This window comes from Rana temporaria, chromosome 5 (assembly GCF_905171775.1).
Source record: "Rana temporaria chromosome 5, aRanTem1.1, whole genome shotgun sequence".
Classification (NCBI taxonomy): Eukaryota; Metazoa; Chordata; class Amphibia; order Anura; family Ranidae; genus Rana; species Rana temporaria.
This window is the reverse complement of record NC_053493.1, coordinates 350,667,580-350,811,758: the sequence shown is the minus strand read 5'-3', so window position 1 is coordinate 350,811,758 and position 144,179 is coordinate 350,667,580. Positions and strand designations below refer to the sequence as shown.

At 42.9% G+C, this 144,179-nt stretch overlaps 1 protein-coding gene across 2 annotated transcripts; it reads left to right on the top strand.

Moving 5' to 3' along the window:
- Positions 1-44,228: 44,228 nt before the first annotated feature.
- On the top strand, positions 44,229-117,499 carry LOC120941242 (b(0,+)-type amino acid transporter 1-like). Of its 2 annotated transcripts, none has more exons than XM_040354552.1 (4): positions 44,229-44,954; positions 104,900-105,031; positions 115,535-115,899; positions 117,163-117,499. In XM_040354552.1, exons 1-4 carry the CDS (start codon positions 44,261-44,263, stop codon positions 117,406-117,408), a joined length of 1,437 nt encoding a protein of 478 aa, XP_040210486.1. In that variant the 5' UTR covers positions 44,229-44,260; the 3' UTR covers positions 117,409-117,499. The 2 variants fall into 2 exon arrangements, with proteins under 2 accessions (XP_040210486.1, XP_040210485.1); XM_040354551.1 differs by lacking the exon at positions 44,229-44,954 and adding an exon at positions 80,332-81,119.
- The last annotated feature ends 26,680 nt before the right edge of the window (positions 117,500-144,179 follow it).

Genomic DNA, 144,179 nt, shown 5'->3' with positions numbered 1-144,179 from the left:
AAAGCACAGCTAACCCATAGTTTTCATGTGGGTTATCTGCGCTTTCCCATAGACTTCTTTCTATAAAATCCTGCGAGTCCAGAAAGTGCACTAAAACCCCTGCATCCTGCATTTTGGTGTGCTTTCTAAAACAGCACCAAAATCATGGGACATCATAGAAGTGCAAAAATGGGAAAGTGCAGCTAACCCCTCAAAATCCACAGGTTAGCTGTGCTTTTCCCAAAGCACGGTGGCATCGCACAGGGGCAGAGTGAAGCCACCCTAAAATGTGAGTTAATTAAAAAATATTTTACTTTACATATTCATGGAATATGTTTTTTTTTTTTTCACACGCAGGACTTGTTTTTTTAGGTTCGGGGGGAGCAAGGTATGTTTTATTGGAAATTGGTAGCAGACAAACTAAGGCCCCTTTCATAGTGGCGGACTCTGCCAGCGGATCCGCCTGCTCAGTGGGACAGTGGGAGAGGAGAGAAAGCTGCTTCTGCTTCTCATCCAATACTCTCCTCCTGTGTCAAGCCCAGCAACCTGAAGAGGAGAAATGCAGTATGATCTATCCACCCAGTCTCTCCTCTCTTTTTCTTTCTTTCTTTTTCTCTCTCCTGCTTGTGTGGGTGGGATGTGTACTGCGCCAATCCCTGCTGACCCTCCCCTCCTATTCATCCCATGAGATGGATTGAGCTAGATTAGCCAGACAGATTAGAGCTAGATTAGGCAGACAGATTAGAGCTAGATTAGGCAGACAGATTAGAGCTAGATTAGGCAGACAGATTAGAGCTAGATTAGGCAGACAGATTAGTTAGTGGTGTAGACTCTATATTCAGTCAGTGCAGGCAGTGTAGTATATATAACACAGTGTATTGAAGTGGTTATGGGGAACTCGGCAGCAAAAAAAAAAATGGCGTGCCCCCCCAAAATCCATACCTGGCCCTTATCCGAGCAAGCAACCTGGCAGGCCAGGATGGGGGGTCAAGTGAGCGCCTCCCCTCATGAACCATACCAGGCTGCTTTGTCCCCATGTTAATGGGGACAAGGGCCTCATCCCCACCTTGCCCGGTGGTTGTGGGGGTCTGCGGGCGAGGGGCTTATCAGAATCTGGAAGCCCCCTTTAACAAGGGGGATCCCAGATCCCTACCCATTCACCAAAAAAAAGGGTCAAACAGTAAAAAAACGCGAAAGACATTTTATGACAATTCCTTTACATCACGGCAACAATGGACCCAACAAATATAAAAAAAAGCTCTGCCTCAATGGGAGGGGTTCCGCCAATTGCTTTTTGCAGTGACAGCTGGTATATAGGCAAAGGCAGGGCCACCCGGTAACGGAACCGAGTGAGTTTGATCTTTCATGTTCATGTCCCATAGACTTTAACGGTGTTCGCATGCGCACACAAATTTTTTACCTGTTTTGCCTGTTCTGGTGTGAACCAAGCTGTTTTTTTTTGTCTCATCCCTAGTCAGGATGTCAAAGAGCATGCATACATTGCAGAATAATACACATGTTTTAACCACTTCCTTACTGGGCGCTTAAACCCCCTTCCTGCCCAGAGGACTTTTTGCGATTCGGCACTGCGTCGCTTTAACTGACAATTGCGCGGACGTGCGACGTGGCTCCCAAACAAAATTGACGTCCTTTTTTCCCCACAAATAGAGCTTTCTTTTGGTGGTATTTGATCACCTTTGCGGTTTTAATTTTTTGCGCTATAAACAAAAATAAAGCGACAATTTTTAAAAAAAAATAAAACATTTTTAATTGTTGCTGTAATAAATGGCAATAATTTTTTAAAAAAAAAACATTTTTTATCCTCAGTCTAGGCCGATACGTATTCTACATATTTTTAGTAAAAAAAAATATCGCAATAAGCGACTGGTTTGCGCAAAAGTTAGAGCGCCTACAAAATAAGGGACAGAATTATTATTTTTTTATATATTTTTTTTTTACTAGTAATGGCAGCGATCTGCGATTTTTATTGCGACTGCGACGTTATGGCGGACACATCGGACACTTTTGACACATTTTTGGCGCCATTCACATTTATACTGCAATCAGTGCTATGAATATGCACTAATTACTGTATAAATGTGACTGGCAGGGAAGGGGTTAACACTAGGGGGTGAGGAAGGGGTTAAATGTGTACCCTAATATTAGTGTTCTAACTGTGGGGGGAAGGGGGGTGACTGGGGGGGGGGGGTGACCGATCTGTGTCTCTATGTACAAGAGACACAGATCCGTCTCCTCTCTCCCCTGACAGCACCGCTGTCTGCGAGAGCCGGGAATGAGAGATGATCTCATATGTAAACATATGAGATCATCTCTCATTGGCCGCACAGATCGCCTAGGAAACGGCCGCTCCGATTGGCCGTTCACAGCGATCTGTGACTGGCTGTGTCCAAGGGACACGGCCAGCACAGCAGTTCCCCTGCTGGGCGCTCGGGAGCGCGCGCGGGGAACGAGCAAAGGGGCTGCCGTCAATTGACGGCGCCTCAGAGATTTAGAACCACCCTGCGGCCGTCAATAGTCGTACGGCCGTCGGGAAGTGGTTAAAAAATCTGTAAAATATTTTAAACTCTGAAAATAAGTATTACAGGCTGTAAAATCTTTGCTACCACAGATTTGTTGTCTTTGTGTGTATATAGAGGTGCAGTGAGTTAAGATTCAGGCTAAAAAACTGTGTTCTATTTAACTGTCTGCTTTGTAGCATCGTCTTACCTCCTTGGGGCTTGTGGACTGAACCAATAAGTCAGGATTTCAGCCTGGAGACACTGAGCAGTTTCTGCTTAAAATAGATTTAAGAGCCCCAGTGGGTAAAATCATGACAAATAAATACATTTTGCCCATTCAGAGAAGAAATATGATCCCTATGGCCTTTATTAGGTACACTGCTTGCAGAAAATCCTGCAATGATAAGTCTAAGAATGGCTATAAGTTTTTTTTCCTTGTTTCTGAGATTGATTTATTATTCAATGCAGCTTCAACATCTCTTGAGCATTGTATGTAAATGGAAATTATAACTGAATGCACATACATACAGTGCTGTGAAAAGGTCCTGATTTTTCATATTTCTCACACTTATGCCACGGATCTTTTTCCGACGGATGTTGGCTCAAACTTGTCTTGCATACACACGGTCACACAAATGTTGTCAGAGATTCCGAAAGTCAAGAACGCGTGATGTACAAAACGTACGACGAGCCAAGAAAAATGAAGTTCAATAGGCAGTGCGGCTCTTCTGCTTGATTCAGAGCATGCGTGGAATTTTGTGCGTCGGAATTGTCTACACACGATCAGAATTTCCGACAACAAAACTTGTTGTCAGAAAATTTGAGAACCAGCTCTCAAATTTTGGTTGTCGGAAATTCCGACAGCAAATGTCCGACGGAGCCTACACACTTGTTGTTGAAAATTCTGTGTAATCGGCATTACATGATTCAGATCATCAAACAAATTAGAATACTACGCAAAGATAACCCGAGTAAATCCAAGATACAGTTTTTTAATTATTATTTCATTTATTACTGGAAAAAAGCTGTTCAATCCTGCCTGCCCCTATGTGAAAAAGTAATTGCCCCCCCCCCCCCATACTGAATCATGAATGAACTGTGCTTAACCACAATTTTTTGGAAAGCTGAGTTAAATTGCACTTGCCACACCCAGGCCCTTATTACTGCCATTTTTTGAATCAAGAAATCACATAAATAGAAGCTATCTGACAAAGTGAAGCACGTTAACAGATCACAAAAAGCCACACATGCCACAATCAAAAAAAAAAATCAAGAACAGATTAGAAACAAAGTAATGTACATGTATCACTCTAGCCTGTCCGTCGGACATGTCCGATGGTTAGTACGACTCATCGGACATGTCCAGTGGCCCGAAATCCCGCGAATGCGTCGAATTGATTCGAAGCATGCGTGGAAGCATTGAACTCCCGTGTCAGAGAACGTTGGTGTCTTCTACGTCACCACGTTCTCTGTCCGCGGAGATTTTGGTCTGATGGTGTGTACACACATCAGACCAAAAGATCCCAGCAGACATGTCCGATGAAAACGATCAGCGGACCGTTTTCATCGGACATGTCTGCTCGTGTGTACAAGGCCTTAGGTCTAGTACACACGAGAGGATTTATCCGCGGATACGGTCCAACGGATTTAGATCCGATGGAGTGTACTCACCATCGGATCGAAATCCGCGCCGAAATCCCCTCGCGATGACGTGTCGCGCCGTCGCCGCGATGATGACGAGCGCGACGCTGTCATATAAGGAATTCCACGCATGCGTCGAATCATTACGACGCATGCGGGGGATCCCTTCGGACGGATTGATCCGGTGAGTCTGTGCAGACCAGCGGATCAATCCGTTGGGATCGATTCCAGCGGATAGATTTGTAGACTTGTCTACAAATTTCTATCTGCTGGAATCGTGAAATTTCCGCGGATAAATATCCGCAGGAATGTACACACCATAGAATCTATCCGCTGAAACCGATCCGCTGAGATTTTTCAGCGGATGGATTCTATGGTGTGTACGGGGCCTAAGGCTTCCATTGAGCCATTATCCACAAATGGAGATAACTTGGAACAGTGGTGAACCTTCCCAGGACTGGCCAGCCTACAAAAATTACTCAAGAGCATGACGACTTGCCTCAGAATAAATCCGTGTTCATTATTTAACCATAAGAAAGAGACTGGGCAAAAATGGCATCCATGGGAGAGTTCCAAGGCCAAAGCCACTGCTGACCAAAAAGAACACAAAGGCTCATCTCACATTTACCCAAAAATGTATTGATTATCCCCAAGACTTTTAGGCAAATATTCTGTGGACTGATGAGACAAAAATTTTACGTTTTGGAAGGTGTGCGCCCCGTTACATCTGCATACATCTGCATACGCATAAAACTAATGCAGCATTTCATAATAAGAACTTCATACCAACAGTCAGACATGGTGGTGGTAGCAGGATGATCTGGGGCTGCCTTGCAGCTTCAGGACCTGAACAACTTACCATAATTGATAGAACCATGAATTCTGAGCTCTACCAGAAAATCCTAAAGGTGAATGTCCGGCCATCAGTTCATGACCTCAAGGTCAAGTGCACTTGAGTTATGCAGCAAGACAATGATCTGAAACACAACAGCAAGGCAACATTTAGGTTTTGGAGTGGCCTATTCTGGCCTTATATCCAATAGAGATGCTGTATCATGACCTTACTTGGGCCGTTCATGCTGGAAAACGCTCCAATGTGGCTGAATTAAAACAATTCTGCAAAGAAGAACGGGCCAAAATTGCTCCCCAGCAATGTGAAAGGCTCTTTGCCAGTTATTGTAAATGCTTGATTGCAGTTGTTGCCACCAAAGGTGGCACAACCAATTATTAGGTTTAGGGGGAAATTACTTTTTCACATAAAGCTAGGTAGGTTTGGACAGCTTTTGTGCCTTAATAAATGAAACCATAATTAAAAAACTGCATTTTGTATTTACTCGGGTGTGTAATAATAAAATTAGTTTAATGATCTGAGTCATTTAAGTGTGACAAATATGCAAAAAAATAAAAATCAGAAAGGGGGCAAATACTTTTTCACACAACTGTATATATATTTAATTATACAGCAAGTGCATCTATACTTGCAGATATAAATATCTGTTGCTCCTGCTAGTGAAGTCCACCTAATGCAGTTTTCTATGATTATTGACTCAAACACATACCAAAGAACCATAACGCTACAGTCATCAATTCGATGTAAGAAGAAATCACATGCACATTCTCTCCCCAACAAACCTCAACATCCAACATCCAATCTCCACATATAAACATGTTCCTGCCTGTGTGGCCATAAATACCACACTAGGGCCACTAGGAGCCCACCATAGCCACTGATAGGGCTTAATGGTACATCCCCCACTATAAGGTGAACTCCTGACCAATCAAGATAACAAAGGCTATCCGCAAAGGTACCCCTCAAAAATACTGATACAAAAAAACTCTCCAGTCCAGCCGAGTAGCACACATCAGCACACAACCTGACCCCTCTAAATGGCCCAGCTGAACAGGGCATCTATGTCCCAACACCTGACGTCACATGGTGCCAGGCTGGCATCTGACATCATGTCCAGCGAGAGCGCCCAGCTGCCATGCATTTGCACACCCAGCTGAGGCCACAGTGACCCGACAAACCATAAGCCAGACGGACTATGCACGGTGGGCGGGAACACAATTGTGTGCCCGCCCAACAGGGGGAAGAGAGCCTCCAGCTTGGCACCCGAGTGTCCAACAAAATAGAACCTCACACTGGGGCAGACCAAGGATGAAATTGTTTCAGTTCCTTTACTTGAACAAATAAAAATATATATTAGGAGGCATACATGGAAAACATACAAAGTATGTTGACAAACCCTTTAATAATTAAGGCTTCCACATAAGGCACTGATGTGAATATATAAGCATAACCATGATGTTTGATTATCATGCAAGCTATTTGTCATTTATAATAACCCCAAATAACTAGAGAGTTCAATTAAAGGGTTTAAATGTAAGTGCAGTATTAAGACCAGGAGGATTAGTGGATTTTAGGTTGTATGTCCATCGAGCTTCCTGTCTAAGGATTTTATTATAAAAATCGTCACCTCTTGGATCCTGATAGAGCCTATCAAGAGAGAAGAATGAAATAACACCTGGATCATACCCATGCATCAAACCCACATTTTTACTGATTGGTGTGTACAACAAGCCTGCATCAATATAGTAGGGATGATCCTGTACCCATTGGCTAAAGGTTCTCTTTGTCTAGCCGACATAAAAAACACTTCAGGTACAGGTGATCAGATAGACTATCCCAATAGTTTGGCAATCAACATAGTGTCTGAAATGTAAAATACCCCAATAAAATACAATGGGCCAGATTCACATAGAATTGCCCAGGCGCAGCGTATCAGAGATATGCTACGCCGCCGTATCTTACCTGGCTCTAAGTCGAATCCAGTAAGTTACGGCGGCGTAGTGTATCTCTCGCCGCATATTTCAAATTGGGCGGGTAGGGGGCGTGATTCATTTAAATGAAGCACGTCCCCACGCCGATTGAACTGCGCATGCTCCGTTTTGAAATTTCCCGCCGTGCTTTGCGCGAAATGACGTTGCACCGACGTCATTTTTTGAACTTAGACGTGAGTTACGTCCTTTCCTATTCACGGACGACTTACGCAAAAAAAAAAAATTCTAAATTCGTCGCGGGAACGACGGCCATACTTTAACATGGCAAGTCTATCTATACGCCGCAAAATAGCAGCTTTAACTGTACGCCGGGAAAAGCCGACTAGCGACGACGTAAGAGAATGCGACGGCCGCGCGTACCTTTGTGGATCGACGGAAAAAGCTAATTAGCATACCCGACGCGGAAAACGACGCAAACTCCACCCAGCGGGCGCCGAAGTATTGCACCTACGATCCGAAGGCGTACGAAGCCGTACGCCTGTTGGATCAAAGCCAGAAGCCGTCGTATCTTGGTTTGAGGATTCAAACTAAAGATACGACGCGGCAAATTTGAAAGTACGTCGGTGTATCAATAGATACGCCGGCGTACTTGCTCTGTGAATCTGGCCCAATATTCCTTTTAAATTGGCCCCTATATGTGCTCAGGCTATGTGTCCTCCAACCAAACCATGTGTGTATGTCTATGTGTCAGCGGCAGTAATGATTTTGAAAAAAAATCAGACAGGAATATTGTACACCAGTCAATTGATAGACTGACTGGTTTACAACCAATAAGCCAATACATAATTAAAAATTCATCCATGCTAAACCGCCCAATTTTGGATCCATGTATGTTCAGCTTTAGTGCGCACATCCACTCACAGCCTCTTCAGAGTTGAGCCTCTTCCCCAATGTGTGTCATTCCTCACTCTGCCCTCTCCATTCCTGCTCAGGCCATGTAAAGGGTGAGAAGGATTAATGCTTTTTTGATGAAGTTAGTGAAAGTATATAAGAGAAAAAGGCACAGAAATTTTAACTCTAGGGTTCTATTTGTGGTATTTGTTCCAAATGTCTGTTTTCCCATCAGGACAATATTCATTCTGACCTGCATCAAAAACATGTTCATCTGTCCACTAAATATTTATTTGACATGATGACCCAGCTCTTTAGTTCCCTAAGAACTTGAAAAGTCTTTATTTAGTCGCAGGAGTTTTCACACATTTTTCTTGTACAAAAACAGCACCATTATTATTCTGTTTCGAAATCTTCAAACATATCAGTAGGGGAAACCTGAAGCAGTAACTGTAGATAACAAGTGACTTTATCAAAGTATGGGATTTTCATTTTGAAATGGACGAAGGGAATGTAGATAATGGTGCTGCTGAACATAAACAGAAAAGCATAAAAATACTGCACCTTTGGAGCCTGTATAATTGGAGCCAGAACCGGAAATGCAGACACTCCAAAAACAATAAAGGCAAGAGGAAGGAAAACCTGAAACACAAAACTATTGATTATTGTACTGTATATGCATACCCTCTATTTAAAGACATCAAAGCCTTTATATAAGAAAAGGCACATCATGCTCCTGTAACCATTTCTGCTCAGTTTTTGTACTTGTTTTTTACATGTATCTGTTCCTGGCCTTATGTTGTAGACAGAGCAGAACATTATTTTATTGCTATTAGTACATGTCTTGTCTATCAATCATGGCTCAACATAACCAGTGTTGAAGACAGCTTAAACACAGGAAGAAACAAAATAAAATGTCACCCTATTTTCCAAAACCAACTTTTCCAATATCACTTAAGGCTGAACTCTGTCAAGTTACCGGATAGTAAACAAGAACTTATGCCGCGTACACACGATCACTTTTCGGCATGAAAAAAAATGTCATTTTTTATCATGAAAAAAAAAAAAGTTTTTCCACATCATCATTAAAAATGATGATGCCCACACACCATCGTTTTTGAAAAATTATGAACAAAGCGACGGCACTCTAAAGGCTTAGTTCTATTAGCCTTGAGGCTGCTTTTAGCTGGTTACTTGTTAGTAAAAGACGATTCGTGTTTTTTTTTTGTCTATTACAGTGTGATGAATGTGCTTACTCCATTATGAATGGTTGTTTTACCTCCCGTCTCATAACTTGCTTCTGGGCATGTGCGGGTTTAAAACGTCATTTTAGCCCACACACGATAATTTTTTACAACACAAAAAATGACATTTTCAAAAATGACATAAAAAATTGAAGCATGTTCGAATTTTTTTTTTGTCGTTTTTCAGAAGACGGAAAACGACCGTGTGTACGCGGCATAAGAATTAAAAATGCCAAAAGTACTTGATACAATAAAAATAGGTTAAAATTTAACTCTAAATAGCAATATCAAATTGATTAACAATAAAATAGGTCAAAAAGTATCAAAATCTCATGGGTATACATTTATAATGCACACATGAAAATAACTATAAAAAAAATGAATGCATGTGATACAACTGATATAAATACGATTGACCTAAAAAAATATCTAAAAAGAATACTGATTATAGAAAACATAAACAAATGCATGATTTATACATTTGGTTATATAATGGTGTTAACCCCTAGTTCCTCATTGAGCCCCTTTGGAGCTAGAGTAATCAGTGTGAAAATCCAAAAGGTTTTTACGCCTACAGAATTTCTGGAATCTCTCAGCAAAAGAAGAAATATTGGGGATAGATTCAATTACCCAAACCCTGAGCCCTTTGATAGATTTGTTATGTTTAAGGCTAAAATGTCTTGAAATGCTATGGTCAACATCTCCATTCTCAATTAGCCTTTTATGCTCACAAAATCTTGCTCTAACTGTACAAATAGTGCAGCCCACATAAAGGAAGCCGCATGGACAAGATAGGCGGTAGAACATGTAAAAAAACTTTTTAATTGCGTACTCCTTGCCATTTGAGTAGTTGAACATTTTCTGATGATTGTTAACAAATGGACACATTTTGCATAATCTTTTTTTACACTGATACATGCCCTCTAAGTTCAAAGGGCATGTCCAAGGGATCAGAGTAGGGTTTTGTGACTTTCTGCAATTTACTTGGAGAAATGATTTGTTTAATATTAGGGCCTCTCTTGCAAACTATCCATGGTCCCAATGGACTAACAGACTTTTTAGTTTAGGTTCTTAGAGCAATTTGTTCCGAGGATGTTTTTTTTCCCTTGGAACTACCTGCAGTGGAAATTATTGATCAACTGAGATGAAAAATCCTTATTTTTGGTTGGCATGGAAACTGAAAGACAGTCTTGCTGAGACTTGTCAACACATTCTGCATTATACCCCCTCTCAAGTGTGCAATTCCTCCTCAGGCTTCTTTAGGCACAGTTGTTACTAGTCCACCTAGGGTGGTGGCAGCTATTGAAATGTAAATAAGAATTCCCTGATGAGGGCTTAAAAAGTCCAAAACCACAAGGCAAGTGAAACTCCAAATGTAAGTAAAGAAAAGGCCTATGTTGTTGCTATTGCAATGTTGGACAAAAAAAAATCAATATCTGATGGCGAGCTATCCCATTTAATGATTATATCCTCTATTTACCGCCCATAAAAAATAATACAGGACTCTACCACCAACCCATGGTGAGGTTTGCGTAATTGGGCACAAAAGATGCACACATAGCAGTGCTCTGTATTTGGAGGTAATAATCACCCAGAAAAGATAAAATTGTTGTGTTCCAGACAGAATTGTGTGCTGCTTAGAATGAATTGAAAATGCATATGATGTAGTTGGGAGATTGTAACATAAAAGTGAGTCAAAGCAGCTAAACAAACACCATGTGGTATGGAGGTATATAAGGACTGTGCACCAAGGAATAACCACACATAAGAATGGTCCTATGTGCAATTTCTTAGATTGTCCCATAGATATGTGAAATAGTAGGGCAGGACTGCACTAAAGGTTGTAAGAAGAGGCTATAATGAAGAGTTGATGCAATATTTATGGATTTTGGCCAATATATAGAAAAAGGGAGTTTTGTACAGTCCTCTAAAAAGGAATATCTATTCTTTTTGTTAAATGACCTGGTTGACCTTAGTGTTGTCCATAATCTGTGATAAGTGATAGACCTAGACTAAGGAGTCTATGGGCCTCAGCAACATAATTAGATCTGTTGAAGGCTACTATCCCTCCTCCCCTCATCAGCTTGCTAATCACTAACTCAGCATTGTCAGTCAGGGCCTCCAAAGCTTTTCTTTCAGGTGGACTAAGATTGTGATGTACTATTGGAAGAGTAAGTAAATTAATAAAATGTATCAATAAAGGGACTCTTGGAATGAATGGGATAAAAGACAGATTTAGGTTTCAAGTCAGCGTGTACTATTTGGGGTTCACATATGTAAAAGGAAGAGGGAGAACCTTCAACTCCCCTGACCAATGATCTTCTAATGTATCAAGGGCACGCAAATTGATCAACATTCCAAAAATCACCCAACTGATCAATGGGATGGGGGATTCCTACACTGATGCTGTTGTGAACATAGAGGATGGCCGTGAGACGCCACCATTTGTTTGCTTTAGGTGACTGTGGCTCTCTGTCCCCTGGTGTACTGAATGCTTATCCAGTGTCTCTGTGTTCCATTCACTGAACATAACCATCTCCCTCTGCGCAGCTGCACACCTCTGTAAGTGTGGATTATTGTTTTAATAAATATTGCTACAGTTTTTTAATCCTGCACCCTTGTTTTTTTTCACATGGGGATAAAAATAACTGTATATATATATATTTAGATATATATAGAGAAAAATAACCAGCACAATAATAATAACCCTCTTTAAAGCTGCTGAACACTCAGGGTACATTTTTTAAATCCCATGCAGTAAAAATGTAAATAGATAGTGCAGCGCTGATAAGTCCATATATCAAAATACACCAATGTGTGATATCTTCAGTGGTGCCAGATGTGGTAAACATGCAGTTAACTTCCATGGGTAAACCTCCACCAATGGAAAAAATGGCCGCTCAGCTCCCAGTGTAGACCCTTGATTATATAGGGTCACACACGCTTTCCCTTATAGGGTATATAGATGTAACAGCGGTCAGCCAAGGAAACTAAGGATCCTGATAGATACCTCCTGATAAGCGAAACTGGTATTCAAAATATCGGATGAAGGAAGCCAAACTATAGAGCCATAGTAAACATGCAAATAAAAACACATATAGTGCTCTCTGCAAGCATAGACTTTTATTTAAAAATTAGAATAAAAGTCGGGCACTGAAACCCAGTGCCTGATGTTCAAGCATGTATACAAAAAGTCAGTGATGGCCGCGGGTGACGTCACATGACTTCCGTCCGTCCGTAAGGGTAACGTTCTGGTGGGCGGGACTTCATCCACTGACGAAGTCCTGCCCACTGGGGCATAAACATGCTTTGTCTTTCATCTTTCAGTTTCCTTGGATAATCACTGCGTTTACAGTCCTCAGCTTTGCACGTTTCTTTGTGCTTCTTTAAAAGAGCTTTAACATCAGGGGCAGGGGGGCCCTTCATGGTTTCTTGCACCAGGGCCCCGAAGGTTCTAGTTACACCTCTGCGGCCTGCCCTAGATACTCTTCAGAAAAATTGGGCCTTGGGTTGTGGTGGTCGTGGTGCCACAACACTGTACGCGCTCACAGATACTCTTGTTGGGTGCAGGAACAGGCCCTGCTTAACTATTATTTAAAACATTTTAATTACATGACCCTGTTAAACAGGGGCAGAAAAAAATGGGCCTTTGGTTTTGGTGGTGCTAGAACACTGTAAGCCCTCACAGTTACTCTTGTTGGGCGCAAGAACGGGCCCTGCTGTGAAATATTATATCACAAATTAAATTACATGGCCCTGTTAAACAGGGGTAGAAAAATTGGGCCTTTGGTGGTGGTGGTGCCACAACACTGCAATCCCTTAGGCCGCGTACACACGGTCGATCCATCCGATGAGAATGGTCCGACGAACCATTTTCATCAGTTCACAGCTGAAGCAGACTGATGGTCTGATGTGCGTACACACCATCAGTTCAAAAACCAATCGGGTCAGAACGCGGTGACGTAAAACACACGACGTGCTGAAAAAAATGAAGTTCAATGCTTCCAAGCATGCGTCGACTTGATTCTGAGCATGCGCGGGTTTTGAACCAATGCTTTGGTGTACTAACCATCGGTTTGGACCTATCGGTCAGCAGTCCATCGGTTTGATTTTAAAGCAAGTTCTCTAACTTTTGTCCGAAGGACAAAAGACCGATGGGGCGCACACACGGACGGTTTGGACCGATGAAACTGAACTTCGGTCCGTTTTCATCGGTTTGGACCGATGGTGTGTATGCGGCCTAACATATACTATTGTTATATACTATTGTTAGGCCAGGAACGGGCCCTGCTTTGAAATGGCTTTTGGCAACACACAGCGAGCTTTCTATACATCATCACAACTAAAACATGTGTATCAATCAGTTGTTCTAGGTACACTCTATAATGCTTCTGAAGTGTAATTAATATATTTGTATGTGCAGTATAGGCTTCATACACTGGAAAGTGCATACTGGTCATTTGTATTTTCTTTTTCTTTTTCTTTTCTTTTTTCAGCAATATGCATCCTCAAAATCTACTATCACTATAAAGACATCTCTAAGTGAGGCATTTAACAGAGGTTCAATCTCACAAAAGGACTTGATGTTTCAGGAACTTATAGGTCCCCTTTGTAAGGGTGAGAAAACATTTACAACCATGTCTAACAATTAAGGCAACTATTACTCTTAACCACTTAACCCCCGGACCATATTGCTGATCAAAGACCAGAGCACTTTTTGCGATTCGGCACTGCGTCGCTTTAACTGACAATTGCGCGGTCGTGCGATGTGGCTCCCAAACAAAATTGGTGTCCTTTTTTCCCCACAAATAGAGCTTTCTTTTGATGGTATTTGATCACCTCTGCGGTTTTCAGTTTTTGCGCTATAAACAAAAATAGAGCGACAGTTATGAAAAAAATGAATATTTTTTACTTTTTGCTATAATAAATATCCCCCAAAAATATATAAAAAAAAATGTTTTTTTCTCAGTTTAGGCCGATACATATTCTTCTACATATTTTTCGTAAAAAAAATCGCAATAAGCGTTTATTGATTGGTTTGCGCAAAAGTTATAGTGTTTACAAAATAGGGGGTATTTTTATGGCATTTTTATTAATATTTTTTTTGTACTAATAATGGCGGCGATCAGCGTTTTTTTTCGGTACTGCGACATTATGGCGGACACTTCGGACACTTTTGACACATTTTTGGCACCATTGGCATTATTATAGCGATCAGTGCTATAATAATGCATTGGATTACTATAAAAATGCCACTGGCAGCGAAGGGGTTAACACTAGGGGGCGGGGAAGGGGTTAAGTATGTTCCCTGGGTGTGTTCTAACTTTAGGGGGGTGGCCTCACTAGGGGAAATGACCGATCTTCTGTTCATACATTGTATGAACAGAAGATCAGCATTTCTCTCCCTGACAGGACCGGGAGCTGTGTGTTTACACACACAGCTCCCGATCCCCGCTCTGTGATCGCGTGTGCCCGGTGGTGATCATGCACACTGGGCACGCAAACGGGAGTCGGGGGTGAGCGGGGGGTGCGCGCGTCTCTGGGGGCGCGCACGCGCCCCTAGTGGCCTGCGCGAGAGCCGACGTATAGCTACGGGCTCTCGCGCAGGGGAGCCGTCCTGCCGCCGTAAAATGACGACGGCTGGTCGGCAAGTAGTTAACTAATTTTAAACCTTTTTAATATCTTAATTTTGAAATTGCTTATCAAAATGTTGTTTTACAGTTATAATGCCGCGTACAGACGGTCCTTTTTTGTGATGAAAAAAAACGACGTTTTAAATCATGAAATAAAACAACGTTTTTGAAACGTCATTTTCAAAAACGATGTTGCCTACACACCATCGTTTTTTCAAAATGGTCTAGCAAAGCGCGGTTACGTTCAGCACTCTTTTCCATTGAAGCTAGCTGCATAACTTGCTTCTGAGCATGCGCGGGTTTAAAAACTTCGTTTTAAACGTCGTTTTGCCCACACACTATCATTTTAATTGGCACAAAAAACGAGACAAAAAAATCAAGCATGTTCGAATTTTTTTTTGTCGTTTTTCAGAAGACATAAAACAAACTTTTCCCCACATGGTCATTTTAAATGACGTTTTCAAAAACTACGTTTTTTTTCATCACAAAAAACGACCGTCTGTACGTGGCATAACAGTAGCATTCTTGCAAATGATTTTAAATGAACATTAAAGTTTTGCTTTGGGCATAAAAAAACAAGAAAAAGTTCCTCATTGTTAGCGTTGGGACACTTCTTCGAGCAACCACCAGCTCCTTTTAGTTATGATTGATCATTGACTGTTTTACAATTTAAGGAGATTGGTCACACAAGCTAATTAGCTGTGTGCTGAGTAACCCATCTACTCAACACCCCCAAGCTCTGCAAGGCGCACTCATGTCATCCTACTAGAGCTGCACAATTAATCGTTTAAAAATCGTGATCTCGATTCAACCCCTCTGACGATCTCCAATGCAGAGTTTGACGATTCTTTCATATAAGAAGTGGAGAGACTTTATCTGCTCACTCAGCTGTCAAAAGAAAATATCTGGGCAGTTTGCCAAGTTCTTAACAGAAAACATTGTAACTAATGCTTCCTTCTTAGATCAAAGGGATAAACTTATTTGTGTAAAGAAAAAATCCGGGCAGTCTGCCAAGTTTGTAACAACATGAAACATTGTAACTAACTTCCTTCTTAGAGCAAATGTCTGTGTGTAAATGCAGGAAGTTTAAACACTTAAAGTGGTTGTATAGCCCCAATTTTTTTTTTTTTTTGCTCATCTGTAAGGCAAAAGGCACAATGAGCTCGTACAGCCCTCAAATATCCACTCGCATTTGGTGGACATGGGTTGCATTTGGTGGACACGGGCTGCATTTGGTGGACACGGGCTGCATGTGGTGGACACGGGCTGCATGTGGTGGACACGGGCTGCATGTGGTGGACACAGGCTGCATGTGGTGGACAGTTGTTAATAATTATTTGTATAACTTAATTCTGCATAAAACATTTAAGTGTCATTTCATGAGATCATTTATGAGGGGTTGTTTAGGGGCGAAATTAGGGGCGGGCTGGGTGGGGCAACTGGTGGCGAGTAACCCTTGAGGCCTGGCTAGTAGCTCAGGACTTGAAATTTTGAGCTCTGAGCTAGTATGCACCGCTTACTTACCTGGTCCACGCTGAGGTAGCTGACATGTTGCCTCGGCATGTCTTCTGGGTATCGCGGCTCCAGTGCTGTGAGTGACTGGAGCCGCAATGTTGTCAAAACCGTAAAGGTTTAGGAGATTATTATAGGCTTACCTGTAGGTAAAAGTTACAAAACAGACTCGTCCAAATCTTTTTCTGACACTTGTTTCTTAAGTAAAAAATCAACATTTTTTTGCTAGAACCCCCAAACATTTTATATATTTTAGCAGAAACCCTAGGGAATAAAATGGCAATTGCTGCAATATTTTATGTCACACTGTATTTGTCCAGCGGTCTTTGAAATGCAATTTTTTTGGGAAAAAATACACTTCAATAAATAAAAAAAAACAAACGAAACAGTAAAGTTAGCCCAATTCTTTTTGTTATAATGTGAAAGATGATATTACGCCGCGAGAATCGTGAAAGAATCGTGATCTATCTTCTAAACAAAAAAATCGTGATTCTCATTTTTCTCATGATTCTCATGATTTGGGTATCAGTGAAGATGTCATCTGGATTTTACCAACAATGTTCTACAGATAGAAATGAGGTAAGTAAAATTATTTAGAAAAAATGGAGGGATGCACAGGGGTGGGAAAGGAAAGTGGGGGGAACCTCCTCATCAAAAATTGGGATTTTCCCAAAGATGTAAATTGTATTGAAATTATTTGAAAATCTGACCCATCCTCTATATAGCATACAGTACATTTTGCTCTAAAGGTGCTGGTTTAAACTTTAGTCGGTTTAAAAAAAACATCTACTAATAGGTATCTTGGGCCTTGGGTGGTTTTGGTGCCACAACTCTGTAACCCCTCACAGATACACTTGTTGAGCTATCTGCAACTGATATAATATGTTTCTGGGCATACTGAAATATGTGCTTAATAAGTGACACATTTATCTACAATATACATGCAGGTTAATGAATAATCAAGGTTACACCTTTACATGGTATCCAGCATACAGTACATTTTTCTCTAAATGTGTTGGTTTAAGCTTTGGTAAAGTAAAAGAACATCCAGTAATGACTAGCTATCTGCAACTGATATACTGTAAAATACGTTTCTGGACCTACTAAAATATGTGCTTAATAAGTGAAACATTCATATACAATATATATGCAATATAATAAATAAACATGGTTACACTTTTAAATGGGATTTGGTGGTTTTCTGTTACTCAACTGCTCCAGTCAAGCACCTTGTGTTTAAAGCGGGGTTCCAACCACAATTAGCATTTTTTAAATGTATGTCCTTTCATCATGCGTTTTTATAATATAAATCCGGTCACTTACTATTTTACAATCCGCCGCCGCTCCGCATAGTTATTCAAAAAAGATAGTTTATAAAACTATGTCCACACCGTTGTCATTTTGCTTGTGGGCATTGTGAAGCCCACAAGCACTTACTTCCTGGAAGTCTTGGATGGGGAGTGATAATTGGATAGCGCACTGCATCCTGGGAAATGATGACACACATTTCCCAGGAGCATTAGAGGGAGATGATGTCAGAATCCTAGGCGATTCCAAAGGCAGATTTTGTGGGACTGCATAGCAACAGGCATTTCCAGATGAGTAAAAGATTTTATTTTTATTTTATTTTTTAGGTCTAATGAGCACAATAATAAAAAAAAAAATTGGGGATGGAAACTCCACTTTAATCATCCAAAAGGTTTTGCTCATGATACAGATTTTGCCTTAACCAACCTAAACTGCACCATCACTGATTCATTATCTGATACAGTATTGGCATAGAGAAAAGGAAATGCTGAAATCAGAGGTGTTTTCCAAACAAAGGAAAACGTTTATTTGAGACCTAAGGGCCTGCTATGCTCCTAGAGGGGGAACCCATGCCGTTTTTTTTTTTTTATTTGGCATCGAGTCCCTTCTCCTGGAGGCGACTTCAAGGCGTGTTGTAAGTCGCGTTGTGATTCATACTCAAGTCGTCTTCAAGTTGCCTCCCAGTCGCGCTGAAAGTTGTGTTGCCCCAGAGTGAACCGGCTCTTAAGCTAGTGCATTGTTGTTTAACCAGTTAAGCCCCGGACCAATATGCAGCCTAAAGACCCAAGGTGTTTTTACAGGTCGGGACTGCGTCGCTTTAACAGACAATTGCGCGGTCGTGCGATGTGGCTCCCAAACAAAATTGGCGTCCTTTTTCCCCCCACAAATAGAGCTTTCTTTTGGTGGTATTTGATCACATCTGCGGTTTTTAGTTTTTGCGCTAAAAACAAAAATAGAGCGACAATTTTGAAAAAAATGCAATATTTTTTACTTTTTGCTGTAATAAATATCCCCCAAAAACATATATAAAAACATTTTTTTTCCTCAGTTTAGGCCGATACGTATTCTTCTACCTATTTTTAGTAAAAAAAATCGCAATAAGCGTTTATCGATTGGTTTGCGCAAAATGTATTGTGTTTACAAAATAGGGGATAGTTTTATTGCATTTTTATTATTTTTTTTTTTTTTACTACTAATGGCGGCGATCAGCAATTTTTTTCGTGACTGCGACATTATGGGGGACACTTCGGACAATTTTGACACATTTTTGGGACCATTGTCATTTTCACAGCAAAAAATGCATTTAAATTGCATTCTTTATTGTGAAAATGACAGTTGCAGTTTGGGAGTTAACCACAGGGGGCGCTGTAGGAGTTAGGGTGCACCTAGTATGTGTTTACAACTGTAGGGGGGTGTGGCTGTAGGAATGACGTCATCGATCGTGTCTTCCCTATAAAGGGAATGACGCGATCGATGCGCCGCCATAGTGAAGGACGGGGAAGCCGTGTTTACATACGGCTCTCCCCGTTCTTCAGCTCCGGGGAGCGATCGCGACGGAGCGGCTATAAACAAATAGCCGCGCCGTGGTCCCGGATCGCTCCCCGAGCGGACCCGACCTCCGCATGTAGCGGGGGGGGGGTCCCGATCGGACCCCCCACCCGCTAATAGGCAAGGACGTACATGTACGCCCATGTGCCTGTACGTGCCATATTGTGGACGTATATGTACATGCGGGGGTCGGGAACTGGTTAACTTACCTTTTCCTTCCATTTGCCTTCCAAATGTTTTTTTTTCTTTGTCTGAATTTCTCACTTCCTGTTCCTCCTCAGGGGGTTAGTCAGTGCGCTCACCCCCTCCTTTGGGACTACATCCCTGCGGGGAGACGCACAGATTTTCAAAATATAAAACAAACGCATCTGTCCTGGATAGGCAAAATGGCAGAATTTAAAATGCAAACCCTACCCAAGATACTCTACCTTTTTAGATCCATACCTATTCCAATACCTTCAAGCTTTTTCAAGATTCTAAATACTAACTTGAGAAACCTGGTCTGGAATAACAAAAAAACAAGGGTAGGTTTCTCTATTTTAACATCTTCTAAAAACAAAGTTTTTACCTGATAAATACTACTACGCAACACTTTTGGATCAAATGAAATACTGGTTCTTCCCAAATGATGATAAGCTGTGGTTATCCATTGAAAGAGAAATCACCAAGGGAAATGATTTATTTGCCCTGTCAGTGGCTTACATGATATTCCCTAAGGTCATAGTTCCTAAATTGCTTTCCATTAAAGCTACCCAGTTAGCATGGAAGTTTCTTGTCTCAAACTTCCATGGCAGGAGTGTCAAACCTAATTTCATTGTGGGCCGCATCAGCATTATGATTGCCCTCAAAAGGGCCGGTTGTATATGCAAGATTAGATGGCCAGCGGATCCCCTCCCCATGTCAAGAGCCACCCCACCATCAGAGGTTGAGTCCCCTACTCTCCATTACATCAAAGTGCATCCCCCTTAGGTTATGCTGCTGCTGGGAAGAAGCTGGATGCATTGCTTGAAAGCAGAAAGTAGGGGTCTGGAGGAGGACCAGAGGAGGTCTGGAGAGGTTTTTTTATTCATGTTAAAATAGACCTGTTCACAGTTTGCTCCCCTAGGGGTGAATAGGTTTATTCTTGGAGGTTTACTAGCTAGAAACTGAATTTAAAGAAATTAATTTGAAGGACTATTCACGATTATTATACTTACTTAATGTATTTATCAAAAATGCATTCACTATACTATTTAACTGTAATGGCGTGAGTCACGTTATACTTTTCTTAATGTCTTTACTTGTTTTTTTATGTTCTGATAACTAAATAAAAAACAGAATGTTAAAAAAGTCTGAAAATTATTGTGTAAATGTTTAAATGTGTCTCTTTTTTCAGTGTGCCTGGGAGACTTTCATTGTGCCACACTAATTACAGTATATTTTGTGGGTACAAAAACTGTGACATAGTATAGTAGTAAGCAGGCTCGAGTTCTAGTTAAATCCTCCTAATGTCAGAACAGTGTCTCCATACTGGATGTTAGCTTACATGCTACGTGCAACGTTTTGAATAAAACAAAGTTCAATGCTTCCAAGCATGCGTCAACTTGATTCTGAGCATGCACGGGTTTTGAACTGATGCTTTTGTGTACTAACCATCGGTTTGGACCGATCGGTCAGCGGTCCATCGGTTTGATTTTAAAGCATGTTTTAAAATTTTGGACCGAAGGACAACAGACCGATGGGCCATACACACGGTCGGTTTGGACCGATGAAACTGAACCTCGGTCCATTCTCATCGGTTTTGTCCGACCGTGTGTACGCGGCACAGAATAGGAATTTGGGTGCCGAAACTAAAACTGAAAATGCAGGATGCACTTGGCTAAAAACCAGAACCTAAAATTACAGTTTTTAAAAACTGGACCAGAGAAGAGGAGGATCTAGACTGCTCTGTGCAAAACCATTTCACACAGCAGGTAAGTATGACATGTTTATTATTTTTAAAGAAAATTAATTAGACTTTAGTATCACGTTAATGCCCCATAAACACGATCGGAAACAGCAAAAGTCTGATGTGAGCCTTTGAACAGAAATTCCGACCGTGTGTATGCTCCATTGGACTTTTGCTGGAAAATCCGATCGTCTGTAGCAATTCCAACACGCAAAATTCCGATGAATGCCTGGAGGCATTGAACTTAATTTTCTCGGCTCATCGTAGTGTTGTACATCACCGCGTTCTTGACGGTTGAATGTTCAGAGAACTTTTGTATGACCGTGTGTATGCAAGCCAAGCTTGAGCGGAATTCTGCTGGAAAAAACATTCAAGGTTTTTCCAACGGAAAATCTGATCGTGTGTACGCGGCATAACACATATTTTTGAATGTAACAAATAATTTTACTTGCAAATCCATGGAACTGTGATGAGCATGACCTGTATTCCAAAGAAAGCATCTAACATAGTGTACTTTCACTGTACTTCTCCAGCTAGCTGTCACTTATACTTTTACTTTAACCTAAATTTCCATGCATCATGCATTATGACAGAGGTTCAGAGAAAACATAGAAAGCATTTTAGGATTGGTTTATTTATTATGACTAATGTAAAGCTTTGTGTTTTTTCACCTTAATGCAACCTATGCATTAAGGTAAAAAAACACCTTGCACTCTCGGGCCCCCAGCCCCCCCATCTTACTTACCTGAGCCATGAAACTCTGTGTGAGCGATCCCGCAATGGTTTTCCCCAGCTTAAGGCAGCTCATCATTGGAGATTGATAGCAGCCATTGGCTCCCGCTGCTGTCAATCAAAGCAATGACGCGGCGTGCGGGGGGGCAGGGACGAGTGATACAGTCGGCGGCTATGGCCACCGACTGTATCACGGGAGCACGCCCCCAAGTTAACCCTATGCTAGAACGGGGGTTAGCTGTTGTGGGAAGGAGCCGAGATAGCCGCCGAGGGACCCCAGAAGTAGAGGACCAGGGGCCACTCTGTGCAAAACGAACTGCACAGTGGAGGTAAGAATGGTATTTTTATTAAAAAAAAAATACCTTTACAGCCCCTTTAATATGGCTTTATGTATTGTGCATAATCATTTAGAACAGCTCAAAAGTAGGTAGCAACTGCTGGGCCATCTTATTAAAAATTCCATACTGCTTTGTGAACACAATGTCATGCAAGCTTCCTATAGTAAATGTTTATTTCTAAAATGACAACTTTAAACACATAACAAAATCGGTATTTAAATTCTACAGAAATGTAAAAATATATTGGCCAAAATCTGTTAGGCCTCATTTACACGTAGCCTTTTGTAAAGGCGCTATTTTGCGTGCATTTTTCATAGGGCAGGATGTTATTTTCGATGTGCTGCCGTATGTGCGCCAAAGTGCCTAATGTACCTTTTTTGGCCATTGAGCTTGGCACATTATATTGACACATTTGTTTAGCATTTTTGCGGGCATAAAAATAAGCATCTACTTGCTAGGTATGGGGTGCCTTTAACAATGAATGCCACCACAAGCGTGACACGCATTTTTTGCGTGTGTTCACAAAATGCCCAGGTGTGACTAGTACCTTATAGTTTTCCTTGAAGTAACATTCTTTGTTTCCTACAGACCTGTACCTCTCTATTGCATTTTCTTTGTCTATCTAGCATTGCTAGAGAATAGGCTCAATAGACTTTTTCCTTACCGGGACAAATGCTGCCTGCAGTAACAAGGCTTACACTGTAACAAACTAAAAAGCTATTGTTGATGAAGAAGAGTGACTGCAAAACAATGGCTTTTGAAAATGTAAAATCATAAGCACTATGTTTGAATCACATCAATGGCACAATACACAGCTTTAAAATGTTTGCAGTCATATAACAATATGAAACCACTTTTCACTTTGTTTCAGAAACATTGATAGGAAAAAATGAATAGTAGCAATAGTGATTTGAAGGACAAGTGTTCTTCCTTTTTTCCTCTGCTTCAAAGCTTACATGCTGAGCTCCTCTTTCATTGGCCACATAAACCAAAGCTTCAATGAATGAATGTTCTTTTACATTCCCTACTAAATGCATCCTAATTCTGGATTCTAAAACATATTTTTTTGGTTAGTACAAATGGATGCTAATGAAAACATTTACCTATTGACAAAACAGAAATAATGCTGCACCTAACATTATCTGGCATTGCATTGTTTTTCCCCCACAACTAACAATACTAATGTGGTTTCCTAAATGGTCCAACCCTCTATCTATGTGTAAGGACCCATTCGCACAGGGCGATCAGCTGCATGCCCTGGGCAGGGCCATCTTTTACCAGCACGGTGACACACAGGTGAGCATGCATCGCCATGTTCGCAATCCCATAGAGGTCTATTTGGACAAGCAGCTGCATGGGCACAGCCACTGTGTCCTAATGTGACATCCACGTGGGTGCACAGCTCGGAATGCACCCAGGATGAGTTTGGGACCTGCACAGGTGTCACATTGGGAAACAAAGGCTATGGCCCCGTACAAACGTCCGAGAAACTCGACGGGCAAAACACATCGTTCTCTATTTGGCTCGACGAGTTCCTCGTCGGTTTCCTCGGCCAAAAGTGTATACACGACCAGTTTCCTCGGCAGAATACGGGTCCCATCGAGTTTCTGGCTGAATTCTGCCGAGAAACTTGGTCGTGTGTACGGGGCCTAAGTCTGTACAGCTGCTTGTCCCAGTAGACATCTATGGGATTCCCGGCACAGAGGAGCATGCACATCTGTGTATCCCCATGCCGGTAGAAGACGGCCCTGTATGGGGCACACAGATAATTGTAGTTCCACTGTACCATACTTTGAGGGACTCAACCTCTTTGGAAGCAAATTCCTCTGTACTTCTTTCCTCTTCAATCCTCCTTTTTTTTTTTTTTTGTTTAATGTAGTTATAAGTAGAGTTGAGCGGACACCTGGATGTTCGGGTTCGGGTCCGAACCCGAACTTAAAAAAAAAAGTTCGGGTTCGGGAACCCGAACCCGAACTCCGAACCCCTCCGAACTCCGAACCCCTCTGCTACGTCACTGGGTAAGCCCAGAGTCTTCCCTCTTCCTGGGCTTCCCCAGTGACGTAGCAGAGGGTACGTCAGAGGGTGCGGGGTCACGTGACGGGTGGCCCTGCCTCCTCTATATAAGTAATGTCACAGCTTCAGCGCGTCATTCGCTGGGCTGTGTCCAGCGGTGAGAGGAGGTCGGGGATGCTGCGCTCCGGATGAATGGATCTTCTCATCGCTGGAGCGGAGATCACCCGTCGCTGGATCTTCTCATCGCTGGAGATCACCCGCAGCCGTCGCAGGATCAGGACAACGTTGAAGCAGGAAGCCGGGAACGAGTGGATTATCACCACTGGAGTTTTTTTCTTTTTTTTTTTATTAATAAAGGACTTTATTCTACGGTGTGTGTGTGTGTGTTTTTTTTTTACAAGACTTTACACTTCCTTCGTGAAATGGTAGGGGTACAGTGTACCCCATTACCATTTCACACAGGGGGGGGGGGTCAGGATCTGGGGGTCCCCTTTGTTAAAGGGGTCTTCCAGATTCTGATAAGCCTCCCGCCCGCATACCCCCACAACCACCGGGCAAGGGTTGTGGGGATGAGACCCTTGTCCCCATCAACATGGGGACATCCTCCCCATGTTGAGAGCATGTGGCCTGGTGTGGTTCAGGAGAGGGGGGGCGCACTCTGTCCCCCCCTCTTTTCTGCGGCCGGCCAGGTCAATGTGCTCGGATAACGGGTCTGGTTATGGATATTTAGTTTTTGTTTTTAAATTGACGGCGGGGTTCCCCTTAATATCCATACCAGACCTGAAGGGTCTGGTTATGGATATTTAGGGGGAACCGCACGTCATTTTTTTTTTAATTGACGGCGGGGTTCCCCTTAATATCCATACCAGACCTAAAGGGTCTGGTTATTGAATTTGCGGGGACCTCCGCGCATTTTTTTCCCCCGAACTCCGATCCCGGACCCAAACTTTTTCCAATTATTCGGGTTCGGGAAAAACCCAAAGTCCGTACCGAACCCGAACTTTACAGTTCGGGTTCGCTCAACCCTAGTTATAAGCTAAACTTACCTGGGAGTTTTGTTCGAGGTGGGTTCGGTGAACATTACTGAAGTTCGGGTTCCTAATTCAAACCCCATTGAAGTCAATAGGAGCTGAATGTTAAAAATAGTAATGTGATTTTCTAAGTTGATAAGCAAGGTATCGTCAAACAAATGGCACGTGGGGCTCGGCACTAGCCTGAGGGACATGTTCCAAAGCCCAACAAAGCAGTGATTTAATTATTTACATAATAAAGGCAAAATTCCTTTAAATCACATTCCTAGAAGATGCCCACATGTACGATGTATACATCTACAACAGCAAAACTGACATTTGCAAAGAAAAAATACAATTTAAATAGCTGAAAAATTACCGCTTCCAGACACGTACTTCTGTTTGCAAATAAAGTGGCTATAGATTATATTAAAATTAGGGTTGTCCCGATACCAGTATCGGTATCGGAACCGATACTGAGCATTTGCAGGAGTACTTGTACTCCCGCAAATGCCCCCGATGCCAGATCCGATACTACCCCCCGCCGCCGTCGCCGCCGTAATGCTGCCGGATACCGCAACGCCCCCGTCGCCTATTTAATCAGCGTGCGGGGAACATTACAGCTTTCATTTGAATAGCTGTCTGTTCCCCGCCGCGCCGCGTATAGACACTCCCCCTTGCTTGTGAGTGGACGGGTGATCTGTCTATCAAAGTGCAAATCACCCGTCCAATCCCGAGCAAGGGGGAGTGTCTATACGCGGCGCGACTGGGAACAGACAGCTATTCAAATGAAAGCTGTAATGTTCCCCGCACGCTGATTAACTAGGCGGCGGCATCTAGGTATGGGGAGACATGGCTGCATATGTGGGGGGACATGGCTGCATATGTGGGGGACATGGCTGCATATGTGGGGGACATGGCTGCATATGTGGGGGGACATGGCTGCATATGTGGGGGGACGTGGCTGCATATGTGGGGGGACGTGGCTGCATATGTGGGGGGACGTGGCTGCATATGTGGGGGACATGGCTGCATATGTGGGGGACATGGCTGCATATGTGGGGGGACATGGCTGCATATATGGGGGACATGGCTGCATATATGGGGGACATGGCTGCATATATGGGGGACATGGCTGCATATATGGGGGACATGGCTGCATCTGTGGGGGACATGGCTGCATCTGTGAGGGACATGGCGTGGAGTACTTGAAAAAAAGTATCGGTACTTGTACTCGGTCCTAAAAAAGTGGTATCGGGACAACCCTAATATTAATCTATACCAGAATCTTATCCTAAATGAGGGTTTGGCATAGATGTTAATGGGGGAACTCATAAAAACAGTGTGGGGTTTCCCGTAAAAACACATACCAGACCCTTGTCTTTGATGAGGACGTGGCATTGATGTCAAGGACGACCAATGCAAAAAAGAAAAAACACGGGGTGTCGCCCAAAATTCTGGTATATCTATGCTGCTCATTTTAGAGGGCTGTAACGGCAGCAGATTTTTTCATTGCCATCTGTCTCCTGTGTTTTCTTTCTTTTTTTTTTTTTCAGGACAAATTCTTTAAATGAAAGTAGTAGAAGTGCTGAGCATTGATGATTGACATGTTTGTTTAAGACAGTGCTTGGATCTGTGACAAAATGGCTATTATCAGTTTGCATACCATTTCAGCAACGTCATAAATTGCTTTTGTCTCCCCAGATGAAAAAACATTGCCTTCAGCAGCAGCGGATTGTTTGATTAATTTAAAAGTGACAACTCATTTTATATGATTGATCTGTTATTTCAGGAGTTTATACTGTATCCATTTGCTGAAGACTAGGGAACAATGGATGGAGAGACAGAGATAGTATCTGTAATATAACTCTATGTATTGTTTTATAGCGCCCACGGTCATAGGGCGTATAAGTTACTTCTATCAAAGTCATAGTGGTTGTCTTCAAGCAGCCATCTCCAGTAATGAGTAAATGATGATTTATCGTGAAGGTGCACTTTCCAAAAGGGTACAATGGGGAGTTACAGCCAAAGGCTATGATAGAATCTCTTGTTAAGTGTTTGGGCTCTGTGATGATTATTAATTATAGATCTACTTTTATGGAGGCCAGTGCATACTAAATGTGCCAAAATAATTTATTCATTAATTTAAGTATTAAAGCAATAGGTATGCTTTGATGGGAGGGCGCCAACAATAATGTCTGTCAGAACTGATAACCTTATTTAGAAATCAGTACAAAGGGAAAGGATGGTGTGCAAAGTGCAGTGAATCAATGCAGCAAATAAGGTGTCAGATTATTGATGATTGATCTGCGGAGTGTGACTTGTGATTGGTTGGTAATGATTGTAAAACTGTTAAGCCTCGTACACACTATCAGTCCATCCGATGGGAACGGTCTGATGGACAGTTGTCATATGTTAACCGATGAAGCTGACTGATGGTCCGTCGCGCCTACACACCATCAGTTAAAAAAATGATCGTGTCAGAACGCAGTGACATAAAACACAACGACGTGCTAAAAAAAAAAGAAGTTCAATGCTTCCAAGCATCCGTCGACTTGATTCTGAGCATGTGTGGATTTTTAACCGATGGTTGTACCTACTAACGATGGTTTTTTTCCCATCGGTTAGGAATCCATCGGTTAAATTTAAAGCAAGTTGGCTTTTTTTTAACCTATGGTTAAATAACCTATGGGGCCCACACACGATCGATTTGGACCGATGAAAACGGTCCATCAGATCATTGTCCTTTGGTTAACCTATCGTGTGTACGAAGCCTTACAGACACATTGACTATGATTTACAAAAGGAATATAGAGTATTTTCACTTTTGCAAAGTGAATCTTCACAACTCTTAGTGAATGAGGTGAACACTCAATTTGCAAAGAATACCCAATCACATGCAAATAAAATTTAAAAAATGAATTTTGCCTGTATATTATTAGATGACAACTTAATTTACTTACCTAAGATTAAAATCACCTTGCAAAATTAAAAATCACATAGCTTGATAAATACAGAAACGTTATGCTGAATCCATTCGATCAAACATGTGCAAGCAAAAATCTTTTTCACATGATTGGAAATGATTTGAAAAACACATTTTCACTTCTGTTTTACCCCATTCACTAAAATAAGTGAAAATTCTTTTTAATAGCATTCCACTGGTAAATCAATCCCAGATTGCACCAAAAATCGAAACTGACGAGCAGACAAGATACAGATAAAAGAAATGCAAAACAGTTTCAGATGTGACCTGAACAATGAACAATGATTCTAATGTGATTCTCTTTCAAACTGTTAATAGGTACATTGTGCAATATGTGATGAAAACGACACTTCTAGAGATGGGAAGGCCTGGAAAACAAATGGAAACATTGTGAAAAAAACAATTATTTTTTTGTGTTTTTTTTTAACTTTCAAAAAAAGTGTGGAATATGTTCCTTTACAATGGTAAACACAGTATCTCATAAAAGTGAATACACCCCTCAAATTTTTCAATATTTTATTAAAACTTTTCATGTGACAACACTGAAGAAATGACACTTTGCTACAATGTAAAGTAGTGAGTGTACAGCTTGTATAACAGTGTAAATTTGCTGTCTCCTCAAAATAACTCAACACAGCCATTAATGTGTAAACTGCTGGCAACAAAAGTGAGTATACTCCTAAGTGAAAATGTCCAAATTGTCTCAAAGTGTCAATATTTTGTGTGGCCACCATTATTTTCCAGCACTGACCCTCTTGGGCATGGAGTTCACCAGAGCTTCACAGGTTGAAACTGGAGTGCTCTCCACTCCTCGGTGACAACATCATGGAGCTGGTGGATTTTAGAGACCTTGCGCTCTTCCACCTTCCATTTGAGGATGCCCCACAGATGCTCAATAGAGTTTAGGTCTGGAGACATACTTGGCCAGTCCATCACCTTTACTCTCAGCTTCTTTAGCAAGGCAGTGGTCGTCTTGGAGGTGTGTTTGGGGTCATTATGTTGGAATACTGCCCTGCGGCACAGTCTCTGAAGGGATGGGATCATGCTCTGCTTCAATATGTCACAGTACATGTTGGCATGCATGGTTCCCTTAAAGAGGAAGTCAACCCCCCAGGGACAACTTACACCTACAGGTAAGCTTAGATTAAGGCTTACCTGTAGGTGCTTGCAATATCTCTGAGACCTACATGGTCTTGGAGATATTTGCAATTTTCCAGAGCGACGACTTCGACGGTACATGCACTGTCTTGAAAGGGCACTTTGATGGTGCATGCGCTGTCTCCCAGCAGCCAATTGGAGGGGTTTTCCCTCGTGGGGCATGCTGGGGAGGGGTATTTCTGTGGCAGAGGCCTTTGCTCTGGGTTATTCACGAGTTCCTGGTTCCAGGTGCGGCATCCACCTTCAGGGTGTGCGCACATCACGGGCCCCGGCGATATGGCCTGCCAGGCCAGGGCGCACATGCTACGCGGAGTTCCTGACTCTGGGCCCTCATGGCCCGGAGCATCTGATGCTGCAAAGGGGCCCTAGTGACTTACTGGGTTCCCCTATTTTTATTGAGAAGATCCCAAGCGAGTTGTGCTGTTCGGTGGGGGATCGGCTTGAGGTACCGGACACTGATAGGTTGTATGCGGCAAACTGTCAGTCGGTGGCCCCAAATTATGCACTGGGAGGATTCGCTCTATTATCCAAACTTCTGAAGTACTAGGCCTGTGGCAGAGGTCTCATCCTAAGATCCAAATTCCATTAGAGCCAAGTCTGTGGCAGAGACTTGTTCCTTCCTAGGAGAGCTAAGTGACACTTAGGCTGCCAGGCCTGTGAGAGGGGCCTGTCTGGGGGCACTTTACCCACTTTGGCTGAAGTGGCGACGAGGAAAGAGTTACTACTGGAGGCAGGACTGCTTCTGTTCATCCATTGCCTGTATCTGCAAGGTTTATTCTTTCTTTTCACCAATCTGTCTTATCTACCTCGAGTTGACTGTTGGTCGACCGTGTTGGACCAGAAATAAAGCACTGAAAATGTCAACCAACAGTCTGGACATTCAGTTCTCGTTGCCATCATCACCCCTAGACACATCACGGAGGTAACTTAAAGCGGAGTTCCGACCACAATTTCACTTTTTATATATAAATACGCCTGTAATACACAAGCTTAATGTATTCTAGTAAAGTTAGTCTGTAAACTAAGGTCCGTTACAGCATTTAGACACTTTATAAAATAGAAATTGACTGGGGCCATCTTAAGTGTGGGCATCATGAAGCCAGACTGTATGACTTCCTGGATTTCAGCCTTGCAGATCTCGCACATGCTCAGTGCTGCACAAGCAGTGTAATAGGTTTCAGATCAGGTTTCAGCACCTGTACTGTCCAAGTCACATGATTCTTCGAGACTGGGGAGTGCACAGACTCCTGGAAAGTTACACCCACTACATTCCCAGGAGTCTGTGTGGTGAAGCTTAAGCACCTAGGTGCAGGAAGAGGGAAGATTAACTATTCTGCCTAGCAACAACACTTTGAAGGCATCTAAAAAATGTTTTTTTTTTCCTAAAGGACTAATGACATTTTTTTAAAACTACTGATGTAATGTTATATTTATGGGTGGAACTCCACTTTAAATACGCCAATCCCAAATCTAATCAGCGGCTCCTCCGGGGGTAGCGCTGCACATATAAAAATATATTGTAATACAAAATATTTCTGCATGCTCTGCCAAAACTACATTTTCAGTTTTGAGTTGAAAACGTTTTGAGAAAAAATCCATAAACTTAGAAAATCGGACTTTACAAATGTGAACTGAAAAGCCCTATGCCCACTATCTACTAATTGTATTGTGTAATTATTTGATCATTACACACACTTTGCTGAATGCTGACTTCGGTACAGTTCTCAGTTTATGTGTTCAGCAATAAACTCATAACACCTCGGACACTAAATCAGATTTATCAGGGCACACAGCCACTGCTGGCCAGTTTGTTTCATACATAGCTTGAATTACATTTTTTTATAGACTAAACGCCATCAACAGTTGTTGTCTGCTAGACCATTGAAACCTCATTAGCCTGAGTAGAAGCTTTTTATATTAAATTAAAAGCGCAACTTGATTGCATTGCTCTGTCATTTTAATTGAACTGTCTGCTTTCATTTTTCTGGAATATTAATAGTTACTTTCAGTTGCTGATGGCAGTGGCTTTTAATTTCCCTAGGTGAATGTAAATATAGATGCAGCTTCAGTTGATGCCATGCAGCTGGCTCATACACCATTAAAAGTAGGAATGCAAATGACAAAACACATAAGTACCAAATGAAGATAAAGATTTAGCATACATCAAATGAATACGTGCATGTTCAGAATGACTATTCGAGTAACTCTGCGCTCGCAGTCCTTTTTGTTACCTCTGCTTTTGTTGCCCAGGTAGCGCAGAGTCTATATATATTTAAAAGCACTCTACCGACAAACATGGAAAAATTGCATTTTAACTGATACCACGCACAGCGGTCTACGTGCTGCCCTTGACACACACCAGAGTGGTGATGATCATATGTACAAGCACCATTTCTTGTATCATGTGATTAATGTAGCAAAAACAAATGCTTCATTGCATTACTGGGGGCATTATGGAGTCTGCTTTATATGCAGTGCTACTTTGAACCGTATAGACCACCGACAAGAGAAAGTAGAGATGATTTCATGTTTAATTTCAACAACTTCTCAGAAGTTCTCCTGCTTAAATCACTTGGCAACTAGCCGCTGTCAATATACTGCGGCTGGTTGGCATGGCTGCGCGAATCGCCGTAGGTGTACGTCGGCTGCTTTAAGTGTGATAGGGGGTGCCGGAGCCGATGCGCCACAATGTCCGTCGGCCACCTACTGATCGCTCCACAGAGAGCCAGAATGGAATCTGTGTATGTAAACAAACAGATCCCCATTCTGACAGGGGAGTAGAGAGAGATCTGCTATTCCTAGTGATTAGGAACAGTGATCTCTCTACTCCTCCAGTCAGTACACTCCCCCCACAGTTAGAAACACCTCCCTAGGGAACACTTAACCTCTTGATCGCCACCCTAGTGTTAACCCCTTCCAGTGTTGCCAACCTACCAGATTGACATTCACAGACACGACACCCAATATTTACTGGTACAGCCAAGTTTTTACTGGCATTTTCCAAAAGTTACAAAATTACAGTTTTAAGTGCAAATTTTTGTATTTAGGCTACAAACAAGTGCAATATGCAAATAGCAATGTGATTTAAGATATATATTATGGCAAATAGCACATTTTTTTTATTGTTGATATAGTTATTAACCCTCCTAGCGGTATTCCCGAGTCTGACTCGGGGTGAGATTTTCATACCAAAAGCGGTAACCCCGAGTCAGACTCGGGCTTGCCTCGCTGCAGCAGCAGACAAAGTTACTTACCTTGTCCCTGGATCCAGCGATGCCACCGCGCTGTGTGAGCGAGCGGGACCTCGCTCGATTCACACAGTGTCCTCCTGTGCCCCCGATCTCCGCTCCCTGCGACGTTACGACACACGGGAGCGGAGAACGGCGCCAAATTCAAAAATGTAAACAAACACCTTACATACAGTATACTGTATGTCGGGGTGGTTTTCGACGAGAAACACGTTCGTGTGTATGCTTAGAAACCCACACATGCTCAGAAGGGTGGCGCCAGTGGAATCAAACTTCCCCTTTATAGTGCCGTTGTACGTGTTTTACGTCACCGCGTTTGAGAACGACGAGATTTTGTCTTGACAGTGTGTACTCAAAGAAAGCTTGTCAAGATTCTAGACAAGCCTAACAAGGAACTCGTCGAGGAAAACGATGTTTCATTTACGACGAGTTCCTTGGTCGTGTGTACAAGGCCTTAGCCTATGGCAACAGGCTGCGGTCCTATCAAGAAAAAGAACATATAGAATTTAAGGTTGTGCTAGTTTCAATTTAGAACCTGTAAATCTCAAGATCTACAAACTCCACTGTGTCGGCTCTTTACAAGCAGCAAAGTGGATTCTGTCACCTGTGGGACACTGGGATACTCACACAGGTGTCTTTCATCCCCCGGTGCAGGAGAGGTGAATACCAAACATGGGGTCATATTTACAATTATCGATCGTTAGTGTCAGGGTTAGGATTACAGAGAGCGTCAGTGTGACCAAGGTATATACAGTACAAGGAGTGTCACAATTGATTAACAGCATGACATCACACATGCAAGAGTTGTAGCAAATAAAGCCTAATGAAAAACAAACCATTGTGCAATTGATCCACTTTAAACATTAAAAAAATGCATTCAGGATTAGAATATTACAAAATTATATAAATATAATCCCAAACCTGTAAACACTTTTCTCACAATCAACTGGCAAATTCAAGACTGAGATAGCAATTCTCACTTCATTACATTCCCAGCATCAACCTTCAAAATTGTCCCTTCCAGTCTGACAGCCACAAAAGCATACTCATCCTCTCCACATCATATTATGACAAGTAGTTGTGCTTCATACAGCCAGAATCATCAGAAAATATCTATGCGCCAACAGATTATTGAAGTGTCTTCAAACCCACATCATTAAAAACTATCAATAAATGCTGCATTACGTGCTGTTCATACTCGCTCAGTAACTATGGGGTTGATTTACTAAAACTAGAGAGTTCAAAATCTGGTAGCCAATCAGCTTCTCACTTCAGCTTGTTCAATTAAGCAGTAAAAAAAAAAAAAAACCCTGGAAGCTGATTGGTTTATATGGAGAGCTGCACCAGATTTTGCACGCTTCAGTCTTAGTAATAAACCCCTATGTAATATGTTTTCTGTATTCTGTAAACATCTGGTTGATCCGGATTTCTCTGTCTCCCTCTCCTGCAGTTGGGGATTTTGCAGAACAGTGTTGACAGATAGTACACATGCTCAGTTTTCAGAGTATTCCTACCGTGAAAATAAAAAAAACTAAACAAATAAAAACTGATTTTTAGACTCAACCCCCTCTCTAGTGTAGACACATGAAAAATAAAAGTAAAAAGAGAAAAAACTCCTTCAGCCACTCACTCGACTATATGCAAAAATGTACAATACAGGCGTACCCCACTTTTGTATACACTGGTTTAAGAGTAACTTGGTTTGAGAGCGTTTTGCAAGACAAGCAAAATATCTTAATAAATGTTGCCTTGATATACAAGCGATGTCTTGATATAAGAGTAGCGTCATGTCCCAATTGGGTATAAAAAAGAAAAGAAGAGCCTCTAAGTGTAGCAATATGGTTACATTTAATGAAGGTACAACATTTAGCAACTTATTGCTACACTTAGAGGTGCCTCTCTTCTCTTTAATACCCTGTAAAAAAAGTGCTTTGTATTACAAGCATGTTTCTGGAACAAATTATGCTTGCAAACCAAGGTTTTACTGTACTTTATTCTATTTTGTTATGGTTAAAATAACAACAAAAAGCTCCATACATACACAAACACACATTAAAAACATATGCCCACCTCACCCCAATATAGATCACCCATACTCATAATGTACGTATATTTATAAACGTCCTGTAAAGCCGCGTACACACGATCAGTCCATCCGATGAGAACGGACCGGTTGACTGTTTTCTTCGGTTAACCGATGAAGCTGACTGATGGTCCGTCGCGCCTACACACCATCGGCTAAAAAAAACGATTGTGTCAGAACGCGGTGACAAAAAAAACGATGACGTGCTGAAAAAAAGTTCAATGCTTCCAAGCATGCGTCGACTTGATTTTGAGCATGCGTGGATTTTTAACCGATGGTTGTGCCTACTAACGATCGTTTTTTTCCCAACGGTTATGGAATCCATCGGTTAAATTTAAAGCAAGTTGGCTTTATTTTAACCGATGGTTAAATAACCTATGGGGCCCACACACGATCGGTTTTGACCGATAAAAACGGTCCATCAGACCGTTGTCCTCTGTTTAACCTATCGTGTGTACGAGGTCCAATGTTACTCTATGAACAAGATAGCAACGGCTAATATGCAAAAAAGGCTAATATGCAAGTTATTGTCCTAAACAGTGTTTGGGGACCTGGGTCCTGCCCCAGGGGACATGTATCAGAGCAGTGAATTTAATAATGCTTAAAGTGAAACAATAAAAGTGAAATATTCCTTTCAATTTCGTACCTAGGGGGGGGGGGTGTAAAGTATGCACTTAGAACTATCTCTGCACAAAGTGTAGTTTCTGAAGGAAAATAAGTCATTTAAAAATGACTCGTGGCTATAATGAACTGAATTCATTCATAAAAAAATATAAAAAAAACGTCCCCCCAAATTCAATTACCAGGCCCTTCAGGTCTGGTATGGATATTAAGGGGAACCCTGCCGTCAATTTTTAAAAAAATGACGTGGCGTGGGGTTTCCCCCAAATATCCATTCCACAACCTTCAGGTCTGGTGTGGATTTTAAAGGGAACTCCACCCCAAATGTAAAAAAAAATATGGTGTGGAGTTCCCCCAAAAATCCAAACTAGACCCCTTATCCGAGCACGTAACCTGGCCGGCCGCAGAAAAGAGGGGGGGGGATGAGAGAGCGCCCACCCCCTCCTGAACCGTACCAGGCCACATGCCCTCAACATGGGGAGAATGGCCTCATCCCCACAACCCTGACCGGTGGTTTTGGGGGTCTGCGGCAGGGGGCTTATCAGAATCTGGAAGACCCCTTTAACAAAGGGGACCCCCAGATCCTGGCCCTCCCCCTATGTGAATTTGTAATGGGGTACATTGTACCCCTACCATTTCACGAAGGAAGTGTAAATGATTGTAAAAAAACACACACATACCGTGGAAAAAATCATTTATTAAAAAGAAAAAATAAACAAAAATCCAGCGGTGGTAATCCACTCTTGATCCCCGCTCCCCACTCCAACATTGTCGGTATCCAGCGACGGGTGATCTCCTCTCCGCCGGGGTCCAGCGATGAGAAGATCCATCCAGGTCCGGGATCCAGATCGCAGCATCGCCGGCTGCCTGTCTCCACCGGAGACAGCCCGGCGAATAACGCGGCTGGAGCTAGTGACATTTCTTATATAGGTGAGGCGGGGCCACCCGTCACGTGACCCCGTCCCCCTCTGACGCACCCTCTGCTACATCACTGGGGAAGCCCAGGCTCCCCCCTTGCGTCAGAGGGGGCGGGGTCACGTGACGGGTGGCCCCGCCTCACCTATATAAGAAATGTCACTAGCTCCAGTCGCTTCATTCGCCGGGCTGTCGGCAATGCTGCGCTCTGGATCCCGGACCTGGATGGATCTTCTCATCGCTGGACTCCGGCGGAGAGGAGATCACCCGTCGCTGGATACCGACAACGTTGGAGTGGGGATCGAGAGTGGATTACCACCGCTGGATTTTTTTTTTTTGCTTGCTTTTGTCTTGCAACACGCTCTCAAACCAAGTTACTCTCAAACCAAGGTTTTACTGTAAATTGTTGCTGCTTTTCCTGAGTTCACTAAATGCTGTTTATAAACTTTTTTTTTTTTTTTTTTACAAACCAGCTTGATCCTCGTTAATTTGCACTTATCTAAAACTGAAGATGAGCATGTTTTCTATGTGAATAATGAAATGGCTGTTGAGTGATGTGCTGATTTATCTTCAGTAAATGGGTTCTGTAACTCACACTGTATTCTGCATTTTTGTGGGATCTATAGCTATGCTCTTTGTTTATCCAAGAGTAAAATCCAACAGCGTGCACTGCATTTACATCCAACATGAAAAGCTTGCTGCTTTTTGATCCACAAAATTGCTTCATCTATATACGAAACTCCAGGCTAAAATCATTGAAGTCACAAAATGACTTGTATATTATTAGTCTGGATTGAGTGGTTTGGTTTGCTGTTTAGGTAGATTGACGTTGGATGCTTTGGAGTTACATTGATCTGCACACACAGAGGTGAAAAACAATATAAAGCTTAATGAAAAATCACTAGCAGAGGAAAAAATAGAAACGGCTTGGTGTGAGTTCTTGTATGGTAAAAAGTGATGGCTTTTTCTAGATCTACCTATAGCCGATGATGATCATCAAAAAATGGGATTGACGGCTTGAAGAACCTCCAAGCACTTGAACAGCATGGATTGCAGTATGCTCTTTTACTTCTTTCACACAAATGTAACACAGGCTTGTCAGACTTGGCATTAAACCCACCCATTGTGCTTCTATGACATGCCTCTATTTTATTTGCAGTGCTTAAAAGGAGAAGTATAGCCAAAGCCTTTTTGGCTATGCTTCTTCTCTGGATCACATGAGTGCAGTTCATTCTGCACTCCTGTGACCCGTTTTCAGCTGAAGCCCACTGTCAAGTGAAATCAGAGCTGGTCCAGGCACTGAAGAGATCCAGACACTATGGTCGGGATCCACCCCGAAGCCTTGATCGGCACCTGGCTCAGCCTCTCAGCGATCCACAGAGATCCTGATCAAACTATCGGTGAGTGCCAGTCACAGCTCCCTGCTCAGAGCGGAGGGGGAGAAACCAAAGATCGATGCTGCATCCACCTAGATAAGTATAATGTTGGCCATTATATTCAGCCATAGAGAAGAGCAATAGCATACCTCCCAACAAGCACGGATTCTGCTGGATTTTCCCGCACTGACTGCATATTCCCGCAGTCCCGCAAAAGGGTTAAATTTCCCGCACTGAGAGGATCCGAGCTCAACAACTGCAAGCAACCCCCCCCCTCCCCCCGCTCAGTACTGTAGGAGGAGGCGGGCGGAGCTGAATGGGCAGTACTGTCGGAGGAGGCGGGTGGAGCTGAATCGTAGCCGTACTATAGGAGGAGGCGGGCGGAGCTGAATGGACAGTACTGTCGGAGGAGGCGCTGGAGCTGAATGGTAGCCGTACTATAGCAGGAGGCGGGCGGAGCTGAATAGGCAGTACTGCTGGAGGAGGAACCATAGTGGCGCATTGATGACTGCTGAAGGAGGAGACATTCTGTGCAAAGGTGAGAGGCATCCATCCCCCCCTCAACAACTTCGATCCCCCCCGCTCAACAACTTCGATCCCCCCCGCTCAACAACTTCGATTCAAGCCCCCCCCCCGCTCAACAACTGTCCCGCAGTGGACTTTTTAAATGTTGGGAGGTATGCAATAGTGTATCCTGGCATAGGCCAACAAGGCTCAGGCCTAGGGCAGCACTTTGCAGGGGGGCAGCACGGAAAGAGTCCCCGCCAGCTTGCGCTACACTGTTAGTGTAACGCATTTTGCTTCTAACTTTGACTGTCCTATCATCCTGGACCACAAACCTTCCTCACTGTGCTATGTTTTCTGCTGCACCATTGGCATGGTTATATATTCTTATTCCTCTCCATAAAATTATCCAAAATTTGTGCTTAAAGTAGAACTATAGGCAACACTTTTTTTTTTTCATTTTGGATCGAGTAAGGAAGAGTTATAGCCCCTGTCAGTTTATTTTTTACCATCCCTGTCCCATTACAGAGATTTCCCTTAACTTCCTGCACCATAGCCAAACAGGAAGTGAGAGGAAATCTATGCAAATTAAGAAAATCCAATGTCGGGTCTTAAACAGAAAGGGGTGTTGCCTTGAAAGGAAGGGTTGGGTCATATTTAAATTAGGGGGTGCACAAGTTTAGTCAGGCCTAGTTCAGCACAAAACCTAAATACACTGCTGGAGAAGAGAAGCCATACATCTATTTTAATAACATTCTATTTAATGTAGTGGCGCATACTTCTCTCAGTTGTAAACATTGTATTATTTCAGTCCCACACAACAAATCCCACTTTAATTACATGTATTGCAATACTCTGTAGTGCTACTCCTGCAGGGGCTGATGGTTTTAATTGGTTTCCCCCAAACAGTACAAGGCATTTCCTCGTTCTGACAGGTGACATGACAGGGATCCACTGCTCCTTGTCATCAGGAGCAGTGATCTCTGTCATGTTCTAGGTAGCCCATCCTCTCACAGTTAGAACACAGGGAGGTAACACAGTTAACCCCTTGATCGCCCCCTAGTGTTAACCCCTTCCTTCTTGCCAGTGTCATTTATAAAGTAATCAGTGGCTATTTATAGCACTGATCGCTGTATAAATGTCACTGGTCCCAAAAAAGTGTCAAAAGTGTTCGATCTGTCCGCTGCAATGTCACAGTCACTAAATAAATCACAGATCATGCCATTACTAGTAAAAAAACAAATAATAATAAAAATGCCATAAAAATTCCATAAATCTATTCCCTATTTTGTACATGCTATAATTTTTGCGCAAACCAATCAATATACGCTTATTGCTATTTTTTTTACCAAAAATATGTAGAAGAATACATATTTTAAACTGAGGGAAAAAAATGTGGGATATTTATTATAGCAAAAACTAAAATATATATATATATATATATATATATATATATATATATATATATATATTTTTTTATAGCGCAAAAAATAAAAACCGAGGTGATCAAATACCACCAAAAGAAAGCTCTGTTTGTGGGAAAAAAAAGGACATCAATTTTGTTTGGGTACAGCGTTGTACGACCACATAATTGTCAGCTAAAGTGATATAGTGTTGAATCGCAAAAAAAATGCTCTGGTCAGGAAGGGGGTAAAACCTTCCGGGGCTGAAGTGCGTAAACTGAAATGTAGCGCTACCCCTGCAGGAGCCGCTGGTTTGTTGTTGGGATCGACATATTAAGTTACCTCAATGTTGTCTAGAGGTGTAGCTGATGAATAAAGTAGTGAGCGAATGTCCAGTACATGAAGGAAGGTTTTCAGATGCTTTATTTCAGGCCCAACATAGCCAACATCAACATGCAGTAGGAAGGAAAAGGTTGATGAAGCGATAGAGAACTTGCGGTATCAGGCCTGGATATGAACAGAGCAATTCTGCTCTCAGCAGCACAATAATAGTAATCACAGTTCGTCGCCACTTTAGCCAGAGTGGGTGAAGTGCCCCCCGGACAGACTTCTGCCACAAGCCTGGCAGCCGAAGTGTCTGGGAGGAACAGGCCTCTGCCACAGACCTGGCTCTAGGGCAGGGGTGCCCAACCTTTTGAAGAGCGAGGTCCACTTAAGCAACTTGGTAACCAGTCGAGGGCCATAATGAGCGGAGCTGGCGGATGACAGGTCACGGATACTCTATAGGCCCTCCGATCCGCCCAGATGGAAGGGGATAAATTCCCTTCTATTTTTCAGATTGGAGGTAGGCGGGGTGAACGGACATCTGTCGCTCTGTAGAGGTGAATTGAGGGTCCCATTTGGTTGGGCTGGTCGTGTGAAAAAGGGCCTAAGACTGCTTTCACACTGATGTGCTGCATTTTACCCATACTAGTGCACCTGTGTCTATCCTGCGGGTTAGCTGAACTTTGCCATAGACTCCGCCTGTGGCAAAAGCCAAAGCTGTAGAGGAAGCAGCCGCTTTCTTCCTCTACCACCAGCTTCATTTACAACACTGATGCTGTGGTATGGCGGGTCGCAACCTGCGATCTGGGCTTGCCAACCCACCATTCCAGAGCAGGACGTCGTGGGCCACATCAGAGGGCTCCGCGGGCCACTGGTTGGCCACCCCTGCTCTAGGGCCTCTGCCACAGGCCTATTACTTGAATGAGCTAAATGGACGAATTGAGCGAATCCTCCCAGTAGATTGAACATAGGTCACTGGATGACAGCAAAGAGTACCTGTCAGCATTCCGGTCACCAGATCCCCGATGATTCGTTCAAGCTCTGTTGGACAACCTGCCTCTGGGTTCTCCTCAAGCTGATCCCCCAATCGAGCGGCACCCAGCCTGGGATCTTCTCAGTAAAGCGGGGGACCCAGTAAGTCACTGGGGCCCCTCTCAGCAATATGGAGCTCCGCGTAGCATGTGACCCCGGCCTGGAAGGCCATCACCGGGGTCCGTTGGATGCGCGCACCCTAAAGGTGGATGCCGCACCTGGAACCCGTGGGAAGAACCAACAAAAATGGCGTCTGCCACAGATATACCCCTCCCCAGCATTTCCCACGAGGGGAAAACTCCTCTAATTGGCTAGCGGGGAGAAGTGGCTCTGCCAGAACCCCTCTAGCACCATCTGTCGCCCAGGGGTGGAAACAACACCCCTGGAGCGCAGACTGACCTACAGGATAGTTCAGGAATGACAGCAGCCCACAATTTAACAAATTGTGAATGGGAGCAAAATAACTCTCCCATTCCCCACTAACTTTAGCGTAGTGCCCATACTGAAAGTAAGGGGGCACTACAGAAATATACTGCATTAAACATGGACTAATGCTATGAAATTGATGGCATTAAACCTGCACTAACACAATGCAATATACTGCGGTAAATTTGCACTAACACACTGAAATATACTACACTAAAATATTGCATATGCTCCCAAATGTATGAAAACAGTAGACTGTGCACGAAGCAAGGTCCATAAAGACATAGATGAGCGAGTTTGGGGTGGAGGAACTTGACTGGCCTGCACAGAGTCCGGACCTCAACCCGATAGAACACCTTTGGGATGAATTAGAGACTAGACTGTGAGCCAGACCTTCTCGTCACACTCCACACACTCCTAAACCGTGTGCAGGGCCGTCTTTAATATGGTTTGGGCCCTGGGCAAACATTTTTTTTGGGCCCCCCTCCACCTTATTTTGGGCCTGGTTGGTTCACATGTATGTTTTGGCGGTCCTCATTTGTGCAGGTACAGCAGCCCATTGATTTGTTTCCTGCAGAAAAAAGGTGCATTCAGCATTTTAAAAATACAGTTGCCTTGAAATCCATTCTGCTTTTGCACCATGCTACTTACCTGCAGTTCTTGCACACACAAACGCACTGTGTTTTTAAAAGCGTGACCTAAACGTCTAAAAATGCAGCAAGTTTGACAGTGCGGGAACTGCAGATAAGTCACAGCAGACAGCAGAATGGACAGACAGTGCTGTATTTCAGTGCTTGATGGGCATAGGCATTCCGTGTGCGCAGCCTATTACATGAGGCATGCGCTTTTCTTTGCAGGAAACGCAGGCATGGCGGCCCATTCAAATGAATGGGCTGCTGTACCTGCGCAAATGTGAGCCGCCAAAACACATACATGTGAACCAGCCAGGCCCAAAATAAGCCCATCAAGCAGTTAAATACAGACAGTAATGCCATGTGCTCTGAGGCCTTACTCAGCCTGGACTGCTGGTCTGGTCTGTGATTTAAAGAGTTCCTCTATTTTACACATGGCATGGCATGGGGTCCCATGGTGCTAAAGCAGAATGGACAGACCATGCTGTGACCCCATGCCATGTGTAAAATAGAGGAACTTTTTAAAACACTGACCAGACCTGCAGTGAATCATCAAATATTATAAAGACTTTGGGCACACTCTACAGAAAACTTCTATTTACAATATAGATTAGCAAACAGTGACATACCTTGAGGAGCAGGACATGTAGAAGTCAGCCTCGGGAAGAGCAAACTGGGGATGTTATAAAATCACATTCTAATTCACTTTTATATATAAGCAGCACCCAGTGGCAGGAAGGGAGAAGTGCATGTCTAAAGGGAAGCCAGGAGTGCTGTACATTTTAAAACACTGGGAAGGGAAGCAGTGCTGTCACTGGCTGCGTGCCGCTGATGATTTTCAGCCTGATTTGTGGGTAGCACAGGGGCTTAACGGGAGGCAGGGCCGCCATCAGGAATTATGGGGCCACTTACACAGCTTCAGGCATGGGCCCCCTGGAGCAGAGAACCGGGATGGGGGATGCTGCCGCCTGAAATTGAGAAGCAGGGGGGGGGGGGGGCTGCCGCGAATTTAGGCCCTTTACAAAAAAAGAAATAAAGAAAGAAATAAAGAAAAATATATATAAAAAAAGGGGTGTAGCCATCCGGGGCCCTGGGGACCTCTGGGCCCTTTAATAAAAAGAAAAAAAGAAATAAAAAATATATATAAAATATATATTTTAAAAAGGGGGTTGCCATCTGGGGCCCTGGGGACCTCTGGGCCCTTTAATATATATTTTTTAAATAAAAATAAATTAAAAAAAAAAGGGGGTTGCCATCCGGGACCTTTGGGCCCTTTAATAAAAAATAAAAAATAAATATATAAAAAAGAAACATTTATAAAAAAAGGGGTGTAGCCATCCAGGGCCCTGGGGACCTCTGGGCCCTTTAATAAAAAAAAAATAAAAAAAAATATATAAACAAAAATAAAAAAATAAACATTTATAAAAAAAAATAAAGGGTGTTTGCCACATGGGGCCCTGGGGACCTCTGAGCCCTTTAATATATATATATATATAAGAAATAAAAAGAAAATATATAAAAAAAAGGTTTTTTATAAAAAAAAAAGGGGGGGTTGCCATCCGGGGCCCTGGGGACCTCTGGGTCCTTTAATAATAATAATAATATATATAAAAGAAATATATAAAAAAAAAATTTTTTAGAAAAAAAGGGGGGTTGTCATCCAGGGCCCTGGGGAACTACGGGCCCCTGGGGACCCCCAGACCTCTAAAAAAAAAAATTGTCCCTTTAATAAAAAATAAAATATATTAAATTTAAATTTTTTTAAAAATAAATTAAAAAAGGGGGGTTTCCATCTGGGGGCCTCCGGGCCCCTGAGGACCCCTAAAAAAAAATGCCCCTCCGGACCCCTAAAAAAAAATATATTTTTTTTTCAAAGGGGGTTGCTTTGGGCCCCCAACAGTGACAGGGCCCAGGGCACCTGCCCCATTTGCCCTGCGGTAAAGACGGCCCTGACCGTGTGGACAGCCTTCCCAGAAGATTTGAAGCTGTTATAGCTGCAAAGGGTGGGCCAACTCAATGTAAAACCCTATGGACTAAGACTGGGATGCCATTAAAGTTCATGTGTGTGTAAAGGCAGGGGTCCCAATACTTTTGACAACAACTTTTGACAAAAGTGTGTACTGTAATACTGGTAATGAAGAAAAATGTTACGCTTGTGTAAGTAGCGTAAAAGTGCGTAATCATTCACAAGTTTACACAGGGTCTTTATGAAACATTTTGCTCTGGATCTTTTTGTCAACGAGTACAAACATCAATAAATTCTTACTTCCCTGGGAAACTGGCCTAATACAATAAATGATACATGGCTAGTGTGTTACATTGATAAAATGATCATACCTGCTTACAGTATGCGATGAGCAAAGTACAGGGTAAATGTTATTGTTTAAACACTAGGATTGCAAAATTAGATGTGCCGTGCCAATATAAACACTACAGATGCAGTTATATTGAGAGTAACAGAAGCCTGCAAGGGACAATGGATGAGCAATTGAACACAGAGGAGCAGAAGATTGTCCTGAAAAGAACTATTGGATTCTTCAGTGCCGTTAATTTTATCTTTGCGGTCATCTTGGGCACTGGAATTTTTGTCTCACCGGGGGCCGTCTTGCTCCTCTCACAGCAAAATGTTGGAGTTTCACTGGTGATATGGACAGTGTGTGGGATAATATCAATAATTGGAGCGCTGTGTTATGCTGAATTGGGAACTACCTTTCCATCATCCGGTGGGGAATTTTATTATATTAAAAGAGGCCTGGGCCCCCTACCTGCATTCATTTTTTTATGGAGCTCCGTTATTTTCCTCAGGCCAGCAATCATAACTGTCCAAGCACTGATGTTCGCAGAATACACTACGCAGCCATTTTTCCAAGGATGCCCTTCACCAGAAGCTGTCAAAAAAGTCACAGCTATCGCCGTGATTTTAATTGTAGGTATCATTAACTGTATGAGCACAAAATGGATTATTGTAGCACAGAATGTTTTCACAGTGCTGAAGATGGCTGCTCTCAGTGCCATTGCCTTATGTGGACTCGTCCAGTTGGGAATGGGCAAGACACAAAACTTTCACAGAGCATTCGAGGGAAATGTCCCTAACATATCACAGATCGGAGAAGCCTTTTACCAGGGCATGTTTGCATATGGAGGCTGGAATGTTCTTAATTATGTTGTGGGTACGTATTTGCTGTTTAAAATGTTTTACTCTCACCATCATTGGTTTTACTCTCACCATCATTTGTTCTGAGAAGTTCATTGTTGGCTTAGTGGATAGGATATTACCGCGCTACCAAAGAGGAGGGAAGGGGGGGAGGGTTTAGGAGGGGGAGGGAAAAGAAAAGGGGGGAGGGGAAGAGAAAGATAGAAAGGGAATACTGCTGCAACACTGAAGGTGTATCAAACCCAAAAATGTTGTAATAAATAAGTAGTGCTGCGCTGTGTGATAGGGTAGATGAATTAAAGCGGAGGTTCGCCGGTAAAATGCTGTTTTTACCCTTAGATGGATGCTCATTTAGTCTAGGGGAATCGGCTAGTTGTTTTAAAATCCGAGCATTACTTACCTTTTTAGAGATCTTCTCCGCCACTTCTGGGTATGGGCTGCGGGACTGGGCGTTCCTTCTTGATTGACAGTCTTCCGACAGGCTTCTGAAGGGCTTCCGACAGTCGCATCCATCGCGTCACGATTTTCCGAAAGTAGCCGAACGTCGGTGCGCAGGCACAGTATAGAGCCGCACCGACGTTCGGCTTCTTTCAGCTACTAGTGACGCGATGGATGCGATCGTCGGAAGCCTTTCGGAAGCCTGTCGGAAGACTGTCAATCAAGAAGGAACGCCCAGTCCCGAAGACCCATACCCGGAAGTGGCGGAGAAGATCGCCCTCTACAACGGTAAGTAATGCTCGGATTTTAAAACAACTAGCCGATTCCCCTAGACTAAGGCCGGGTACTCACGACCAAACATGTATGGTGAAAGCGGTCCGTCGGACCGTTTCCACCATACATGTCTGCCAGAGGGCTTCTGTACGATGGTTGTACACACCATCGTACAGAAGTCCGCGCGTAAACAATACGCGGGGCGTGTCCGCGGTGTCGCCGCGTCGATGACGCGGTGTCGCCGCGACAATGACGCGGCGACGTGGGCGGCCCGCCTTTAAAATGCTTCCACGCATGCGTCGAAGTCATTCGACGCATGCGAGGGACGGCGGGCGCCTGGACATGTACGGTAGGTCTGTACTGACGACCGTACATGTCCGAGCGGGCAGAATTCCAGCGGACTGTTTTAAAACAAGTCCAGGAATATTTGTCTGCTGGGAAAAGGCCCGGCGGGCAAATGTTTGCTGGAATTCGGCCCGCTCGCGCCCACACACGACCAAACATGTCTGCTGAAACTGGCCTGCGGGCCAGTTTCAGCAGACATGTTTGCTCGTGAGTATGGGGCCTTAATGAGCATCCATCTAAGGGTAAAAGAGCAAAAAACAGCATTTATGGGTGAACTCCCGCTTTAAAGAAAAGACAGTTGCTCTATCTAATATGTGAACATCAAAAAATATTACTCGCTGATATTGGTGATACAAATGACATCCAATCAAAAATACAAAAATACAAAGTGCTCAGTGATATTGAAGCATGCACTGCTATATATTAGCAAAAATAAAGCAACACACATAAGTGATAATAAGAAATCGCATCAGTGTCCATGCAGAAAAACAGCAAAAACCAATGCCGTTTAAAAGATCAAAATATGAAAGGAACAATCAACAATAAAGTGCTGGTGCTTATGCCGAAATATTCAGCGTGAAGGTGGTGCAGAGAAGGAATTCCAATATCCTTTTGAAGTTTTAGTGAGGGTGTCCCCTTACCTTACTGCTGTAAGGTAACAGCATGTATATTTTAGCCAACGGTGTTCCAGTCGTTTCAGAATGTTGTGTGTCCCAGTGAACTCTAATCTCTCTCTGTGGATAAAGTCCCCCTCAGGAGTCACGTCCAATGGACAACAATGACCCTCACCTAGGGAGGGAAAAAGCGCCAATATTGCAGTATCGTTTAAACGTTTTTAATAATAAAGGCATACATTATGGTACTCACATGGATGCAATAAAAACAGGCATAAAAACAAGTGGCGAGTTCGCAAGCGTCACCTCCAGTACCTCTTAGTAGACTCTGGACTCTTATGCGTATTCGTCACGACACGTGACTTCTTCAGGAGTGGTGAGAGGTACATTAGGGATTCATTATATAGTATAGTATGGTGGGAATTCATCCAACCAGACGGTCGCCATTTTCCAAACAGGCAAGCTCCAGGAAGTGGATATATGAACAACTAACTTAGTCTCAGCCAGTTTGACACAGTATCCCAAGGCAGTATAAATTATTGGAATAGAATTAAGGTAATTGGTAAATAATTAAATGGGAGGGGAGGGAAGAAGAAGGACCGGATATGACGTATGTGGACCGTATAATGACAATTAGCATATCTCAAACTGCACATACGCGTAGAATATATTAAAAAGGGGGAATGTGTAGATAGAATATGTGTATAAGAGATAAAGGAACATGTATAAACCACTATACAGTGCTCATACACATGTACTTCCTTAAATTAGAAGAGAGGAAATTAAAAGATGACTAAAGGTAAAAAGATTAGAAATCACTGAGGAAACAATTAAGATCGAAGTCTATATTCAAGCCCCGAGGTGCAAAAGTGTCAAGGGTAAAAATCCAATGGGATTCAAGCTGGCTCAATGTCCTAACTTTATGGCTACCTCGCCAATGTCTCACATAGGGCTCTATACCCCAGAACTTCAACTGTGTGGGATCTTTATTATGATGAGTGGCAAAATGTCTTGATACACTATGTTTATCGAAGCATTTGAGAATGTTTTGAACATGTTCTTTTATTCGTATTCGCAACAATCTTTTTGTCCGACCTATATATTGCAGTCCGCAGCAACATTCAAGAGCATACTCCGACCCCTCTGTGTTACAGCAGATGAATTCTTTGATTTCATATGAGTCTCCTGTGCTCGTTGAAGTGAAATCTTTCTTCTTCTCATTAGGTCTGTGTGTTCTCAAACATGCAAAACACTGTTTACACAGAAAAAACACTTTCCAAGTGAAAAAAGCCACTCTTAGGGGGATCAGGGACACTTTTTACAATTGTATCCCTTATTGTAGGGGCCCTTTTATACAAAAACTTGGGGAGAGGGGGGAGAACATTTCCGCCGCATTGCTCAGGACGCGGTGCGCATGCCCGGCAGCCGCAATGTCCGCCCGGCACCCGCGTTTGCCCGCAATCACAGCAGGACCATGGATCTGTGTGTGTAAACACACAGATCCATGTCCTGTCAGCGGTGAGGAGACTGATGTGTGTTCCCAGTACAGAGGAACACACATCGGTCTCCTCCCCTTGTGAGTCCCCCTCCCCCTACAGTTAGAACACACTTTAGGGAACATATTTTACCCCTTCAGCGCCCCTAGTGTTAACCCCTTCCCTGCCAGTCACATTTACACAGTAATCAGTGCAGTTTTATAGCACTAATCGCTGTGTAAATGTGAATGGTCCCAAAAACGCGTCAAAAGTGTCCGATATATCCGCCGCAATGTCACGGTTGCAATAAAAAAATCGCAGATCGCCGCCATTACTAGTAAAAAAAAAAAAATGCCATAATTCTATTCCCTATTTTGTAGATGCTAGAACTTTTGCGCAAACTGATCAAATACGCTTATTGCAATTTTTTTTTTTGCTAAAAATATGTAGAAGAATACGTATCGGCCTAAACTCAGGGAAAAAAATGACGGCCACAGCGTGCACCCCAATTGCCAGAATTGCCATCAATGCAGCCCATCGGTGTCCATCAGTGCAGCCCATCGGTGCCCATCAGCGCCCACCAGTGCAGCCTCATCAGTGTACATCAATGAACGAGAAAAATTACACGTTTGCCAAATTGTATAACAAAATATAAAGAAATATAAAAAAAAAAATCAAAAAAAAAATCTGTATTTTTTTTTTAACAAAAAATAAAAAACGCAGAGGTGATCAAATACCACCAAAAGAAAGCTCCATTTGTGGGAAAACAATTATAAAAATGTAATTTAGGTACAGTGTTGTGCATCAGCACTGAAAGCTAAAAATTAGTCTGGGTAGGAGGGGGGGTTTAAGTGCCCAGTAAGTAAGTGGTTAATGACTGTAGAAAAAAATGTCTACAGCCAAAAACAGCTGCTGTAAAAACGTAAAAAAAATGTCCAGTGTGCATGAGGCCTTAAAGTGAACGTGTGCCCATTTGGGGGTGATCTTGGCAGCAAGAATTAGAACTTAAATATAAAAGATTACAGAAGAGATTGGATGTATTTTTTATGCTGTTATTTATTTGGACTTTGTGGCTTAATTGAACTTTATTCATGAACCTATAGCACAGTGGCTATATTGTTTTTTTGCACTATTTTTATATTAACTTGTTTTATGAATTTATTGCACAGCTGATATATTAATCTTTAATGATACATACAGGTGAAACTCGAAAAACTAGAATATGGTGCAAAAGTTCATTTATTTCACGAATGCAACCTAAAAGGTGAAACTAATATATGAGAGAGACTCATTACATGCAAAGCAAGATAGTTCAAGCCGTGATTTGTCATAATTGTGATGATTATGGCTTACAGCTCATGAAAACCCCAAATCCACAATCTCAGAAAATTTGAATATTACATGCAATCAAACAAGGATTGTACATAGAACAATATCGGACCTTTGAAAAGTAGAAGCATGCATATGTACTCAGTACTTGGTTTGGGCCCCTTTTGCAGCAATTACTGCCTCAATGCGGCGTAGCATGGAAGCTTCAATAGCGGCCTTCAGCTCTTCTGCATTGTTCGGTCTCATGTCTCTCATCTTTCTCTTGGCAATGCCCCATAGATTCTCTATGGGGTTCAGGTCAGGCGAGTTTGCTGGCCAATCAAGCACACTAATCCCACGGTCATTGAACCTTGTTATGTGCTTTTGGCAGTGTGGGCAGGTGCCAAGCTCTTCTGGAAAATGAAGTCAGCATTCCCATAGAGCTTGTACTTTTTGTTGTATATACCGAAGGAGGATATGTTAAAATATGTAAAGACAATTTATTTTTTGTGTCTGTTTTCTTTATTCCTTTCCCTGTATAAAGGGAAAAAAAAAAGTTGAAAAATAAAGAAATTATAAAAAAAAAAGAGCTTGTCTGCGAAAAGGAAGCATGAAGTGCTCCAAAATCTCCTGGTAGACGGCTGCGGTGACCCCGGACTTAATGAAGCACAGTGGACCAACACCAGCAGATGACATGGCTCCCCAAATCAACACAGACTGTGGAAACTTCACACTGGACTTCAAGCATCTCGCAGTGTGTGTCTCTCCATTCTTCCTCCATACTCCGGCTCCTTGGTTTCCAAATGAGATGCAAAATTTGCTCTCATCAGAAAAGAGGACTTTGGATCACCGAGCACCAGACCAGGTGTGTTTTTCTTTAGCCCATTTAAGACGCTTCTGATGTTGGTTGTTGTTCAGGAGGCTTGACAAGAGGAATACGGCATTTGAAGCCCATGTCCAGGATCCGTCTGTGTGTGGTGGCTCTTGATGCACTGACTCCAGCCTCAGTCCACTCCTTGTGAAAGTCCCCAACACTTTTGAATGACCTTTGCCTGACAATCCTCTCAAGGCTGCGGTCATGCCTTCTGCTTGTGCACCTTTTTCTTGCACACTTTTCCCTTCCACATAACTTTCTAATAATGTGTTTTGATACAGCACTTTGGGAACATCCAAATTCTTTTGGAATTACCTTTTGAGGCTTTCCCTCCTTATGGGGGATGTCCGTGATGGTTTTCTGCACAGCTGTCAGGTCAGCAGTCTTTCCCATGATTGTGATTCCTACTGAACCCGACTGAGAGATCATTTAAAGGCTCAGGAACCCTTTGCAGGTGTTATGGATTAATTAGCTGATTAGAGTGGGACACTTTAAGCCTAGAATATTACACCTTTTCACAATATTCAAATTTTCTGAGATTGTGGATTTGGGGTTTTCATGAGCTGTAAGCCATAATCATCACAATTATGACAAATCACGGCTTGAACTATCTGGTTTTGCATAAGTCTATCTCATATATTAGTTTCACCTTTTAAGTTGCATTAGAGAAATAAATACGATATTCAAATTTTTCGATTTTCACCTGTATATGAATTATTCCAAGGGTTTTTAGAAATACAATATCACAAATGATGTTCTTATAATTTATTGTATACATATATTCATAGAATAGAGTGGCACTCTTTTTTTTAGAGAAAAATAGGACAAGTTTGACCCATTGTGCTACCAGCTTTTCATTAGGAGGTCATGATTAGAAGGTAGTGCTTGAGCATAGAATGTTTGTTATATAGATTGTGTTGTCAAAAACACCTTAAAGGAGAACTCTAGTGAAATAGTTGGAGACTTCTCAACAATCAAAAATGCAGAGACAGTTGGCACTTTATACATGTAAGGCAATGTATACAAGTATATATATTATACACTTGCCAAAATATTACTCAGGCCAAATCAAAACGAAATCTAAATCATAACCCGTTAAAAATCTATTCTATATTTACTGTTGTTAGATAACGACTACATACATACAATTGAAAAAAAAAACTTTCGTATACCACGTTGTATTACGTTAAATACTGTATTTGAGTAAATTAACATAATTTATAAGTGTATGATGTATTATGTAATGAATAGACCGAACAGTACCTATGATATCTACTAATATGATTACAGAGATAATCTACATGTCTACAGTAACTGAATGTCTTTAGATGCCCAGGTAATAATAACTCACGCTGGTTCTGCATTGGTCACAAAGTGCGCTAAAAGAACCACTTCTACAGGCATGTGTAATTTGCTCTAAAAAACAAGCACCGCAAGGTGTCTGTGTGTAATTATCAGTCTATAAAATATCTGCCCTGTGCTCCTGGCGAACCCACAGGAAAAGTTCCTAGAACATCTGACTTTGGCCAATGTGTTAATCCAATGCACTGCATTTCTGCTGACTCCTAAAGAGTATGAGTTGGCCTAACACATGCTAGAGATAGAGCTCCAAGCTGGAACTAAAGCTTGTTCCTATCCCAGTGTGTCCCCAGTGTGTGCTACTGAATAAAGACCAGGCTCGTGTTAAAGCTCATGCTGTCTGCTTATACTTCATGTTAAATGTTTTTATGGTACCAGAAGGGGGTCAGAAGAGTCATGTCAGCAAACAAGCATCACAAAGAACATCCCTTCCTTGGATTTGGAATCAGGGAATGTATCTGAAAACTGGTCACAATGGAGGGAGCTAGTAGAGCGTGGGCTATATTCAGGTAGGGGCACGCAATGTTACGGCGGCGTAGCGTATTGTATTTACGCTACGCCTCCGTAAGTTAGAGAGGCAAGTGCTGTATTCACAAAGCACTTGCCTTCTAAGTTACGGCGGCGTAGCGTAAATGGGGCCGGCGTAAGCGCGCGTAATTCAAATGTGGATGAGGGGGCGTGTTTTATGTTAATTCTTGGTGACCCGACGCGATTGACGTTTTTTACGAACGGCGCATGCGCCGTCCATGTACATATCCCAGTGTGCATTGCTCCAAAGTACGCCGCAAGGACGTATTGGTTTCGCCGTGAACGTAAATTACATCCAGCCCTATTCGCAAACAACTTACGCAAACAACGTAAAAAATTCAAAATTCGACGCGGGAACGACGTCCATACTTAACATTGCGTACGCCTCAGAAGCAGGAGCAACGTTACGCTGGAAAAGCCTTACGCAAACTAAGTAAAAAAATTCCGCCGGGCGCAAGTAGGTTTGTGAATCGGCGTATCTAGGTCATTTGCATATTCTATGCTGAAATCTACGGAAGCGCCCCTATCGGCCAGCTATACGCCGGCGTATTCAAGTTACGTCGGCAGAGGAAGCCTATTTTTTAAACGTATCTGCCTTTGGGAATCGGCGTAAAGATACTACGGCGCAGATTTGAAATTACGGCGGCGTATCTGGAGATACGCCGCCGTATGTTGTTACTGAATCTAGCCCCTTGGGTTTGCAGGACCAGATGCAGACAAATGGTCTGATCAGCAGAAAGCAGCTCACTTTCTGATATGTATGGGACAAAAAGGACGTGATGTGTGCAGAGCCTGGCAAGCAAGTGGGTTGATCACTGCAGAGGACAGAAAGAAAACAGAGGTACTGTTTGCAAAGTTTGAAGTATACTGCAACCCAAGGAGAAACTCCACAGTGCAAAGGAAACTGTTTTATGAGAGGAAGCAGTGTGGAGGTGAGTCTGTGGATGAATGGGTGACACAGCTGCGCTTGCTTGCCAAAGACTGTGCTTTCTATGACGCTGGATATATGATAAAAGACTGCATTCTGATGGGCAGTTAAGCCATAAGGATTGCCAGAGCATATGAAATGTCAAGAAAGGACATGCAGGTACTGGAAGGCTCCAGATTAATGCTATAGAAAATCACAGCAGCAGATATGGGCAAGAAAGAACACACAAAGGAATAAAGAGCACCTATGGCACTGGGACAAGTAACAGCTCAGAGGATCATAAACATGAAAAGGCAAAAACTGTATTTTGATAAATCTACAAAGTCCTTTCGCCCACTATCTGTTGGGCAAGGTGTGCAACACAGAGTCACTGGGTATACATGGGAACATGCTAGAATTGTCAAAGAAGCCAATTCACCAAAATCATATATAATCGAGACCAAGTGTGGACAGAAACTGAGACGGAACAGGCGTCATCTTCATCCAGACACTGCTGCGGATACATCATTAGAGGAACCGAATGACAATGGAGATAAAGAACAAGTCCATGATGGCACAGAAGTCCTAAACACGGATATTGAGTCTACTGAGGATACTGAGGACAGCATAAATGTATCAGCATACGATAACGCTGGGAGTGACTCTCAACTGCACACCAATCCTACGGATGATGAGTCAGCGGTTACTTTCTCTCGCTATGGTCGAGCTTTAAACCAAAGATATGAAGGGACTTTGTCTCATATTAAATGTTTTATACTTGAGAGGGAAGATGTGATGATGTGTATGCTTTATGTATAATTCAAGTTCAATTGTTATGCCTAGTTCCTTATGCATGTTAGGAAACAGTTAACAGTTTTTGGTCATGTGATCTGGGGGCGGGGAGCTGTGGTTAGTTCCAAGATGGATGCTACTGAATAAAGACCAGACTCGTGTTCAAGCTCATGCTGTCTGCTTATACTTAAATCTTTACAGTGTCTATGAGGCAAATATCACCTTCATATTAACCCCCTTAGCGGTATCCCAGAGCGTGACTCGGGTGGTTTTTCCATGTTAGGATCGGTATCCCCGAGTCGCGCTCGGGGTAGATGTGCAGAGCGTGCAGCGGCGCGGCTTACCTTTCGCAGCATCCACAGACAGGGAATTACTTACCTTGTCCCTGGATCCTGCGATGCATCCCTGCTGTGTGAGCGAGCGGGTGCTCGCTCGATTCACAGTGTCCCCGTGTGCCATTCCCTACGACGTTACGACGCACGGGGGCGGAGAACAGCGCCAAATTCAAAAAAGTAAATAAACACAATACATACAGTATACTGTAATCTTACAGATTACAGTACTGTATGTAAAAAATACACACCCCCCTTGTCCCTAGTGGTCTGCCCAGTGCCCTACATGTTCTTTTATATAATAAAAACTGTTCTTTCTGCCTGCAAACTGTAGATTGTCCATTGCAACCAAAAAGTGTCCCTTTATGTCAAAAATGGTTTTAGATCAGCTAGAAAACAGCGATAATAAATTATAATCACTTGCAGAATTGTGCGATAGCGATTTGTGGGGAAATTCGTCATAAAAAAATTAAAGTAATGACAGCGACAATTCTGCAACTGAGCACATTTCAGTGATTTTGAGTTGATTACATTGTTGAATAATTTTTATTATAATTATATTATTATTTGTTATAATTATTTATAATTATTTATTATATTATAATTTATAATTTTGTTTTTTAAAAAAAATCATACCCGGGATGCCTACTAGACTCTTGTTTGGTCAGATTTAAATGAGTTATTCCTAAGAATTGCAGGCCTACAGTATAAAACGCCTAATTTCCTTGCAAAATAATTGTACCGCTTTTGGTACGTAATTCCAGACAGAATCATACCGCCAGGGAGGTTAAAGCGGTGGTTCACCCTAATTGACAACTTTTCCTGTTTCAAACCAGCTTCCATAGTACGCTCTGCATCCCTTTTTTTTTTTTTTTTAATCGGCCTCCTTACCTTTGAACGAGGGCCTTTAGTGAGCTGTCACTCACTTTTCCCCGCGGGAGTGGGCGTGGCTTTCAATCCCCCACCAGCGCTATGTCTCCTGGGAGTTAGTCCTGAGAATCCCAGGAGACGCGCCGTGTTAGAAAATCCTGCGATATCTCGCGGGTCACGTGACTAGTAACTTGTCTGCTAGTCACAGCGGGGAGTGTCCTTTTCAGGACGCTGCCGGCCGTTGTCCTAGCAACGGCGCAGTGTTGACGGCGCTGCTCGCCGTCACACTGTGCGTGCGCCTGATACATTCACCGCATCCCGGAAGGGCTTCAGGAGGGCTTCAGAGTGCCCGCAGTCAAGATGGCAATGTCCATCATCGATTTTTATAAGATATTCTTTTGGGGGAAATCGTCTTGGTAGCGGCTGCAAGTAGGAGACTGGTGAGTACAATTTTCGTTGTACCATCAGTGTTACAAAAACTTCTTAAAAAAAAAAACGTTTTCCCGCGGAACTCCCGCTTTAAGCTTTAAAAACATTTTTCACCGGGCTGTAAATCTTCGTGGTGCGAAGATTACAGACAGGTGAGATGTAATCCCCATGGCAAGAAGGCAGAAAGAGTACAGACCCCCTTCCATGTTGATACCAGAACTAGCAGCTCATAAGTTCCTCAAGGTGTAGTGTCCTTCAACTATAACCAGTGCCCCAATGCTGGCAAGGGGACGATTGTGTACCACATTCCTGCAAATAGTTGGCTGCCCCTTATCTTTCAGCAGTCCTTTGGATCCATAACTACATCGCTGTGTTGGTAGGTATGAAACAGTAACAAAATAAAATGTGCCCAGTGGCTAAACATGGGGTGCTGTTCTGGAAAGAACAGTTGGTAGGTGAAGGCAGTGTCAGAGAGAATTTAATATATAGTTTTATGGGGAACACTATGACTAAGGCCCCGTACACACGACCGAGGAACGCGACGTGCCAAACACATCGAGTTCCTCGTCGAGTTCAGTGTGAAAGCCGCCGAGGAACTCGGCGGGCCGACTTTTGCCATTGAACAACGAGGAAATAGAGAACATGTTCTCTATTTCCTCGCCGAGGTCCTCGTCGGCTTCCTCGGCCGAAAGTGTACACACGGCCAGGTTTCTCGGCAGAATTCAGCTCTGAACCGAGTTTCTGGCTGAATTCTGCCGAGAAACTCGGTCGTGTGTACGGGGCCTCAGGAAATGCCAAAAAAATGATGTCATGATCCCCTGTAACCTCGGTTACAACAGATTTTTATTTCCTTTGAATTTTATTTTGTATAGAGGATTGTAAATGGGAAATCTTGGCACGTGAAGAGGCTGATTACTTAGTACTTTGGTCCTTACGGACACTTAAACTAGTGTTAATCATACTTGGAGTGCTTTTATGCCTTTCTTATCTTTTACCAGTTAGTAGTACATTTTGTTACATATAATGCTTGCCTGTGTTAATGTTAATGAGATGCAAATGAAAAATGCAATAATCATTTCCTTCACACCGCTCCAGTAATGTTAACATGGCCTAATAATGTGCCAGGCCAGCATGATGCTTTTTATTTGAGCCAAATTCATTTACATCATTCTGCAGACCATTAAATACTAATGCGCATAAATAGAATGGCTTACAATGCAAGGTGTAGTGGAACAAGAGGGCCAAATGACTCAGTAGCTTTGTAATCAGACATGCAAGAAACATTTATAGAAATAAAACTAAAAGAGTTATACATTACAACCAGAGCTTCATGTTCATTTTCAAACCTGAACTTTAAAAATTGAATTTCCATAAATGAGTTATTAGGTTAATGTGAGCCACAAGTTATGCCTCGTACACACGATCAGTTTTCCCGACAAGAAAAGTGTGATGTGAGCTTTTTGTCAGGAATTCCGACCGTGTATATGCTCCACCACACTTTTTCTGTGAGAATTCCTGCCAAGAAAAGATTGAGAGCAAGATCTAAATTTTCGTGACAGGAAAAATTCTTATCGGGAATCACGGTCGTCTGTATTCAATTACGACGCGGGAAAAAAAACGTGCATGCTCAGAATCAAGCAGAAGAGCCAAACTGCTTATTGAACTTCATTGATCTTGGATCGTCGTACGTGTTGTACGTCACCGCGTTCTTGACGTTCGGAATTTCAGACAAAAATTTTGTGACCGTGTGTATGCCAGACAAGTTTGAGCCGTTTTCCTGCTGGAAAAAAGACATGGTTTTCCTGTCAGAAAAACTCATCGTGTGTACAGGGCATAACAGTTTTCTTAAGGGAGTTGTAAAGGAAAAACATGTTTCACCTTAATGCAATCTATGCATTAAGGTGAAAAAACATCTGATGGTGCCGGCTACCCCCCCCCCCGAGCCCCCATTATACTTTCCTGACCCCTTGAAAGTCCCTCGCTCGGTCCCGAGATCCTCTTCACCGCTCAGCCTGGCCGCTGATTGGCTAGAGCGGATGGATTGAGAGCAGAGCAGATATTGGCTGGCGCTGCTGTCAATCACATCCAGTGACGCGGCGCGCCGAGGGGCGGCGCAGAGTGATACAGTGAGCGGCTATGGGAGCGCGCCCGCAAGGACTCATCACCATGCAAGCTCTCTCGCATGAATGTGATGAATTCTTGCGGGGAAAACAAGAGACAGCCGCCGAGGGACCCCAGAAGATGTGGATTGGGGCCACTCTGTGCAAAACGAACTGCACAGTGGAGATAAGAATAACATGTTTGTTATTTTAAAGATTTTTGTTTTCCTTTAGTGACCCTTTTAGTGAAAATTGTGCCATGTTTATGGTTTTTGCCCACCAGGGATGATAGTAGGCAGTTCCTTTGCCTTATAACTAGGGCCCATGTGCATGATAGTAACACGAATAAACCAGACAAATATAACACTGGGATGATTGTTTCTGACAGCATCAAAGTTATTGTTTTAATGGCAGGATTTTGAATATACTTGCTTCTCTAGCATTGAGTCCCTAAGTGACCTGCCCTTAACTGGACCCAACCGCTCACTTAGGCAGCCCATAGACGGTGCAACTTTCTGTCCTGCAATCACGCATTGCAGGAAAGAAATTTGCATGATTTCCCCATCAACACAAACAGTGTCGACAGGTAAATTCCTCCTGGCGGCCAATTGTCTTCTCCCATCAGGGATAGGTGGGGGAGCCTGTACCCACTGGGAGAAGACAGTGATTATCGCTAGTGGATATAGCAGCCACTTTGCGATAATCAGAAGTGAATCCAGCAGGCTGGTTGTACCCAAGTTGCCAGCACCCCAACCACTTCCTCACTGCCAGCACCCCAATCACTTCCTCACTGCCAGCACCCCAACCCTACTCCCCATATTTTGCCTCTGCCTGCTACTTCCACATGTTGGCAGAAGACAGGAAATAGCCTTCAGTACAAAATAATGGTAACTGGCAGTCTGATGAACCCCAGACTGTGTGTAGAGAATGGGAGAGTAGTACAGAACACAGTACCACCCTCATTTTGCTGGAAAAAGTCAGGTTTATGTCTCACGTCAGTTTAACCAGCCATGCTTCAGCTAGTTTAAGCCACATTTGACTGAAGCAAAGACATCAAATTCAATACATCATAAACAGTATTAAAAGTGGTATTGAGGTTAATTTGTTTTTCTAAAATCCAATAAAAATAACATAATGCACTGCTATATTCCTATAGTGTCCCGAGTGAATCTCTGTAATGTCTGCGCTCCCCACTCTGTACTACAACTCTATGTGTAGCCATTCAGAGCGCAAACAGCATGAGAGGGACACAGAGCTGCTTTCAATGACTGCTGTGGAGGAGGAATAGGAGAGGTTTGGCTTTTACTCTGTGTCACTCTTGTGCTGGCTGTGTGTGCGGTGCTCTGAACAGCTGTACACATATAGGTGGATTCAGAGACGTTTACGCCGGCGTATCAGTAGATACGCCGTCGTAACTCTGAATCTACGCCGTCGTAAATTTAAGCGTATTCTGGAAACCAGATACACTTAAATTAGGCTAAGATACGAGCGGCGTAAGTCTCCTACGCCGTCGTATCTTAGGGTGCATATTTACGCTCGCCGCTAGGTGGCGCTTCCGTTGAGTTTGGCGTAGAATATGCAAATGACTAGATACGCCGATTTAGAAATGTACGTGCGCCCGTCGCAATTAGTTATGCCGTTTATGCTAGAGATACGCTGGCGTAAAGATAAAGCTGCTCCCTAGGTGGCGCAGCCCATGCAAGGTATGGACGTCGGAACAGGCCTATCTTTTTATGTCGTTTGCGTAAGTGGTACGCGAATCGGGCTGGACGTAATTTACGTTCACGTCGAAACGGCGTACTTTGGAGCAATGCACACTGGGATATGTCCACGGACGGCGCATGCGCCGTTCGTTAAAAACGTGAATTACGTCAGGTCACCAGTCATTAACATAAAACACGCCCCCTGTTCCACATTTGAATTAGGCACGCTTAGGCCGGCCCATTTACGCTACACCGCCGTAACTTAGGAGGCAAGTGTTTTGTGAATACAGCACTTGCCTCTCTGACTTACGGCGGCATAGCGTATATGCGATACGCTACGCCGCCTCAAAAGTAAGCCACCCTACCTGAATCCAGCTAATAGTTGCAGTACAGAGTGGCGGCCCAGAGGCGATTCAGTTCGCATGAGTTGCGCTATACAAGTCATTCATTCATTCATATTGTGGAAGAAGTTTTTGTTCATTTCAACTTCACAGAAATCCTGTTATCATTGCGCTATTTATTCTTTATCAAATCTGAGATTATTTAGGTCCCTCCCTGACATTAGTCCTAGACTAGGGTCCCAAAAGAGTTATTTTACAATGCATTTGCTTTGAGCTCTTGGACTCCAGTGGTATTTGTTTTTGGGCAGAAGCTCTGAGAAGTAGTGTGCATCCTGTAGCTGCCCAGAGTTACTAACACACTATCCTTAAAGAGAAAGATTCCCTAGTGCCGCGTACACATGGTCGGAATTTCCGACAACAAATGTTTGATGTGAGTTTTTGTTTGGATATTCCGACCGTGTGTATGCTCCATCGGACATTTGCTGTCGGAATTTCCGACAACAAATGTTTGAGAGCTGGTTCACAATTTTTCCGACAACAAAAGTTCTTGCCGGAAATTCCAATCGTCCGAATGCAATTCCGACGCACAAAAATCCTACGCATGCTCGGAATCATTGAACTCGGCTCATCATAGTGTTGTATGTGACCACGTTCTTGAAGTTCGGAAATTTCCGACAACATTTGTGTGACCATATGTGACAAGTTTGAGCGAACAATCTGTCGGAAAAAAAAACACGGTTTTGTTGTCGGAATGTCCGATTGTGTTTAACACTTCACTTCCACCACGGAAAAACATCTGCATCAATGGCTAATCACAGGAAAACTGTGCCATCATAGAAAATCATCCCCTGAGTATTTCCTTAGTCAAGCTGACTCATTGATCTGAACTTTTACAACAGAGACCTGGTGCTCCAGGAGACCAGGAAGCTGGAGGCTCCCCAGTACGACAATGCCAAGCTCATGATCTTTCCTGATTACTCAGTGGAAACCCAGAGGCTCCATAGAACCTTCGAACAAGTAAAGTCCCAAATCCGCAACCTTGGCATAAAGTCTAGCATGCTATTTTTGGCTCATCTGAGAGTACAAGATGGTGAGTAAACTCGGTTCTTAACACCGCCAGGGGAAGGTTCACAGTGCCTTGACACCTTGCCATGAGCCTGGTGATTGAGTTTAATTTCTGGCCTATGACTTGCCTCTCTAATGCACACCTGATTTGTCGGTATACTCAGTAGAACAGCCTCACTGCTGCATGCTGTTTGCCCTAGCTCATGGTGACATCCACCACTGGTGCATTAATTGAGGGGGGGGGATGCTTTCTGCTGCTTACTGGGCTTCCACTTTGTAGTCCATGGCTGTGCTATTTACCATCACTGGTTGCTCTATGCTTTATAGCTATTATCATTCACACTTGATAACTACAGTATGATCTACCACTGTACTTGATCCACCTTTTCTTTGCACCCCACTTTCTGTTTAGCCACCTGGTTTAGAATGCTGGGAATATCCCCAGAACCACGGTGGTGCCTTATGAGTAGGGATGAGCCCGATGTTGGAGTCAAGTGTAAGTTTGACTCCAACATCGGGTGTTCAGCCATTCGGCGAATACGGAACATTATGGGGTGTTTGAAATTCGAGCGCAGCAGAATGCATCATAATCCACTGCACGGCTTAACAATGCTATTCTCACTCTGATCCACAGAGATGATTGAGGCTTTATGCCTGGTAAAGGCACAGATATTAAGCTTCACAGACTGTATACAGTCCTAGCTTCTAAAACTCTTCTGGGTCAGACTGTAGCCTCTTTAGATGCTGAAAAGGCTTTTGATGTAGTTGAATGGCAGTAGTTCTGCATCAATTTGGCTTTGGGCATAAGTTCACCTCTTGAATATGGTTATTATATGCTGCCTGCCCCTATGGCTAAAGTTCGTACTGGCAATATCCTATCTCTCTCTTTTAATATCTTTTAATATCCAGATGGAACTGATGCAGGGTTGTCCACTCTCTCAAGGGCTATTTGCCTTAGCTAGTGAGCCTTTAGCTATCATTCTCTGCTGCTCCACATTTGTCTGTGGAATAGCTGTGGGTCCACTGGAAGAAAAGATTTTCTTTTATGCCGATAGTATCTTGTTATATCTCCGAGATGCTGAGGACTCACTACTGGTGGCTGTTATTATACATTTGGGGACTACTTTGGTATCAGAATTAATTGGGTTAAATCAGTTTTATTCCCCTTGCATCCATCAGCTTCTACCCCAGTTACAGCTACTCCCCTTAAGGGAAGTTGAAATACACCAAGATCTGTCCCGTTATATACCCCTCAATCTCCACACAATAATGGCCCAGCTGACTCAGAGATGCACTGTGTGGAAAACTCTATCAACTTAGTAGGTAAATTAAGGATCATTATGGACCCACTCCTTCTACTGTTATGAATTTGTGATACTATAGATGCTACCCATAAGAAAGTTTTTGTGTTTTTTACTGCTTACTATGCTAGGTATACAATATAACTTAGATGGAAAAAGTCTAATCCGCCAACTCTACAGATGTGGAAGACTATGGTTAATTCAAGTCTACCATTGTATAAATTATTATATTTGGGGCCTAACTGCCTAAATTTTTAAAGCTGTAACAGACTGAAAAGTGCAAATCGTCTCTTACCAAACTTTTATTTAACACGCAAACACATGAAATTAGCAAAAGCAGCCCCAAGAGTTTAGCCAGTGGAATCGAACTTCCCCTGCAGTTGTATGTGTTGTATGTCACCGCGTTTGAGAACGAGGAGATTTTGGCTTGACTGTGTGTACGCAAAGCAAGCTTGTCGAGTTCCCCGACAAGCCTAACCAGAAACTCGACGAGGAAAACGATGTGTTTCGCCAGTTGAGTTTCTCGGTCCTGTGTACGAGGCTTCAGACAAAGCACTATGTGCTCAGTGGTGTTGAGGATTGAAGAAATACCTTAGGGTAAGTGATACATTTATTCTAACAACAGGGTGTGCACCAGCTGTATGCTGGTGAGTGACCAAAAATAGTGTTGTCAAAAACTGAAAAAAAAGTAAGGGTGTGGTAAAGGATGATAGAATTTACCTGTGCAATAGTATAGAAATAATATAAGTTTTTTGGTATTGTAGGGTTCCTTTGTATTTGGAGACCTCCTTGCAATTATGCAGGAAAAGATTCAGATGCCACTAGGGAGTAAATGCAGTAACGTCCATGCTGGCCTGCTTGGAATCATCTTCCCCTTGACGCATTAGAGATATGTATATAAGAGATTCTTTCCCTAGGGAAAAAACACTGCGCTAAAACGTGAATAAATATATATTAACCTAATTAAAGAAGCCGCCAGTACCTATTACTCAAGATACCCAAAGTAAAAAAGACAAAATACAAAAAAGGTACAGCGCTAAAAATATTGAGTGATAATAACCAAATAAGTGAAAATTAGTGACAAATTCAAAAGAATGTGAATAAGATGATATAAAAAAAACGTTTGAAACCAATATTATATCAATGTAAAAGTCCCAAGTAGTGAAGTGGTTAATAATTTGAAAAAAGAAGGGAGGTGCACTGAAAAAATCTTCTTCCACCAAAAAGGGACACCCAGGTAGTGAGATGTAGTCTCCTTACCGAATCCACTGACCGCTATATCAGCGGTCAGTAAGGCACAGGGATGATTATAGTCTTCCCAATCAGACTTTCTCCGGCAGGTGAATGGAAAGGGCAGATCCTCAGCAACAGTCCCCAACACATGGAATAATATGGCTCATATATATTGGAAAAATGAACAAAAACACTTCATAGTGAAGTACTGCAAAGATCGCGGGTTTAATAAAGGTTGGGTTGCACTTACAGTTAAGATGAATTAAAACGGCATGGGATAGACAGAAAGTGGTGTTTTGATCCGATCCAGTCCTGTCAGCTGGTCTCCGTGTGTGTGTGTGTATCTCCTCGTGAGCGTGATGACGTTCCACGCAAAATCCGGCCGTTCCTACGCACGTTTCGTCGTAAATGACATCATCGGGGATAGGCCAATGAATGCATTAGAGATATGACATGACCTGTGTGTTTACTTGCATCCGGGGTAAAGCTTTACCCCGGATACTGCATACTTAGATGTTCCTGTTTTAATCATCAACCATGTGAATTGCTAAATGTTGTAGCTTAAATGTAACCATATTGTAGCTTAAATGTAACCATATTGCTACAGTTAGGGGCACCTCATTATACTCAGTAGCTCCTGCTGGATTTTGTTTCTAATCCCCTTCTGGAGGCTGCCATTTGTGGATGGACATTTCATGGTTTCAAAACCTATCACATTGCTGTAATATTTGTATATATATATATATATATATATATATATATATATATATATATATATATATATATACACATGACTTGCAGAAAAGCTAGACCAGATCCTGCATTGCACAGTGCTTCCATATTCCAACTTCCACTCTACTGTAACTGACTGCAACCCAAGGCTCAACTGCTTTACCCAGGCAAAACAGCACAGTAACCAATATGAATGATGTCATGGTGAGCTTGTGTAGAACTAAAGCCCCGTAAATCCAACCGTGTGTATGCCCCATCGGAGAAATTCCATCGGAAATTCCGATGAATTCCATCGGAGTTTAAATATAGAACATGTTCTATTTTACTCCGATGTTCTTTTGGCTGGGCAAAAGCCTGAGTACGCAGAATAAGGGTAGATGGAGAAGGTCTAGAAGCAGCAGGATGTAATGCCTGTATTTGAACTTGGTAGAGAAAAGGGGCTGGCATTTACCAAGCATTAGGCTTAACGCAAGTGGTTGGAAGTAAACTGGCAAATTTTCTTTGCTCTATTTAGAAATCCTTTCAGGATTATGCAGAGGACATATGCTCAGTGAGGAATTGTAATGTTCTAATTTTCTATTACATGAAAGCAAGGTCACAAAAGCTTTTCATATATGTGCCGCTGCTACTGCTGTTAGACGAAAGGATCTTCTCCCAATACACACTACGTGCAGTGCACTGTTAACAAAAGGGTTGATCTTGGTATTTAAAGGGGTTGTAAATGTTTGTTTTTTATTTTCTAAATAGGTCCCTTTAAGCTAGTGCATTGTTGGTTGGTTCACTTACCTTTTCCTTCGATTTCCCTTCTAAATGTTTTTTATTCTTTGTCTGAATTTCTCACTTTCTGTTCCTCCTCAGTAAGCTATTCTGGATGACTAACCCCCAGGGGGTGATGGGGGCCAGCTTACAGGAAGTGAGAAATTCAGACAAAGAAAAAAAAAACATTTAGAAGGAAAATCAAAGGAAAAGGTAAGTGAACCAACAATGCACTAGCTCAAAGGAACCTATTTAGAAAATTCAAAAACAAACCTTTACAACCCCTTTAAGAGGTTAAAGAGAAATTAAGTATATTTTTAGTGAGTTTATGCTTTAAGCTAATATTGTAGCATTTACCTTAAATCAGGGATCCTCAAACTACGGCCCTCCAGCTGTTGTAGAACTACACATCCCATGAGGTATTGTAACACACTGACATTCACAGACATGACTAGGCATGATGGGAATTGTAGCTCCTAAACAACTGGAGGGCCGTAGTTTGAAGACCCATGCCTTAAATTATTGTTATATGACTTTAACACCTTTCTGTTCCTTAATTTAGAAAATTGCATTGAAGGTTGAAATTTGTAGATTCCCCACTCGAGGGAGTTCTTTGTGGCTTAATACAATTACACTCTTTCTCATAACTGTTGAGATAACTTTCAGACGGGGAGTGGTAAACCATTGTGCAGCACTGCACAGCTGGAAATAGAGCATGTGCATATAATGATAAACTATGGTTGTTGCCATCTTATTGCAAAGTATACACAGAAATATTAAAACACATTTATAAGAATATTTATATCAAGTTGACATTTACTGTATCTAGCAAACTGCTGAGACTCCTTTATATTCTAAAGATGTGCAGGGCATGTCATACTCCTAATTCTAAGTTCTAAATATGTGCTGATTGTTTTGCTGTGTGTGTGTTTGGTCTTGTAGATGATCTTATACAGTAGATGGCAAACACTGAACCACGTCTACCACTATGTTTTCCCCTACTGACTGTTTGTAGCTGTTTATTCCAGGCTTTACAAGAACCCTGGAGAATTTGGAATTCTGGATAGCAGGAGTGTTGCTACTTGCTAGGGTTCCAAAAGACTGTGAAACCATGGGCACGAACATTAAAATGTAAAGCATGCAGAATAACTTAATGAGAGAGAATGTTTCTGGTCCCCTCAGGCAGTGGTGTAGCATGGGTTGTCAGCACCCAGGGCTCAAGTCCTGCGGGAACGGCGCCCCTGCACTTTTTTCACAGCAGGAATGCAGTTCCCTTTGCAGGACTAGAGCAGCCGAGAGCAGCCGAGCCACCCGAGCCAATCCTTCACTAAGCGGCGATGCCCAGCTCGAGTAACTGTCAGGGGCAGGCGAACCTTAGCAATCCTTTATGTTACTGGCCGCTTCCTGTATATGGATTCATCGGGTAGTATGTGGGTATTCCGTCACTTCCTCAATGCCGCAATGTCTCCTGGGAGCTTGTGTCATTGTTCCCAGAAGACATTGCAGAGGTCTGCCGTGAGTTCATGTGGGATTTAAAAAGAACTTGCTTAAAGTTCTTTCTAAATCCCGCGATAACTCGAGGCAGACCTCCGCAATGTCTCCTGGGAACAATGACAAAAGCTCCTAGGAGACATTGCGGCATTGAGGAAGTGACGGAATACCCGCACACTACCCGATGAATCCATATACAGGAAGCGGCCATTAACATAAAGGATTACTAAGGTACAGTGGATCGGAAACAAAAAAACATGCGGTTTAGTAATTATGCATATGAGCGTATAATTTTTTTTTTTTTGGTGGGGGAGTGAATCTTGGGTGGGAGTTCCCACACTTTTTACCCCAGGACATGACCCCTGCCAAAACCGCTATAAAAATTGCTGTATAAAAAAAGCTAATATTAGCTATCTAATCTAATTAGCTCCAGAGGGGAAAAAAATCCTTCCTGATCCCACAGGCAATTGGATATTCACCGGATCAACTTTACTTATGAATGTTAGTACCCAGTTATATTATGTGCATTTAGGATACAAACCAGGCATTTTTTTTAAACAATCTACTGAGCTGACCAGAACCAGCTCTTGAGGGAATCTATTCCACATTTTCACTGCCCTTACTGAAAAAAAAAAGCCTTTCTGTATTGGTGCCTCTGTGTGCCATGCTCCGTTCCCTTTAAGTGTCACAACGCATGGGGGCGGAGCCTGGCGGCAAATTCAAAAAGTACACAAAACATAACACATACAGTACACTGTAATCTTACAAATTACATTACTTTATGAAATCATTTCACCTCCCTTTTGTCCCTAGTGCTTTGTCCAATGACCTGCATGCAGTTTTATATTATATTATATACTGTATACTGTTCTTTCTGCCTGGAAACTTGAGATTGTCCATAGCAACCAAAAAGCATCCCTTTACGTCAAAAGTGGTTTTAGACCAGCTAGAAAACATCGATAGTAAAGTACAACACTTGCAGAATTGAGTGATAGTGAATCACGGGGAAATTAATTTTATTATGATTATATTATTATTTTTTATAATTATTTATAGTTATTTATTATATTATAATTTATGATTTAGTGTTTCAAACTTTATCATACCTGGGATGTCTACTAGACTCTTGTTTGGACAGATTTAAGTGTGTTATTACTAAGAATTATAGGCCAACAATATAAAACGCCAAATTTCTATGCAAAACAATGTACCACTTTGAGTCGCAAAAATCTGACATATTCATACTGCCAGGGTGGCTACGATGAATAACTGTACACCAATTTGACTATATGGCCCACTTATGTATCTCTACATCTCTTTTGATCATACTCCCCCCCATTAATCCCCTTAATCTCCTCTTCTCCAGAGATAACAAATTCAGTTCAGCTAATCTTTCCTCATAGCTGAGCCCCTCAATGCCTCTGTTCAGTTTGGTTGCTCTTCTTCGTATTTTCTCCCGTTCCTCAATATTATTTTTGTGAACTGGTGCCCAAAACTGAACTGCATATTCCAGATGAGGTCTTACTAATGATTTATACAGGGGCCTAACAAAAAAAATATCTCTCTCTCTGCAGTCTATACCTCTTTTAATACAAGAAAGGATTTTGCGTGCTTTGGAAACCGCTGCTTAGCATTGCATGCTATTATTAAGCTTATGATCTACCAGAACACCCATATGCTTCTCCACCATTGATTCCCCAAGTTGTACTCCTCCTAGTATGTATAAATGTATTCATATTATTAGCCCCCCAAGTGCATAACTTTATATTTATCAACATTAAACCTAATTTGCCGCACAGTAGCCTATTTAATGAGAGCATTGAGGTCGACTTGTAAGTTGGAGACATCCTGTAAGGACGTTATTCCACTCCATATCCTGGTGTCAACTTCAAACACTGAAATAGTACTTTTAATCCCAGATCCTATATCATTTACAAATATATTAACTACTTCCGGACCGCCCGTAATCATTGTACGTTGGCTGTTTATAGTGGCATACCGTTGTTATGGCAGCAGATAGCTGGCATGACCCCCAGTATCCTCTTCAACAGTGGGCGGTCCGCTTTCAGATATAAGTGGTCTCTGCGCTAGATTCGCCACAAGATCACTTTTATGGGGGGTGGGAGAGGGGCTCCCTCCCGCCGCTTACTGGAGCCGTTGCTAGCAGCGGAGACAATCGCATCCTTCCCCCTGACAGGCCTGGAGCAGAGTGAGGAAAAGATGGCCCCAACTCGGCTCCATAACATTGGATGGCGGAAGCAACGTCAAAGGTCACTTCTGCCCAATGGTCTTAAAGGGGATAAATATTTTATTTTTTTATTCCGATTTAGTGTAAATGTGTGATCTAAGGACTTTTTGACCCCAGATCTCACATTTAAGTGGTCCTGTCATGCTTGTTTTCTATTATAAGGGATGTTTACATTCCTTGTAATAGGACAGTGTAAAAATAAAAAGTAAAGTATGCTTGCGCGCAGAATCGAACGCATACGCAAGTCACGCCCGCATATGAAAACCACACACGTGAGGTATCGCTGCGATTGTTGGAGCGAGAGCAATAATTCTAGCACTGGAACTCCTCTGTAACTCAAAACTGATAACCTGTAGACAAATTTAAACGTCACCTATGGGTATCAATTTACTTGACGTAAGGTTATCTTTCACAATTTAAAAAAAAATTTGGCTAACTTTACTGCGCTTGTAAGGCCGCCGCGCAAATTCGGTGTGACATAAAGTATTGCAACGACATTTTAATCTCTGTCTGAAAAAAAAATATAGAATGTTTGGGGGTTCCGAAAGTCTGAAAAATAGGCCTGGTTCTTAAGTAGTTAAAAAGTAAAAGGTCCCAACACTGAACCTTGTGGATACACCACTAATAACCCTAAACCATTCAGCGTAAGAATCATTAACCACTACTCTCTAAATATGTTCTTTTAGCCAGTTTTCTATCCATTTACAAACTGATTTTCCCAAGCCTATAGACCTAACCTTACAACAGTAGCTGTGTGTAGGGAACAGTGTCAAACTCTTTTGGAAAATCTAAGTATATTATGTCCACAGCCACTCCTTTGTCTAATGTTTTACTTACTGGATTTGTCTGCAAACTTCTGTCTTTCATGAAACCATACTGACTTTGGCCTAAAATGTTTTTTCTTCTAGCAAGGACTTATATATGGGGTATTTTATTAAACTCTCCTGTATTTTCCCAACTATACAAGTTAAACGAACAGGTCTACAGTTACTTGGTAAAGACTTTGACCCCTTTTTAAATATAGGCACCACATTGGCCTTACGCCAATCCAGTGGTGTCAGTCTGCATGTAATCAGGTGTAGCACTACCCCCTCAGGAGCTGCTGGTTTGTTGTTGGGATCGGCATATTAAGTTACCTCAGTGTTGTCTAGGGGTGTATTTGATGAGTAGAGTAGTGAGCGAATGTCCAGACAATATAGGTTTTCCAATGTTTTATTTCTAGGCCAACACGGCCAACATCAACATCAAATAGGAAGAAAAGGTTGATGAAGCAGAAGGGAGAACTTTGCAGTATCAGGCCTGGATATGAACCGAGCAATCCTGCTCTCAGTAGTATCAATTGCAGTTCGTCGCCACTCTAGCCAGAGTGGGTGAAGTGCCCCCGGACAGACTCCTGTCACGAGCCTGGCAGCCGAAGTGTCACTTTAGATTGCTGGGAGGAACAGGCCTCTCTCACAGACCCGGCTCTAGGGCCTCTGCCACAGGCCTATTACTTTGAATGAGCTAAATGGACGAATTGAGTGAATCCTCCCAGTAGATTTAAGCTTAGGTCACCGGATGACAGCAAAGCATACCTGTCAGCATTCTGGTCACCAGATCCTCGATGGTTCGTTCAAGCTCTGTTGGATAACCTGTCTCTGGGTTCTCCTCAAGCCAATCGAACGGCTCCCAGCCTGGGATCCTGTCAGTAAAGCGGGGGACCCAGCAAGTCACTGGGGCCCCTCTCAGCAATATAGAGCTCCGCATAGCATTTGACCCCGGCCTGGAAGGCCATCGCCGGGGTCCGTTGGATGCGCGCACCCTAAAGGTGGATGCCACACCTGGAACCCGCGGGAAGAACCAATAAAGATGGTGTCTGCCACAGATGTACCCCTCCCCAGCATGCTCCGCGAGGGAAAACCCCTCTAGCACCACCTGTCGTCCAGAGGTGGAAACAACACCCCTGGAGCGCAGGCTGACCTACAGGACATTTTTTTGGAATGACAGCAGCCCAAATTTGACAAATTGTGAATGAGAGCAAAAATAACTCTCCCATTCCCCACTAACTTTAGCATAGTGCCCATACTGAAAGTAAGGGGGGCGCTACACAGGTAATCTGCAAAACATGCACTTTTAGTAGGACTTAAAGACAGGTTGCAGAAACATAGTAAAATATTGGCAGTGGTGCTTGTTCTCTAGGTCTGAACTCCACTTGGTGTTAGTTTTAGTATGCAACATATGTCAAGTACTTGGGGGCTTTAAGGAAATGCAAGAGGAGGGTTTTCACAGTTAAAAGTAATGTCATAGCATGTTTTGGTGCCTGCACTTGCGTAGTAGTCCACATTTATGATAGCCAATGTAACAAAAGGTTTATACCTGGATATGCAATACAGTGCAGAACCCAGCGACCTCTCATCATGATATCATGATGAGGATGCAGTTAAGTAATATAGTTAAGAAGATACCAGAGGTTAAGAAAGCAAATTATGTTTTATTAGAGGGTTTTTCTACTTAACCTTTTGAACCTTTTTAACTAAAATAAGATATAGGGATTCCTTTACTAAAACTAGAGAGTGCAAAATCTGGTGCAGCTCAGTCTGCATAGATATTAATCAGCTCCAGTTTTAGTAAATCAACCCCATAATGTTTAATGGTGTATCTTTGCCGGTTACATCTTTCTTGCAAATAAATGCACATTTAATTATATTTTGTGAAGAATTCTGGTAATTTGAATTCTAGATATGACGAGGTCTTAAACCAAGTGTCATTGGCAGCAGCCAGGTGATTGCTGCTAATAAGTGTGAGTGTTTTTTTTTTTTTACTCCTAAGGCAGTGGGGGGGGGGGGGGCAGGTACAGAAGCTAAGATCAGTAAAACTAGAAAAAGAATGATACAGACCACTCAGCTAGATGGAGCAGAAGTGTGACTGAAAATACAATTTCTAGTGGAGGTCAAAATATGTTTTTCATAACTGGAATGGCAGATACAACAAAGCAGAATCACTGCAACCAAAGGAGGACCATTGTTTGTATTCTGAGTGCCATCGTCTAGCAACAATACTTATTATTTGGGGTAAAAAGAGAGTATGGAATTTGTTCTAATTTTCTTTTGCAAAAGGAAGTTTAAAATGTAGGTTCCCTGCCAGCTGTGTGATCCTTTACCCACACTTGCCACCCACCCTACCGCTGTGAGCAGTGACAGAGAGGCTGTATAGTGCAGGTTGCGTGCTCTGTTCCGGCTCCCCTCCTCTCTCCTGCTGTACTGCTGGAGTTGGATGTGTGGACAGAGTGGGCTGTGTGTCATGCCCCACTTGCTCCTTCTTCCATGTTCTCTCCTGGCAGCAGCGGCTCTGATCCAATCAACGGCAGAGAAAACTTTCTTGTATTAAGAGAGGTATGGACTCCAGAGAGAGAGATATCATTTTGTCCCTGTACAAATCATTAGTAAGACCTCATCTGGAATATGCAGTTCAGTTTTGGGCCCCAGTTCTCAAAAAGGATATCGGGGAACTGGAGAAAGTGCAGAGAAGGGCAACCAAACTGATAAGAGGCATGGAGGAGCTCAGCTATATTAGAGGAACTAAATGTATTCACTCTTGAGAAGAGGAGATTAAGGGGGGATATGATCAACATGTACAAATACATAAGTGGTCCATATAGCGAACTTGGTGTTGAGTTATTTACTTTAAGGTCAACACAGAGGACAAGGGGGAACTCCTTACGTCTATTGTGTCACAGATACTTCAGACTTGAAGCCTACTTCTTTCCAGAGTATTAGCATGTTTCCAGTCTGAGGCCCACCTTCTTGAATAAAGAATGTCCACACAAAGTTCTTTTAATGATTTACTGAAGAAAAATTCAGCACAACAGTTTCACAACTTCTTCCCTTTCTCAGTTGTAGTGCAGAACACTTTAGTGCCATTAACACAAACCCATTAAGTCCAGCCATCTTCTCTTTTGCTATTTCATGAGTCCCCTGGCAGTGGGTCCTTACACAGAGTTTCCCTCTAGGATTAGGTCTAGAGGGTCTACTACTCTCCAGTCTACAAACCTACATACTGTAGGTCAGGGGTAGCCAGTTCCCATCCACCTTCTGGCCAGGGCTCAACCCACATCAGAATATACAGGACACAGTACTCCACCCACTAACATCACCAGGGGAGTGGTCTCTCTAAAAGGGCTCTGCCACCTGCCTACAACCATGTGACCTAATTAGGCCTTCAAGTTAATGTGACCCTATCAGCTACAGTATGTTAAACTGCCACTGTTGTCTAGACCTTGCATGATTCCAGCACATACCTTTTTTAGTATTAAAACTATGATTTTAAAAATTGGAGTTCCATAAACCTGGGGACACTCCCCTCATCTCATTCTGCTAGGTAATGTGCATATTCAAGGGACTTAAGAGAAGTACGCATGCATGGCATAGTGCGTTGTCTCCAAAGCCTGTGGTCAAATCCCACCAACACAGACGTGTTGTAAACTGTTGGAACCAACTACTCCACATGTGAGGCATAATGCAAAACATGCATGAAGCACTTCTTAGATGCAATGTTTAATCTGTGCAATCTTTGTTTATTGTTTGCACTGATATAAACGAACAGTATATGAATTTACACATAGCATTATTTAGATGTAATTAGGGTTCATGCATTTGTATATTTGCACTGATATAAATGATTTTTTTTGTGAGATGGGGAATAGTAATGCCACACTTGAGGTTGAATATAAACCTGCAAAACAGTCATGTTTAGCGTGACATGAAGACAGATTTCGGAAACATATTGAGATGTTACAGTAGCAGTGGTGCTTGCTCTCAAGGTCTGACTTCCCTTGGTGTTGTTTTTAGGACGCAGTATATGCCAGAAAGAGGTGAGAGGCTTCAAGGTATTTCTAGAGGAGGACATTGGCAGCAAAAAGGAATGCCTAGCACATTTCGGTGTCTGCTCTTGGGCAGTAGTCAGAGTATATGATGGCCAACATAGTAACAAGTTTACACCTGGAAACGCAAAATAGTACAGAACTCCATGACCTTTTATCATGATATCATAATGAGGATGCAGTTAAGTAATAAAGTTAGGTATTAGGGGTTAGGAAAAGTAAATCATATATTAGAGGATTTTCTACCTAACCTTTTAACTCAAAAAAATAAAAGTTCCACATCATACAAGATATAATGTTTTGTTTTAATGTGATCTTTATTTCTAAAACAGATAACACATCATAGCCAACAATGCCCCACCTATGAAGATTTGCGAATAAGGTAACAGAGGCAAATGCATCGGAATATAGAGCTACAAAAAAGGGACTGAAAAGATAACTAGGGAAAAGGGAAAAGGTAGAGCATCGTAACTGATGGGGTCACCCCCTGTTTGACCCAGGGGGTTTACCTAGGCGGGCATTCTGACTGTATAAAACACGAGACCCATGCAGGCGGCCAACTCTAGCACTCCACGGTGTCTCACCATGAAGCGGCCTGCTGCCAGTCTGTGAGAGGCAGAGGGGACACCTGATCTAAAGAGGCATTCCACTGGGAACACCTGATCTAAGGAGGCACTCCACTGGGAACACCTGATCTAAGGAGGCACTCCACTGGGAACACCCGATCTAAGGGGGCACTCCACTGGGAACACCCGATCTAAGGGGGCACTCCACTGGGGACACCTGATGTAAAGGGGATACCGCTGAGGGACACATTATGTAAGGGGGACACCTGATGTAAGGGGGACACCGATGTTGGACACCTGATGTAAGGGGGACACCGATGGTGGACACCTGATATAAGGAGGGGTTCCACTGGGGACACCTGATGTAAGGAGGGGCTCCACTGGGGACATCTGATGTAAGGGGGACACCGTGGAGGGACACCTGATGTAAGGGGACACTGCTGGGGGACACCTGATGTAAGGAGGGGACACTTCTGGGGGACACCTGATGTAAGGGGGACAACGCTGGGGGAGACCTGATGTAAGGGGGACACTTGATGTAAGGAGGGACTCCACTGGGGGACACCTGATGTAAGGGGGACACCTGATGTGAGGGGGGCACCACTGGGGGACACCTGATGTAAGGGGGACCCCGCGGGGGACACCTGATGTATAAGGGACTCCTATGTGGGTACCTGATGCAATGAGAAACTCTGCTGGGAATGCCTGATGTATGGAGGGACTCTGCTGGGAATGCCTGATGTAAGGAGGGACCCCTCTGGGGGCACATGATGTAAGGAGGCACTCCACTGGGGACACCTGATCTAAAGAGGGACTCCACTGGGAACACCTGATCTAAGGAGGCACTCCACTGGGACACCTGAGGGACACCTGATGTAAGGAGGGGACACTGCTGGGGGACACCTGATGTAAGGGGGACAACGCTGGGGGACACCTGATGTAAGGAGGGACTCCACTGGGGGACACCTGATTTAAGCGGGGCACCGCTGAGGGACACCTGATGTAAGGAGGGGCTCCACTGGGGGCACCTGATTTAAGGGGGATAATGCTGGGGGATACCTGCTGTAAAGAGGGGCTCCACTGAGGACACCTGATGTAAGGGGGACTCTGCTAGGGGACACCTGATGTAAGGGGGACTCCGCTGGGGGACACCTGATGCAAGGATAGACTCTGCTGGGAATGCCTGGTGTAAAGAGGGACTCTACTGGGAATGCCTGATGTATAGAGGGACTCTTCTGGGAATGCCTGATGTAAGGAGGGACCCTGCTGGGGGCACCTGATGTAAGGACGGACTCTGTTGACGGCACCTGATGTAAGGATGGACTCTTCTGAGAATGCCTGGTGTAAGGACGGACTCTGCTGGGGACACCTAATGGCATCTGGTGGCAGGCGATGTGGCAGGTGACACACTCAGGGCTCCCACTGATTCTGCATTATGGTGAGTTGAATGATTTCATTTTATAATATAATGTAATAATAGAAAAGTGCGCTTCAATCATCCTGACACCATAACAACCATGGTGCCAGGGTGATTGAAGCGGTAACACCAGGTGTTTGGAGTATCTTTATGTGCTGAATGGTAAACTTTCTGAAATACACATATTGCTAGTGTGGTGTAGGATCTGGGTCTGCTGTCCCTCCATCCCTCTTTATTTTCTTCCTTGTCTCTCCTTCCCTCCCTATTTCTTTCTTTCTCTCTCCCTCCCTCCCTCATTCTCCCTTTCTTTCTCCCTCCATCCGTCGTTCATATCAGAATCACGCTTTGCGTGCAGCAGTTTTTTAGAAACGCCCCTCAAATGCCTACTGTATACAGATGATACAATGGACCGCACACAGTGCTGTTCACATTAGGAAAACATAAAGCGTTAGTGTCGGTTCCCTTCAAAATTGAAGCCTCATGTCGAGTCAGGAGGGATTTGAAGCCTTTCAACACCTCCCATTCAAGTCTATGGTAACGTTTCACAAAGGCTCTGGCAGGCGTTTGTGGTGAAGTTGCGCAGCGTTAAGATTACTTTATTTCCCGTGTAATGGAATAAGTATTTGTGGAGCAGTTTTAACACGCCTTAATGCTCATCAAACGTTTCAAAACTGCGCACAGGGTGTTTGAGGAGCGTTTTTTTAACTCGTAAAACACCAGTCTAACGCCCATACTAAAGCTATAGGAGCCTTTGTTAAGCGTTAGAAATGTAGTCAAGTGTGAACAAGCCCTAATGCCGCGTACACACTGTCGTTTTTTGTGATGAAATAAAACAACGTTTTAAATCATGAAACAAAACAACGTTTTTCAAACTTCATTTTAAAAAACGACGTTGCCTACACACCATCGTTTTTTTTAAATGCTCTAGAAAAGCGCAGTTACGTTCAGCACGTACGACGGCACTCTGTTCCATTCAAGCTTGCGTCATAACTTGCTTCTGAGCATGCGCGGGTTTAAAAACGTTGTTTTAAACGTCGTTTTAAACGTCGTTTTACCCACACACTATCATTTTCAATGACACAAAAAACAAAGTTTTGAAAAACGACATAAAAAATTTAAGCATGCTCGAATTTTTTTTTTGTCGTTTTTTCAGAAGACATAAACAATGTTTTCCCCACACACGGTCATTTTAAATGACGTTTTTAAAAATTTTGTTTTTTTTTTCATCACAAAAAACGACCGTGTGTACGCGGCATAAGAAACAACACACTCCTATCACAGATTGGGGCCTTTGTTACCAGCTGCATTGGAAGAGACCGGGCCAAATGTTGAAAAACCCCTTACAAACAACTAGTTACAAACTAATAGCTTTCAAGATTTTTTTTTTAATAAAGCCATTAATGACATTGGAAAAGCCTTATGCCGCGTACACACGGTCGTTTTATGTGATGAAAAAAAATGACGTTTTTAAAAACGTCACTTTAATTGACCGTGTGTGGGGGAAAACGTTGTTTTATGTCTTCTAAAAAACGACCAAAAAAAATTGAAGCATGCTTCAATTTTATGTGTCGTTTTTCAAAACGTCAACTTTTACTTCACAGAAATTGACCGTGTGTAGCAAAAACGTCGTTTAAAACGACGTTTTTTCATCCGCGCATGCCCAGAAGCTACTTATGAAGCGAGCTTCAATGGAAAAACGTGGTGGAACGTAACCTCGCTTTGCTAGAACATTGTGAGAAAAACGATGGTGTGTAGGCAACTTCGTCTTTGAAAATTGAAGTTTCAAAAACGTCGTTTTTTACTTCACAGAAAATGTCGTTTTTTTTCATCACATAAAGTGATGGTGTGTATGCGGCATTAGGGAAGGGAAAACCTCCATGAAGCTGCTGCATATAGCAACCAATTTGAACGTCACTTTTTATTTTCCAATCCATGTGAAAGTAAGAATGTTATCAGTTGCAATGGGCAAAAAATGCATGTCTTCTTTTAGACATGACATGCAGGCGCCCAATATAAGCAAGTGATAGTGCCATGTGATTTAACTTTGGAAAATGAATTGTGTGTTATATTCTGAAGATACGGGGTAGAATAAATCAAATGTTTGCATTGATACTCAGTTACACACATTTTTGCATGTTTTAGTGAAGTAGCCGCTAAATTATGCGTCAAGATGATAGCAATCCCTCCAGCAATGCCAAACTCTTTGACACACCAAAGCTGGAGGTTTTATTCAGGCTATATACCCAATGAGGTAACAAGAACAAAAAAAAAGGCAACAGCAATAATCAATCAAAAAATAAAGCACATTTGTACAATACAACAAAGACAATAGGAGGACCCATTATCCTCTGAGTACCTGAATCTTAAATCTTTGGGGGTTCGGACTAAAGGCGATATTATCCTAGAGAAAAGTCTCTCCAAAACCCCTCCCATTGGCTAGTGTGGTACTAAACATTGGGGTAAAGTTGTAATCCCATTGTAAAGGGGGTAATTCCCAAGTTAGGGTGGCGATGTCACTTTAAAAGAAGGATAATAAGGTCTTTCCCTTGTGACCTGTCACTACAATGCAGTCTGTTGTGAAGTCTTTTTCCATTCTCTGGTGGAGGGGTGCTTCTGGAGCAACACAGCAATCTTAAACAAACCCGACGATGCCCCTCTCTTTAGTTTGCCGAATCTCTCTGATGGCAGTGGCCTCCAAGAGAATGCGGCAACACAATCCCGCTTTAACACGACTACAAACTTTGGCTACAATCGCGTCTCAGACTCAGTAGCTCTCTAAACTTCTCCTCTCACTGCCCACATGAGACTGCCCCAGACCAGGCTTCACCTTTCCTTTCCTCCTCTCTGTTGTAAACAGTCCTTCTGGGACTTGTAGTCCCATACAGTACTTTGCTTAATGGAGGCCATCTCCTGGGGACTACATCTCCATAGTTTTAATACAGGTCTTAGTAGTCTTTTACAATTCCCTGGGTGGGCTTTTTTTCCTAGGCTGCACTATACTACATTGTTTCTGTATCCAGGGCAGTGTGTGGGTTCTTCCTACAGTCGTGACTGCAAGAGCAGCCTGTCACAGCCACTGGCTGTCTGTCTCTCCCCTTCCTGTGATGCCACTTTGTACATCCATGGCCAGGGAGGGAAAGATGACAGCTGCTGCAGCGAGCATGGTTGTGTGTACCGAGCTGTGTAAATGGTCATAGTCCAGTCCAGAGTGGCTGTGGCTGAGAAACACCAAAAACTGGGACTACACTAATATTTTGTACTTAAATCTGCACTGTCTCACTCTGATATATGATGCTTATTCCACACTGTCACACTGTACATTTCCTTTTCCACATTATCTCATTCCATATGCTATGCTGTATTAGGCAGAGTATTTAAATCATACGCTGGAAGCTTCTTGTATACAGTAGTACGCTTGGCTTTTATGGAGAATTGCAATGCATGTCTTACAGCAGTAGAAACATAAACAGGAATAAGGAACATACAAGTACACACACTTAGAGAGATAACACTTCTTCTAAATACATTACCGTAGATACACACTACAGTGCCACCTGCTGGATAGATAGGTATAATGTATACACTATATATAGATCACAGTACTTTACAATACATGTTGTTGTTCTTCCAACAAGCTGTGAATTTCCTATTTCTTTCCATCTTACTCCATATGCCATGCTATACATTCTCTATTCTGCACCACTTACTCCATATGCCATGCTGTACATGTCCTATTCCGTACCACCTTACTCTGTATGCATACCTCCCAACCTTTTGAGATGGGAATGAGGGACTCCTATTAAAAGTTTGTAGGCATAGGAAACACATTATATCGGCTTTTGAAATTTACAAATGCAGCAATTTAGAATTTGGATCAAAGGTTTAGCACTGGGAATCACTTTTTGAAAGATAAAAATAGCATTTTATATACAAATGTATAGATCAGACCAAAATGAGGGACACATGAGGAGGTAAGAGAGACAGAGGTACATTGATCCAAATCAGAGACATTCCCTTGAAATCAGGGACAGTTGGGAGCTATGGGTATGCTATGCTATGCTATGCTATATGTCCTCTTCCACACTCATTCCTTATGCCATCCGCTCATTCCAGTACATTTTTCACTCTGCACTGCTTCATTTCCCATGCCCTGCTTTTTGTACCCCTTTCCACACTGCCTCACTGTTGTACATGTACATTTCATACTGTTTTATTCTGTGTGTTTTTCTGTACAATTCTTTTAAACACATATTCTCCATCTCAACTTGGGGAATGAGCAAAATCAATATGATAGAGACTGATTGTGTCTATTTCTCAATATAAGGGACAGTTGACAACTTTGTAAATGTTCCATCCTGCCGAGTTCAAATTTTCAGTATGTCAAAAGGGAACAGGACTGAGGAAGCTTGAACAAAGGAGATGAGTTTTCTTTTCTAAAGAAAATCTTTAGTAAGGAAATATGGAAGATCCTTTTTTGAATATATACATTCACTAGCTGTCATGCTGATCCATTGGCATTGGTCATTGCCATGTCCCTGATTTAGAACAAATATATATATATATATATTAGGCATGCTGATATTCCTGATCTGCAAGTTTGGATCTGAGTGATGAAGCCAAGGATGGCTAGATCTTCAGTATTTTCCGAAACAGGTCAGCAATGGTAGCCTTGATATTTTACCTTAATGAACCCAAGGTTCTTGATCTATAATTGTTGCCCTAAAAAGTAAAATGGTCATAAAGTTATATGCAGAACTGCAGTTAATTAATTTTATTGTGAGAAATGCTAAGGAGAAGTGCAGGCAATTTATTTTATTGCTCCAGTATAAGTTCACTCATAAACAGCCATTCATCTATACAGTACATTCAAATGTAATTGGTTTGGAAAACCTTTGTTGCTGTTCTCTTAAAAGCAATTACTTGTGTGCCTATGTCTTCATGAAGAAATGTATGCCTGGGTTCATAAAAATGTAAGTGTTTAATGAGTGATACATTTTATGAAGCCTGTTTAATGAACAAGCAGACTTGCTCTTTTAAACCTGTGTGTAGCTAAACAGTCACTGATCTGCCACCTCTATCATTAATAGCAAGGCTAATAGCAAGATGCTGAAGTCAGAGCAACTATCACAAGATCGAGACACCAATGAAACAGATGGAAAAGTTTGTTTGAAAAGGCGCTTGGGCTTTTTTGATAGCGTGAGCTTTCTGGTGGGCAGCATTATAGGTGCTGGAATATTCGTCTCTCCTAAAGCTGTTCTGGAATATTCACAGCTCAATATTGGTGTGGCACTATGCATTTGGGCAGCTTGTGGTATAGTTTGTATATTGTGCACACTTTGTTATGCAGAGCTGGGTTCATCTTTGCCATTTTCTGGTGGCGAATATTACCATGTCAGGCGAGGATTAGGACCTTTACCAGCTTTTGTAACCATCTGGACATTAACATTGTTTATAAGACCATCATCCAATGCTGCCAGAGCCCTGACCTTTGCAGAGTACGTAAGTCGTCCATTTTATGGAGGATGTTCCCCTCCTGATCTTCTCAAGAAATCTTTAGCTATTGGAATTCTCTTGGTCTTGGGAGTCATAAATTCTAAGAGTATCAAGTTGGCCACGTGGGTTCAGAATATATTCACAATCCTCAAAATGATGGCCTTGGCACTTATTATAGCCTATGGCTTTGTTGAGTTTGCAACAAATCCAGAAGCTGTACAGCCCTTTCAAGATGCTTTTAATGGAGAAGTTCCAAATGCAGCACAAACTGCAGAGGCCTTTTATCAAGGACTGTATGCCTATGGGGGATGGAACTACCTAAACTACATGGCAGGTATGTAGTGTAACTGTAATTTATTTTATTAATATTTCTAAGTACAGGCATTCCCTGGGTTACAAACAATATGGAGTCTGTAGATTTGTTCTTAGGTTGAATGTATATCGGAACAAGTACATTTTTTAAGTGTAGCTCCAGCCCAAAAAAAAATGTTTATGTTTTGTGGATAGCATAGGGAAGGATAAACACCCCTGTAACATTTGTTTTGCTGTCTGTGCCCCTGTTCAGAAGATTTCACCTCACTTTCTGTCCCTATGACAATTGGAATTTGAAAATGTTGGATTGTTGTGGAAGCAAGGATTGGTGATAAAGCATCAGCGAAGACACCTTTTTCCCCCATGATAACTCTTACAGGAGTGAATTTTCCTTCCTAGGGGTAGATTTCCTCTCACTTCCTGTTGTCTCCTTCCGTTTGTAAGTAGGAGTCATTTGTAAGTCGGATGTTTGTAACCCAGGGAAACCACCTGTAATTAGTTTATAGACATGTGCACACTGAAATATTTTGTTTCGGAATTTCGTTTTCGTCCGAAAAATACATTTATTTAGTTACTCCCGAAATTTGTTTTTATTTATTTTGTTTCATTAAAAAATGCATTTGTCTGAAAATCTGAATTAATTAAGGTCGAATCTGTCATCGAAGGCTTATAGTGTCTGTCGAATGTTTTAAGAAGATTCGATGGAGCAGATAAACTGTATGTCGAATCGTACATTTCCGGTCGGATGTTCCGCCTACAAGCTTTAGAAGAATTCTAATGTTGTATGACTAGTGATAATTATATTTATAAATTATTACTACTAGCCAACCAACATTTAAATTCTTCTTTAGCCTATGGCCCAAGCATTTGACTGGAAATGTACGATTGTGGCGTCGTACAGTTAAGCTGCTTGTCAAATCTTCTTAGAACTTTCGACAGACACCATAAGCCTTCAATCACAGATTTGACGTTTGTATGTTTTTCGATGCTTCGTCGAATCTTCGTCGTTTATGTCGAATGGTCTACCCCAACACTGTCTCTATAATGTCAAATGTTTCCTCTCTATATAGAATAATCTTGGACTAATAGAGTTAAGGTTAGGCACATTCGACCGCAGATTCAATAGACACAGATTGCTATTGTCAGCGTCATGTCGAATTCCCTAACTATGTCGAACTGTTGCAACGACGAAAAATAAAATAAAGCATTTTTTATGTCAGATCATTTGGATTTCAGATTCTGCACGTTTGTTTTCGGTTGTTAAAACGATAACGAAAATACCCAAAATTCGGACGAAAATGTATTCGGACGAAAACGAATGCACATGTCTATATATAAAGATGGTAATGGTGGGATTGGGGCCTGCTGCATCCAACAAGTAATTTTGAGGTTTTTGGATCATTAGACACAACTTTTACTGCTTTCAGTTCTGCTGAAAAAATGTTTCAGGGATCTTGGTGCTCTCAGCCCAAACACAGGATGCGTGAGCTAAGAGAAAGTTAATTTAAAGATTGATTTAGTGTTAGGGTAAGGGTTAGGGTTTTGCAAGTGTTTAACTTGTGTGTCTTTAGAGTATAGAATTGTTGTTTGTGTCCCAGTGCTGACATTTTTGTGCCAAAATCATAAGTTAATGCTTATTCATCATTTGTACCAAACTCCAGGGTCATACACACATACAGTAGATATGAGCATTCTTTAACTGATATTTCTAACTCCCCTAATTGACATCCAAGTTGTATTCCTCCCATATACTAGCTGATCATCAGCAAATTTAATTTAGAAATAAAGGAGGAATAACAGAAAATTACTGTAATGCCTTCAGATATTGTTAAGCTATTATTTGTATATGTAGAAACATGCTTTTCCCAGACCATAGTTGTGGATTACCTATTAGACATGGTATGCTTTTTATAGTAGATCTAAACACTAAATGGATGACATCTAGTTTGCTGAAGCCTTAACAAATCAAAACAACTGGCATTTAAAAAAAAATAAAACCCATTTTTTCACCCTGTTTTAGCCACTGTATAGGATGGGTACTCTTTTCTTTGCCCTAACCTTCTCAAGAACCTCAGTCCATCTGAGACACCATGTTGAGTGTACGAACATACAATATCACATTCACTGGAAGTAATACTTAGTAATACTTAGTACCCAATAGTAGTGCTATATAAAAGAAAACATCCACCAAACCAGGTAGTAAAGGCAAACTTAATATATTGACACCCAAATATGTTGGTAACTAGGCAAACAAAAAAGATCTAATAATGATAATAACAGAATTTAGCATACAATGTGATAATCAGTTGAGAATTTAGGCCATTTAACCACTAGCCGACCAGCCACCGTTGTTATACGGCATTGGCCCTCCTGTGCAAATCTCCGTAGCTGTACGTCGGCTTGTACAGGCGTAAACAAGGCGGATTCCCATTCTAAAAGGAGACATGACAGAGATCTACTGTTCCCAGTGATTGGGAACAGTGGTCTCTGTCATGTCTCTGCCAGCCCATACCCCTACAGTTAGAACACACCCAGGGAACACAGTTAACCCCTTCCCTGCCAGTGTCATTTTTACATTGATCAGTGCATTTTTATAGCACTGATCAATGTAATAATGTCACTGGTCCCCAAAAAGTGTCATTTGGGGTCAGATCAAACGCAGCCACTGTGCCATCAAACACGGCCACTGTACCATCAAACGCAGCCAGTGTGCCCATACAATAGTTAAATCCACAGGTATCAATCATAAAAGAAAGTGTGATTCACACTGCATACAACTTACAGTAAAGGGTCTACTTTTAATGCCTTCATCCCTGAACACTTATTTTTCTCCTACAGTTTAATCACTGATGCTGTGTATCATAATGTCACAATATACGTCACACTGACATATCCTTGCTATTTTGTCTCACTTTTCTATGGTCCCATATAACAAGACCTTCAGTCACACTGATTTGTAATTTGCAGCTGGGAAGATCAGTTGACTCATCCAATTCGAGAGTAGCATATCTTTCAGTTCTATGTGAAAAAAGCAAACTCTGTACGGACCAGCATATGTGATACATTTTTTGCATGTCATTATATACAGTATAGATATTGCTATATAATATCAACTTAAACCCCACTTTTCCTTGTTTATATTATCTGCCAATAACTTAGTATACAGTCTTTATTACATAGTTATATTTAATGTTATTTCACTCTGTTTATGACATCCTCATGTCAGAGCATCCAGTAACGGTGCTATGGGAATGATAATGTTATCGCAGTTTGTGCATCCTGTTTAAAATTATGGGACCACTCATGTGTTGCTAGGGACAATCATAGTAATGAGCCTCCAAGGTTACATTCGGTATGGCTTACTTATTTAGGTCCGCTCGGGCCGTATGTTCCATGGAGCTGCTTACATCACTTCTGGTTTATCACTGGCACAGGGAAACCAGAAGTGACGGCGTAACTCAGAGGGAAAGCACCGCCCATGTCCTAGGGCGGTGCCAATCTCGATCAAAGCACCCAGCCGTAGTGATACTATGGGCGCCGGGCGGAAGTATTCCGGCACAATCTATTGGACCACAAGGCAGGTCAAAAGCCTGCAAATTAAACGTCTTGTTTGCAATCTCCTGATTTTTTTTTTTGTGACTGCCTGGGGGGGCGGCGCCTGTGCACCCCCTATGGACGAGCCGCCACTGGTGCCAGTGAACCCGGGGGAAGGTGTGATTTTATTGGCAACTTTGCCCAATATTTTAATTCTGTGTAGTCTGCCTTTTGTAACTGTTATACAGTTTTTGATATTTCATTAATAAAGAATATAGGAAGAAACTGAATTCGCCTGATTCCTTTTTTCCTGCTAGAACTTCTTTGGGTCTTTACCCAATCCCTGTTTTTAGCTGAAACTTGTGTTCGGGAGTTAACAGCCAAACTAATTAATAAACATTTAGAACAGACACACACACACAAACCAGATTTTAATCAAAACTTCAACATTAGAATCTATTTATTTCCCTAGACAAAAAGGACACATTCTGTTTTGCTGTCTACGTGTTCACTGTCTTTATACTAGGCCCCACCAGTCATTTTCACTCAAAAGAAATCAACATTACAGTGTATTATATTCCCAGAAAAATATTGCAAAAATATGTTTGCACCCAAATGGCCAGTATTTAATCGCTAGGCTCTATTTATAGCAGGACTCCCACTATCTATTGCAAAATCTGGTAATCAACATTAGAGTGCAATTTATTTAATGTGGATGGAGGAATCTGTACTTCCAGCTACTTTATTCATACAGTGGCTGCACCCACAACTGCCGGAATACCCAAACAGTGACTGCAGCTGACTGCCCCACCAGCTACTCAAAATTTGGCTAATATTGTTGGTGTCATGTTCATCATGATCATATTTGGTCAATATTATCAGCTGATTTATACAAACAGCAGCTGGGGATCTGAATCTCATTTAGAAGCGATAGTACAGTGGAGTGACATTGTTGGGTTGCCATGCAATGGGGAAAGAATGTCTGGTGGCGCATCTTCCTTATTGACATTGGATTCTCGCTGGATGACATGACTAACAATGGGGAGCATTGTTTACATTTATTTTTTTATTAAAAAAGTTTTTGTCACATGATGTGTTTTTTTTTTACTTTTAACTTTTTATGGGAATGGGTAAGGGGTACTAATCTACCACTGTATTGCTCTGGGGGATGGTTGATATCTGGTGTTCCCTTTATTATAAAGGGGTCTTCCTAATTCCCCCCAAATTCTTAGAGCCCTCAAATCCTCTTGGCAACTGGATGTGGAGAAGAGGCCCTTGTCCCCTCAACATGGGGACAAGGTACCCTACAAAAATGGGAGTACCACCTTCCCCTTTTAAACTGAACTTTGACCTTCAAACCTCCTGTGAACTGAACTCTAATCCCTGTCTGTCCCTTAATTCCTGTTTTTTTGTACTCTCTGTTGCTGGTCTCCATCTCCAGCCTGTTATGGTTCTGCCTGGATGACTCCTGCCTTGATCTTTTTTTCTTATGACTTGTATTGCCTGAATTCTGGCTGCTGTGACTTATCTATCTACAGGTTTCACTTTTGCCAGATGCTTTATCACTTTGTTTCAGTTATCTGTCAGTTCATTACCTGTTGCCAGGGCCATGATCACCTGGCCTCAGCCTTGCATGTGGGTGTCCCTGGTGAAACCTTCTCTCAGTCAAGAGACTCTTGGGAGTACCCATGCCTTCCCCTGACTGCTCTTTTTATCTCACTGCAGATCTATAGACAAACCTGACAATAGCTCTTTTCTGAAAACAACACATTCTTTAGGTTAGGGGTTCAGAGTGCGCATGCGTGGGACTTCCGGACAGATGCTCTAGCTGGGAGCTCCGACCGACTCTGGCCTTCTACGGCCCCCACGCCAGCTAAATTCAGCGGGACACCCCAAGATGGTCCCCCTCGTTCCTCAGAACAGTCAGTGCACCTAAGAAAGAGGTTAGCTGGCAACTCGACTTCGGCCGATCCACTCCCACAGCTCCCAAGATGACAGCCGTGGCTTCTCCATGCGGAGGTACGGAGGACCAGGACTCCATTGCGGACCCACCACTGACACACCAGCAAGCAACACCTGTGAGTAACTCCTCTACTCACAGAGCCTCCCCACCCTCCACTATGTCGCTTCTCAGCAGGACAATGGAAGACATCCTACATACTCCCATGCTGAATTCTCCCCTCAGCCATGCAGACTCACAGCAGGCCTACCCCATGCCTCAAACACACTCACTGATATGGCCCAGCTTTTGAACAGATTCTCAGAAATGCTAGCTGCAGGACTGGCCCAAAATGCCACCCAGATCACAACATCTATTAAAGCAGACCTGCAGAGCCTTGGGGCCTGCATGGATGTCATTGAAATGGCAGTAAATAACACAGCCACACGCACCAACCAAAACACAACTTGCTATCAAAAGCTGCAAGGCCAACTTGAAATCGCACTTGCCAAACTAGACGATTTAGAGAACAAAAGCAGGCGATACAATTTTTCTTATCAGAGGTATCCCTGAATTGGTCACAGACATTCTGGGCACTGTTAAACTTTTCATAAAGGACATTATCCTGTATATCCCAAGTCATAGACTTGAGCTGGACAGAGTCCACAGAGCACTGCAACCCGCGCGCCAAGACGGGCTCCCGTGGGATGTAGTGGTAAAGCCCCACTACTATTGGGGGAAAGAGGACATCATGAGAAGATCCTGCAACCTTGACAACCTCCCAATACAAGGAAATATAATTCAAATGTTTGTGGATATTTCCCCAACCACAATCCAGAAGCAGAGATCCCTCAAACCTGAGAATATTGGCACAGAAATCCATAAAGTATTTATGGTTCTTCCCTTTTCCCTTTCAGTTCCAGTTAGGGATTTATGCACACTGGACGTTCCCTAGATGCTTTTCTCCTGCAGCAGAAAAACACTGGATGCTGGTAAACATGTGCACCACGATTAGCCTTGTTTAGCAGTGTCAAGTGCTTGGGTGTTAATTAATTTCATTGGCCAGACTGACCATTGAAATTAATTAACGCTCAAGCGCTAAATACGCCTAGCTCTAACTCGCATTTACACACTTTTTCTGTAGCGTCAAGTGTTTTTCTGAGTAGCAGTGTGCATGAAGCCTAATCCTCTATTTGATTTTGTTGCAACAGTTGCTCTACATGGTTACTCTACATTCAGGGGCGCAACAATAGGGGTTTCAGGGGTTGCAATTTTGGCCAGGGCCCATGCTTCAGACCCTGCGTCTCCCCTGTCAGATTTGTCTACTCCTGAATAGAAGAGGCAGCGCGGCGGAGCGGCATATAGAAAAACCGATCCCCTTAATTTTCCTCCTGGCTCCTGCAGCTCCTAAATGCCTGCAGGAGGGAGAGGATGAGAAGTGGTCTTTCAGCGGCTGCAGGAGCCATAAGGATAATGGACAGGACCAGTTCTTCTATAAGCCGCTGCACCATTCCACTGCTCCTATCCATTCTGTTTCTCCGATCCACTAATGTTGATAAGAAGTCATTGGTCCGCCTCTCTGCTCCACCCCCCACCCCCGACTCTGACTCCTGCTCCTCCAGGCTGCTCTTGTCAGATAAGTCATGCCACATGGCCCCCTCCTGTCATACTGCCCCCCTCCCATCAAACGGCCCCCTCCTTTCATACTGCTCTCCTTCCTGCCACATGTCCCCCCTCCTGTCGTTGGCCCCTTCATGGTTTCTTGCACTGGGGCCCTAAAAAATCTAGTTATGCCTCTGTCTTCAATGTTAATATAGAGGTATCCACTTGGAGGGGAACCTACAAATCTGTTAAAAGCTGTGCAAACACAAAAGAACAGACCATTAATAATATGAAAATCCAATAAATGTTGCTGCCAGCGAACACTGACTGAAAATATGATAGTTTTGCTAACCCTGTTAGAAGATAAACAGCAGGTAAGTCATAATCTAAAATAAGCTGTTAGTTCTGTAACTAGTACCATGCAAAGATATTAAATACAAAAGATTTTTTTTTCTTTCTATTAGTGTTTTCCATTAATAATAATGAAACTATCATGCAGGAAATCATGTAAAGGTTCATGGTGTTCATTAAAAAAAGCAGGCAGCCCAATTAAAATGATCAATCTTTGCATGGGCTTGTACTTTTAATTAAATGAAAAGCAACCATTCAAGGTAATTTGTTTTTCTGTTCAGAAGATCACAATCACTGATTGTCTCACTATGCTTTATGACTAATCTTTTTTTTTACCTGCCTGACCTATGACTCAACAAATAGGTCAGACAGAAATGTTCTCAAGTAGGACAGCTTGGATGCAAATTCCCAAAGCACTGGGGGCCAGATTCACAGAAGAAATACGCCAGAGTATCTACTGATACTCCGGCGTATTTTCAAATTTGCCGCGTCGTATCTTAATTTGTGATTCACAAACAAGATACAACGGCTTTTGGCTAAGATCCAACAGGCTTACGGCTTTGTATGCCTTCGGATCTTAGGCTGCAATACTTTGGCCGCCGCTGGGTGGAGTTTGCGTCGTTTTCCAGTGTCGGGTATGCAAATTAGCTTTTACGGCGATCCACAAAGCTACTCGCGTGCGTTACGTCGTTTTTTCCCGTCGCAAAGTTAAGCCATCTTTTTCATGGCTTAACTTTACACCAGCCATGTTAAAGTATGGCCGTCGTTCCCGCGTCAAATTTTACATATTTTTTTTTCGGAGTAAGTACCTTACGCACATCGCCATTCACAAACACATTGGGGCGCCGTAATTTCGCGCAAATTTACGAGAAATTTACTAACGGAGCATGCGCAGAATGTTCGGCGCGGGAGCGCGCCTAATTTAAATGGTACACACCCCATTTGAATTAGGCGGGCTTGCGCCGGACGTCTTTACGTTATTCCGCCGCAAGTTTATACTCAAGTGCTTTGTGAATCAAGCACTTACGAGAAAAACTTGCGGCGGTGTAACGTAAAGACGATACGTTACGCCGCCGCATTTGTACCTGAATCTGGCCCTATGTTTCTACGTAGAGCTTACTTACTGTTTATGCTGTTTGTGTTTGAAGGACATGTATCACCAGAAGTTTAAAACCCTTGATAAACCTCTTAGGGCAGTGGTTCTCAACCCTAGGGGGTCAAAAGATGTTTTGCCAGGGGTCACCGAAACCTTGGCTGTTACTGAAGAATGCACTGCTCTCCCAGCATTTTAGTGGCCGCCCAGCAGGAGCTTGGAGCTTGTGGCCACCCACTCAGCCTCTTCGCAGCCGCCCGTTCAGTTCACGCCATGATTGGAGGGCAGAGACCAAAGGTCAGCTGACTGGTGAGGAACGTAAACTAGGAGGGGATGGAGGATACCCTTTCTCCTGATTTCAGCATAGGTAACACTGCTACGAGACACCACAAAGTCAGAGACACAGTGAGTAACACTACCTGTGATTATAGTTGCATTAAAAGTCCCCACTCCAGTCCTCAGATCAGCAGATGACTTTGATCAAGAGCACCTAAGTTGGCTGATCAGAACTCCCACCAGCATTACCACTCATCCCCCCCCCCCCAGGAGTAAGAGAAGGGATAAAAATAGAGAATATATGGAAGGGAGAGGAAAAGAGGGGGAGGAACAAAGAAACATTGAGAGAAAGAACAAGAAAGAGGGATGGGGGAAAAAAACAAGAAATTAGGATAGAGAGAGATAAAAGGGAAAGAAAGGAGAATAAAGAGAAACAGTGGTACATCCCAAAATGTACCATAAGGGGTAGTAATAATGTACGAGTGGAAGGGACTCAGGGAGCGCTAAATGTCCGTGGGTTAGGGGCGCAAATTACTTGTCTTGCCTTGGGTGCTGACAACCCACTCTACAAAAATAATTTTACTGTTAGGGGTCCCCACAACTTGGGAAATTTTATTAGGGGTTATGGCACTAGAAGGGTTGAGAACCACTGCCTTAGGGGAACCAGTGCCATATCACACTTGGTTCCACCCAAATTGGTGCAGTGATTGATAAGCAGCGTGGTCGGAGAGCTAACCCCCTTCAGTCGCCATCATTGTGTGACCTCGCTCGATGAAGTAGACAAATATATAATTAGATCTTTTCTGACTGACAGCATAGGAGGGTACACACAGAGCTTGTACCACCCCTGCCAAGCCTCCTAAATTGTTCAGATTTGGTTTTCAAACCATTAAAGCATTTTCTGTAGATGATTGATGGCAGAGGAGAGCAGAAGAGACAGGGCTGCACGGTAAAACACAACTATTTGCTGTAGCTGCTTGTAAAGTAATAGCTGGAGTTCAGTTTGTTAGTGTATTTAAATATGCCAGTCCATCTAGCACTACCCTCCACACAGACTGACAATACTGTTGTCCATATCTACCCCCAATGCTCTATTATCCAGAGTGGAGCCACTCTAGTACAGGAGTTGTGTTACTGGACAAATCACCAGGTGGGAAAAGCCCCAAAAATAAAAATAAAAAAAATGAATGCAGTCACCACAACTAATGATTGGCAAGTTACAATATATATAATGGTTTTGGTCTTGGGTTTAATACCACTTCCAGTCAGTGGTGGAGCTACAACCAGTACAAACAGAACAATGTATTTTTTTCTAAACCACTGCACAGATCTGAAAGGGACCACATGTAATATATAGTGAATCCCCTGGAGGCTTTAAAAATTAGTTTTCCCTTCTTACTACTTTAATAACTCTAGTGTGTTTTGATGAAAATAATTGCAAATTAAACCTAGCATGTGCATGGTGAAAAATTGTACAAGTAAGTGTTACTAAACCCAGGACCCTGCAGTCACTATATCTGGTCTCCCAGAGTACACCGAACATGGAAATGCAATTATTTTAGTAAATACAAACTGCTTAATACCTTTTCTCATCAGCAGTTAGAGCAGTCTCGTGACTTCCATCAGTGTCTGTTTAAAGCTTATAGGAGTTTTCATTCTACTCTGATTGGACCCCTGACCCTCTTTCTGGACAGTGCCGATTGACCCTGTGCTGATCACATTCACTCTTCCAAGAAAAAAAATCTCTAGCAATACACACCAAACTGAGCATATGCAGCTTGTCCTCAAGGCTCTGTTCTATCAGGAGAGAGATGATAGAAGACAGGATCAAACAGCCATTTTTACACAATGCAGAGGATTACCCCCTTATGTTGCAGAGTGAGCATAACAAACATGCTTTACTGCGCATATACAAACTGATTTTACTGTTGTGGGTTTAGTAACACTTTAAAGGGTTGTCCAAAAATAGTTCAGATACCTGCATCAGTAATTTTAGCTGTGTATTGGTGTACCCATTTGGTGAGTGACACCTATGGTCAAATTTCCTGCACAATCCCTTTATCTCTTCAGCATTACATCAGTAGATCTTTGCATTTCCTTGCAATGCTTAATTGCGCTAAAGCCCACTATTGTTTGACGTTAAAGAGCCACTCCAGGCTATGGAGGGATCTCAACATTCTTGGGATCCACTCAGATGCCTGAGTGGCAGCTGGTTCAGCATCCCAGTGTGCTACTGAGAGCCCGAGCCAGCTGCCTCTGCCCCCCTGGTGCTCCAGGGAGTGCCAGAGGGGCAACAATCTCTGCTAAAAAACACCTGAAAATGCTCATAACATCTTTCCTTCTGTTAGTAGTCAGCTTTCTGTAACTAAAAACAAAACCCTTTAGCTTGAAAACATCCAAAAATGTGTGTATAAAAAAAACAAAAACAATTTCCTAAAAATGCTCACACTTGAAGTGGAGGTTCCCCCTAAAAAAAAATTCTAACAATACATTCGGAAGGCTGGTTACACTGCGGGTAGGCTGTTTTTTTTCGTACATACCTTGATATCGCCGTTTCATCCCTCGACTTCCGGGTATGATTCTTGTGGGGCTGGGCGTTCCTAGTTGATTGACGTTCCTCCGACCGGCGCATACTGCGCGTCACGACTTTCCGACAGAAGCCGAACGTCATTGCGCAGGCGCCGTATAGAGTCGGCTCTATACGGCGCCTGCGCAGCGACGTTCGGCTTTCATACCCAGAAGCCGAGGGATGAAACGGCGATATCGAGGTATGTACGAAAAAAACCCGCAGTGTAACCAGTCTTCCGAATGTATTGTTAGAATTTTTTTTAGGGGGAACCTCCACTTTAAGCATGAATAGTCACCAAGGCTGTTTAACCACTTCCATACCAGGTACTTACGCAGCTTCCCGCCCAAGCCAATTTTCAGCTTTCAGCACTGTCGTACTTTGAATGGCAATTGCGCGGTCATGCTACACTGTACCCAAACAAAATTGGCGTCCTTTTTTCCCCACAAATAGAGCTTTCTTTTGGTGGTATTTGATCACCTCTGCGATTTTTTTTTTTTTTGCGCAACAACTAAAAAAAGGCTGAAAATTTGGAAAAAAAAATACGTTTTTATTTTTTTCTGTTAATTTTTTTGTAAATAAGTTTTCTCTTTCAATTACGGGCACTGATATGGCGGCACTAATGGGCACCGATGAGATGGCACTGATGGACATCGATGAGGTAGTACTGACGGGCACAGATGAGGTGGCACTGATTGGCGGCGCTGGTATGCGACACTGATGGGCACACATAGGCGGCACTGATGGGCACACATAGGCGGCACTGATGGGCACACATAGGCGGCACTGATGGGCACACATAGGCGGCACTGATGGGCACACATAGGCGGCACTGATGGGCACTCATGGGCGGCACTGGGCACTCATAGGCGGCACAGATGGGCACTCATGGGCGGCACTGATGGATACTTATGGGTGGCACAGATGGGCACTGCTAGGTGGGCACTGGGCATGGATGGGCACTGTGGGGTGGCGCTGATGGACACTGGGGTGGCGCTGATGGACACTGGGGTGGCGCTGATGGACACTGGGGTGGCGCTGATGGACACTGGGGTGGCAGCACTGATTGTTGCCAGTCAGTGCCCATTTGTGGGCACTGACTGGCATCTTTTTTCTTTATGTTTTTTTTTAAAAAAAAATTTTAGACTTTTTTTTTTTTTTTTAGCTTTTTTTTTTTTTTTGCCCACCCTGGTGCTCCAGGGTGGGCATCCCTGGTGGTCCAGTGTGGCGATCCGAGGGGGGGCTGCGCTGATAAACAATCAGCGCTAACCCCCCCTGTCAGGAGAGCCGCCGATCGGCTATCCTCTACTCGCGTCTGTCAGACGCGAGTGAGGAAGAGCCATCGGCGGCTCTTCCTGTTTACATCGTGATCAGCCGTGGTTGGACACGGCTGATCACGTGGTAAAGAGTCTCCGCCGGAGGCTCTTTACCGAGATCGGAGATGCAGGGTGTCAGACTGACACCCCGCATCACCGATCGCCGCGATGCGCGCCCCCACGGGCGCGCGCGGCATGAAATCCTGCAGGACGTTCTAGAACGTCCTGTCAGGATTTCATAACCACTTCCCGGACGTAAATCGGCCATAGGCCGGGCGGGAAGTGGTTAAGGACATTAGATTGTGAGGTCCACTGGGTAAATGGCTTGTATAAATAGTACAAAAGTTATTTCACACACACACATATATATATACATATAAATCATGTATAATTTATATATACGGTGTATATATATATATATATATATATATATATATATATATATATATATATATATATATATATATATTACAGGATTTATATAGTATCAACAGTTTCCACAGCACTTTAAAAAGTAAAGGGGGACAGTACAGTTACAATACAATTTAATACAGGAGGGTACCGTTGGCTCTGCTCATGTGAGCTTGAAATCTAATGCCGCGTACACACCATCACTTTATGTGATGAAAAAAAACGACACTTTCTGTGAAGTAAAAAATTACGTTTTTGAAACTTCAATTTTCAAAGACGAAGTTGCCTACACACCATCGTTTTCTCACAATGATCTTGCAAAGTGAGGTTACGTTCCACCACGTTTTACCATTGAAGCTCGCTTCATAAGTAGCTTCTGGGCATGCGTGGATGAAAAAACGTCTTAGAAAACGACGTTTTTTGCTACACACGGTCAATTTCTGTGAAGTAAAAAGTGCACTTTTGAAAAACGACACATAAAATTGAAGCATGCTTCAATTTTTTTTGGTCGTTTTTTACAAGACATAAAACAACGTTTTCCCCCACACACAGTCAATTAAAGTGACGTTTTTAAAAACGTCAGTTTTTTTCATCACATAAAGTGATGGTGTGTACGCGGCATAAAAGTCAAGGTCAAGTGAAGCACAAGGTGATACCTGGCAATTTAATAAAGACTGCGCTATAAAAAGGTCAATATGTGTAAAAAATTATTATGAAACCTTCAAATTTAAATAAAGTGACAATGCGGCCCAGAATCAATAAAATAAAATTAAATGAGTAGTTACTTTAAAACATGTGCAAAAAATACCCCAAGATATACCGTGTTTCCCCGAAAATAAGCCTGGGTCTTATATTAATTTTGGCAACAAAAGATACAGTAGGGCTTATTTTCAGGCTAGGTCTTACCATGTAATGTGCTCTCTTCTGTCCCCCTCTCTCTCCCTGCCTGTCATGAATCCCCAGTGTGAACTTAGTTAAAATGCTTGTAAAATCCCATAATCCACTCTATTACAGTAGTATATAATGTACAATGTGTATGTTTCTGTAATATAATTGTTCCAAATACCTTCATTATAGCGCCACTCTGCGCTTCTGTGACCTGCCAGGGCTCTCGCCCCCATATTTATATTAGAGAAACACACACATTGTACATTATATACTACTGTAATAGAGTGGATTATAGGATTTTACAAGCATTTTAAACTAGGGCTTATTTTCAGGGTAGGGCTTATATTGCAGCACTCCTGGAAAATGACGCTAGGTCTTATTTTAGGAGTAGGTCTTATTTTCGGGGAAACACAGTATATACTGTATCTGTTGCAATAACATATCAAAAGTCACTTCACAGTATCTGTTTTTTTTTTTTGGAGGTGAGACATTTTTATTTTATTTATTTTTTTAAAAACGTTTCGATTTACTTGTACATTTGTACCTTAAGGTGATTGCACTTATTAAACTTTGTATTTTAAACTGTATTTATGATTGAAGGTACATTCAGCATTATTTTCACTTTTTGCACATACTGAGCTTTTTTCAGCATGGACTTAAATTGGCATTTATTTTCACATACATGGTGATATAGTACCTGCTGCTGATCCAAACTAATTAGATCCCATATCTGTGCGCAGATTTATTATACATTCAAAAAGGGATACCTATTAGGCAGGGGAGACCCATCCATAAAGGGACCACGGGCGCAGCCCCCCTATCCATTGTGCCCCCCCCCTATCATGCGTCTGGCTCCTTGCAGGTATGTATGAATTACAATGGCGGGGGTGTTTTTTTTAAGTACCTTAACAGAGCCAAAGGCCCCAATAGGCTTCAAAATAGGGTGGGCTCGGGACGCAGAGAATATGAACAGAGTCCACCCAGGTGTGTTACAACAGTGAATGATTATTCGGTATTGTAACACTGAACCTAACGCATACCTGTAGATGTATCCATGGGAATGCTCCCCATTATCTATGCGAAAAAATTAAAAGCTCATAATCCCAATCGCGTTTTGCGATCCACCAATCAAAATCTTCTTCAGATACCGAAAGCCAACTACAAATCCAAAGGAGAAAGGCGATTCGCGGTCCAAGGTCCCAGACTATGGAACGCTTTACCAACCAGCATTCGGTTGGAGGAGAACCACTTAGCATTCAGGAGAAAGATCAAAACGCATCTCTTTTGATACCAAAGGAGACAGGAACAACAAGCGCCCAGAGGCGATTAAGTTTGCATGTGCCGCGCTATATACGTTTTCATTCATTCAACCTCCTTCCGACCAATCAGGAAGCAGGTTTTGAGACCTGTCACCCAATTGGCTGAAACGATCCTATTGGATGCCTAGGAGGAGGGGAGGAGCTGCACGCTGAAAGCCGCCATGATGATGGAGAGGACAGGAAGCTGCTGCCCCCTACCTACGACCCGCTACCCTGCCTGGATGGGGTATGTGGGGGGGGGGGGGGGGGGGGCGAGGGAGTGGGATCCAAGGTGCTGCTGGCTGCTCTGGTGGGCATGCATGTTGTTTGCCATCCCCCTGAAAAATACTGGTGCCGATACTAGGCATTTGCACGGGTATCGGTACTCGTGCAAATGTACCGATACTCAAAACCAATACCTTCTGGCTCGGTTCTTTCAGCTGTCAGTGGGATTTCCCCACTAACAGCTGAAATGTAAAGAAAAGAATGCCTGCAATTATTGGTTGTTAAGAATCAGAGCCGCCGTGCCCTTAACAACCAATGATATTTCAGATGTCAACAGGGGGCATGTCTGGCCAACGAGGAAGACATCGCTTAGCTCAGAGCTCCTGCCTTCTGAGGTGTTCAGCGGCGAACACAGCGACTTTAGAGGAGCAGGTTTTGGCATCTATGCTGTCACCAAGGATCCTCTTTCACCTGGGTGACATGTCTGAATATCCTTCCAAGCCTCCCTTCTATTTCTCTGCTGACCGGCGAGACAGGCAAGATGGCACTGGCTGCATGCCTGGAGATGTGTCTCACCTTCTCAGGACACTGGTGTGGTGAGTTCTCTCCCCCTCTACCCCCACCACATGAAGTCCCGCCATATCTAGGCAGAGGAGGAAAGAGACACAATCAGCTATGCAGCTTCAGGCTGACACTGGAGGAGACCTGCAGGGAACACAGCACAACCTACCTATTGAATCATTCCCTACTGCTGACAATTCTATCTCAGAGCACTCCATGAAAAGTGTGCTACTCCCTCTAAGAGGTTCTCTGTTTAAAATTCTGTGTACCAACTACCTAATCCCCCACTATGCCCTCCAACCCTACCCTCACTTACCCCCTCTACCCCCACCCTGCTCTCCCTTAGCCCCCCACCCTGCCCTCACTTACCCTCTACCCCCACCCTGCCCTCACTTAGCCCCCTACTCTGTCCTCACTTACCCCCTACTCTTCCCCTTACGTATCCCCCCCCACTCTTCCCTCACCTACCCCCCTACTCTGCTCTTACTTATCTCCCCGCCCTGCCCTCCCTTACCCCCCTGCTCCTCCCACCCTCACTTACCTCCCTACTCCCCCCCATCCTACCCTCACTAACCAACCTACTCCTCCTGCCCTCACTTACTTTACTACTCCCCCCACCTTGTCCTCACTTACCCCCAAATTTCCCCCCATCCTGTCCTCACCCAGTTCCCTAACCACCCCCCCAGCCACCTCCCAAACCACCCCTCTACCTACTCTTCCTAGGCGATAGGAATCAGTAATATATATATATATATATATATATATATATATATATATATATATATATATGTCATCTGTAGTGTTATGGTCGCCACTGAATGTTACACACATGGAAGTTTTCCTTCTCATAGCACAAAGTGCTATCCTAAACTTTTCCAATGACTTATTCCTGCCAAATGTAATTTATTAGGACAATGCTCCGCTACGTGGTTTGATGTATTTAAGCAGGAAGCTATTTCCAGCACATATTCACAGATGGGAAATTCTCTAATGATATTGTAAATGAGACTCATTGCTTTTAAGTGCGTTTTACGGCAAAGTAAAACATGTTGCACTTTAATTGCACAATCGACAACACAGATTGTTTACCCCCTAGGTGGAAAAGGAATTAGCTTTCCAGCTGAGTGCTTTCTTACTAAGTGTACATATGTTCAACTATAACATTGTATACATGCCAATAATTGCATGGTGTAACAACACTGCGTATTGTAAAGTTATAATTAGATGTAATCAAGCTCACTAAAATGTTCTTGGATTTTTGTGGTGTTTTGTACTTTGTGTACTTGTCTGTTTAACTTTAGCTTTCAGCCAAACAAAGGCCATGCCATGCTAAAACCACATTGTTCAGAGTTCAAAATTATTCACAGTTGATTTCCGATGTATTTATTTTAACTTCAATGTTGTGCTCTGGGGTATCCGGAAGAAACTGTATCTCTTTTCACTTTATTCTGCAAAGTGTAGTTCTACTTTAAACTAGTGGGTTTCATTTATTTTTCTATATTTAGAAATGTTGGGGGTCATCTCCACTGCCTTTGCATGTGCAGGGATATGTGAAAAGAGAGTATACAGAGATATTGGGGCCCAAAGAACAATAACGTGAACATTCATTCCATAAATAACCCCGAAATAGAAGGTTTACCAAATAATTAAACTTAGCTCTATGTATAAATATGTTAAATATATACTTTCTGAAAAAGTCAATTGGAATTCCAGCCAAAGCATGTTTCTTGTTTAAAGGAACACCAAAGGCGTTATTTTTTTTAAATAACAAACATGTTATACTTACCTCCACTGTGCAGCTCGTTTTGCACAGTGTAACCGAATCCTGTCTTCTGGGGTCCCTCGGCGGCTATCTCAGCTCCTCCTCGCAAAAGCTTTCCATCTTCATGCGAGCGAGCTCGCATTGTGGAAAGCTTTTGCGGGCGCGCTTCCGTGATACAGCGGCGGGCATAGCCGCCGACTGTATCACTCGGCCCCGCCCCCGGCACGCCGCGTCATAGGATGTAATTGACAGCAGCGCCAGCCAATGGCTGCTCTGCTATCAATCCTTCCAACCTAGCCAATCAACGGTCATGCTGGGACTTGAAAAAGATCACAAGGACGCGCGCGGGACTTTCGAGGGGTGAGGTAAGTAAAACGGGGGTTCGGGGGCTTTACGTCGGATGTTTTTTCACCTTAATGCATAGAATGTATTAAGGTGAAAAAACATTTACCTTTACAACCCCTTTAAGATAGAATGGCAAAGGGTTTCAGATCTCTGCATAGTTTATATTGTCTGTGTCATTGTTGGGTTGACTTCTCCTACTTTCTTGTCCTTTTGACAAATTAGATAGTAATAGGGCTATGACTACTGAAATGTAGGCTCAAAGTCTGAAACATGTAACTGTGTCTGGTTTTATGGATTCCTAACCCTACAGTATGACCAAAAAAAAGGAGTTCTTACATTAATTTTATCCAGCCTTAGTGCCAACTCTTTTGGACACCATTGTTACAAGTTAGCCCACAGTCTGAGCACCAGCAGCTCATTCATCCAGACTGGGACCAGGGTTTGAGCACAGTGAGCTTTTCTGTTTCTAGATAGTAATAGAATTTCCTTTCCACAATGTAGGAGTACATTTTGTCTCTAAGGCCCCGTACAGACGAGCGGACAGTCCGATGAAAACGGTCCGCTGGACCGTTTTCATCGGACATGTCCGCTCGGAGATTTCGGTCTGATGGTTGTACACACCATCAAACCGAAATCCGCGCGGACAGACAGCGCAGTGACGTGGCCGCGCCGTCACCGTGATGATGATGCGGTGACGTGCGCGACCCTGGAAGGTCAATGCTTCCACGCATGCGTCAAATCATTTCGATGCATGTGAGGGCTTTCGGCCGAGCGGACATGTCCGGTAAGTCGTACAGACGACCGAACATGTCCGACGGACAGGCTTCCAGCGGACATGTTTCTTAGCATGCTAAGAAACATTTGTCCGCTGGAAACCTGTCCGATCCGCCGGACATTTGTCCAGTCGGCCGTACACACGACCGAACATGTCTGCTGAAACTGCTCCGCCGACCAGTTTCAGCAGACATGTTCGGTCGTGTGTACGAGGCCTAACAGTGCTTACTGGAAATGTTGTCCCCATTCAAAGATTTCCTTTCCTGTGGACAGTGGTTGTGACCAATTGACAAAAAAAAAAGAGCATGAATCTCTTCAACTGAGACACAGACAGAAATAAAAACTTGCCAGAGATTCAAACCTTACCCCATTGTACCCAATACTAGTAAAAAAAAACTTCAGCCGACCTCTACCTACACTGTTTGCCATGTTATTTACTACACTATCATTAAGAAACCGTTTGTTAATCGGGCAGTGTCTTATTTTCTTACTTCTAGTTTAGCGGTCTCCAAACTGCATTCCGGGGACCAGAGGTAGCCTTTTTCTTTTGCCTTTATCTGGCCCTTGGAACACTACAAAGCACTATTCCTCCCACTGACACTGACGATTGGGGCACTATTTCTCCCACTGACAGCAACGATAGGGCACTATTTCTCCCACTGATGCCGACAATGGGGTACTATTCCTCCCACTGACACCGACGATTGGGCACTGTTCTTCCCACTGAAACTAATGATGGGGCACTATTCCTCCCACTGACACCATTTATGGGGCACTATTTCTTTCCCTAATACCAACAATGGGGAAATATTCTTCCCACCAATGGTGAGGCATTCTTTACTCCCATTGACTCTGGAGGATTTTCTTCTCCCACTGGCCATAGTCCAGCCCCCTCAAAGTCTGAAGGATCTTGCTCTCTGGTTGGCTGATTTTGTTGTCAGCGATAAGACTCTACACCAGGGGTCTCAAATTGGTGGCCCTACAGCTGTTTCGGAACTACAAATCCCATCATTCCTCTACCTGAGGGAGTCATGCTCGTAACTGTCAGCCTTGTAATGCCTCATGGGACTTGTAGTTTTGCAACAGCTGGAGCGCCATGAGTTTGAGACACCTGCTCTACACAGATCCAAAGAAGAGCAGAAGCCATCTGCCCACTTACTAATAAAGAATGACTCCTAAAGGTGAGGCATGTAGCAACAAATATCTGAGATTACTCTAAAGCTGTACATCTAATGTATCACTATGCATGTGAAGTAGACAGGAGAAGGAGGCAAGAAAGCAGGTCCAGGTTGAGCAGATAGGTGAGTTAAAGTACACTGTTGGAGGGTTGAGTAGAGGGGGCCCCCATCAACATTTTGCTGCAGGGCATCAAGATGTGCAGTTAAATCGGAGGTTTACCCAAACTGACAACATTATTCTAAAACAATCATTGCATAGCACACATACTGAATTGCCACAATATATATATATATATATATATATATATATATATATATATATATATATATATATATATATATATATTAAATAAATACCTTAGTATAGCCATCTAAACTGTGACTTTCGGGATTTCCCGCGGGAGTAGGTGTATCTTATCCTTTCCCCGGCGCCGCTATTCGATGTGGGACTTGTCTTGTCACATTCGGCTCCCCATCACAGATTGCTCCGAAAGTGAAGTTTCGTCACCGCCATATTGCTACACTCCACACTCCTGCACAGTAATGATAGAGTGAGAAGGGGGTAAGCGGACATCTTGTTACACCCACCAGAGTTTTACTAGACATGTGCATTCGTTTTCGTCCGAATGCATTTTCGTCCGAATTTCAGGTATTTTCGTTATCGTTTTAACAAACGATAACGAAAGCACAGATGATGAAAACCGAAAGATCCGACATAAACAAATGCTGTATTTTCGTTTTCGTTGCGGTCGAATGTGCCTAACCTTAACTCTATTAGTCCAATTAGAGAAAATATTCGACATAGAGAGAAATGATTCGACATAGAGAGACATGAAGGGCCAGATTCACAAAGGTTAGCGGATCTTTAGATCCGTGTAACCTATGTGAATTAAGATCCGCCCTCGCAAGTTTGTGAGGAAAGTGTCAAATTCACAACACACTTACCTCCAAACTTGCGACGGCGGATCCTAACTCCCCCAGCGGAATTCAAATTCCGCGGCTAGGGGAGTGTCATATTTAAATCAGGCGCGCTCCCGCGCCGATTTAAATATGCATGCGTCGTCCGGGGAATTTCCCGGCGTGCATTGCTCCCACTGACGTCAATAGGACGTCAGTGGTTGCGACGTGAGCGGGACTTGCGACGCGCGTGTTCGTGAATCGGCGTACGCAAACGACGTAGGAAATTTCAAAATCGACGCGGGAACGACGGCCATACTTAACAATACTTACCCCTGCTTTTATAAAGGGTAAGTATACGACGGAAAACCGCTACGGAAACGACGTAAGAACACAGCGTCGGGTCCGCGTACGTTCGTGAATTTCGCGTATCTCGCTGATTTACATATTATTCAGTGTAAATCAGCGGGAACGCCCCTGGCGCCATTTTTAAATCAAAAAAAAGATCCGACAGTGTAACACAGTGTGACACTGTCGGATCTCAGCCCTATCTATGCGTAACTGGTTCTATGAATCAGGTGCATAGATAGGACCAGAAAAAATCCGAGATACGATGGTGTATCTGAGATACTCCATCGTATCTCTTTTGTGAATCTGGCCCGAAGAGTCTAAATATATATATATTTTTTTAAAGATTCTGTCAAATCTTTTTTTTTTTCTTAGAACATTCGACAGACACAACAAGCCTTAAATGACAGATTCGACCTTAATTTGGATTTTTGGACGAATGCATTTTTTTCTAATGAAAAACTAAATAAATAAAAACGAATTTCGGGAGTTACTAAATAAATTTATTTTTCGGACGAAAACAAATTTCCGAAACAAAATATTTTAGTGTGCACATAAGGGGGGAAGCGGACATCTTGTTACACCCACCGGAGTTTTAGATTTCACTGTTATTTTCAACACAAAACGGAGCTTTTATGCTTAAATACAGTATTTGTAAATCTGTTTCGTGTTGAAAATAACTGTGAAATCTAAAACTCCGGTGGGTGTAACATGTCCGCTTGCCCCCTTCTCACTCTATCATTACTGTGCAGGAGTGTGGGGTGTAGCAAGATGTCGGCGACAAAACGTCACTTCCAGAGCAATCTGTGATGGGGAGCCGAATGTGACAAAACACGGTGATTGCTTGTGGGCTTCACAATGCCCACAAGCAAAATGAAAACTCCCTCAAACAGATTTTATAAGTCTTTCTTTGCCAAGAAAACGGACCGCGGTTATATACAGCGACCAAAGTAGTGAGTGTACCTTTCTATTTTTATACCCCAGTGAATGCTGAAAAAAAAGATTGGCCACGGAACCCCCGCTTTAAGCCCCTTCTAAGAAAAACAAAAACAAGAGAAGCGGAAAACAGTAAATATTATACTCACATGATCCCAAGTTGTATGGTCATGAAACATCCCTCAGGAGCCATCAAATGTGAAGCAATTGTCTACAAAATCACCTGTTTTCAAACTTTACCTGGAATCTTGCATGCAGCTTTGGATCCTCAACCAGTCTTTGTGTGTGTGCATCGGGAGAAGGGAGCCAGCCAACAAGAAGCCAGCTACACTTGTGGCTTGTGTCTGACAGGTGCCAAAGCTACACACAGGGACAGGTGTTGTTTTTGTTTTTCTGTACATATTGGCCCGGATTCACAAAGCACTTACGCCGACATAGAACAAGTTACGCCGATGTAAGTGCAAATGTGCGCCGTCGTATCTGTGCGCAAGACCCACAAACAGAGATGCGCCTAAAACCAGGCTACACCCAGCTTACGTCAGCGTAGAGTAGGCGCACATTTAGGCTGGGAGCATGGTGCCGCTCCCATTGATTAGTCATTCAAATATGTAAATGAGGGAAATACGGCGATTCACAAACCTGCGTGTACTTGACGCAGGCTACGAGAGGTGCGCGTAAGTTGTACGTCCGGCGTAAAGTTAAGCCCCATAAAGGAGGTGTAACCCAGCAGCAGACATGCAAAGGTCTGCACCAGGGAACACAAGCCGGCGTATTTTACGTTGGACGTGTGTCTGGCTGGGCGTAGATTACGTTCATGGCGCACGCATTGCTCCGGCGTATCTTAGGCAGTTGTTCCGACGTGGTTATGAGCATGCGCACGGGGATGCGTCCACGTCACTGGGCATGCGCAGTTCGTTAAACGTACTTGTCTGGCACTCGGACCATCATTTGCATGGGGTCACGCCTCATTTGCATGGGTTTGCATGGGTCAAGCCCACTTCCACCTACCCCGGCCTGCGCCTTCGAAACCTACGCCACGGCGACGCAGTGTGGGGAGCACTGGCTTCCTGAATTCCGTGCTTGCCTCTCTGCGCTGCGTCAGCGTGGCGTACATTGGTTTGCGCTACGGCGGCGTAATGTGCGCCCCACTCTCTGTGAATCTGGGCCATTGTCTATAGTCCTTGTCTTGACAATAAGAGGATAGCTGCACTGCTAGTTATTTGGAGTCCTCTTTGAGTTGGAAACACCTGTGTGAAAGTGGGGTTAATTGGACTCAAAGCAATACCAAAGATATATAAGGATGCAAAAGTTGTTTTGTTATCTTGTGTCTGTTATTCCATATTCCTTTAAATATTTTCTTTCACAGCAGTAAGAACATATGATAAAAAGTCTGAGTGTTCAAATGGTTTCTTCCAGCTTAAGCATGGATAATTGTTTCAGCATTTTCCAATGACAAAGGTTGCAGTACGTTTTATTGATTATTTTTGGTTTCTATTTTCCAGAGGAAATAAAAAACCCAAGCAAGAACATCCCTCGCAGTGTAGTAGCAGCCATGTGTGCCGTGATTGCCTTCTACTTGCTGGTGAACATCTCATACCTCACAGTTCTGACACCCAAAGAACTAATATCCTCAGGTATATCAATTTCTGTTTAATAATAAAGAAAAAATACTGTTACAGAGTTTTTTTTGGAGAATAAGCAGAGAATTTAGATATGTTTCTTTGTGATTTTAAAGTAAAACTCCTTCTAAAACATATATTTTAAAGCTAAACTCCAGCTATGCATTTTATTGTATAGTAATATTGGCCAAGCAGTGTTAAGCCTCATACACACGTTCGGACTTCCATCTGACTTTTCCGTGGATTTTGCTTCGAATGGACGTTGGCCGTAAACTTGTTCTGCATACACACGGCAGGACTTTTTCAGCCAACTCTCACCAAATCATGTGGTTTTTCAGCTCTTTACTGCCACCCTTTGTGCAACTTCTGCTATTGTTGGCTGATCTTTAGCATTGGTTCTGAGCATGCGTGTTTGCACTTTGGACTTAAGTCCGATGGACTTGTGTACACGCGATCGAATTATCCTCCATCGAACATTTGTTGTCAAAAAGTTTGAGAGCATTCACAGCGAACATTTGTCCGATGAAAAAGCGAAAACCATTGTCCGATGGTGCATACACACGGTTGGATTGTCCGATCGAACTTGTCCGTCGGACTGCTGTTGTCAAAAAGTCTGAACGTGTGTATGGGCCTTAAGTATGCACATGCCATACCTGTGGCGTAGAACCAGTGTGGAGTGGAGAATTACTACAGAAGCTGCCTTTACTACAGTGATCATCACTGTATTTCAGGTTGCATGTCAAGTGGATGCCCAGCTGCATAGTATTTAGAGGGATTCGCTCACTCAGGATGGTTGCCAGTAACAGAAAATTGCTGCTCCAAACTGGACCAATGTAACTACACAATGAAGTCTACAATTGGAGTTCAGCCTTAGGGTGGTAGATATTGGTATACTTATTTTTTTCACAACCCCATTATAAATATCCACCATGCCTGTGCTCTGCTGCTTGATTTAAATTCTGGTACCCAGAGGCGGCTCTAGGCTTTGTGAGGCCTTAGGCAAAACTTGATATGGGGCCCCACTCACGCTCATAGTGGGAAAAATAATTAAAGGACAAGAGCCTCTTCCCCACAACCCTGGCCGGTGGTTTTGGGGGTCTGCGGGCAGGGGACTTATCGAAATCTGGAAGCCCCCTTTAATAAGGGGGCCCCCAGATCCTGCTCTTTAATAACTAAGGGGCGGGGACCACCCGGTGTGAGGTCACCTGGTGAACCTGCCCCCTTGTGATGTCATTGACTGAGGGCATGCTGGGTCTTTGACGTTAAAAGGAGTGGTATCACTGATATTCACTGGTTGTTAGGGACGCTGGCGGCCTTGCTCCTGAGTCAGGGCTCTTAATGCTGCCTGTGCACAGCAGCGTTAAGGTCCCCTGTCCCTCAAAACTGGAGTAATGCATTGAGTAAGTTAGGTGGCCGCGAGGCCCCTGTGAGTGCGAGACCTTAGGTGACTGCCTAATTTGCCTAATTAAAGAGCTGCCTCTGCTGGTACCATATATCTAATAGTATCAGGAGACTTCCTACTGAAGTTTGTGGGTCTGACACAATACACATACATAGACTTGAATCAATATGAACATAAAACTTGTCAGGGAAACTTCATTGTGCTAGATCTTTACAGCCAGGCCCTGAATTTAATTACCTTTTGCATTAACCACTTGCTTACTGGGCACATATACCCCCTTCCTGGCCAGAGGACTTTTTGCGATTCGGCACTGCGTCGCTTTAACTGACAATTGCGCGGTCGTGCGACGTGGCTCCCAAACAAAATTGACGTCCTTTTTTTTCCACAAATAGAGCTTTCTTTTGGTGGTATTTGATCACCTCTGCAGTTTATTTTTTGCACTATAAACAAAAATAGAGCGACTATTTTGAAAAAAAAAATATATTTTTTACTTGTTGCTATAATAAATAGCTCAATTTTTTTTTATTTTTTTTTTATCAGTCTAGGCCGATACGTATTCTACATATTTTTGGTAAAAAAAAATCTCAATAAGCGACTGGTTTGCGCAAAAGTTATAGCGCCTACAAAATAGGGGACAGAATTATTATTATTATTATTATTTTTTTTTTTTTACTAGTAATGGCGGCGATCTGCGATTTTTATCGGTACTGCGACATTATGGCGGACACATCGGACACTTTTGACACATTTTTGGCACCATTCACATTTATACTGCGATCAGTGCTATAAATATGCACGAATTACTGTATAAATGTGACTGGCATTGAAGGGGTTAACACTAGGGGGTGAGGGAGGGGTTAAATGTGTACCTTAGGGAGTGTTACTAACTGTGGGGGAAGGGGACTGACTGGGGGAGGTGACCGATGCTGTGTCCCTATGTACAAGAGACACAGATTGGTCTCCTCTCTCTCTGACAGGACGTGGATCTGTGTGTTTACACACACAGATCCACATCCTTGTCTCTGTAACCGCCGATCGCGGGAGCCAGGCGGACATCGCGGCCGCCAGGCACACGCATCGGCATCCCAGTGATGCAGCGGGCACGCAGGAGGAGCGGAGGCCGTAAAAACATGGCCACTCAGAGAAGTAGAACCACCCTGCGGCCGTATAAAGTCGTATGGCCGTCGGGAAGTGGTTAAAGGTCCTTTAGTTAGCCTCCACCTGTATGTCACATATTCTTTCTAAGCAGAGGTCTTTTTTAACTATTTTCAAGTGGGCATTCAGTGGTGTTAGTCTAGGGCCTAAAATAACATACAAGACAAAGGACTATATAGGTATAGGAAGCTGCTAAAGTTTATGCTACAGCAAATCACAGCCACTGAATACCCGCAATAATAAAGGGTAAACTATACTGTATGTATTTTATATATACTACTAAATATTGCTGAATTCAATGAAAACTCAAAAACTACCATGCATTGAGTTGGCATGGACTAGCTAAAAGTTTAAGGCTCTGTTCACACTGGAACCGGCTGTGGATCGCACAGGAACGCTGTTTGTCCCCATTCTTCAGTTTAGGGAAGAATCAGGGCCGAATCTTTGCCTGGATTGGGCCCTGAAACAGAGCCAAAGATGCACAGCGTGTCTGTGCAGTGCGCTCCGCAGCCGCCCCAGAGATATGTTAACCGACTCCATAGAGAGCCAGTCACATTCTCCTGCTATGCAAATTGGATGCGGAGAAAACCACATCCAATTCGCATAGGTTTGAACCCAGCCTGAATCATAGTGGCTGATTGGTGCGTTAAGGAAGTGTTTACATTAGGCTTATAGAAAGAAGAAAGCTTAGGTTTGGTGATACTATAGTACATGCCTGTAGTGATTTTCAACAGTAGTTCAAAGAGCAGGCAGAATGCAGGACATAGATTTTACAGAACTGCATGTCCTTTGCATAATATAAAGTGTATTTAGATTCCTTGCTGTTCAGCAATATTGCACAGCTGCTACAGACAAACCTTTGGCAGTTAAAACAATTCCTGTGTAGAGTGTAAAGAGAAAGGGGATACTTGATGAGAGTCCATTCACACAGGGGCAACACGACTTTCAGCGCGACTTTGGGAGGAAACTTGAACACGACTTAAGTATGAATCACAACGTGACTTGGGGCGACTTCAGCGCGACTTACAACGCGACTTGAAGTCGTCTTCAGGAGGGGGAACTTCAGGCCAAATTTTAAATCAGAAAATGGCATGGGTTCCCCATCCAGGAGCATGCCAGGCCCTTAGGTCTGATATGGATTTCAAGGGAAACCCTTATCCGAGCACGCAGACTGGCCGGTCAGGAAAGGGGGTGGGGACGAGCGAGCGCCCCCCCCCCTCCTGAACCGTACCAGGCAGCATGTCCTCAACATGGGGGGGTGGGTGCTTTGGGGCAGGGGGGGCGCCCCCCCTGCCCATTCACCTGGGGGGTAAAAAGTGTCAAGAATAAAAACACACTAGACAGGCTTTTAAAGTAGTTTATTAGGCAGCTCCAGGGGGCTTCTTCCGACTTTGGGGGTCTTCCGACTTCTCCCTTCTGCTGGGCACCACCGCTGTCTTCTTTCAGCTCTTTTACCTGCGTGGGCCCGGTCTTCTCCTTTCTTCCGACTTTGGGGGGTCTTCATCCGACTTCGGGGGGGTCTTGTTCCAACTTCGGGGGGTCTTTTGACTTCTCCACTCTCTTCTCCTGCTCTCCGGTTATTTTTCTCTTCTGCCGGGCACCAACATTGTCTTCTTACAGCTCTTTTACCAGCGGAGGCCCAGTCGTCTCCGTCGCCTTCTTCCCTCTTCTCTTTGATGTTGACTCGATGCTCCCTCCTGCTGTAATGCCAGGCGTGCGGTGTGCACCGATTTTATATTGGCCTCTTATGACGTCACAGTCCCAGCATGCTCCGGGTGGTGACGACATAAGGGGGCGGGGTAATTATGTTGTCACCACCCGAAACATGCTGGGACTGTGACGTCATAAGAGGCCAATATAAATCGTTGCGCACCGCACACATGGCATTACAGCGGGAGGGAGCGTTGAGTCAACATCGAAGAAGAAAAGAGGGAAGAAGGCGACGGAGAAGACTGGGCCCCCGCTGGTAAAAGAGCTGGAAGAAGACAGTGGTGGTGCCCGGCAGACGGGAGGGAGAAGAGAGCAGAGAAGTCGGAAGAAGACCCCCCGAAGTCGGATAAAGACCCCCCGAAGTCGGATAAAGACCCCCCGAAATCAGATGAAGACCCCCCGAAGGGAGAAGATGGGCCCCCACTGGTAAAAGAGCTAAAAGAAGACAGCGGTGGTGCCCGGCAGCAGGGAGAAGTCGGAAGACCCCTGGAGCTGCCTAATAAACTACTTTAAAAACCTGTCTAGTGTGTATTTATTCTTGACACTTTTTACCCCCCAGGTGAATGGGTAGGGGTACGATGTACCCCATGCTCATTCACATAGGGTGGGGGGCTGGGATCTGGGGGCCCAGATTCCCATAAGCCCCCCGCCCGCAGACCCCGACAACCAACGGCCAGGGTTGTCGGGAAGAAGCCCTTGTCCCCATCAACATGGGGACAAGGTGTTTTGGGGTGGGGGGGTGCCCTGCCCCCCCATGTTGAGGGCATGCCGCCTGGTACGGCTCAGGAGGGGGGGTGCTTGCTCGTCCCCACCCCCTTTCCTGACCGGCTGGTGTTCGTGCTCGGATAAGGGTCTGGGATGGATTTGGGGGGGACCCCCATGCCATTTTTTCAGCATAGGGGGTTCCCCTTGAAATCCATACCAGACCTAAGGGCCTGGCATGCTCCTGGAGGGGGAACCCATGCCAGTTTTTTATTTAAAATTTGGCGTGCAGTTCCCCTGTGGGAGGGAGGGGCTTGCCTTACAACAGGTTCACACTGGGGAGACTTCCTGTAAAGTTTCCTCACTGTGAATGGGGATCCAACTTGGAGGCGACTTCCATTGAAAACAATGGGTACAAGTTGCCTAGAAGTTGGATTTTAGTAGTACAGGAACCTTTTTTCAAGTCGGAGCGACTGCAGTAGTGTGCATTAAGACAGCTCCATTCACTTACATTAATTTCTTCATGCAGCGTGACTTGATGCGACCTGGGGCGACCTGAAGTCGGACCTGTGTGAATGGGCTCTTACAAACAGATTCATGGAAATGCAAAACCATTTCTGGATGGTAAAACAAATAAATGCTTGTAAAAAGTTGGTGAGCTCCAACAATCTCAAAATCCTCAGTGAGTCTATAAATCCAGACCTACAGGACCAAATCCAAAAATTAGCTTCAAACAATCCCCCATCCACTGGAGGGTTCTGAAAAACATACAAAAGCCTATCGGCCTGATTTGATACAAGGAAAAGTTGAACAACACTGAGAAATAAAATCAGCCACAGGCGGCCTAGTGTACATTATTTATTCATGCTTTCAATAAAAATAAAATTGAACATACAGCACTTTAGACGAAATGTAACGAGTGATGAGAAGCCGCAGCACAATTTGAGTTTACGTAACAGCTCTGGTTTGAGGCCAGCAGCAGGGCTGAAGATGCTATGAATTTGCAGTGTCCAGGATATGGACCACCAGAGGAAGTTGCAAACGTTGAGAGGAAATCAGAATAAGGACTTGTCAGCTGGTTCACACCCTAATGCCCCGTACACACGATTGAAAATTCCGACAGCAAAATTCCGATGTGTGCTTTTGAACGGAAATTCCGACCGTGTGTATGCTCCATCAGACTTTTGCTGTCGGAATTTCCGGCAACAAAAGTTTGAGAGCTGGTTCTCCAATTTTTCGACTGAAAAAATTCCTATTGGAAAATCTGATCGTCTGTAGCAATTCCGACGTGCAAAATTCCAACGCATGGTCGAAAAAAATTCGACGCATGCTCGGAAGCATCGAACTTCATTTTTTCGGCTCCTCTTGACGAAAGTTCAGAGAAAGTTCAGAGAAAGTTCAGAGAACTTTTGTGTAATTGTGTGTATGCAAGCCAAGCTTCAGTGGAATTCCGTCGGAAAAACCATCCAAGGTTTTTCAGACGGAAAATCCGATCGTGTGTACGCGGCATAAGATGCTGTAAGTTTACATCTGGGGCTGGGTTGCTATCTGCTGCCTCTTTTTTTAGTTGTTGTTTCAGTTGAACTGTTTATTATATTTGGAAATTTTTGCGTTTGAATAGTAGGCCCCCTGTGCCATTTTTATAACTTCTATGTAAAAGAACTGGTTGTCAAAACTGGAGTGTGGAATACACTTTAAAGTTGAACTCCGGGTGTTATTTTCTATTTTTTTTGCAGAGTTACAATGGTTCAACTTGGGCCAATGTAAGCATACATATTCCATACCTGTGTGACCACTGTGGAAGTGAAGGATTACTGTGGTAGTTACGCTACAACAGTGATCGCAGAAGTCTTCCAGGTCCTGTACATGGCTGCCATTCATAGAACGCTTTGTATTTTCCAGCATAGGACGAGATGATCACTACCAACTAATACAATGATTCACTGCTTCCACAGTGTGGAATACAGTTGTGCTCATAAGTTTACATACCCAGGCAGAATTTATGATTTCTTGGGCATTTTTCAGAGAATATGAATGATGACACAAAGGCCCAGATTCTCAAAGGACTTACGACGGCGTAGTGCCATGTACGCCGTCGTAAGTCCAAATGAGAGCCGTCGTATCTATGCGGCTGATTCTTAGAATCAGTTACGCATAAATTCGGCTAAGATACGAGCGGCGTAAGTCTCTTACGCCATCGTATCTTAGTTGCATATTTAGGCTGGCCGCTAGGTGGCGCTTCTGTAGATTTCCGCGTTGAATATGCTAATGAGCTAGATACGCCGATTCACGAACGTACGTGCGCCCGGCGTAGCAAGATACGTCGTTTATGTAAGACATACGCCGGCATAAAGTTACCCCTCATAAAGCAGGGGTAAGTCATGTTGGGTATGGACGTCGGTAACGTACGAACAGCGGCGTGTTTTACGTTGTTTGCGTAAGTCGTCCTGTGAATGGGGCTGGACGTAATTTACGTTCACGTCGAAAGCATTGACCATTTGCGGTGTAATTTTGAGCATGCGCACTGGGATACGTTCACGGACGGTGCATGCGCCATTCGTTAAAAATGTCAATCACGTCGGGTCACGATACATTAACATAAAACACGCCCACACTAGCCTACTTTGAATTACGCGGGCTTACGCCGGCACAGTTACACTACGCCGCCGTAACTTTGGCCGCAAGTTCTTTGAGAATACGGGACCTGCCTCCCTAAGTTACGGCGGCGTAGTGTATCTGAGATACGCTACGCCTGCCTATAGATAGGCGCTTTTTTGAGAATCTGGCCCAAAAACTTTTCTTTTACTCATGGTTAGTGTTTGGCTGAAGCCATTGATTATCAATCAACTGTGTTCACACTTTTTAAATCATAATAACAGAAACTACCCAGGTGACCCTGATCAAAAGTTTACATACCCTGGTGATTTTGGCCTGATAACATGCACACAAGTTGAAACAAAGGGGTTTGGGTGGCTATTAACCACTTAACCCCCGGGCCATATTGCTGGTCAAAGACCAGAGCACTTTATGCGATTCAGCACTGCGTCGCTTTATCTGACAATTGCGCGGTCGTGCGACGTGGCTCCCAAACAAAATTGGCGCCTTTTTTTCCCCACAAATAGAGCTTTCTTTTGGTAATATTTGATCACCTCTGCGGTTTTTAGTTTTTGCACTATAAACAAAAATAGAACGACAATTTTGAAAAAAAATTATATTTTTTACTTTTTGCTATAATAAATACCCCCCAAAAATATATAAAAAAATGTTTTTTTCCCTCAGTTTAGGCCGTTACATATTTTTCGTAAATTTTTTTTTGCAATAAGCGTTGATTCATTGGTTTGCGCAGGGGCGGGGAAGGGGTTAAGTATGTTCCCTGGGTGTGTTCTAACTGTAGGGGGGTGGCCTCACTAGGGGAAATGACTGATCTTCTGTCCATACATTGTATGAACAGAAGATCAGCATTTCTCTCCCTGACAGGACCGGGAGCTGTGTGTTTACACACACAGTTCCTGGTCCTCACTCTGTAACGAGCGATCGCGTGTGCCCGGCGGCGATCACGCCTGCCAGGCACGCGCACGGGAGTCGGGGGCTCACGGCCCCTAGTGGCCTGCGTGAGAGCCAACGTTATATTACGTGCTCTCGCGCAGGGGAGCCAACCTGCCGCCGTAAAACGACGGCGGCTGGTCGGCAAGTGGTTAGAGGTAACCATCCTCACCTGTGATCTGTTTGCTTGTCATTAGTGTTCGTGTATAAAAGGTCAATGCGTTTCTGGACTCCTGACAGACCCTTGCATCGTTCATCCAGTGCTGCACTGACATTTCTTGAATCTGAGTCATGGGGAAAGCAAAAAAATTGTCAAAGGATCTATGGGAAAAGGTACTTGAACTGTATAAAACAGGAAAGAGATATTATCCACTTGACCACTGGGCACTTAAACCCCCTTCCTAACCAGACCAATTTTCAGCTTTCGGTGCTCTCACAATTTGAATGACAATTACTCAGTCATACAACATTGTGCCCATCTGAAATTTTTGTCCTTTTTTCCCCACAAATAGAGCTTTCTTTTGGTGGTATTTGATCACCTCTGGGTTTTTTATTTTTTGCGCTATGAAAGAAAAAACACTGAAAATTCTGTAAAAAAAAAAAATCTTGTTTCTGTCATATTAGCAGGTATTGCAGAGTATGGGGGCGCGCGAGAGGAGGATTCTGGGAGGACGTCCCAGGGACGTCCTCCCAGAACAACTCCACCGCGCTGTAGACGTCTTTTGTCTATGGCGCGGTGGCAAAGAGGTTAAAAGATATCCAAGGAATTGAGAATGCCAATCAGCAGTGTTCAAACTTTAATCAAGAAGTGGAAAATGAGGGGTTCTTTTGAAACCAAACCACGGTCAGGTACACCAACTAAAATTTCAGCCACAACTGCCAGGAAAATTGTTTGGGATGCAAATACAAACTCACAAATAACTTCAGGTGTAATACGCCAAACAGCACAGAGACAAGCCTCAAACCTTCAAAAGTAATTTGGAGTGATGAGACCAAAAGTGGGCTTTTTGGCCACAAAGCCCACAACCATAAAGACTTCTTTTGGAGAAGAGTCAACAAGGCCTATGATGTAAGGTACGGAGGTGGATCGCTGATGTTTTGGGGATGTGTGAGCTACAAAGGCAAAGGAAATTTGGTCAAAATTGTTGGCAAGATGAATGCAGTATGTTATCAAAAAATACTGGAGGAACATTTGCATTCATCAGCCAGGAAGCTGCACATGGGACGTATTTGGACATTCCAACATGACAATGATCCAAAACACAAGGCCAAGTTGACCTGTTATTGGCTAAAGCGAATAAGATGAAGGTTCTGGAGTGGCCACCTGAGTCTCCTGACCTCAATGTCATTGATCCACTCTGGGGAGATCTTAAACTTGTCTTTTTGCCAAGAGGAATGGGCAGCTTTAGCATCTGAGAAGATACCACAAAAGACTTCAAGCTGTCAATAATGTCAAAGGGGGCAATAGACGGTATTAAGAACTGGGGTATGTAAACTTTTGATCAGGGTCATTTGGGTAGTTTCTGTTGTGATTATGATTTAAAAAGAGTAAAAACAGTTGATTGATAAAAAATGGCTTCAGCCAAACACTAACTGTGAGGGAAAGAAATATTTTTGTGTTATCATTCATATTCTCTGAAAAATGGCCAAGAAATCATAAATTCTGCCAGGGTATGTAAACTTATGAGCACAACTTTATGTATACTTATATTTTATCCAAGCTTGACTTATGTAATTACGCAAAAAAATAAATAAAATATATATATATATATCGTTTAGCTTTAAAAGATAAGCAAAATATAACCAGAATACATTTCAGCTTTAAACGTAAGAATAACTCAAGATATATAAAGTTTGCTAGACATGTATTAGGTTATTCAGTACGGTGTAGAAAATACTTGGGATTACTAGATTTTTTAAATTTCTGGGGCCAGTTAACAGTTTTACACTGACATTCTGAACAAGTTGGGTTTACCTAATAATTCTATACCATTCTTTCATTGCAGCTGCTGTCTCGGTTACCTGGGCTGATAGAATGATCCCATCGTGGGCTTGGATTATACCTGTCTCAGTGGCCCTCTCCATATTCGGTTCTCTCAATGGTGGCATGTTTATGCTGGGGAGGTTAAATTATGCTGGCAGCAAAGAAGGACATTTACCGTCACTCATCTCCATGCTCCATGTCCGTCACTTGACTCCAGCCCCAGCGATGATGATCTCCACATTGATAGGATGCATATTTGTCATACCTTCTGACCTCCTCTCGTTGACTAATTACTTCAGCTTTTGTTCATGGCTCCTAGTTGGACTAACTTGTATTAGTCTAATTGTTCTTCGCTTCAGGGAGCCCAATCTGGAGCGCCCATACAAGGTGAGACAAAAACCCAAATATGAATAATGATAATAATTTTTACTTTGGAAAACCTAAACCCTTTTCCGCCCCCTTCCAATGACCCTTTAACTAGGTTTTATGCCAGGAGGTGGGATGGACTTCCTGACCATGAGATCACTGATTGGCGAATCATGGGCAGAGAAAAGCAGCTGTCTTTGACAGCTAGGTTACTGGGCTGGGAGCATTCAATGAGCGCACTCTCACCTTGTCTGCCATTAACTGAAAGGTGCAGCATGTGGGCATTATGGTCCACACTCTCTGCTGCTATACATATCTATTACAAGGTTGCAGGAGGGTAAACAATAATCTCTAAAAAGGTACATAATATAACTGGATACTAAACATTTATAGGTAAAGTTGACCCAGGGAACATCCAATTGTCTCTTGGAGGATCAGGAAGGATGTTTTCCCCTGCTGGAGCAAATTGGTTCATGCTTTGCTGGTTTTCAATAAAAATTATTTAACTTACAACACCATGAGAATATATTATGTTGTATTAGCTTGTCTGCAGAGATCAACCTGCGGATTTAAAGGGCCATACACCCAATACTTGGAGAGGTGTGTAACCACAGAAAACAATAGAGGAGCATTAGAGAGGAGCTTGGTTGTACACTCCAGTGGGGGAAAGCATGGTCTGACCTGGTACAGGCGTTTTTTTTTTTTGGAGTTGAGCGCATATGTGAATGGTGGTAGGAGTCACCGGGTCATCTTTAATATTGATTGAACCCTGGGCAAACATTTTCTTGGGGCCCCCCCCCCCCCCCAACCACCATGCAACTTCACTCTCCACCTGCTCTGAGACATGCAATAAAAAGCAACTAGGCTCAAAATCAGTTTACTGCAACAGATAAAGCAGTGATTGCGATTGGTTGCCAGCAGAGGTTACAGCATATCCTTACTGCTCCAAAACTGGTTGCTAGAGGTAACAGCACACATTACTGCTTGCTAATTAGTTGCTAGAGGTTACAGCACACATTACGGCTCACTGATTGGTTGCTAGAGGTTACAGCACACATTAAGGACACTTACAAATAGCAATTAAAATCATATTCTGCTCTGTTTACAACATAAGGCCAGGAACAAACAGCTACAGTACATAAAAACAGCAGGCACAAAGAACTATCTGGAGCATAAGTGGTTACAGCAGCTTTTTCTGCTGTGACTTCTATTATATAAAGACTTTGATTACTCCAAATAGAGGGTATACTTATGTAATAATCAATATTTTTGTGTTGTTTTCAGGTCTTCCTTCCGCTTGCCTTTATTGTTGTTGGAGTTTCGGCATTCCTGGTCCTGGCTCCCATTATACAGACTCCAAAAGTGCAGTATTTTTATGCTTTGCTGTTTATGTTCAGCAGCATCATTGTCTACATTCCCTTTGTCCATTTCAAACTGAAAATCCCATACTTCGATAAAGTCACTTGTTATCTACAGTTACTGCTTGAGGTTTCCCCGACTGATATGTTTGAAGATTCCAAAACAGAATAATAATGGTGCTGTTTTGATTTACGAGCAAAATTGTATCTGTTAAGAACTGCTGTGAATAAATAAAGACTTTTCAAGCTCCTAGAGAACTAAAGAGCTGGGGCATCGTGCCAAATCAATATTCAGTGGGTGGATAAATATGTTCTATACTGCTTGATGCCGGTCAGAAGGAATATCACCCCCAATGAGAAACAGAAATCTGGGGCACCTACCACAAGTAGAACCCTAGATATAAACGTTTTGTGCCTTTCTCTCTTATGCCGCGTACACACGATCATTTTCCGGCAAATGTTGTTTAAAAAAAATGTCATTTAAAATGATCGTTTGTGAGCTTCACATCATTTTTCGGGTTCTGAAAAACGTAAAAAAATAATTCCGAACATGCTGCATTTTTTAATGACGTTTTAAACAATGTAGTTTTTCAGGTTTGTAAAAAATGATCGTGTGTGGGCTAAAACAACGTTAAAAACCTGCGCATGCTCAGAAGAAAGTTATGAGAAGGGAGCGCTCGTTCTGGTAAAACTACCGTTCATAATGGAGTAAGCACATTCATCATGCTGTAACAGACAGAAAAGCACGAATCGTCTTTTACTAACACGGAATCAGCTAAAGGGTGGAGTCATCCGCATGGAACCTCCCCTTTATAGTGCCGTTGTACGTCACCGCGCTTTGCTAGAGCATTTTTTTAAAATGATGGTGTGTGGGCAACCATGCCGAAAAATGATCGTGTGTACATTAGGCTTCATGAAAAAAAATAAAAAAATTCAACCTGCTCACCCCTTGCATGGCCAGAAAGAAATAGAGAGGGTAAGAGGTGAGGAACCATACACAAAGCGGATGAGGATATACACTTCTGTTTTAGATTAGGTGTGAAAAAAAATTGTATGTTGGGTATGCTTTCAGAAATAGAAGTGCTAATAGTTTTTTTTTTTTAACATTTTCCGAAATGGAAAGTAAATGAACAGAAGAGAAATATATCAATATTTTGGTGTGACCACCCTTGACCAGCATTGATTCTTCTAGGTACACTTGCGCGAAGTTTTTTAAGGAACTAAGCAGGTAGGTTGTTCCAAACATCTTGCAGAATTAACCACAGGCCTTCCGTGAATGTATGCTGCCTCAAATCCTTCTGTCTCTTCACGTGATCCCAGACAGACTCCATGAATGTAAAGATGGGGGCCAATCAATCACTTCCAGGTCTCCTTGTTCTTCTTTATGCTGAAGAAAGTTCTTAATGACATTGTATATTTGGTACCATTGTCCTGCTGCAGAATACATTTGGGGCCAATCACATGGTATGACATGATGGATAAGTATCTGCCTGTGTTTCTCAGTTTTGAGGACACTATTGATCCTGACCAAGTTTCTGACTCCATTTGTAGAAATGCAGCCCCAAACTTGCAAGGAACTTCACCATGTTTCACTGTTTTTTTTATGGTTAAAATTGTTATTTTATTTCAGAAAGAGAATATCAAGACATCTTCCAAACGTCATCAAAATAACATAGTAACCATGCCCCAACAACAGGTTAATAAATACATTTCAAAACTTAAATGGGTTGTAAAGGTAAATGTAGCTCATGAGTAAGCATCACATGATGTGAAACTTGTCAGCCACCTTTTTCCTGTTGTTCACTTAATTTTGACTGCATCACTTTGGTTGTTTTTTGGATTTTATTTGTACAATAAAGACATCGTTTTAAGGAGTGCGGCAGTCCAGGATCTTCTTCTATCCAAACTGCCTCTTGCTACAGTCAAATATTTAAAATTTTCAGTCCAGAGCCTTTTGGCAGCAATTCTTCCATGAAAACTCCAGATTTCCCTGGACAGTAGATTATTGTACGTGGGTCCCACTGGTTTCTGCCAGTTCGGTGCTGGTGGCACTGATGGCCAATTTTCGAAGTCAAATGGAAGTAAGCTTGATTTGTTTTTCATCTGTCTCTATAGTCCTCAATGTTGTTTATTTTTTATTTATTTTTTTGCTCTTCAAAAAAACTTGAACAGCACATTATGAAACCCCAGTCTGCTTTGAAATATTTGCCCGGGAGAGACCTTGCTGATCCAATATAAACTACCTTATGTCTTGTTGCTGTGTTCAGTCTTACCATGGTGTATGTGACATAAAACTGTCTTCTACAACCTCATCTTAATAGCAGAGTCTGGCTATTGCTCACTCAGTTTTAAGTCTCCTACACAACTGTTTCTGTTTTATCCTACCTACTCTAATCCTACAAAATCATTGACGTTGTGCAAGTTTACAAAGGGTGCAAGTGTAAGAATTAATGCTGGTTTGAAACCAAAGGGTAGTTACACCAAATATTGATTTAATTTAGATTTTTCTTTTTCCTCACTGTGCATTTTGTAAATTGATAAAGATTAAAAAATATATTTTTGAGAGCATTCTTATTTTACAGCATTTCTTCACACTTGTCTAAAACTTTTGCACAGTGCTGTACTTTCATTTCAAAGTGGAAATTTATGCTAAAAATAAGTCTTCACACAAAAATCCACTCTTCTGTGCTCAAGTGTTTTAAGTGTCAATTTAGTTGAAACAAACAAAAACAAACAGTAACAGTCTTCCTTGCTAGCCTCAGCAATACTGTATAAGGTAATCCAGGTGCATCCCAGGCTTTGCTGCCTTCTTCAGATATGGGGGAATTTTGAAAATGAAATGATAGAACACAAGAAGGGTGCACCAGCATTGTGCATTACCTAAGGTACCATTTATTTTACTATGGAATATACTCACACATCCAGTTGGGTATCTGGCTTAGATACATGAAGTCAAACAAACTCCAATAATAGACTCAAACCACAACTCTAGGTGGGCATCAGCGACATCACAAAGCAGAACTAGGCTCTAATACATTTCAAGGGGCATTCCCTGCGAGGCTGGTGTGCCCTCCTTGAGTTCTTTCATAAAAATAAGTGTTGTTAATAGTGTTGCCACCCCCTACTAACTATGCTGAATACTGTTTATAAAAGGGATTAGTGTAAATATCATTTGGTATGGTCACGTGGTCCAGAAACAGAGGCTCCCTCATGTCAGCGAGTGGCTGCTACAGAAGAAGGGAGGGAAAGCTGACAACAGAGGGGCAATGGAAGCAATGTGGGCGACGTCACATCTCTGGGAATTTATCTTGCTGTCGAATGCTTCCTGTCCTGAGGGAGCCTCTGCTTCTGGACCACATGGAATAAAGAAAGGGACTATTTACACAGATTTCTTTTATAAATGGTATGCAGTATAGGTAGGAGGGGAAAGGCAATTTTTTTTTTAACAAATCTCATATTTGGTCTGTACTTTCATTTTACCACTACTGCATTGAATGGAATCTAATTGTTTTATTGTGTATCTTGCCAGCAGGGGGTGATTAGACTCTGAAATTCTGTTATTACTGGATATCAGTCTAAATGTCTTTATCCAATTAATTAGCATTTGGACTCTTTACAGATAGCAGAACAACAGACCAGACCATTACTCTGACTTTCTAATTTATACTTCATAACCCAACAAGTAGGGGCGGCCCGTCCATTTGAATCTATACACTGCCGCTGCGGCCATCCCCTATTCATGTGTCTGGACCCGTTCCGGTCCCAGGGCATATGTATTACAGCAGCCAGGGTTTTTTTTTTTTTTGAAGCACTGATTAGAGCCATAGGCTATAATAGGCTTTAACAACTTGCCGACCAGCCGCGGTCGTTTTACGGCGGCAAGTCGGCTCCCCTGCTCGAGAGCACGTAGCTATACGTCAGCTCCCGTGCAGGCCACTCCCCAGGACACGATCGCCGCCGGGCACACACGATCGCTCGTTACAGAGCGGGGACCAGGAGCTGTGTGTGTAAACACACAGCTCCCGGTCCTGTCAGGAGGAGAAATGCAGATCTTCTGTTCATACAATGTATGAACAGAAGATTGGTCATTTCCCCTAGTGAGGCCACCCCCCTACAGTTAGAACACACCCAGGGAACATACTTAACCCCTTCCCCGTCCCCTAGTGTTAACCCCTTCACTGCCAGTGGCCTTTTTATAGTAATCCAATGCATTTTTATAGCACTGATCGCTATAAAAATGCCAATGGTCTCAAAAATGTGCCAAAAGTGTCCGAAGTGTCCGCCATAATGTCGCAGGACCAAAAAAAAAAAAAAAACGCTGATCGCTGCCATTACTAGTAAAAAAAAAAAAATGTAACGTGATCAGAGGGGCAAGTCTCCCAGAACTCTCACCTTAGTGCCACTAATTATTGCATGTAGTATGGATGTAAAGGCCTCAAGGAGGGCGTTTCACTGTTCTCTCCAGCTCCTCTCCAATGCTGTATGTGTCAGCCACTCGCCCTTATTGGTCCCACTGGTCCCAGAGGTTCCTATTTACCTAATAGTGTGCTCAGCGCGCAATATGGTATGTGGAGGAAGAGTAGAAAAAGATGCCTCCAATTGTGAAATGTTAACGAAATAATAAAACTTTATTCGTGTAGCGCGTGGACTCTTACATTAAAATGTTAAAATAAGCAAAGCTGTAAACAAGATGCAGTGTTTACAGCACCGTCTTACGTCTCCCCCGGCTGCTTCCGGTCTGCGTCAGTCTCACGTGATCCACGTGAGACTGACGCAGACCGGAAGCAGCCGGAGGAGACGTAAGACGGCGCTGTAAACGCTGCGTCTTGTTTACATCTTTGCTTATTTTAACATTTTAATGCAAGAGTCCACACGCTACACGAATAAAGTTTTATTATTTCGTTAACATTTCACAATTGGAGGCATCTTTTTCTCCTTTTCCTCCCCATACCACATGGCGCGCTGAGCACACTATTAGGTAAATAGGAACCTCTGGGACCAATAAGGGCGAGTGGCCGACACATACAGCATTGAGAGGAGCTGGAGAGAACAGTGAAACACCCTCCTTGAGGCCTTTACATCCATACTACATGCAATAATTAGTGGCACTAAGGTGAGAGTTCTGGGAGACTGGGCACGGATTACATTGTGTCATACACTCCTCATCACGTCACGAATTGCAGGGAAGAAGTTGATTTCATCCCTTCAATATCACATATGCTACAGGAGGGCATCTTAATTTTTAGGAAAAATTTTCTTTGATCACATTTCGATTTAGTTTCATAGACACTTCTTAGTGACTGTCAGTCACCCTACGATTTATCATATTAGTGTTTTTTGGGTAATTTTACACCCAATTGGTGTTATTTGTATATTCATGAGAATCTTTTAGGGATTTTTTCCTTAGCGCTTATCACCTTTTTATTGATTTATACTATGAGATTGTAAACATAAATAAAAAACTCCCAGTGAGGTCCTTCAGAGCCAAGAAACCTAGAATACACATTTCAGTCATAAAAAAATTCCCATGGGCCAAGTTCACCGCCCTTTGGCAATAGCAAAAATACTACAAGAATACTATCATCCAGAGTATAACCTAAATGAGAGAGACAGTAGTCCAGGAACTTTAAAAAATAAATAAAGGAAGAACTAAAACCTGTCTCTTAATGCACCAATTGCTAACATTATGGATGCTGTAGCTCGCATTTGTAAGGCTCCAATTACAACAGTTGCATAAACTGCTAAGATACCAGGCTAATGTCCAGGGCCTGATGGTCTTACATCTCAATATTATAAAAAATGTTTGAGCCACAAATGGCACCACACTTCATTAAAGCATACAACTGTCTGAGAGAGAACACAATTCGCTCTTACAACCGCTTGAAGCTCACATGTTGTGCAAGTTACAGACCAATCTCCCTTTAAATGGTTATTTAAAACTGTTCATAAAGATCTCTTCAAACCACCTTTTCCTTTTCAACTTGCCTCAGCCCCCTTACACTCTTATTAGGAAACACTGATTTCCCCCAAGCAACATTGCTGAATTTACTAGACATTGGATACCTGAATTCCCTATAAATACAGGCATTTTCTTTAAAGATGGAAACCTTCTCCCTTGCTCAGAACTAAGTGGACGAGCGCCAAAGAGAGAGAGAGAGATACATTGGTGGGCCTATCTCCATGTAAAACAACTTCTTGACCCACTCACCTCACCCTACCTATTCAATTTCAAGAGGACAATCATGGCACTTGAAGGAATTTGCATGGGGAAGTGCCATCACAATAATCTAATAACACAGATTTAGTTGTTTCTTAGACATAATCACTACAGTCATTATTATTATACAGGATTTATATAGGGCCGACAGTTTACGCAGCACTTTACAACTTGAGGGTACACTTTACAAATACAATACACTTTAATATAGTAGGAATCAGAGGGCCCTGCTAGTTATACTCTAGCTTACAATCTAAGAGGGAGGGTCAAGAGATACAAGAGGTAATAACTGTGGGAGGTGTGCAGATGGAGAAAATAAATTAAAGTTAGTTGGGGGACTGATAGGCTTCTCTGAAGAGATTTTTTTTTCAGGGATTGTCTAAAAGTGGACACAGTAGGAGATAGTTGGACAGATTGGGGTAGAGCATTCCAGAGGATGGGATAGGCTCAGAAGTCCTGGGGGTGAGCATGGGATTAGGTGACAAGGCACTCAAATACATTTCAAAGATAGGTGGGAAAGAAAGCACTTGCCTTCTTTACAGGAGAACAATGAAAAGACATATGTGTCACAATTCACTGTTCCTGATGTAGTGCCCACTCTCAAGGACCAAACTAACCGGTCAGGAGAGGGCTGTGGGGCTCCTATAACACTTGTCCCAGGAAGAGCTCTGTTGAATCTAACTGTAAGAGGACACTGTAGTTGTTAGGATAACATATTTCTGGGGGCGTGGAGGGGGGGGGGATTTGGAAAATTTAATTTAGTTTCCTCCTATTTTTAAAGCTATCCACAACTCTGAGCAGTGATTGACAACAAAGAACAGACAGTTGCAAACAACAAGTACAATCATATTCTTCTCTGTCTACAAGATAAGACCAGGAGCAACACATTTTTTTGGCTCCACCCCCCTATCGGCATTCTGGCCTAGGCTGTGTTCCTTGTCCTGCAGACTTCTAGGATACTTACATCATATCTCCTAGGAGGTTGAAGGAACGGAACAGAGCATCCAGGGGTGGGTCTGGTGTGTCATTGGAGCTGGCTACCTGCACATGGAATCGGCAGCCAGGGCCGGGACAAGGGTGGGCAGGAGGGGTGACTGCCCTATGCATTGTGGTATTATGTGAGGGGGGGGCACCACAAGGAGATTGAGAGGGAGGGGATTTGTGTTGAGAAGGGGTATTTGGGTGGCGGCAGGGGGTAAGAATTGTTCTAGAATGGCAAATTTGGGGAGGTGTGCTAGGAGTGGTCATTTGGGGGATCTGTGTTGGGAGGAGGGGTGGGGGGATTGTGCTATAAAAGTAATATGATAGAGGAGAATTTTTTTTTTTTGGGGGGGGGGGTTGTGCTCGTAGGGATGATTAGTGGGTATTTGTGCTAAGTGGGAGAATTTTGTTGGGGAATATATGCTAGGATGAAAGATTGGAGGAGGGTGATTTATGTTGGAAGGGAAGTATTTGGAATGGGGAGATTGGAATTGTGCTTGGAGGGGAAATTTGAGGGATAGAGGATATGTGCTAGGAGGGAGAAGTACATTTTTTTTTGGGGGGGGGGGGGTTTGTGCTGGGGTCATATGCGAGGAGAGAAGATTTGTGCTGGGAGGGGGATTTCAGCAGAGGGGCAGATTTGTACTGGGAGGAGGGGGAATTTATGTTTGGGGATGAGCATGGAGACACATAATGCTCTTACATCTTGGGGCGCAATTTGGCATGTTTGCCCTGGACTCTAGATGACCTTGCCCCGGCACTAGCGATATGGGACCCACTGTAAGGCACTGGAGCAGCGGATCATGGTGGGACTATGCTGGATTTGCTGTGCAAGTGTGTATATGTTCTAAAGAGAACACCACATTACAGGTAAGAGGAAAAAAAATTATGGGTGGGGATGGGGGTTATTGATTACCACTTTAAGGCCATGCTTTCTAAGACAGCAGATCTTTATGTGTAAAGCTTGCCCTCAGTACCTGATTGTATAGTGCCTGGACTAAGTTCTGAATTGAATGAATGAATGAATGAATGAAAGACTTATATAGCGCGGCACATGCGAACTGAATCGCCTCTGGGCGCTTGTTGTTCCTGTCTCTTGACATCAGAAGAGCAGAGTTTTGATCCATCCTCTGAATGCCAGGTGGTTTTCCTCCAACTGAATGCTGGTTGGTAAAGCATTCCATAGTCTAGGACCTTGGAAAGTAAACCTTCTTTCTCCTTTGGACTTGTATCTTGCTTTAGGTACCTTGACCAGATTTTGGTAGGTGGATCGCAGAACGCGATTGGAATTATGGAGTTCTATCTTGTCGCAAAGATATTGGGGAGCCTTCCCATGGATGCACTTATGTGTCAGACAGAGTGCTTTAAATGCAATTCTGTCCTTTACTGGCAACCAGTGAAGGGTTCTCAACGAAGGTGAGATTGATTCCCATTTTTTTTCCCAGTCACAAGTCTGGCAGCCGTATTTTGAACGACTTGCAGACGAGAGATTTGGTACTTTGGGAGTCCGAGGTAAAGGGCATTTGCATAGTCCAGTCTGGAGTTCACAATTGTTCCCACTACGACTGCTACGTCTTCTTTGGGGATAAATGGAATAAGTCTGCGTAGTAGGCGCAACAGATGGTGAGATCCGCTGACTACTGACCCTATTTGTGCATCCATTGTCATGTAGGTGTCGAAGATGACCCCGAGACTTTTGACTTTGGAGCTAGGGGTGATGATTTGGCCCAGAATGGGCGGGGGTGTCCAGGTTGGTGCCAGTTGACTCTTGCGGCTGGCGTGAAACATGAGAAGTTCTGTTTTAGAGCTATTGAGTTTAAGATAACTCTTAGTGATCCAGTTTTCTATCAAAGAGACATTTCTCTAAACTGAGATGATGATCCTTTTTGTTGCAGATGCGGAAATACAATTGCGTATTGTCTGCATATGAGTGATAAAGTAGTTCTTGGCTACTGATGATTTCAAAGAGAGGGCGAAGATAGATGTTGAAAAGCACCGGCGAGAGGGGGGACCCTTGGGGGACTCCACATGACACCGTGCGTTTTTCAGACGTGAAAGATCCCAGTTTCACTGTTTGTGATCGGCTTTCTAGAAAGGAGGAATTGGCACGGATAATGTGGATTTCATAAACAACAGCATCCTATAACAAGCAAACTTTGAGTGATGCTTTGTAAACAACACTGCTGTTATGATGTGCAAAAAGGTGCCACCGTAGTCTCTAAAATACCAAATCCATTTTGTTTAAGTGCAGTTTCTCCTTCTATTCTATCTTGGTTTAAAAGGTTCTTGAAACCTTCTAGAAATAAAACACGGATTTCCAGTGTTCTTTTACTCATATTGTCCTTTAGATATGTGCAGAGGAAAGCAGTTCACTGGTGTCGGCAGCTGATATAAAAGGAACAAAAGTCATTTTGCTCTCCAACATAATTGGCTTTAAAATGAATAGACCAAAAATAGATATGAAAGAAACACAGATTGGTTTGCTTTACTGAAAAGTTCAACGTAAAAAAAAAAAGAAGGAATAAAAAGACTATATCAAAGATGCATTGTGGTATAGGAACAGTGACTGTAGTGTTGTCTGTAACATCTCTTAATTAATTGTAGTGTTAAAGTGTTACTAAACCCACAACAGTAAAATCAGTCTGTATATGCAGCATAGCATGCTTGTTATACTCACTGTGGAACTTAAAGGGGTTGTAAAGGTAAAAAAAAGAATTCCCTAAATAGCTTCCTTTACCTTAGTGCAGTCCTCCTTCACTTACCTCATCCTTCGATTTTGCTTTTAAATGTCCTTATTTCTTCTGAGAAATCCTCACTTCCTGTTCTTCTGTCTGTAACTACACACCATAATGCAACACTTTCTCCCTGGTGTGGAGAAAGCCTCTTGAGGGGGCGAGCAGGAGTGTCAAGACACCCACTAACACACAGCTCCTTTCTCTATCTGCAAAGTAGATAGCGTCCTGACCCTCCTGCTCGCCCCCTCAAGAGGCTTTCTCCACACCAGGGAGAAAGCCTTGCATTACGATGTGTAGTTACAGACAGAAGAACAGGAAGTGAGGATTTCTCAGAAGAAATAAGGACATTTAAAAGCAAAATCAAAGGATTAGGTAAGTGAAGGAGGACTGCACTAAGGTAAAGAAAGCTATTTAGGGAAAACATTTAAGGGGTTAATCCTCTGCATTGTATAAAAAGTCTATTTTATCCTGTATGCACAGATCCCCCCTCCTGCACTGTCTATCTGGGGAAGGCCAGCTAACACAGGCAGAGTAGCCGACCTGCACATGCTAAGTTGTGTCTGTTATGCTGGAGAGAACATTTACTTGTTCTCAGATCTAGCCAGGTCACATGATATTGACATCACACATGTGGGCATTTATACAGGCTTTAGTGGAAATCTCCTCCTACCAGAACTCTCAGCGCTGGAGAAACTGTGCAGTTTATCACGGACCGTAGTATACAGATCAGCCAAAAAGATATATAGTGACAGTATTTTAATGTAAAAATAAGATTTATAAGCTGTGGGCACTGGGGGGGGGGACTATTTTCATATTACTGGGTCTAGTGCTTTAACCACCTGCCGACCGCCGCACGCACTTTTACGCCGGCAGAATGGCACAGACAGGCAAATGGGCGTACATGTACGTCCCTTTAAATTTGCAGCCACGTGGGCGCACGCATCATGTCATTGAGCGGCAGATCGGGGATGCCTGTGTAAACTGTAAGGTTCCATCCACTGGTGATTTTTATCGTTTGGCTTGCAGTACTGGGGCCCACCAGCAGGTGTATCCTGGCAGTCTGGAACTGTCAGGGGAACTTCTCCCTGCTGGAGTTATGTCATCTTTGGGCCGCCGTACTGGTGTTCACCAGCGGATGGATCCTGGCAGTATGGTGCAGGCAGCACCTCACGTGCTCAGGTGTTACCTGAGCACAATCACTGCAGTCTTATAAATACCTGGCAAGCCCTCACATGCTTGCCTTGGTATCGCTCTCCCTGACCTTGAGCCTGTTATCCTGACCTTGAGCCTGCATTTGACCTGACCTAAAAATGCAATAAAACTATCCCCTATTTTGTAAACACTATAAATTTTGCGCAAACCAATGGATAAACGCTTATTGCGATTTTTTTTTACCAAAAATAGGTAGAAGAATACGTATTGGCCTAAACTGAGGAAAAAAAACGTTTTTTTTATATATTTTTGGGGGATATTTATTATAGCAAAAAGGAAAAAATATTGCATTTTATTCAAAATTGTGGCTCTATTTTTGTTTATAGCGCAAAAAATAAAAACCGCAGAGTCGATCAAATATCACCAAAAGAAAGCTCTATTTGTGGGAAAAAAAGGACTCCAATTTTGTTTGGGAGCTACGTCGCACGACCGCGCAATTGTCAGTTAAATCAACGCAGTGCCGAATCGCAAAAACTGGCCGGGTCCTTTAGCTGCATTTTGGTCCGGGTCTTAAGTGGTTAAAGCGACGCAGTGCCGAATCGCAAAAAGTGCTCTTGTCATTTGGCAGCCAAATCCTCCGGGGCTGAAGTGGTTAAGGAAAGAGAATATAATTGTAATGGATCTAAAGAATGCAAAACATACACCGATAAAAGAGTAATTTTTATTTTATTTTAAGCACAATTAAAGCAAACTATTTTATGATAGCTATGCAGACAGGCTGCACAAAAAGTAAAGAATATGTGTTTTTTTTTTATATTGAAAAGCTGCTGCAGATATGATTCATATTAGTCAAGATGTTCCTGCACACATGGCTGAGCCCTTCCTGTTTTATTGGAAAACAACAGAACACAGAGACAGGGAATTACATCATACCATGTACTGTAATTCCACTAGAAAGGAAAATATATTTTTCCAGTTGCAGGGTAGCTCCGATCTGCGCTATCCATTCCTTTTGAGTAGGAAGTTCAGTCATCTTCCAGCATCTAAGAATGAGTTTACCTTGTGGGCATCAAATGACAACAATGCCCCACATTGTCAGCCTGGGACTGTATGTTAAGGAACAGGTGGCATAAATTAACGGCTGTAGATCGTTCTGGTATAAAGCCAGATTGATTTGGATGCATGATGGATGATATCAATGTATTAAGTCTTAGGGTGAACACACATTCCAGAATTTTTATGTCAGTCTGTAAGAGAGATATTGGTTTATAGGAGCCCAGATCCAAAGGATCCTTCCCTGGTGTAAGTAGTAAGACTATGTTGGCTTGTGCCATTGAGTCTGATAGACACTGGCATTCTCTAGCTGGATTAAGTGTTTTAAGTAACTGCGGTAATATGGTTTCCCCATATTGTTTACGGTATATACCTCATTCGGAATGCCATCATCTCCAAGGGCATTAGAATTAAGGAAGAAGTTGTCCGCCAAGTGGATCTCCTCAATAGTTATGGGGGTGTCTAACAAATTACTCTGAGTTTTGGATAGGCATGGCAATCCCCTGTAAGAAGTCCTGCAATTCCCCTTGTGAATAGCCCTGTTTAGAACTGTAGCGGTAAGAATAAAAGTCCACCAGCTCCTGCATAATAGTGGGCGGGGTATTTGCTACCTTTCCTGTTCTGGTTTGCAAGGCCCCAATAGATGGGGAAGTCTGATGCGATTGCACTATCTTTGCCTGTAACCTCCCTGTCTGTTCCCCCTCCTCATAGAAAGCCAGCTTATTAAAAAATCGTTTCTTGTCTGTCTTTGACGTGTCTATAGGATTAACTGCATCAGTGGCAGCTGGTGCTCAAAATTTTTGAAAACGAACTGAAAAATTCTGAAAAATACTGAAAAACATTGATCAATTGCAGCCTCACTGTGCCATCAACTGCAGCCACTTTGCCCATTAAATTCAGCCACTGTGCCCCTAAAATGCAGCCACTGTGCCCATAAAATGCAACCACTGTGCCCATCAAATGCAGCCACTGTGCCAATCAAATGCAGCCACTGTGCCCATCATATGCAGCGACTGTGCCCATCAAATGTAGCCTCTGTGCCTATCATATGCAGCCACTGCGCCCATCAAATGCAGCCACTGTGCCCATCAAATGCAGCCACTGTGCCCATCAAATGCAGCCACTGTGCCCATCATATGCAGCCACTGTGCTCATAAAATGCAGCCATTGTGCTCATTAAATACAGCCAGAGTCTCTGGTGTCAGGTGGGTTTCCTGTAAAGCAGGGGTCTCCAACCCCCAGGCTGCGGCCCACTACCGGGCCGCAGCCTGTTTACTGGCGGGCCGCAAAGTCTGCACTGCACTTCCGCCCAGACAGCCCCGCCGCTACAATATAATGCATCTGGTGGCATGTGGCAAGTGACTGTGGCAATCTACATCTGGTGGCATGTGGCAAGTAACTGTGGAAATGTACATCTGGTGGCATGCGGCAATCTGCATCTGGTGGCATGTGGCAAGTGACTGTGGCAATCTACATCTGGTGGCATGTGGCAAGTAACTGTGGCAATCTGCATCTGGTGGCATGTGGCAAGTAACTGTGGCAATCTGCATCTGGTGGCATGTGGCAGGTGACTGTGGCAATCTGCATCTGGTGGCATGTGTCAAGTGACTGTGGCAATCTGCATCTGGTGGCATGTGGCAGGTGACTGTGGCAATCTGCATCTGGTGGCATGTGGCAAGTGACTGTGGCAATCTGCATCTGGTGGCATGGGGCAATCTGCATCTGGTGGCATGTGGAAAGTGACTGTGGCAATCTACATCTGGTGGCATGTGGAAATCTACATCTGGTGGCATGTGGCAAGTAACTGTGGCAATCTACATCTGGTGGCATGTGGCAATCTACATCTGGTGGCATGTGGCAAGTAACTGTGGCAATCTGCATCTGGTGGCATGTGGCAAGTAACTGTGGCAATCTGCATCTGGTGGCATGTGGCAGGTGACTGTGGCAATCTGCATCTGGTGGCATGTGGCAGGTAACTGTGGCAATCTGCATCTGGTGGCATGTGGCAAGTGACTGTGGCAATCTGCATCTGGTGGCATGTGGCAAGTGACTGTGACAATCTGCATCTGGTGGCAATCTGCATCTGGTGGAATGTGGCAATCTGCATCTGGTGGCATGTGGTAATCTGCATCTGGTGGCATGTGGCTGTGGCAATCTGCATCTGGTGACAGGCACTGTGACAAGCTGCATCTAGTGGCAAGTGACAAGCTGCATCTGGTGGCAGATTCTGCATTATGGTGAGTTTAACTATTTAATTTTAGATTACAATATAATACAATATAATAATAAAAATAATGCGCTTCAATCATCCTGACACCATATTAACCATGGTGTTATGATGATTGAAATTCTAACACCAGCCATTTCCTGACAAATTGGCCGCGAAAAACCGCATCGTCACCTAGACCACCCCCCCGGGCCTTGGCACAATTTTTATCCACAATGCCGGTCCCAGTGCCAAAAAGGTTGGGGACCACACAGTGTTTCCGGATGGCAGTGGACACCATGGTTTGTTTAGGGGGTCATTAAGGCCTCTAATATTCCATGAGACAATAGAAACAGTGGCCATCATGAGGCTACATAACAATAATGGTACTGGGAATAGACATCCAGGGCTATATATAATATCAACAAGGGATGTAACAGTCCGTCCAGGCAAGGGAGATTGGAGAGTTTAGCACAGTTTAATGTACAAAACAGTCCTGAGGCACAGGGGCTGACCAGACATCACATTTATGGTAGCATGAAACGACACATAACGTCCTGGAACCAGAGTAGTTTAAAGGTAGAACAGAAAGCAAACTGTGAAAGACAATAACCTTAGTGCAGCCTTCACCAAGGCCATACAGGCGTAAACTCCAACTCGGTAGAACCACCCCTAAGGGCAGGCAGGGAGATGATGTAACCTCCCATCCCTGATAAGACTTGGGAAACATAAAAAACAGGTCAAACAAAGAAAAAAGGGAGTAATGATAACTTGTGGGTATAAAAGGCAACCCATTCTGGCATCTGCAAAAGCTAGCATCAAAGTAGAAAAATTGCAATCCAAAGGCTGCCTAATCACATAAAGTAGAGCTATGTTATATATTCCACATTAATGAAGTAGTGACTACTCTTGGGCTCAATGGTCATTCTGCCTGGATGTGCCTGGCCTCTAGCTGACACGCTGAGTCTAGCGGGGTACAGCATAGCATAATTGGCCTGGAGGTGCTGGAGCCTTTTCTTGACTTCCACAAATTTAGCTCTGCAGCACTGTACCTACACTGAAAAGTCAGGGTAGAAGGAGATTTTGACTCCATTAAACTGTATAATGCAGCGTTCCCTGGTCAGATGAAGGATAATCTCTTTATCTTTATAATTGTCAGGAGAGGCTTCACCCGCTGGTGGCACTGTTGGTCCTATGGATTGCAGTACTAGTGTCCAAAAGCAGGTATCCTCTTGTAGCCAGTATCTTTGATAGAGGATCTCACCTGCTGGTGGTAATGCCTGATCCACCATGGGCCGTAGTACCGACGTCCACCAGCGTGTGTATTCCGGCAAAGTGGGGCAGGCAGCACTTCCCCTGCTCATTTGTCACATGAGGAAAATCACTGCAGTCCTATAAATACCCGGCTAGCCCTCACATGCATGCCTTGGTATCTCTCTCATCTGACCTTGAGCCTGCTATCCTGACCCTGCATCTGACCCGACCTGATCCCTACCCAGAGCCCATCCTGTACCTGTCCCTCCTGTCTCCTGATTACCTTGGATACCTGTCCTCCTGTTACCCGATTACTTTGGATCCCTGCTCTGCAGCCTATCCATCCGCCCTCTCCCTGTTCCTGTTGGTCTCCCGTCCTTACCCCTTCTGCTGATATCCCCTTGTGCATGACCTCGGCCTGGCTTTTACTAGGTTTCTGGTATCCCCCATTATTGTACATATTGTCTATAGTTATCTTTGGGTCACTGCTTATTGGTTGATTTATTGCACGGTGTCCTGTTGGAGGTGGTTGTGTGTTTGTTCACTTATCTTAATAAATTATTATATTTTCACCTACATGCGTTAATGGTCTCCTGTGTGCAGTCTACTAGCTTCCCTGACAATAATTGAGCAATTTGGCCTGGAGAGTGCGTGGAGGGGGACCCGGTGGAAGGGGTCTGGGTGGAAACCTGTACGCCCGTTCTACTGAGTAGTAGAAAAACCTCAACTAGCCAACTGCTCACAAACTCCATGTGGTCCCTCGTCACCCGAGGGTCACTCTGCCATGCCATTCAGCTTCTGGGTGTAGTACACCAAATCTCTTGGGATTTCTTTGCCCTTTGTTTCGGGAGAGTCTTACCAGCGTATTTCTGCCTGTCCCCTCATCCCCGCAGCACCATTTGGGAGGTCGAGCTGCATCTCGTCCTCTTTCTGTTTGCGAGTCAGCATGCTGCCTTTCAGAGTCGGTGGAGAGGCAGGTGTCGCCTAGTGAGGATACAGCGGGTCTGGTGATGGAACGAGCCAGTAAATTAGCCTGGGAGAAGAATCTATTCAGGATAACTGCAGGGAGCTCTGTGAGACACGTTCGCTAACATGTTGCTCTCGGCTATGCCCCCAGCCTTATATTTTTAAAGGATAACTTTTTTACTTTAATAGTCCTATTTATGCTCAAATTTAGCCACCCTGGTTTGACGTTATTTCTTTTATGTTTGTTACCCAATAGAATACACTGGCCAATGCCTTTAATTAATATGTTCTTAAAGCACTCCCACTTTTCTTCTGTAGTTTTTTATGTCTTAAACATCCTTTTATTCAAGGTCATGAAGGATGGACCAAAGTTTGGGTAAGTTTTTGTCTTACCCTCATGTCTCCTTTTCCTATGATTTCCTATCATCAAGAGTTAATAAAAGGTCATGTATTCATTTTTATAACGGTAGGTTTGATGGAACTGGAATTATGTGCAGTTTGAATTGCAAATATACACTCCTTTTCTAAATCAGTACTCGTGATATCCAAAAAGTGACCTGGCTGTCAAACTGACAAGGGTCTGCAAGGGCAAGCTGTCAGCTTCACAACTGGTTCCATGCCATGTATCAGGAGCTTGGAGCACAATTAGTATGACTTGCACTGCCTGTCAGCATTGATGTTACACCGAGGATATCAGAGTAACCAAAAATGGAGATCCATACATTACACCATGAGAACAGTTGTATAAGCTGTGTCCTTGGAACTGGGTGACTGTGACCTTGGGAGTAATAGGAGCAGGAAAAGCTCCCTCCTCATTAATTCCTTTGCCCTACCACAACACCCAAAGCACTGGCAGACAGACAGACCCTCTACTACTTACAAATACAGACAGATATACAGTACAAGTACTGTATACAGTTTTGCCAACCTACCAGATTGAAAGTTTCTGGCACGACACTCGAAATTTACTGGCGCAGCCACGTTTTTACTGGCATTTCACAAAAGTTACTAAATTACATTTTTAGGTGCAAATTTCAGTATTTAGGCTACAAATAAGTACACTAGGCAAATAGCAATGTGATTTAAGGTAGCTGTTAAGGTAAAAAAAAATGTTTTTGTTATTTTCGATATAATAAGGGCAAATTATTTAGTCACATCACCCACTGCCTCCATCACCCACTGCCACCAACGCCCCCTGCCTTCACCCCCCTCTGCGGTGCCACAATCCCCCCCTGCCTCCAATCTCCCTCTGCCTCCAATCTCCCCCTGCCTCTAATCTCCCCCAGGCCCCCTGCCTCCAATCACCCCCTGCCTCCATCGTCCCCTGCCTTCATCCCCCTCTGCGGTGCCACCAACAACCCCTGTCTCCATCCCCCACCCTCTGCGGTGCCACCATCACCCTCTGCGGTGCCACCAACACCCCCTGCCTCCATTCACCCCCTGTCACTAACACCCCCTGCCTCCAATCACCCCCTGCCACTAACACCACCTGCCTCCAATCTCCCCCTGCCTCCATCCCCCTCTGCGGTGCCACCGCAGCCACCATCACCCCCTGCCTCCAATCACCCCTTGCCTCCAATCTCTATGCGCAGTTCCTAGCCGAACCGATTTCAGCTATTTTTACTGGCACATTGCCGCAACCACGGACATTTACGAACGGGGGAAAAAAGTGCCCGATTTTACGAACTGTCTGTAAAATTACAGACGGTTAGCAACACTGACTGTATAGATTGCATACAAAGATAAAAAGGCTGACTGACTTGGAGGCCAGTTAATTTAGAACTGACTCAAAGCTTACTTTCATTTAAACAGACATAAATGGATATAGAATGGCTGACAGGAAGATACATTTGATAAGCACAAATAGTAATTAATTGTAATTGGCACTTGTTAACAAGTTATTGAATCATGTACTGGAAGTTTGTAGTATGCAGCTGAACACTTTTACTTTCATGGAGGAATTTTTCAGAAGATGACTTTACATCATGTAGACAGGAAACAGGAAAATAAGAGAACACATACACTGAGAAAGATAACACTTCCTATCATTACATTACCATAGAATACATATTATAACACTGCAGTGCCACCTGCTGGATAGATAGCTATAATGCATAAAGTATATATAGTTCACAGTACTTTACATTGCATGCTGTTGCTCTTCCAACAAAACTAACACATCTAAAGAGATAGATAAATATTGGCTAGTGATGGTGATAGTGACTAGCAGGTAACCTCAGTTCTGTGTGACTTATAGCATTGATAGAGACAGATTGAAAGAGAGAGTTTTTGTTTAGTCTATAATGTGATTTGAGTACCGAACAGAGCCAGAGATACAGTACTTTTTATTTGTCATTGAGTGATTAATTTGCACAATGTTGTACATATTATGTAGGGGTGATGAGTGCCCATAATATTCCTAATCTGTTCTTGATTACCAGTGAATGACCCCTATTTTCATTTTTTGCAAAGACAGGTAAGGTGAAACATGTTAATAAAGGCGACCTAACAATGTACCGGCCATTTTTGTGATGACCATCTTCTAATATAATATATTATACCAGCAGTTCTAGGGCAGGGTCACCTTGCACCTTATTGATGAAAAATGCTATTCTCAAAATAACAAAATGTTCCCTGACGTTAAAGTGGTAATTATTAGACTAAAACTTGCAATTTTCAGTATTGCATTTAAACTAAATAGGTTATACTTTTTGATAACATGTCTTGTATTTTTTGGCCTTCGCCAAGACCCAGCAATGTGCTTATCAAGCACTTATGTTACATCAGATTGCTGTTGGAGTTCTCTGCGGCTTTACTAGTTTTCAAGAATTTATAAAATAGCTTCAAGTTGCAGTGACCTTTATAACAGCAATACTTGGAAACATAATGGAACTGTCTGACATTTGATGATGATGAGGTTTTTCTTAAAAAAAAAAAAAAGGTTAACTAAATAAATGGTTAAGGTAAGGTATAATCAAACCTATAATATAAAATTAAATGATTGGCAACCTAATACAGTCAATGAACCTTGATCTTTTATCTTCTAATGTTATAAAAATATATTTAATTTATTATCTTAGGATTTTGGAAGTCACAACGTGTTCCATGACTTACCAAACTAAAAAGTTAAAGCACAACTCTGGTCTATAAAAAAATACACATTTCCCTTTCCCACTCCACCCATTTCTAGCTAATTTACAGATTTTTATATACAAAATTAGCTAAAAGCCAAGATTTCTTACTTGAAACCACAATCACATGACATTGACATCCCAATGGTTCTATATTATTATTATTATTATTATTATTATTATTATTATTATACTACACGATTTATATAGCGCCAACAGTTTACACAGTGCTTTACAATGTAGAAGGGGACAGCACAAATACAGTACAGTTCAATACAAAAGGTACAGGAGGGCCCTGCTAGTACAGCTTACATTCTAAAGGTATTAGCTGCAGAGAATGATTTGATGAGGGTGGTCTGTATACTGGTCTGTAGTGTGGGAGGGTCCTTCCTGCATTATGGATATCGCTTCTTGGAGACAATGAACACTGCTCATTGATTGACAGAATCGATCAGTTCCCCATAGGGTGCTTATAGTGTCCTGTAGTCCTAAAGGGGCAGCATCATGGTATCACGATGTCAGGAACAGCAAAAAAAAAAAATGGTCAGCTGAACAGAGAGCCACTAGCAATCATTGGTTTCCACTGTGGAGGGCCACATGATAGTGGATTTAGGTACCTGATTCTGGGTCTTAGAACCTTTTTTATTTCTAAATACAGATTCTCTTCATGCAGGTGGGGTGCATGGTCACCAAACCTTGTCTATTGGCTGTAAAGCTGACTTTATTGTGTAATTTGTAGAAATATGACACTGGTGCATTTTGCCCTAGAGAGAGTCTTCAGCTGGGTACACATTAGTAGAATTTCGTTTGACATTTTTTACTGTAAGAATGTTGTAAGGATGCTAGTTTGTTTTTCCAATCATTAGTGGGTTTGAATCGAAGTTTGTTTTTGACCATAGTGACAAGAAAAATCGAAGGACCAGGATGGAAAATTTTTCTCAAAATGCACAAACTTTTAAAAGTGTATATGATTTTCGTTCCAAAATCAAATGTGAAAAGCAAACAAAACCTTAAAGGGGTTGTAAAGGTACATGTTTTTTCGACTTAATGCATTTTATGCATTAAGGGGAAAAAACATCTGAGGATTAGCAGCCCCCCAACCCCCCTGTTTACTTACCTGACCCCTCGAAAGTCCAGCACTGGCTTCTCGGCTCATTCATTGGTTGATTGATAGCAGCGTAGCCATTGGCTCCCGCTGTTAAACAAATCAGTGACACATCGGGGCCGAGTGATACAATCAGTGGCTGTAGCCGCCGGCTTTATTTTGGGAGCGTGCCCGCAAGCTAACCTTCTTGGAAGAGAGCTTCCCATGAAGGGGGTTAGCTGATGCGGGAAGGAGCAGAGATAGCCGCCGAGGGACCCCAGAAGACCAGGATAGGGGCCACTCTGTGCAAAACGAGCTGCACAGTGGAGGTAAGTACGACAGGTTTGTTATTAAAAAAAAAAAAAATGGGAACCTTTAGTGTCCGTTTAAACTACTTTTGAATGACAGTAAATGTTCTGGGAGCTTTCATATGATTTTTGCTCAGAATTTTCATAACAAATTTAAATCCTAAGATCTGGTATATACCCAGCTTTACTCAGAGCAGTTAAGGGCTAAAGTCCCATATACACGGGCCGTATGCCAAGCGACATCAGCCAGTTTATTAAAAACCATCCGCCTGTGTGTATGGCAGTCGGTCCGTCAGAAGTTGGCTTTTGTCAGACGAGCACGCTGGAAAACCACTGACTGACTCCCAAATAGCCATTGGCTGAGAGTGCCGATTGGAGTGTTGGGGGGGGGGTGTCCCCACTGTCATAACACAACAGTTTACTGTACATCACTGTACTAATGTTGATTTGTTGGTAGATCAGCTCCTACCGGAGCTAACGATTATTTTCGTTCAACCCGGCTGGTTGAATGGAAAAAACTGATAGTGTGTACCAGGCCTAAACTAAACAACTAAATTAAGCAGTAACACAAAAGACTAAGCTAAACAGATTAAACTGAATAACCTAAATTGAGGAATTATTACGGTTTGTGTGGAGACCAACCCCAGACAATGTTTTTTATATCCACATATTGCTATGCTATATCAGTTACATTTTCAGATGTCCATGGTGTATAAAAATCTGATCACTTTCTCAGGCCGCGTACACACGGTCGGTCCAAACCGATGAAAACGGACTGAAGTCCAGTTTCATCGGTCCAAACCAACCGTGTGTACGGCCCATCGGTCCGTTGTCCTTTGGTCAAAAATTTTAGAACTTGCTTTAAAATCAAACCGATGGACCGCTGCCCGATGGTTAGTACACAAAAGCATCGGTTCGAAACCTGCGCATGCTCAGAATCAAGTCAACGCATGCTTGGAAGCATTGAACTTCGTTTTTTTCAGCACGTTGTGTGTTTTACGTCACCGCGTTCTGACCCGATCAGTTTTGGAACGATGGTGTGTACGCATATCAGACCATCAGGCCACTTCAGCGGTGAACCGATGAAAACGGTCCGTCGGACCATTCTCATCGGTTTGAATCGACCGTGTGTACGCGGCCTAAGTGTCACACACAATGCTTGTCTAAACTGTGGACGTTCGTAAGCTTGCATTAAAAGTTTGCAAGAAGAGTCTGAGGACATCATTCCCCTGTATGCACTAAGAAATATTTACACAAATTATTCTTTGATAAAAAATTACAGTACATTTTCTTTTGTATGTAACTGTAAAATCTTACTGCATTCTTTATGATAGTGGCATTCACTATTCTTTAACACTAGTGGTTGGTCCCCACATCAAAACAGTTCTTTTCTCCAAATCTCCTACTTTCCCTTGATGAACTATTTTTAAAGGTCTGTACAGGGTGGAAACACATAAGCACTGTGTTTCAATAAATGAATTTAGGAAGGTTGAAATGTATTGGTAGTGGTACTAGTAAGTTAGTGGCTGGCCCAGGCTGGTGTAAGGGTTAACTGTTGCAGGCCTCATTTGCTGGGCTTCTTGGTCCTAGCCAGCCCACCTGTGCTATAAAAAGAGGGAAGGCTGAGGTCCAGGGTTCTTCTTTCAAGCTGGGCTGGTTGGTTCTATTTCTGGTATCTGGTCTGCTGTGTCTTGTGGCCCATTGACTACACCAGGGTTTTTGGAGACATCCATGCCATTTACAATGCCATGTTGGACTCTCACCTCCCAGTAGGTGGAGGACTTCCACACGTAGACAGTCTCCTTTGAAGACAGTGGCATGCTTAAGTCTTCAACCTTTCCCTAGAGATCTCCTAAGAGTCAACTGTGTGGGCTGGTGAAGAATCGGTTGGGTGGACTGGTGGAGAGAGATGGCCATGAGGGCTGGTGAACAGGGCAGCTGCAGCCAAGTCAGTTGGCAGTGCCTTAAGATCTGGTGCTGGGATCAGTGGCCACAGAAGAGAAGCCATTTCACTACAACTGTGCTACAAAAAAAAGGGGCTACGAGAGTTCCTGCATGTAATGGACCATAGCAAATCTGACTGGGAGCCTGTTAGAGCATTCAAATTGATTTAGCTGGATCAAGCAAGTGAATGTGAAGGAGGAAAGTAAAGGAGACTATATATAGACTGTCTGTAGGAAGATGACCATGAACTTTTGCTGAAGTCAAAGGGGCATCCCATAACCTCCCATCCCTATGCAAATTATTAACCCTCAAATAAACAACAAAAAAACTCTCCAACTCTGAGTGCTTGTGAAAATTCTGTGTGCCTGGCTGTGCAGGAGTAGGGGATCAAGTTATACAGCAGTTTCTGCTGGGGGGTGCTACATATGGATAGAAAATAAGATTTTTAAAATACACATTGATAATATTGCTTACATCAAGTTGATGATTTTCACATGTATACCTAATGGCTATACTGTAAAGTAGGTTAAACAATAAACACTGGAAAAGCCCCAACTTCCCACAATTACTTTTAAAGCAATGCTTAATCCTTGCACATACATACCCCATCCCCCCTTGCACAAATACATCTAATGTATTAATTTGATATTGCCTGCCTCATCAGTCTATAACAGGGATATGCAATTAGCGGACCTCCAGCTGTTGCAAAACTAGCCCCATCATGCCTCTGCCTTTGGGTGTCATGCTTGTGGCTGTTAGAGTCTTTCTAGGCCTCATGGGACTTGTAGTTCTGCAACAGCTGGAGGTCTGCTAATTGCATATCCCTGGTCTATAAAGTATAACACTTTTGTATTCCTAAATTATAGCTAATGCCCTTTACATATGTGCGTAATTTCCGTCGGAAAAAAGTTGGATGGTTTTTCCGATGTAATGCCGCTCAAGCTTGGCATGCATACACAAGGTCAAACAAAAGTTCTCTGAACTTTTGAGCATTAAGAACGCAGTGACATACAACACTACGACGAGGCGAGAAAAATACATTTAATGCTTTCGAGCATGTGTCTAATAGTTTCCGAGCATGCGTGTTTTTTTTCACCTCGGAATTCAATAAAGTTGAACGGATTTTCAGATAGGAATTTTTTCCATCGGAAAAATTGAGAATTCCAACAGCAAAAATCTGATGGAGCATACACACAGTCAGAATTTCCGATGAAAAGCTCACATCAGACTTTTGCTGGCGGAAATTCTGCTCGTATGTATGGATCATAAAGGCAAAACTTTTTTTTTTTCGGACAAAGTAGAGATGGATTAGAACACCTTTTAGTTTTTTATGATTTTGGGTTCCTCCATTTGTTGTGCTCACCATTTTCATTAAAAGTAAAAGAAAGTCCATAATTTTGGGTTGTCCCTAGAAAAGTAATAGAGGGGAAATCTTCCAATGGGGACACTGGTTCTGGTGACCTGGGGGGCCCCAAGAAATTGCAGGGATTTCCTCTCACTCCCTTTTTTGGCTAGGGAAATCTCCCCAATAGGACACAAATGGCTAATAAACTGACAGCGATTATAACCCTCCCTTACTCTATCCAAAGTGAAAAAAAAGTTTTGCTATAGTTCTATTTTAACTTTAAATTTATCATCATTACTCACTGGAATACGTACATGTAGATGCTTCAGAACATTTAATTAACTGTCAGACATTAAAATAGTAGGCAATGAATCATCCTCCTCCACATCAATTACATCTTCTAGAGTGTATTTATCTTCCTTGATGGTATTTAACCACTTGCTTACTGGGCACTTAAACACCCCTCCTGCCCAGACCAATTTTCAGCTTTCAGCGCTCTCACATTTTGAATGACAATTACTCAGTCATGCAACACTGTACCCAAATAATTTTTTGACCTTTTTTTTCATACAAATAGAGCTTTCTTTTGGTGGTATTTGATCACCTCTGGGTTTTTTATTTTTTGCGCTATTAATGAAAAAAATACCGAAATTTTTGAAAAAAAAAAGATTTTTTCCTAGTTTCTGTGATAACATTTTGCAAATTATAAATTTTTCTTCATAAATTTTGGCCACAATTTATACTGCTACATGTCTTTGATAAAAATAACCCAACATTTTTGGAAATGATTTGGTCTGTGTGAAAGTTTTAGAGTCTACAAGCTATAGTGCAAATCATAAAAAAGTATCACATCTGATCACACCTGATGTACTGAAGGCCTATTTCATTTCTTGAGACCCTAACAAGCCAGGAAAGTACAAATGCCCCATAAATAACCCCTTTTTGGAAAGTAGACATTCCAAGGTATTTAGTAAGAGACATGGTGAGTTATTTGAAGTTGTAATTTTTTCCCCACAATACTTTGCAAAATTAAGATTTTTATTTTTCATTTAAAAATGTTCTCAAAATTGTCATTGTAATAGCTTATTTCTCTCACATGGCATGTGCATACCACAAATGACACCCCAAAATACATTCTGCTACTTCTCCTGAGTAGAACGATACCCCATGTGTGAGACTTTTTCACTGCCTGGCCACATACAAAGGCCCAACATGCAGGGAGCACCATCAGGTGTTCTAGGAGCATAAATTGCACATCTAACTAGTTGACTACCTATTACACTTTTGAAAGCCCATGAACACCAGGACAATGGAATTACCCACTTGTGACCCCATTTTGGAAAACTAATACCCCAACGTATAATCTATGAGGCATAATGAGTCTTTTTAACGGTTTATTTTTTTCCAGCAGTTTTTGGAAAATGTGGAAAAAAATTAAAACGCATTTTGTTTACACAAAGTTGTCCATTGATAAGATATTTCCAACACATAGCATGTACATAGCAAAAATGACACCCCAAAATACATTCTGCTACTCCTCCTGAGTACAACGATACCACATGTGTGAGACTTCTACACAGCCTGACCACATACAGAGATCCAACATGCAAGGAACACCGTCAGGTGTTCCAGAGACACATAGCATGCACATACCAAGAATTACACCCCAAAATACATTATGCTGAGCAAAGCATAAACAAAAGATTATCTGTGGTAATAGTAGCGCAGTTCTACACAGCAGGATAGCACTGGTCCAGGCAGCAGGCAGGGACTTGGTCAGCAACGGCATACACAATTGTCCAGGCAGGTATACTGTCCCATCAGGATTAGTGCAGGTGGTCAGTTCATCCAACAGGCAGAGGCATGATGGCATAGGTCCTACAGGCAGCAGGCAAAAGTAGGGCCTCGTTCAGGACAGAATGGGGACAGGGGTAGAGGCTTCTCCCACCCAAATCTCTTTGAAGCCTCCGAGCAACCAGACCCTTATCTAGGATGAGAAAACAAAAAAAATTGTTTTCTTCATCCAGAAAAACTTTTATGGAGCTCCTCACATATGTGAGACCCCTGTGTTGAATCCCACTAGTCCAGTAGCAGGGTACAAGATCAGTCCATGAGGCAGGCAGAAAGATGGTCAAACAGTCCAAGGTCAGTTCCAGATCAGGCAGAGGCATTACAGAATCGTTAGGCAGAAGCATGGTCGAAAAAACAGTCCAGGGTCAGTTCCAGATCAGGCAGAGGTATTACAAAATTGTTAGGCAGAATCGTGGTAAAAAAACAAGCCGGGGACAGTTACAGAGCAGGCAGTGACATAAGGGGTGTGAAGGTGTGTGAAGGCAGGAACGGAGGATTAATAATTGTAGTCCTGGATGCATGTGGGCTTTCGGATGGTGGTGCCACGCCTTCTGCAAATTTCAACTACGGTATCATTGTGGATGGAAGACAACATATACACGTCTCTTTTGTCCTTCCACTTCACTGCCAGAACCTCATTGTTTCGCAGACTTGCAGATTCTCCTCTTTTCAGCTTTTTATTAAAGAGATTTGAGGAAAGCCCTTCCGATTATTTC

Bases quoted from the DNA above. Each gene is read 5' to 3' on its own strand.
- LOC120941242 (XM_040354551.1), top strand. From the start codon at position 80,396: ATGCTGAAGTCAGAGCAACTATCACAAGATCGAGACACCAATGAAACA. The intron at 81,120-104,899 runs GTATGTAGTGTA...TCTATTTTCCAG, and splicing joins CTACCTAAACTACATGGCAG to AGGAAATAAAAAACCCAAGC. The intron at 105,032-115,534 runs GTATATCAATTT...CTTTCATTGCAG, and splicing joins CAAAGAACTAATATCCTCAG to CTGCTGTCTCGGTTACCTGG.